Here is a 132,116-nt window from a genome sequence, read left to right on the forward strand (position 1 = left end):
CACTAGATGAATATCCACATTACTAGAAATCAAGACTAGTGTAAATAAATAATACAGTCCTCACTAGATGAATATCCACATTACTAGAAATCAAGACTAGTGTCAATAAATAATACAGTCCTTACTAAATGAACACCCACATTACTAGAAATCAAGACTAGTGTAAATAAATAATACAGTCCTCACTAGATGAATATCCACATTACTAGAAATCAAGACTAGTGTAAATAAATAATACAGTCCTCACTAGATGAATATCCACATTGCTAGAAATCAAGGCTAGTGTAAATAAACAATACAGTCCTCACTAGATGAATATCCACATTACTAGAAATCAAGACTAGTGTAAATAAATAATACAGTTCTCATGAAATGAACATCCACATTACTAGAAATCAAGACTAGTGTAAATAAACAACGCGGTCCTCAACAGATGAACATCCACATCACTAGAAATCAAGACTAGTGTAAATAAACAATACAGTCTTCATAAGATGAACGTCCACATTACTAGAAATCAAGACTAGTGTAAATAAACAATACAGTCTTCACTAGATGAACATCCACATTACTAGAAATCAAGACTAGTGTAAATAAATAATACAGTCCTCACTAGATGAATATCCACATTACTAGAAATCAAGACTAGTGTAAATAAATAATACAGTCCTCACTAGATGAATATCCACATTGCTAGAAATCAAGGTTAGTGTAAATAAACAATACAGTCCTCACTAGATGAATATCCACATTACTAGAAATCAAGACTAGTGTAAATAAATAATACAGTCCTCACTAGATGAATATCCACATTACTAGAAATCAAGACTAGTGTAAATAAATAATACAGTCCTCACTAAATGAACATCCACATTACTAGAAATCAAGGCTAGTGTAAATAAACAATACAGTCCTCACTAAATGAACACCCACATTACTAGAAATCAAGACTAGTGTAAATAAATAATACAGTCCTCACTAGATGAATATCCACATTACTAGAAATCAAGACTAGTGTAAATAAATAATACAGTCCTTACTAAATGAACATCCACATTACTAGAAATCAGGGCTAGTGTAAATAAATAATACAGTTCTCATGAAATGAACATCCACATTACTAGAAATCAAGACTAGTGTCAATAAGCAACGCGGTCCTCAACAGATGAACATCCACATAACTAGAAATCAAGACTAGTGTAAATAAACAATACAGTCTTCATAAGATGAACGTCCACATTACTAGAAATCAAGACTAGTGTAAATAAACAATACAGTCTTCACTAGATGAACATCCACATTACTAGAAATCAAGACTAGTGTAAATAAACAATACAGTCTTCACTAGATGAACGTCCACATTACTAGAAATCAAGACTAGTGTAAATAAACAATACAGTCTTCACTAGATGAACATCCACATTACTAGAAATCAAGACTAGTGTAAATAAATAATACAGTCCTCACTAGATGAATATCCACATTACTAGAAATCAAGACTAGTGTAAATAAATAATACAGTCCTCACTAGATGAATATCCACATTACTAGAAATGAAGACTAGTGTAAATAAATAATACAGTCCTCACTAGATGAATATCCGCATTGCTAGAAATCAAGGCTAGTGTAAATAAACAATAAAGTCCTCACTAGATGAATATCCACATTACTAGAAATCAAGACTAGTGTAAATAAATAATACAGTCCTTACTAAATGAACATCCACATTACTAGAAATCAAGGCTAGTGTAAATAAACAATACAGTCCTCACTAGATGAATATCCACATTACTAGAAATCAGGGCTAGTGTAAATAAATAATATAGTCCTCACTAGATGAATATCCACATTACTAGAAATCAAGACTAGTGTAAATAAATAATACAGTCCTTACTAAATGAACATCCACATTACTAGAAATCAGGGCTAGTGTAAATAAATAATGCAGTTCTCATGAAATGAACATCCACATTACTAGAAATCAAGACTAGTGTAAATAAACAACGCGGTCCTCAACAGATGAACATCCACATAACTAGAAATCAAGACTAGTGTAAATAAACAATACAGTCTTCATTAGATGAACGTCCACATTACTAGAAATCAAGACTAGTGTAAATAAACAATACAGTCCTCACTAGATGAACATCCACATTACTAGAAATCAAGACTAGTGTAAATAAATAATACAGTCTTCACTAGATGAATATCCACATTACTAGAAATGAAGACTAGTGTAAATAAATAATACAGTCCTTACTAAATGAACATCCACATTACTACAAATCAAGGCTAGTGTAAATAAACAATACAGTCCTCACTAGATGAATATCCACATTACTAGAAATCAAGACTAGTGTAAATAAATAATACAGTCCTTACTAAATGAACATCCACATTACTAGAAATCAGGGCTAGTGTAAATAAATAATACAGTTCTCATTAAATGAACATCCACATTACTAGAAATCAAGACTAGTGTCAATAAACAACGCGGTCCTCAACAGATGAACATCCACATAACTAGAAATCAAGACTAGTGTAAATAAACAATACAGTCTTCATTAGATGAACGTCCACATTACTAGAAATCAAGACTTGTGTAAATAAACAATACAGTCCTCACTAGATCAACATCCACATTACTAGAAATCAAGACTAGTGTAAATAAACAATACAGTCTTCACTAAATGAACGTCCACATTACTAGAAATCAAGACTAGTGTCAATAAACAACGCGGTCCTCAACAGATGAACATCCACATAACTAGAAATCAAGACTAGTGTAAATAAACAATACAGTCTTCATTAGATGAACGTCCACATTACTAGAAATCAAGACTAGTGTAAATAAACAATACAGTCCTCACTAGATGAACATCCACATTACTAGAAATCAAGACTAGTGTAAATAAACAATACAGTCCTCACTAGATGAATATCCACATTACTAGAAATCAAGACTAGTGTAAATAAATAATACAGTTCTCATGAAATGAACATCCACATTACTAGAAATCAAGACTAGTGTCAATAAACAACGCGGTCCTCAACAGATGAACATCCACATCACTAGAAATCAAGACTAGTGTAAATAAACAATACAGTCTTCATAAGATGAACGTCCACATTACTAGAAATCAAGACTAGTGTAAATAAACAATACAGTCTTCACTAGATGAACATCCACATTACTAGAAATCAAGACTAGTGTAAATAAATAATACAGTCCTCACTAGATGAATATCCACATTACTAGAAATCAAGACTAGTGTAAATAAATAATACAGTCCTCACTAGATGAATATCCACATTGCTAGAAATCAAGGTTAGTGTAAATAAACAATACAGTCCTCACTAGATGAATATCCACATTACTAGAAATCAAGACTAGTGTAAATAAATAATACAGTCCTCACTAGATGAATATCCACATTACTAGAAATCAAGACTAGTGTAAATAAATAATACAAATGAACATCCACATTACTAGAAATCAAGGCTAGTGTAAATAAACAATACAGTCCTCACTAAATGAACACCCACATTACTAGAAATCAAGACTAGTGTAAATAAATAATACAGTCCTCACTAGATGAATATCCACATTACTAGAAATCAAGACTAGTGTAAATAAATAATACAGTCCTTACTAAATGAACATCCACATTACTAGAAATCAGGGCTAGTGTAAATAAATAATACAGTTCTCATGAAATGAACATCCACATTACTAGAAATCAAGACTAGTGTCAATAAGCAACGCGGTCCTCAACAGATGAATATCCACATAACTAGAAATCAAGACTAGTGTAAATAAACAATACAGTCTTCATAAGATGAACGTCCACATTACTAGAAATCAAGACTAGTGTAAATAAACAATACAGTCTTCACTAGATGAACATCCACATTACTAGAAATCAAGACTAGTGTAAATAAACAATACAGTCTTCACTAGATGAACGTCCACATTACTAGAAATCAAGACTAGTGTAAATAAACAATACAGTCTTCACTAGATGAACATCCACATTACTAGAAATCAAGACTAGTGTAAATAAATAATACAGTCCTCACTAGATGAATATCCACATTACTAGAAATCAAGACTAGTGTAAAATAAATAATACAGTCCTCACTAGATGAATATCCACATTACTAGAAATGAAGACTAGTGTAAATAAATAATACAGTCCTCACTAGATGAATATCCGCATTGCTAGAAATCAAGGCTAGTGTAAATAAACAATAAAGTCCTCACTAGATGAATATCCACATTACTAGAAATCAAGACTAGTGTAAATAAATAATACAGTCCTTACTAAATGAACATCCACATTACTAGAAATCAAGGCTAGTGTAAATAAACAATACAGTCCCTCACTAGATGAATATCCACATTACTAGAAATCAGGGCTAGTGTAAATAAATAATATAGTAGATGAATATCCACATTAAATAAATCAAGACTAGTGTAAATAAATAATACAGTCCTTACTAAATGAACATCCACATTACTAGAAATCAGGGCTAGTGTAAATAAATAATACAGTTCTCATGAAATGAACATCCACATTACTAGAAATCAAGACGTGTGGTCCTCAACAGATGAACATCCACATAACTAGAAATCAAGACTAGTGTAAATAAACAATACAGTCTTCATTAGATGAACATCCACATTACTAGAAATCAAGACTAGTGTAAATAAATAAATACAGTCCTCACTAGATGAACATCCACATTACTAGAAATCAAGACTAGTGTAAATAAATAATACAGTAGATCTCATAGAAATCAAAATGAACATCCACATTACTAGAAATCAAGACTAGTGTAAATAAACAATACAGTCCTCAACAGATGAACATCCACATTACTAGAAATCAAGACTAGTGTAAATAAACAATACAGTCTTCACTAGATGAACGTCCACATTACTAGAAATCAAGACTAGTGTAAATAAACAATACAGTCTTCACTAGATGAACATCCACATTACTAGAAATCAAGACTAGTGTAAATAAACAATACAGTCCTCACTAGATGAACATCCACATTACTAGAAATCAAGACTAGTGTAAATAAACAATACAGTCCTCACTAGATGAACTAGAAATCCACATTACTAGAAATCAAGACTAGTGTAAATAAAAATAATAGTTCTAAATACTAAATGAACATCCACATTACTAGAAATCAAGACTAGTGTAAATAAACAATACAGTCCTCACTAGATGAACATCCACATTACTAGAAATCAAGACTAGTGTAAATAAACAATACAGTCCTCACTAGATGAACATCCACATTACTAGAAATCAAGACTAGTGTAAATAAATAATACAGTCCTCACTAGATGAATATCCACATTACTAGAAATCAAGACTAGTGTAAATAAAAATAAACAATACAGTCCTCACTAGATGAATATCCACATTACTAGAAATCAAGACTAGTGTAAATAAATAATACAGTCCTCACTAGATGAACATCCACATTACTAGAAATCAAGACTAGTGTAAATAAATAATACATACTAAATGAACATCCACATTACTAGAAATCTAGTGTAAATAAATAATACAGTTCTCATAAATGAACATCCACATTACTAGAAATCAAGACTAGTGTAAATAAACAATACAGTCCTCACTAGATGAACATCCACATAACTAGAAATCAAGACTAGTGTAAATAAACAATACAGTCTTCACTAGATGAACATCCACATTACTAGAAATCAAGGCTAGTGTAAATAAACAATAAAGTCCTCACTAGATGAATATCCACATTACTAGAAATCAAGACTAGTGTAAATAAATAATACAGTCCTCACTAGATGAATATCCACATTACTAGAAATCAAGATTAGTGTCAATAAACAATACAGTCTTCACTAGATGAACGTCCACATTACTAGAAATCAAGACTAGTGTAAATAAACAATACAGTCTTCACTAGATGAACATCCACATTACTAGAAATCAAGACTATTCATTTCATAATATGTTATTTTGGGATTACAAAACTAAAATATTTTCAAATGAAGTTGTATATATTTTGAGTTACGATCCGTGCAATATCAGCTTGGAAATGTGCGTTACCAGACTCTCTGACCTCTGAAAATGCTCATTATCTGTAGAAATAGATCAGAAACATATTGTAGTGCTTCAGTGGTTTTAATTCACTCCCGGAAATTCAATAAATGCAGAAAAAACACAAATGTGAGGTAAGTAGTCGGCAAAATATGAATACCTCACTCGAATATGGACAGAAAAAATACCCCAAACATTGATCATTCGAACTTTAAGGTTTAAAAACAAATAATGTCTCAATAATTAAAGACTTTTGTTCCTAAATCAGATAAAAATAGACAATGTGGTAAAACAATATCTCATATGTCAATATTGTAACTCAGAATAAATGTAACGTACATTTCGTAAGTGTTAATGCTGTGTCGATTTGTGCTCTCCTACATGAGATGAATGGTGTGTACCGTGGCTAAAACACTTTTTTTGTACTAGTGAGAAAGCAGACAGCATAATTAACCTATGGATGGAGGTTTTTCCATTGAAATTGTCTTTTAATTTACATGAAAAGACCTACAGAGAAAGGAAAGAACAAAAAACAAGAATTCTAGTAAAATAACCCATCCATAAATTGCGCCAGATCGTGATTCACTTAACAGTGTAACATACAAATCTGGGATACATAAAACAAATAGAACTACAAGGGAAATGCTCCTAGTTTGTGAACTCCACAACCTAATCTGTTATATAATGTATATTTCAAATCCAGTTGCTTTCCCCTGTTAATTTGTTTTCGCCAAGTAAATACTATGGTAGCAACGAGACGCCAACAAAGGCTTTAAACCAACAGACAATTGTAAATTCCAAGTTTAAAACGATAAAACAATGAGAACAAACAAGGCCTTTTGCCAAATACACGAGGTTTTCAGATGGCAACGGACATTTCACTTGTAATTTTCAAACTTCTCTACAACCAGGTTTAGGTCTCCACGACTCAGTTTGAACATACACTGTGACTTGCCACATGTTACTGGTTCATGAACCTTGCACAAAAGCTCTGTGCAACACTTTCTTCAGTTAAAGTCGCACAAACTGGTAACGTACATTTCGGTCACGTACATTTCACATTGGATCAATTTAATCATTATCTCACCAGCTAATGCGAATCGAAACTTGTGATTCTGATAGTCCATGTAAGTTACATAAACATAATTAGCCTTACAAGATCATTCTTGAGAAGAAAATAGCAGTAGCGTACATTTCATTGTTAAAATTACTCTCGGATATGAATTTTTGTACCCTGTATATCTGCATATAGCAGTTTTAAAATGATGTGAATTTGTCAACATCTCAAAAGAAATGACTACCACCTTTATTTTTTACTGACAAATGAGTCTGATAGATAACTAATTTGGCTGTAATGGAATCGCAATGTAAGGGTAGCGTACATTTCTGCAAAGGTTAGGACATAGAAGAACTGAAGTCTTAACTTTGGAAGAAATTCATCAAGATTTAAAACAGTTGCTTGTATGTGAAGTGTACATGATGTCAATAAAGGAAAACAGACCAATCAACTTTGAATGCAGCTACAATAAGACCAGATCATAGAGAAGTTGGTGTACTTCCAGGTTGGGGCAGTAACGTACATTTCATACTCAAAGCCTTATTTAAGAATGACTATTGTACTTGTGAAACTGAATGTTTTGGTACAAGTTGCATAGATCAAACCCTGTATTTACCACACACAGCAAAATAAGTTTATATTTTTACATATGACAGTGGGACATCATTTGGACCTGCTTATTGGGTTTCAGTAAATACGTTTCTCATCAGATGACATCATTACTAGACATCAAGACGGGTGTATATAAACAATACGTTCCTCACTTTGTGGTAGACATGTGGGGGAAATTTCCAAATTTGATGCATCAGTTTGGTTGACTGGTTTGGGGGTTGCTGTCTTCTTGTCGACCGCTTCGTGTGTCGGCCGCTGTGTTGATCGGTGTGCAGTGTTTCTAGGTCGTACACATGACCTTCCAGACAAAAACGGCGGCTAGAGAAAGGTAGGTCCACTTTCGAACTGATTCTAGCATCCTCCCCACCTTCTGGATATCCAGAGGGGTCTCTTTTTTAATTTTTTTTTTCGTACAAAGTCAATGTGCCAAGAAAAATCCACTAATTCCAGACATTTCCTGGAATTTTGATATTAATCAAACCAGACAGTATGAGTTGAGCCAGACAGTATGAGAGTATGAAATAAATACAGAGAGTTTGAAATAAACCGAATGGATAACATCTTCAGCTAAAAAGCACTTGACATGAAGACCAAAAATAAAGAAATTATGGAACGCAACAGTTTATCTTTGAGTTGTAATAATCTAAATTGTATGAAATTTCGACCTCTTTTTTAAAGTGTGAAATATTTAGATGTCAGTTGGCTAGTCTTGATTTGAAAATATTGGGATAATAATGATGCGATTGAGCACGCCATTTCTTTTCTCAGGGTATCCAAATAATACCTTTTTTCTTATCTAGGTGAAGAAGAGTGCCTGTTTTAGGTTGAATCCACGCAATAACATTGTTCCAAATCTCTTTGACAATATCACATCCATAGAATATGTGTAATATGGTTTCAACACTTGTTTTACATAAAGTACAACCATTGGATTCAATCAATTTCATTTTTGATAGCATTTCGTTAGTTGAAAAGCACCTGTGAATGACACTATATTGAAACCATTGATGTTTTACATTAACAAAGGCCCTGAACGGTATTTTATTGATATATTTCCAATCATTGTCAGATATACATTCGTTTACTTCTAAATTCGATTTATTTCTGTATTTGTTGTTGCTATTTTGAATTCTAGTTGCCTGTAGTATATCTTAAAATATTCTGCACCCTCTGCTTGGATAAACTAACTCTTGTAAAAGGTAAGGAATAAAAGGCATGCAGGATTTTTTATGTAGTGTAGTATTAGTTAAGATACAATATTTTTTAATCGTCACTTCTTGTTCCTCTTCTAAGCTTTCTATTTCATCGGGGGTTCGTCGTCGTCGTCCAGCCTAGACAAGATGTCGACCAACACAGTCGTGGTTTGCTCCGCACGGGCCTCGATCCTCCCCAAGTGGTTGTAGAAGTTCTGGATGGTGGGCGACGTCGGATATGGAGCTATCTTGGTGGCGTCCAAGAGTGTCGATGGTTCTGCGGAGGGCTCTTGCCATAACTCGTAGAGCCTTGTGGACCTGATACCGAAGCACTTTCTGACCTCGTTTGTAAGGAGCACACACACTGCGAAGGGAGCTGATTTCTTTGATCTGGTTGTGGGACAAATCTCTTTTTGGTGGCATCCTATATTTCCTATATTCCAATATAGGAAACCTAGTTTTTCCACATGTCTACGACTAGGAAACCTAGTTTTTCCACATGTCTACGACTAGGAAACCTAGTTTTTCCACAAGTCTACGACTAGGAAAACTAGTTTTCCACATGTCTACGACTAGGAAACCTAGTTTTTCCACATGTCTACGACTAGGAAACCTAGTTTTTCCACATGTCTACGACTAGGAAACCTAGTTTTTCCACTTTTCTGCGACCAGGAAACCTAGTTTTCCACATGTCTACGACTAGGAAACCTAGTTTTTCCACATGTCTACGACCAGGAAACCTAGTTTTTCCACTTTTCTACGACTAGGAAACTTAGTTTTTCCACATGTCTACGACTAGGAAACCTAGTTTTTCCACATGTCTGCGACTAGGAAACCTAGTTTTTCCACATGTCTACGACTAAGAAACCTACTTTTTCCATATGTCTACAACTAGGAAACCTAGTTTTTCCATATGTCTACAACTAGGAAACCTACTTTTTCCACAAGTCTACGACCAGGAAACCTTGTTTTTCCTGTGTTTGCCCATACTTCCCATATGTCTATATGGAGACCCCATTTTCCTCCCCGTCCATCCTATTTTCCTCCCCACCCTCCCTAAATGCCTGTTTGGAAAACCCTACATACCTATCTGGGAATCTTACATACCTATCTGGGAATCCTACATACCTATCTGTAGGATTGTAATAATATGTATTTTCTGTGTATATTTTGCTTATTTTTGAGAACGCAATTGGAAACACAGATAGAACTATATTGTATACAACAGAGGGAATCCGCCTCGCTTCCAATTCGAGGCATTCCGCAATAGCCTAGCAAACAAACCCAACGTGGATTACAATTCCTTGGAAGATCTAGAATGTATTGCCAAGAAAACAGAAACTCCTACCATACTTGGACATATTTCTCCAGGAAAAGCCATGAAGTGGAAGAATTGGTCTCTTGGTAGTTTGTATCCAGCAGCAAATCGTGGGAAGATTGTGTTCTGTATTTCTACTAGCCATGTTGTCTTGTAGACCTTGTGATTTCTAGCGTACAGAATCTATCGTTCTTTTTCTGTGGTGTTCCTTTTGGTTTGCCAGTGGAGCAGAGAATCGGAGAGTCGCTGTTTTGTAGAGCATCGTGTCCCCCAAGCCATTCTATTTCTTTTTCTAGATAGAATCCGCATACGGGTACATCTTCGTCTGTTGTATTTGTCTCTATTTTGGTTGCTGAAACTCACCGGTGCTCTACAAATTTTTAGGCTCCTATACCTAAAAAAACATCCTTATCACCCATGGATACGAAACGATGGATTGCTGACGATGGTGTCACGACTTCTGGCTATGGACACCCTTGTATTACCCTCTAAGTAAGCAGAGACCTTCAATGATGTCTCTGGAGACACACTAACCCCCTTTTTAACCCACCGCTGGGACATGATTTGGCCCAAAATCATGCTCTCGGGGGACCCCATTACAATGCTGCTCTTTCAGACACAAGACATCTAGTGTTTGTTTCATGGAATGCTTACTGTAAAATATTTATATTGTATTCCTCGTTCTGGAGAAGCGAGAACCTAATCAAATTGTGTAGACATATGCCGCATTCGTTGTTCAGTAGGAGACCTATGGTTAAGTGTTTCTCATTTCACCAAATATATAACTAGCTTGAATTTGATTGGTAACCCTATTGCAAATATATAAGGCAAGCATGCGGCCATGTAGGCTTACCGGTGTCATAGTCGTAAACAGGACTGCCACGATTACTTGTACAATTCACCTGACCCGTGCAGACCTTACCACCTTGCCGAACTAACCTTGCCACCTTGCCTTGCAGGCCTTGCCACCTTGCCGTGCAGACCTTTCCATCTTGCCGTGCAAACCTTTCCACCTTGCCGTGCAGACCTGGCCACCTTGCCGTGCAGACCTTTCTACCTTGCCGTGCAGACCTTGCCACCTTGCCGTGCAGACCTTATCACCTTGCCGTGCAGACCTTGCCACCTTGCCGTGCAGACCTTTCTACCTTGCCGTGCAGACCTTGCCACCTTGCCGTGCAGACCTTTCCACCTTGCCGTGCAGACCTTGCCACCTTGTCACCTTGCCGTGCAGACCTTGCCACTTTGCCGTGCAGACCTTGCCACCTTGCCGTGCAGACCTTTCCACCTAGCCGTACAAACCTTACCACCTTGCCGTGCAAACCTTTCCACCTTGCCGTGCAGACCTTGCCACCTAGCCGTACAAACCTTGCCACCTTGCCGTGCAGACCTTTCCATCTAGCCGTACAAACCTTGCCACCTTGCCGTGCAGACCTTACCACCTTGCCGTGCAAACCTTTCCACCTTGCCGTGCAGACCTTGCCACCTTGCCGTGCAGACCTTACCACCTTGCCGTGCAGACCTTTCCATCTTGCCGTGCAGACCTTGCCACCTTGCCGTGCAGACCTTACCACCTTGCCGTGCAAACCTTTCCACCTTGCCGTGCAGGCCTTGCCACCTTGCCGTGCAGACATTGCCACCTTGCCGTGCAGACCTTGCCACCTTGCCGTGCAGACCTTGCCACCTTGCCGTGCAGACCTGGCCACCTTGCCGTGCAGACATTGCCACCTTGCCGTGCAGACCTTGCCACCTTGCCACCTTGCCACCTTGCCGTGTAGACCTTGCCATCTTGCCGTGCAGACCTTACCACCTTGCCGTGCAGACCTTGCCACCTTGCCGTGCAGACCTTACCACCTTGCCGTGCAGACCTTACCACCTTGCCGTGCAGACCTTTTCACCTTGCCGTGCAGACCTTGCTACCTTGCCGTGGAGACTTTGCCACATTCTGCCAGCCAGCAAGGATCTGTTACATATTGCCAGGTATCCCAGCGTCCGTGTCACAACAGTTCCAGTAACTCACAATGTTTGTGTGGTGACTATATGTTTTACGTACCAGCCATGAGCTCACCCCATCCGCCTACAATCAACTGATAAAAACAACAGAACAGAGCACTCCAGCCATCATTGCTTATTAATACTGTCTATGTCCCGGCCTTCAACAGTTAGCTTGCTCCTATTTTTACTGCGTTATTACCTGTTCCGTTGTTGTTGTTGTTGTTGTTGTTGTTGTTGTTGTTGTTGTTAATCCCTTTGATGTACTCCCCCCGGGTGTGTTGTACGTTAGTATACCACTTCATGTATGTTATAAAACCTCTGAGGCTAGGTTCCTGGTGTATCATCCGGCGCTCAACTGTGTTCACACTACCAATCACTGGTCCACACATAAGTATATACAGGTCGCCGCCAAATGGCTGGAATATTGCTGAGTGCGACGTTATAACATTTCCACAATATATTTATATATATTAATTTCATTTGTGGCGACCGAACTGGATTGAGAAACCATTTTAGCGTGACGTCAACATATGTAGACGTGACACCTACCATCAGGTGTCAGATAGCTCTCCTCCTCGATGTGAGTCTAGTGTCCTCCAAACTCCTTCAGGTCGGTCCAGATACCAGATGGCAAGGCTTCTTGAGACATGTTGAAGTGGGAGTAAAATCGCTACACCATCTGTGTCAGGTCAAACATCCCTTGCTTGCACCAGCGATGCCTTCCTCGACGCAGCGCGGTACTTTAACAAACAATGTATATATGTTACATATTATGCTATATGTAAGGTGTGAAGATCGCATCGTGCACTCGTCCCTGTCAAACAATGTTTATATGTTATATATATAATGCTATATTAAAGTCATATGGACATAGACAGTTCTCTTACACAGCTCCCCTTTTCTGGAACTCACTGCCTCTTCACATCCGACAAGCCGCGTCCGTGGAATCTTTCCAGTCCCAACTGAAAACTTTCCTTTTTAAACAAGCTTATGAACTTTAATCCTTTTTTCAGATCACTCTATCTTTTAGCGCCTAGAGAAACTGCCTTGCAGTTTGATTTGTGCGCTATACAAGAACACTTATTATTATTATTATATGTAAGGTGTGAAGATCGCATCGTGCACTCGTCCCCGTCAAACAATGTATATATGTTATATATATAATGCTATATGTAAGGTGTGAAGATCACATCGGGCACTCGTCCCTGTAAATCAATGTTTATATGTTATATATATTATGCTATATGTAAGGTGTGAAGATCACATCGTGCACTCGTCCCTGTCAAACAATGTTTAGATGTTATATATATAATGCTATATATAAGGTGTGAAGATGGCATCGTGCACTCGTCCCTGTCAAATAATGTTTATATGTTATATATATAATGCTATATGTAAGGTGTGAAGTTCACATCGTGCACTCGTCCCTGTCAAACAATGTTTATATGTTATATATATAATGCTATATGTAAGGTGTGAAGATCGCATCGTGCACTCGTCCCTGTCAAACAATGTTTATATGTTATATATATTATGCTATATGTAAGGTGTGAAGATCACATCGTGCACTCGTCCCTGTCAAACAATGTATATATGTTATATATATAATGCTATATGTAAGGTGTGAAGATCACATCGGGCACTCGTCCCTGTCAAACAATGTTTATATGTTATATATATAATGCTATATGTAAGGTGTGAAGATCACATCGTGCACTCGTCCCTGTCAAACAATGTTTATATGTTATATATATTATGCTATATGTAAGTTGTGAAGATCACATCGTGCACTCGTCCCTGTCAAAACAATGTATATATGTTATATATATAATGCTATATATAAGGTGTGAAGATGGCATCGTGCACTCGTCCCCGTCAAACAATGTTTATATGTTATATATATAATGCTATATGTAAGGTGTGAAGATCACATCGGGCACTCGCCCCTGTCAAACAATGTTTATATGTTATATATATAATGCTATATGTAAGGTGTGAAGATGGCATCGTGCACTCGTCCCTGTCAAACAATGTTTATATGTTATATATATAATGCTATATGTAAGGTGTGAAGATCACATCGTGCACTCGTCCCTGTCAAACAATGTTTATATGTTATATATATAATGCTATATGTAAGGTGTGAAGATCGCATCGTGCACTCGTCCCTGTCAAACAATGTTTATATGTTATATATATTATGCTATATATAAGGTGTGAAGATCACATCGTGCACTCGTCCCTGTCAAACAATATTGATATGTTATACATATTATGCTATATGTGAGGTGTGAAGATTGCATCGTGCACTCGTCCCTGTCAAACAATGTTTATATTATATATATAATGCTATATGTAAGGTGTGAAGATCACATCGGGCACTCGTCCCTGTCAAACAATGTTCATATGTTATATATATAATGCTATATATAAGGTGTGAAGATCGCATCGTGCACTCGTCCCTGTCAAACAATGTTTATATGTTATATATATAATGCTATATGTAAGGTGTGAAGATCACATCGTGCACTCGTCCCCGTCAAATAATGTTTATATGTTATATATATAATGCTATATGTAAGGTGTGAAGATCACATCGTGCACTCGTCCCTGTCAAACAATGTTTATATGTTATATATATAATGCTATATGTAAGGTGTGAAGATCGCATCGTGCACCCGTCCCTGTCAAACAATGTTTATATGTTATATATATTATGCTATATGTAAGGTGTGAAGATCACATCGTGCACTCGTCCCTGTCAAACAATGTATATATGTTATATATATATATAATGCTATATGTAAGGTGTGAAGATCACATGGTGCACTCGTCCCTGTCAAACAATGTGTATATGTTATATATATAATGCTATATGTAAGGTGTGAAGATCACATCGTGCACTCGTCCCTGTCAAACAATGTTTATATGTTACATATATAATGCTATATGTAAGGTGTGAAGATTGCATCGTGCACTCGTCCCTGTCAAACAATATTTATATGTTATACATATTATGCTATATGTAAGGTGTGAAGATGGCATCGTGCACTCGTCCCTGTCAAACAATGTATATATGTTATATATATAATGCTATATGTAAGGTGTGAAGATCACATCGTGCACTCGTCCCTGTCAAACAATGTTTATATGTTATATATAATGCTATATGTAAGGTATGAAGATCACATTGTGCACTCGTCCCTGTCAAACAATGTTTATATGTTATATATATTATGCTATATGTAAGGTGTGAAGATCACATCGTGCACTCGTCCCTGTCAAACATACAGACTATACGTTATATATAATGCTATCCGTAAGTCTCGGCACATGTAGCACGCTTTCTAAAGATGAACTGTTTCAGTCAAGTCTGAGCACAAACATATCATTAAAAGGTCTGCAAGGGTATGCATTCGAAGGAAAACTTCACCGAGGCTACGTTGGCTGCCTGGCGATATTCATTTCGAAAGACGTCGTGATCTGTGGCCAGATAATTTATTTGTAAATGACCAGAAGTTCTGCCGTACTATTAGATAAGCCTGATGCCCGAGGCGTCTTGGAGGCCTGCATATGACAACTCGACCGGTCGACAGTGATTTATTGGTCGCAAAGGCGCCTGCATTGCGTGTTTATCATACGACAATACTGCAAGAGCCGTTCCGCACCGACCACAACATGTCAGAGCTCCTCCATTTCCAGTACAACTCATGCAGTCCAACACCAGTTTGTGCCGGCTCACTCGCTGCTCAGTCACTGTCGCTTTGACGGTTGGATCTTTTTTACTACTTCCAAGGATTCCGAGACAGCAAGTTTATTCCGAAATCAAATAATTCCTAAATGAATTTACAAAACCTTAAAATAAATGCTAGTTTTATAGCTTCCTTGTTACAAAGATGTTCTTTGTGTGGCCAAGATGATCAATGAGCCAGTTAGGCGACATCATCTCATTGTTTCATGTCCAATGATATTTCACAGCCACAGTAAACTTAGGCTCAGTATTATTCGTTACACTGCTATACTGAGTTTAACAAAACCTAATAGAAGGTCGCGTCAGGTAACCTTTGAGCGACCTATGACCGTCCAATCAAACGCGAGACGGCCGAACGGATTTAACCAATCAGACAACGACTACTTGTTAGGGTTCGGCGGGACTTGCAAAACAGTGTTTGGATTTTCTCTTCCCTGGTCGCTGACACTGATCTATCAACAAACGAAAATCCGCACAAAACAGAGATATTTGACCTGCAGAATATACGCTTTTGGGTTTCTAATGACATGGTTTCTATTTGCTTATATTTTCGCAAGATGACACCCTTGACTATTGACAAAAGGGCTATTTTCAGCGACTGTTTACTCATTGCGTGTATGAGTCGGAAGCGATCGTGCAGAAAATAGCATTCTGAATCGTTCGAGTTTTTTAGGTAAAGTTTCAAACGGTGTGTGCGAATGTTAACTTTTGCGATTTGGTAAGTTGTGTTCTGATTGGTCAGTCCAAAAGGTTAGCTGACGCGATTTTGTTAGACTCAGTATAGCAGTGTAACGAATAATACTGAGCCTAAGTTTACTTAGACTGTTTCCGGGTGTCCCTTCTTTCTAACCATGCCCCTCCTTGTAACAGACGTAAACTGGAGAAAATACGTCCGACGAGGTACACGAATAATGTTTCAGCACTCGTACTGTGGACCTGGGAACCCCGCACGTGTTACGCTTTACAGTAAAGAACTCTGCGTGCTCGGGCCCCATCATGCCGCACACCGTTATACCGTTATACCGTGTACTCCCCATTTAGTACAGTTGAGAATATGTGCAGATAAAGGACAGTACATTCATCCCAGGATTCTCTAATGGGCACAGTTCGGATGGGCACAGTTCGGATTGACGAGGTTGTACGTTACATACTTCAGCATGACCTGGTTCCCTGGCGACTATTTCATCAAGTAGGGCTGGGGAGGTTAGGTGTGTATCCCAGCTGACATAGTATCGGGAATCCATATTTAACAAGTTTACACTGCGAGTAGTGGAGCTGGCCACTGTTTTAATGTAATCATGGCAGTCTCAACCTTGCCGACTTCAATAGAAACAAGAAGAGGCAAGGTCAAGGTCAAGGTCAAGGCCCGTGAAGTTGTTTGTAACATGAGCAAAAGAATAAAGTCAGTTTCTCATTAACATATATATTTGTGTTTATAAAACCTTGAAACTCTTGTCGCGAATGTAAATGAGGCCGCGAATATAAATGAATTTGCGTGCATGTGAATAGTGTGTCTCACATTGTGCCGTCAACCGGGGCGGACGCCAGGACCTGCCATCAACTGCCGGGACCAAACCTCAGTATATTCCTGCTGTGTCTGTTCATACACGTGCACAGTCAGGAACAGATATGTAGGACACATAAGTGCACTTGCGTGCTCTCGTCACAGAACCAGAAATGAAAGTAGTTTTTTTACGACTCTGAATCGATTTACATAACACTGCACTCAGAACAACAAACACAGAATCAGATATCACGTTGTGATTGGTGGTGCTAACATTATGTCCATCATTAGGACCTCGAGGACGCAGTACATGTCTTGCACCTGTCAAAATCTTGGCTTGATCTATTCTCGAGGCTACCTTACCGCGGTTATCTTACGACAAAGATCAAAACAGCTTCGATCCTCAGGAGCCTGCAGCAAGATTGCGGACATCTGACAATATGCTGAAGGGGATTCGGCCGGACGGGTGTACTACATCTACCCGGACGTCAGGCTAAGGGAGCTCCTCCAAGGGAATAGCGAACATTCAGAATCGAAGGGTGAAGCAAGGAAGTCGAATTGTATTAAAAACTGAAAGCTGTCATTGCTTTCTTTGGCTACATGACCCACTAGGAAGGGGTGTTTGTGGACAGATAAAATGTCATTCTATGATAAAAGAATGAAAGTCGACCAGATGGTTGCTATAGGTGTAACCATCATTTCTGGATCTGAGGCCATTTAACAAAACCCAATGTGGCCGCCAATTTTAGATGACCGCACGACACAAATATGTGGTCGGATTTTTACGAAAGATGCATTCCTTTGGAAGCTACTGACTAAATGAATTATATCTTAGTGTGAAACTTAGTGTGTAAATACCTTAAACGTTTGTTTAAAGATGGCAAAACGCATGGCAACCTACTTCATTCATAGGGTTTGCTTCATCTTTACAACGTCTAAAATGCCTCTCAAAGAACCTTTAAAGTATATAACCATGTTTTCATTGACTGTCTTGAAATAATCTTAATATATGAGAACAATATGTATTTCTTTCTTTGGCATATCATTACGATTTACTATCTATCTGACCACGTTTAAAGTCATTGGGTGGCAGGGTCATTGCTGCACTTTGGAATGAGCAAAGTGCTATGACCGACCGGGAAGCAATACATGGAGTGATACATCATGCGCCTGGTCCAGATGCTCTTGACAAACATTTCTGGGAGGAACGTATAACCTTTATTAAGCGATCTACGTCTGCTAATCGTTATTGAAACATTTTGAGGTAAACTGTTCCTGATAAGCATGTTTCCGTTCACTGCAAATATTTGTGAGAAATTATAAGTTCTTGAAAACTGTTGTGAATATTTAAATTTTGTCCAGTGGAATAGTATGTCATTACTATCACTGATTTCTTTACTATACTATTTACTATACTATTTACTATAGATCCAACATTTTATTGTAAATATCATCTCCCGTTTACTGCAGTGCGTTTAAGTCCATCCTCCTCTGCGTGGACAACTTGCTATCTCTTGTATCGGTGTCAGCTCTCAGGAATTGTCACAGATATAGGGGTATTGGATGAAAGTGGAGGGACATCTGTTTCTCTGGGAAGAGTTGATTCCTTTTTGAAAAATTCCAACGTTTCAAGAAACAAAACACTCGCCTGAAGCCAGCCTCTTGATTCTTCACATTGATGTCAAAAGTTTGCAAGGAAAACACAATAGGGTTGTCCACAAAACAACATGTACATTTCAGCACCGCAAAATTTGATACAATACATAAAACTATCAGTTCAAATTCTGGTCAACAACTTTGGATAAAGAAATGATTATTTTGGTGTCTACTGCTTTTCTTTAGAGAAGGTGACCTGTAACGAATCCCACTCGGAAAGCTGAATCCAAGTCTTTTACTTGACTGTGCCCACTGGCGACCTCAGCATTTGCGTGACGTGTCTGTACTAGCATCGAAACATCTACTGTGGAAGAGAAAAAACGTCATGCTTTCTCGTTTGAAAAATGACTGTGCTCTTTTGTCACGCCATACATTGTATGTCAAGCAGGCAGTTGTAAGTTGAAAGATCTTTTTCGTCAGGAAAATCCAACCTGTCCATCGTCAATCTCAATCTTTGCAAAAACAACGCTCCAACAATACAATGGATCTGAGACACACTCTCTACAAGTATCCTACTCGGCCCGAGGTTGATGCAGTGGATGGGGCGATAATAGTGACCACACTGAGGCACAGTGGGACGGGCATGACTTTTGAAGATTATTCAAAGGAGGTTTTCATTCCATTTGTACAAAGCTTGAGAGGGTGTTGAGAGTTTCAGATCAACACCACAACGAGGAACAGCAGGTAGTCGCCGACATCAGTGGGGATCAGTCATGAGAAATGACAGGAACAATGCAGATCTGCTTAAGTTCGTGGCTGAACAGGCTATTTCATGAGAATGTGGAGATAACCAAATTATAATCACTTACGCCAAACAGGATCTGTGCAGCAAAGGGTTAGATGTTGTCAGTGATCTGAGTCCATGGTCACTAGAAAACAATTGTCAATTAATATACATGCATTTATTATGTAAAGAATGCCACTCAAAGAAATTAATACACATGTATTTGACAATTCATGTCCATGGCGGAATCCTTAGTCTGTCCTCTGTCAGTTTTCCATCATACAGTGAGTTTTACGCCACTTGTAGCAATATTCCAGCAACATCACGGCGGGGGACACCAGAAATAGGCTTCACACATTGTACGCATGTGGGGAATCGAACCCGGGACTTCAGCGTGACGAGCGTTTTAACCACTAGGTTACCTCCATCATACAGTGATATCCTTCTTTGTGTGAATGAATGAATGAATGAATGAATGAATGAATGAATGAATGAATGAATGAATGAATGAATGAATGAATGAATGAATGAATGAATGAATGAATGAATGAATGAATGAATGAAACAACGTGGCTTTCAATTAAGATTTACAAACGGGATGTTAGGAGTCACTGCACATTTTGAGCCTTGATCTAATGACTTCTTTGAGTGGCATTGTTTAGAAGTTGGAGAGTAATATACAGACAAACTTTATGGATAAACATCTTCTTTATTCGGTAGATGCGACGTTTCGATACAGATTCTTGTATCGTTGCTTGATACTTGCTTGACAGCGATACAAGAATCTGTATCGAAACGTCGCATCTACCGAATAAAGAAGTTGTTTATCCATAAAGTTTGTCTGTATACTTGATCTAATGTTCTTAATCCGTCAGATAATTGTAACATGACAATGAACCTTTGTGGTCAACACTAACACAAGCTTCTGAATGATGACAAGAAGCGTCTGACACTTTGTTGGAGGTGTGTTGTGTGCCAAGCAGAGAGTAATGGTGTTGTGGCACAGTTGTACGCCACTCATATAGTGGTGAGTGTGATCGCACTGTTACCTGCCAGTCAAAGCATCAGCCAGGTACAGATTATTTCATTAATATAAACTATCTTCCTTAACAAATTTGTTGTGTGGATTGTATTGATTTTTTGGGAAATAAGTATTGGTAATTGGCATTGTTCAAACTGGCATTGATAGTTGACTTCACTGAAGAAAGCAATAGAATATATTTTCCATTTTTCCACACATTAGACTACATAAATCAAGATAAGTAGTCTGTTGACATAAAATGTCAAAACAAATCAAAGCGCGACATCATCTGTTTTAAGAATGGACATCTTGACGAAATAAAGCGATTGCCGTAATGCCTCTTTTTGTGATGGCGATAAGGAGACATCGCGACAATGTCTCACATCTACTGCAATGGGACTTGGGTCGATGAAGACAATTTGTAAATGCGTCAGTAGCTGCTGCTCCTCCGAGTAAGTCGTCCTAATCCCAATTGTCAGAGCGATTTACCTGTATTACAGGCCTCAGTACACCTGACTGTCTGGACGCGCGAGATGACCGGGCGATGGATGGTCAGCCAGGGTTGTATGCCTGACCCAATATAACCCATTAAGTTACGTGGCAGTTCCACAAGACTAACCCATACGGCATCTAACAGAGATAAAGTCGACGCATGTACGTTTTACTGGCAAGGCAAGATGCCATGTTCTGATACAACCCAGGACTTTGGGTATTCGCATGATAGATATTAAAGCTAAAATATACAGTTGCTCAGTCTATGTGTCATGTCTGTTTCACGCTAAGGCCGAAGGTCATGCTAAGAGTCGATGCGAGAACTCGACCTGTGTCATGCCAAAACTTGATGTGACGCTCGGCCTGTATGTCATGCTAAGACTTGATGTGACACTCGGACTGAGTGTCATGCTAAGACTTGATGTGACACTCGGCCTGTACCATGCTAAGACTCGATGTGACACTCGGCCTGTGTGTCATACTAAGACTTGATTTGACACTCGGCCTGTGTCATGCCAAGACTCGATGTGACACTCAGGCCTGTGTGTCATGCTAAGACTTGATGTGACACTCGGCCTGTGTGTCATGCCAAGACTTGATGTGACACTGTGTCATTAAGACTCCCCAGTCTAAGCAAACTTAGGCTCAGTATTATTCGTTGCACTGCTATACTGAGTTTAACAAAACCTTGTGGAAGGTCGCGTCGGGTAACCTTTGAGCGACCTATGACCGTCCAATCAAACGCGAGACGACTGAACTGATTTAACCAATTGGACAACGGCTACTATTTAGGGTTCGGCGGGACTTACAAAATGGATTTTCTCTTCCCCGGTCGCCAACACTGATCTCACAACAAATGAAAACCCGCATAAAACACAGATATATGGCCTGCAGAATATACGCTTCTGGGTTTCTGTTGACATGGTTATCATTAGCTAATATTTCCACAAGCTGACATCCTTGAATACTGACAAAACGCTATTTTCAGCGACTGTTTACTCACTGTTGTGGCGTGCTCCATGTGCATCACTCGGAAGCAATCGTACAAAAAATAGCATTCGGAATCGTTCGGGTACGAATCTGATTGGTCAATTGAAAAGGTCACCTGACGCGACCTTCCACAAGTTTTGTTAGACTCAGTATAGCCGTGTAAGGAATAATACTGAGTCTAAGTTTACTTAGACTGTAAGACTTCCAAAAGTGCCCGTCAAGTCGGCAGGTAAACACTGATCATGTTTTTGACCATGGCTCATTTGTCATTAGCCAAGGCGACACTGAAGAAAGTCTGTAGAATTAACACTTACATAATTGATAACATTACGATTAATCTCTGATCCGTTTATCAAGTGGACACTTGTGTTCTATTGAGAATTATATTTTATACGTCGAACGTGCATGAAATTTGGTAAAGGAATGAATGTAAACATATACTGTTGATCTTTTTTTAATCAGGGCTTCATTTGTCCATGTCCACCATTGGGTGTTCAAGTTGCTTCAGATATACTTGTCCCAGAGGCGTACGTACTTCCCTTGTATCACAGGCCAGGTTGGGATTCGGAAAAGTTTTCAATTACGCTCTGACCTAACCATAACTCCGGAGAGACCATTAACTGTTATAACTTGGTTAGCTGCAAGAAATTGCGAATGGGTTTGTCATTCTTGGGACAAGAAAAAACTTTCGCCTGGCGTGGATGACCATTAAAATGACAGAGAAGCACGCGAGGGTAATCTGTTCTTTATTTATGTGCACTTCTTGATAAATAAAAGAAACATGAAAGACGAAAAACCTTTTTGAAACAATTATGTTTCTGACATCTCAGTAGGCTAAAACATTGATTTTATTGTAGACTTCTCCAGTAAAACATTAGCAGTATAGTTAGACAGGTGCTCTGCCATAGAACATTGATTATATTGTAGGCTTCTCTAGTAAGACATTAGCAGTACATTAGCAGTATAGTTAGACAGGTGCTCTGCCATAGAACATTGATTATATTGTAGGCTTCTCTAGTAATACATTAGCAGTATAGTTAGACAGGTGCTCTGCCATAGAACATTGATTATATTGTAGGCTTCTCTAGTAATACATTAGCAGTATAGTTAGACAGGTGCTCTGCCATAGAACATTGATTATATTGTAGGCTTCTCTAGTAATACATTAGCAGTATAGTTAGACAGGTGCTCTTTGACAGGTGCTCTGCCATAGAACATTGATTATATTGTAGGCTTCTCTAGTAATACATTAGCAGTATAGTTAGACAGGTGCTCTGCCATAGAACATTGATTATATTGTAGGCTTCTCTAGTAATACATTAGCAGTATAGTTAGACAGGTGCTCTGCCATAGAACATTGATTATATTGTAGGCTTCTCTAGTAATACATTAGCAGTATAGTTAGACAGGTGCTCTGCCACAGAACATTGATTATATTGTAAGCTTCTCTAGTAATACACTAGCAGTATAGTTAGACAGGTGCTCTGCCATAGAATATTGATTATATTGTAGGCTTCTCTAGTAATTTGTCAAACAATGGAATACAGAAAATCTAAGCAAATTCAGAGGCGTAACTAGGGTCTAGCCACATGTGGGTTTGTTCTATCACCGCTTTGAACAGTATTGGTGTCATGTGGGTGGGCAGCCCGAAGTAACACGGATCCTAGACACACGTCGGTAAGCCCCGAGGGTATGATCCAGGCTGGGATCCAGTCGTGATATGACACGCCACAAATACAGGACTCGGCAGAGCATTTTGAGGCGCATGAAGAATCATCACGCGATCCCTCCAATCAAGCACACACGTACTTTACTGCAAGTGCAGCCGGGTAGTGCTGGAACTATTTATGTATCGAGAACCACACCAGGGGATGCCGGGGATCTATCATCACAGGAAACACGCTGATATTTTTATCCGTGTCGTCATAACAATCTTTTTACATTAATGACAAATGTTTGAAAAGAAAAAACACATCCATCTTTCAAGCAGTTTAACATGAACATTGTGTTTTAATAACGTGATTACATTGTGTCTAAGATACGACACTCTGATCATAGCAAGTGGCTGTTTTTAAAAGTAAACTTGTTTCGTGTTTTTTCCCTTTCTGTTGGCGGTGGTTGTGCATGAACACACTGCCAGATACATGTACTCTCGGGTACCCGTCATTGCCGACGTCAAGTCTGATAGCAACCATATAGTCAAAACTCAGCGATAATGTCCGTGGCTAGCAACATGGAGTTTCCTTGAAAAGCGCACTTACAAATGTTTGTAAGTAATATTTCTCATCCCCGCAATGCCGTGTTGTTACATTAAACATATCAGCACACACGTAGCTGTGTTCCGAGAGAACTATTTGTGAAACTGCTGACACGACCCCCCGACTAACAGGCTTCCCGACTAACATGCTTCCCGACTATCATGCTTCCCGACTATCATGCCAGTTCAAAACTTAGACACCAGGGATCCGAGGAAGCTAGCGTACGTAACTTACTTCAGTGTTCACAGAACCCCAGCACCTGAATAGCTTTGTATTAATAACCCATTGATTAGGATTGAGAACTGTGTCAATCGTATAGTTAGTTACCACTAACCTGAATAGTATTTGCCCATGCTCACTATGAGGAACAAGCCCCGATCAAGAACATCATACATATTGCTATCACGTGACGTGCATGGCACAATGACGAGTAACACTAACACCTTGTACTAAATTACCATCAGCTGGATGTTAGTAACACTAACACCTTGTACTAAATTATCATCAGCTGGATGTAGTAACACTAACACCTTGTACTAAATTACCATCAGCTGGATGTAGTAACACTAACACCTTGTACTAAATTATCATCAGCTGGATGTGAGTAACACTAACACCTTGTACTAAATTACCATCAGCTGGATGTAGTAACACTAACACCTTGTACTAAATTACCATCAGCTGGATGTAGTAACACTAACACCTTGTACTAAATTACCATCAGCTGGATGTGAGTAACACTAACACCTTGTACTAAATTACCATCAACTGGATGTTAGTAACACTAACACCTTGTACTAAATTACCATCAACTGGATTTTAGTAACACTAACACCTTGTACTAAATTACCATCAACTGGATGTTAGTAACACTAACACCTTGTACTAAATTACCATCAACTGGATGTTAGTAACACTAACACCTTGTACTAAATTACCATCAGCTGGATGTAGTAACACTAACACCTTGTACTAAATTACCATCAGCTGGATGTTAGTAACACTAACACCTTGTACTAAATTACCATCAACTGGATGTAGTAACAATAACACCTTGTACTAAATTACCATCAGCTGGATGTAGTAACACTAACACCTTGTACTAAATTACCATCAGCTGGATGTAGTAACACTAACACCTTGTACTAAATTACCATCAACTGGATGTAGTAATACTAACACCTTGTACTAAATTACCATCAACTGGATGTTAGTAACACTAACACCTTGTACTAAATTACCATCAGCTGGATGTAGTAACACTAACACCTTGTACTAAATTACCATCAACTGGATGTTAGTAACACTAACACCTTGTACTAAATTACCATCAACTGGATGTTAGTAACACTAACACCTTGTACTAAATTACCATCAGCTGGATGTTAGTAACACTAACACCTTGTACTAAATTGCCATCAGCTGGATGTAGTAACACTAACACCTTGTACTAAATTGCCATCAGCTGGATGTAGTAACACTAACACCTTGTACTAAATTACCATCAACTGGATGTTAGTAACACTAACACCTTGTACTAAATTACCATCAACTGGATGTAGTAACACTAACACCTTGTACTAAATTACCATCAGCTGGATGTAGTAACACTAACACCTTGTACTAAATTACCATCAACTGGATGTAGTAACACTAACACCTTGTACTAAATTACCATCAACTGGATGTAGTAACACTAACACCTTGTACTAAATTACCATCAACTGGATGTTAGTAAATATTTAACGGTTAATTTCGCAAAAACTCTTTTACATGTCAGAAGATGTACACCCTTCGGTTCAATCCTGCTTGTCTCTCTTTTCTGTTGTCAAGGGGGAGGAACTTCCGTTATTATCAATTATTATTTATGCGTTATAAATGTCAACAAGTGAACGCACCCAACCGTGAGTATTTCACATACCAACTACAGAGAGGGCGTCTCTCTCCCTCCCTACTAGACTCAACTGAGGGAAGCGTGCACTCCCAGCAGTCATCGTAGAGCGCTGGCTGTAGCATCGATCGGCGTCGGAGGCCGTACTAGCGGAGAGCGCCTGGGTAGACACTCGCTCAGTTGGCCGACTCCCTCTCACCAGTCCTTGCACTCCCAGGAATGCTGGCACACCGACGGACCAGGTTGGTCTGCAGGGCTTGGGGGTTCGGCCTCCACCACGTGGCCCCGTTAGTACTGTGTGTCAACCTCATCATTGGAATACTACCTGTGAACGCCAAAAACATCATAAAGATTGGCTACCTGACAGGGTCTGAACCCCCGCAGGATTCATTCGTGTTATACAAACGGCCTGGCAGCTTCATATCGGGGGCCTTAACTTATGCCATTGAGGAAGTGAACAACGACTCATCAATTCTTCCCAACTATACACTGGATTATGTTATTGCCGAGACGCATGGGAATGAGGGAAACAGCATCAAGGAAACTGTTTTATTGCGGGAGAAGAATATCTCTGTGTATCTCGGCCCACAGGAAACGTGTGTTCACGAGGGCAGGATAGCGGCGGCTTTCAATTTACCCATGATATCTTACGTGAGTATACTAGTTAATTTATTACTTCATTCTCCCTTCTTACTGTTGGCTCTGACTAGTCTGTGCTCACATCCGTTGGAGGTTTATACACTTTACTGACTAGTCTGTGCTCACATCCTTTGGAGGTTAATACACGTTACTGACTAGTCTGTGCTCACATCCTCTGGAGGTTTATACACGTCACTGACTAGCCTGTACTCACATCCTCTGGAGGTTTATACACGTGACTGACTAGACTGTGCTCACATCCTCTGGAGGTTTATACACGTTACTGACTAGTCTGTGCTCACATCCTCTGGAGGTTTATACACGTTACTGACTAGTCTGTGCTCACATCTTCTGGAGGTTTATACACGTCACTGACTAGCCTGTACTCACATCCTCTGGAGGTTTATACACGTGACTGACTAGACTGTGCTCACATCCTCTGGAGGTTTATACACGTTACTGACTAGTCTGTGCTCACATCCTCTGGAGGTTTATACACGTTACTGACTAGTCTGTACTCACATCCTCTGGAGGCTTATGCACATTACTGACTAGTCTGTGCTCACATCCTCTGGAGGTTTATACACTTTACTGACTAGCCTGTGCTCACATCCTCTGGAGGTTTATACACGTTACTGACTAGTCTGTGCTCACATCCTCTGGAGGCTTATGCACATTACTGACTAGTTTATGTACATTGTTTCAGTTATACGGGAAAAGAGCCTGCATGGAGGCTAGTCATGTTTGCCTTTGTGACGCGAGATTTGAGTCTACAGGAGGCTAGTCATGTTTGACTTTGTGACACGAGACTGATCCTACAGGAGGCTAGTCATGTTTGACTTTGTGACACGAGACTGATCCTACAGGAGGCTAGTCACTTCCGAATGCAAGGCTCCAATCAGGTCGACACATATTTGCAGTTTTATTCAGTTACATACAGGCTGCCTTGTTATATCAATTTCAGCACGTGGTTTGCCAATGTGCCGTATGGATTACTAAGCGTCTATAAAACTGAATTTCAGAAGAAAACTTGCTGCCCTAAAAATTCTTCTGCTTGCAAACGACAGTAAACTAGCTCAAAGATGAATGATTATGTTGTCAAACACGAGAGCATTATACTGCCTCTTCACTTGTCTTCGTGTTTAGGCATGGCAGCATTGAATTTAATCAAACCAGTTGCACTGTCTGCAAACAAGACTGGCTCTAACTAACTTACCCTCTTCAAACACCAGACTCTAACTCTACTTCCAGTATCTGTCAGTGATCCAGTTGAACAGTGCCCCGCCATTATTCTAGTTAAACTTATAAATGCCAACAGCTGAGGATAATATGGAGAGCCTGACTGGAGAGAAAGTTCAGTCGAATTAAGCGTAATGCGTCATACTATCACAGCCACTAATAGTTGTGTATGACAAATTGTGACCACCAGCCTCCTATCGAGCACTGCGACAGGGACATGCTTGACATTTCACGATGCCATATTTACCACTTATACTTCTATATAAAACTCCCACTTAATTCAAGTTGAATATTAAACTAGTTGGCATGTCGTTGAAGAGAGCAGTCATGGAACCCCGTGAATATATGCCTCGCGCCATCCCCTGCCGCAAGATGTTGATATTGACCTGATCGTCATGTGATAATCAGATGCCAATATAGTATTGTCCTGCACAACACACAAATCTGATATTGTCGGTGTTACCATCGATCCAGACCCTTGTGTGTTTATATGGTCACTTAGGCCACACCAGCTGTCGCACCTCTAAACTCGGCCATAACAAGGGTTCTTCACAGCCGCTAACTGCACCTCGGAGCTTGTGTGTGATTATCTTCTGTGACAAACCACATCAGTATACTGTAACGTCTGCGGATGACACGACTCATGTAAAGTCACTTGACTCATTAAAAGTGTAAAGTGAGTTGACTCATTAGAAGTGTAAAGTCAGTTGACTCATTAGAAATGTAAAGTCACTTGACTCATTAGAAATGTAAAGTCAGTTGACTCATTAGAAATGTAAAGTCAGTTGACTCATTAGAAGTGTAAAGTCAGTTGACTCATTAGAAATGTAAAGTCAGTTGACTCGTTAGAAGTGTAAAGTCACTTGACTCTTTAAAAGTGTAAAGTCACTTGACTCATTAAAAGTGTAAAGTGAGTTGACCCATTAAAAGTGTAAAGTGAGTTGACTCATTAAAAGTGTAAAGTGAGTTGACTCATTAAAAGTGTAAAGTCAGTTGACTCATTAGAAGTGTAAAGTCACTTGACTCATTAAAAGTGTAAAGTCAGTTGACTCATTAGAAGTGTAAAGTCACTTGACTCATTAAAAGTGTTAAAGTCACTTGACTCATTAAAAGTGTAAAGTGAGTTGACTCATTAGAAGTGTAAAGTCACTTGACTCATTAAAAGTGTAAAGTCACTTGACTCATTAAAAGTGTTAAAGTCACTTGACTCATTAAAAGTGTAAAGTGAGTTGACTCATTAAAAGTGTAAAGTCAGTTGACTCATTAGAAGTGTAAAGTCAGTTGACTCATTACAACTGTAAATATTATTTTACCTTTTTATTTGTGTTTGTATATCCCAATAGGTGCTTACAATGCCATGTATACAAATATACATACATACATACGTAATATTGTACATATTGTATATGAAGTGAGGCTATTGCAGGTTTAACTATCTTATAACATGCAAGGCATCAATCATTTTTACATCACATACATATTCTCTGAAATTTGAATATTAAGTCTACAATAAGTCTAAAAATGATGTGTGGACCAAAATGCAAAAATATGGACTGATTATTATTTGTAAAAGCAATAAATTTGCATGACCGATGGTATCTTAATATTTTTGGGGGATACATTTAAAGATTTTTTGTGCCCTTTTCTGCTCATAGTGTAGATATTTTGTTCACCATTAAACAGATGGCATTTATTGAGATTATTATACGAGCAAGTGTGCCATACGACTTATACGAAACAAGTGTGAACTTTTGTGTGAATACAATCACATAATAAATGTATAACACTCTCAGGCACCTGTTTACAAAATGTACACGCAGGTGAATCAATGTATCCAATCTCATGCAAATAATGTTATTGTTAGAGTTATCTTGCTAGAACTGTAGATATTGTTGGCTCATTAGAACTGTAAATACTGTTGTTTCGTTAGAGCCGTCAATACTGTTGTTTCGTTAGAGCCGTCAATACTGTTGTCAAGGTGAAGAATTAGGAACCTCAAAGGATTTTCGACTTTGACATCTAGCGGCCATTGCACTGACAACACGTTATGTGAACTGTAGTATGTGAACGGAACATGTTTGGGTGCATGGGGCCTCTTAGTAAGCTGTTTAACTCGGATAGTGTAGTGAGAACAACTCTCCACGTGGTCACAATCTCCTCGGCTGTTCTGGTTGAATGTGATGTACTGTAGGTCTGATCTTGCTGATTGAGATGTACTATAGGTCTGTTCTTGTTGAATGGGATGTGCTGAAGGTCTGTTCTAGTTAAATGAGATGAACTATAGGTCTGTACTTGTTGAATGAGATGTGCTGAAGGTCTGTTCTAGTTAAATGAGATGTACTATAGGTCTGTACTTGTTGAATGAGATGTGCTGAAGGTCTGTTCTAGTTAAATGAGATGTACTATAGGTCTGTACTTGTTGAATGAGATGTGCTGAAGGTCTGTTCTAGTTAAATGAGATGTACTATAGGTCTGTACTTGTTGAATGAGATGTGCTGAAGGTCTGTTCTAGTTAAATGAGATGTACTATAGGTCTGTACTTGTTGAATGAGATGTGCTGAAGGTCTGTTCTAGTTAAATGAGATGTACTATAGGTCTGTTCTTGTTGAATGGGATGTCCTGAAGGTCTGTTCTAGTTAAATGAGATGTACTATAGGTCTGTACATGTTGAATGGGATGTCCTGAAGGTCTGTTCTAGTTAAATGAGATGTACTATAGGTCTGTTCTTGCTGAATGGGATGTCCTGAAGGTCTGTTCTAGTTAAATGGGATGTACTATAGGTCTGTACTTGTTGAATGGGATGTCCTGAAGGTCTGTTCTAGTTAAATGAGATGTACTATAGGTCTGTTCTTGTTGAATGGGATGTGCTGAAGGTCTGTTCTAGTTAAATGAGATGTACTATAGGTCTGTTCTTGTTGAATGGGATGTGCTGAAGGTCTGTTCTAGTTAAATGAGATGTACTATAGGTCTGTACTTGTTGAATGAGATGTGCTGAAGGTCTGTTCTAGTTAAATGAGATGTACTATAGGTCTGTACTTGTTGAATGAGATGTGCTGAAGGTCTGTTCTAGTTAAATGAGATGTACTATAGGTCTGTACTTGTTGAATGAGATGTGCTGAAGGTCTGTTCTAGTTAAATGAGATGTACTATAGGTCTGTACTTGTTGAATGAGATGTGCTGAAGGTCTGTTCTAGTTAAATGAGATGTACTATAGGTCTGTTCTTGTTGAATGGGATGTCCTGAAGCGTCTGTTCTAGTTAAATGAGATGTACTATAGGTCTGTACATGTTGAATGGGATGTCCTGAAGGTCTGTTCTAGTTAAATGAGATGTACTATAGGTCTGTTCTTGCTGAATGGGATGTCCTGAAGGTCTGTTCTAGTTAAATGGGATGTACTATAGGTCTGTACTTGTTGAATGGGATGTCCTGAAGGTCTGTTCTAGTTAAATGAGATGTACTATAGGTCTGTTCTTGTTGAATGGGATGTGCTGAAGGTCTGTTCTAGTTAAATGAGATGTACTATAGGTCTGTACTTGTTGAATGGGATGTCCTGAAGGTCTGTTCTAGTTAAATGAGATGTACTATAGGTCTGTTCTTGTTGAATGGGATGTCCTGAAGGTCTGTTCTAGTTAAATGAGATGTACTATAGGTCTGTACTTGTTGAATGAGATGTGCTGAAGGTCTGTTCTAGTTAAATGAGATGTACTATAGGTCTGTACTTGTTGAATGAGATGTGCTGAAGGTCTGTTCTAGTTAAATGAGATGTACTATAGGTCTGTACTTGTTGAATGGGATGTCCTGAAGGTTTGTTCTAGTTAAATGAGATGTACTATAGGTCTGTACTTGTTGAATGGGATGTGCTGAAGGTCTGTTTCAGTTTCATGCGATGTACTATAGCTTCGGTTTGGTTGAATGAGATGTACTTTTGATCTGTTCTAGTTGAATGAGATGTGTTGTATGTTTGGCCTGCTTGATGGAGATGAGCTATAAGTTTAGCCTGGTTGAATGTGATGGACTGTCAAGATTGTATAAATATACTCCAGGTATTTTCCTTGTTTAATTACATGCAATATAAGCCTATCACATTTCGTGTCCTTGTTTCAGTTACAGGAGATAAGGAGTTTGTTTTCCAGGGCATTACATTATGTGACATATGTGTAACACTAATTCATTTCTAATACCCCAGCATTGTTTCATGGCTTTGCGGTTAGCTGTGACATGTTCTCAAATGACTGGCTATGTCTTGCTGTACCCCTGTTCACCTTGCTGGTGTTTATGTGAGTATGAGAACACCAGATGGTCCACGTGCAAACGCACATTAACTGACACTTGAGTTTATCATGGCATTGTTTAATACGTGGCAGCCGTCAACCAAATGCAGCCTCAAAACAACCAATTTCAAAGAGGTGTTTCAATGAAAGAGACTAGACTATGTTACTTTCTGCTCTCTTTAAAATTGTATATGTAGAGTTTCTCACTGGATCGGAAGTATCCAATCTCGACGCCACCTGATATTGTGCGGTGTACCCCACTTCTCCTCTATAACACTACCCCACTTACCCCCCGTCACACTACCCCACTTCTCCTCTATAACACTACCCCACTTCTCCTCTATAACACTACCCCACTTCTCCTCTATAACACTACCCCACCTCTCCTCTATAACACTACCCCACTTCTCCTCTATAACACTACCCCACTTCTCCTAAATAACACTACCCCACTTCTCCTCTATAACACTACCAACCTCTCCTCTATAACACTACCCCACTTCTCCTCTATAACACTACCCCACTTACCCACTGTCATATTACCCCACTTCTCCTCTATAACACTACCCCACTTCTCCTCTATAACACTACCCCACTTCTCCTAAAAAAACTACCCCACTTCTCCTCTATGACACTACCCCACTTCTCCTCTATGACACTACCCCACTTCTCCTCTATAACACTACCCCACTTCTCCTCTTTCACACTACCCCACTTCTCCTCTATAACACTACCCATCTTCTCCTCTATGACACTACCCCACTTCTCCTCTTTAACACTACCCCACTTCTCCTCTATAACACTACCCATCCTCTCCTCTATAACACTACCCCACTTCTCCTCTATAACACTACCAAACTTCTCCCCTATAACACTACCCCACTTCTCTATAACACTACCCCACTTCTCTTCTATAACACTACCCCACTTCTCCTCTATAAAACTACCCGACTTCTCTATAACACTACCCCACTTCTCCTCTATAACACTACCCCACTTCTCCTTATAACACTACCCCACTTCTCCTCTATAACACTTTCCCACTTCTCATCTATAACACTACCCCACGTCTCCTCTATAACACTTTCCCACTTCTCCTCTATAACACTACCCCACTTCTCCTCTATAACACTACCCCACTTCTCCTGTATAGCACTTTCCCACTTCTCCTCTATAACACTACCCCACTTCTCCTCTATAACACTACCCCACTTCTCCTCTATCCCACTACCCCACCATTGCACCACCGAACCTCTCCACTTCCCAACAACATTACCCCGCCAATCCACCGCTGATAGAGGTTACATTGTACATTTAGCTGATGGTTCTCACGTTATACATGGACATTACGGGTGTCACATTGTACATGGAGCTTACGGGTGTCACATTGTACATGAAGCTTCCGGGTGTCACATTGTACATTTAGCAGACGGTTGTCACGTTCTACATCGAAGTTACGGGTGTCACATTGTACATTTAGCAGATGGTTGGCACGTTCTACATAGACCTTACGGATGTCACATTGTACATTTAGCAGATGGTTCTCACATTGTACATGAAGCTTCCGGTAGTCACATTGTACATGAAGCTTCCGGGTGTCACATTCTACATGAAGCTTCCGGATGTCACATTGTACATAGACGTTACGGGTGTCACATTTTACATGGACGTTACGGGTGTCGCATTGTACTTGAAGCTTCCGAATGTCACATTGTACATGAAGCTTCCGGGTGTCACATTGTACATGGACGTTCCGGGTGTCACATTGTACTTGAAGGTTCCGGATGTCACACTGTACATGAAGCTTCCGGGTGTCACATTGTACAAGGACGTTACGGGTGTCACATTGTACTTGAAGCTTCCGGGTGTCACATTGTACATGGACGTTACGGGTGTCACATTGTACATGAATCTTCCGGGTGTCACATTGTACTTTAAGCTTCCGGGTGTCACATTGTACATGAAGCTTCCGGATGTCACATTGTACATGGACGTTACGGGCGTCACATTGTACTTGAAGCTTCCGGGTGTCACATTATACATGAAGCTTCCGGGTGTCACATTGTACATGAAGCTTCCGGATGTCACATTGTACATGGACGTTACGGGCGTCACATTGTACTTGAAGCTTCCGGGTGTCACATTATACATGAAGCTTCCGGGTGTCACATTGTACATGAAGCTTCCGGGTGAAACATTGTACATGAAGCTTCCGGGTGCAACATTGTACATGAAGCTTCCGGATGTCACATTGTACATGAAGCTTCCGGGTGTCACATTGTACATGGACGTTACACAAGTTACAACAGTACACAAGAAACGGACACAAAATACAACAGTACACAAGACGTGGACACAAGATACAACAGTACACAAGACATGGACACAAAATACAACAGTACACAAGACGTTGACACAAGATACAACAGAACATAAGACATGGACACAAGATACAACAGTACACAAGACGTTGACACAAGATACAACAGTACACAAGACATGGACACAAGATACAACAGTATACAAGATACAACAGTACACAAGACGTGGACACAAGATACAACAGTACACAAGACATGGACACAAGATACAACAGAACACAAGACGTGGACACAAGATACAACAGTACACAAGACATGGACACAAGATACAACAGTACACAAGACGTGGACACAAGATACAACAGTACACAAGACACGGACACAAGATACAAAAGTACACAAGACGTTGACACAAGATACAACAGTACACAAGACACGGACACAAGATACAACAGAACATAAAACGTGGACACAAGATACAACAGTACACAAGACACGGACACAAGATACAACAGAACATAAGACATGGACACAAGATACAACAGAACACAAGACTCGGACTCAAGATACAACAGAACATAAGACGTGGACACAAGATACAACAGTACACAAGACACGGACACAAAATACAACAGTACACTAGACGTGGACACAAGATACAACAGTACACAAGACACGGACACAAGATACAACAGAACACAAGACGTGGACACAAGATGCAACAGTACACAAGACACGGACACAAAATACAACAGAACACAAGACGTGGACACAAGATACAACAGAACACAAGATACAACAGTACACAAGACATGGACACAAGATACAACAGTACACAAGACATGGACACAAGATACAACAGAACACAAGACGTGGACACAAGATACAACAGTACACAAGACACGGACACAAGATACAACAGTACACAAGACATGGACACAAGATACAACAGAACACAAGACGTGGACACGAGATACAACAGTACACAAGACACGGACACAAAATACAACAGAACATAAGACGTGGACACAAGATACAACAGTACACAATACTCGGACACAAGATACAACAGAACATAAGACGTGGACACAAGAAACAACAGTACACAAGACTCGGACACAAGATACAACAGTACACAAGATACAACAGTACACAAGACGTGGACACAAGATTCAACAGTACACAAGACACGGACACAAAATACAACAGTACACAAGACGTGGACACAAGATAAACAGTACACAATACACGGACACAATGTACAACAGTACCCAAGACATGGACACAAAATGCAACAGTACACAAGACGTGGACACAAGATACAACAGTACACAAGACACGGACACAAAATACAACAGTACACAAGACGTGGACACAAGATACAACAGTACACAATGCACGGACACAATGTACAACAGTACACAAGACACGGACACAAAATACAACAGTACAGAAGACACGGACACAAAATACAACAGTACACAAGACATGGACACAAGATACAACAGAACACAAGATACAACAGTACACAAGACTCGGACACAAGATACAACAGTACACAAGACTCGGACACAAGATACAACAGTACACAAGATACAACAGAACAGAAGACGTGGACACAAGATAGAACAGTACACAAGACACGGACACAAAATACAACAGTACACAAGACGTGGACACAAGATACAACAGTACACAATACACGGACACAAGATACAACAGTACACAAGACACGGACACAAAATACAACAGTACACAAGACGTGGACACAAGATACAACAGTACACAAGATACAACAGAACATAAGACATGGACACAAGATACAACAGAACACAATATACAACAGTACACAAGACTCGGACACAATATACAACAGTACACAAGACTCGGACACAAGATACAACAGTACACAAGATACAACAGAACATAAGACATGGACACAAGATACAACAGATCACAAGATACAACAGTACACAAGACGTGGACACAAGATACAACAGAACATACTGATCAACAGATCACAAGATACAACAGTACACAAGACGTGGACACAAGATACAACAGAACTCAAGACTCGGACACAAGATACAACAGTACACAAGACGTGGACACAAGATACAACAGAACACAAGACATGGACACAAGATACAACAGAACACAAGACGTTGACACAAGATACAACAGTACACAAGACGTTGACACAAAATACAACAGTACACAAGACGTGGACATAAGATACTACAGAACACAATACACGGACACAAGATACAACAGTACACAAGACGTGGACACAAAATACAACAGTACACAAGACGTGGACACAAGATACAACAGTACACAAGATACAACAGTACACAAGATACAACAGTACACAAGACGTGGACACAAGATACAACAGATCACAAGACGTGGACACAAGATACAACAGAACACAAGACTCGGACACAAGATACAACAGTACACAAGACGTGGACACAAGATACAACAGAACACAAGACATGGACACAAGATACAACAGAACACAAGACGTGGACACAAGATACAACAGTACACAAGACGTGGACACAAAATACAACAGTGCACAAGATACAACAGTCCACAAGACGTGGACACAAGATACAACAGAACATACTGATCAACAGATCACAAGATACAACAGTCCACAAGACGTGGACACAAGATACAACAAAACTCAAGACTCGGACACAAGATACAACAGTACACAAGACGTGGACACAAGATACAACAGAACACAAGACATGAACACAAGATACAACAGAACACAAGACGTTGACACAAGATACAACAGTACACAAGACGTGGACACAAAATACAACAGTACACAAGACGTGGACATAAGATACAACAGAACACAATACACGGACACAAGATACAACAGTAACAGTACACAAGACACGGACACAAAATACAACAGTACACAAGACGTGGACACAAGATACAACAGTACACAAGAAACAACAGCACACAAGACTCGGACACAAGATACAACAGAACACAAGATACAACAGTACACAAGACGTGGACACAAGATACAACAGAACACAAGACTCGGACACAAGATACAACAGTACACAAGACGTGGACACAAGATACAACAGAACACAAGACTCGGACACAAGATACAACAGTACACAAGACGTGGACACAAGATACAACAGAACACAAGACTCGGACACAAGATACAACAGTACACAAGACGTGGACACAAGATACAACAGAACACAAGACGTGGACACAAGATACAACAGTACACAAGAAACAACAGTACACAAGACTCGGACACAAGATACAACAGTACACAAGACTCGTACACAAGATACAACAGTACACAAGACGTGGACACAAGATACAACAGAACACAAGACTCGGACACAAGATACAACAGTACACAAGACGTGGACACAAGATACAACAGAACACAAGACTCGGACACAAGATACAACAGTACACAAGACGTGGACACAAGATACAACAGAACACAAGACTCGGACACAAGATACAACAGTACACAAGACGTGGACACAAGATACAACAGAACACAAGATACAACAGAACATAAGACGTGGACACAAGATACAACAGTACACAATACTCGGACACAAGATACAACAGAACACAAGACGTGGACACAAGATACAACAGAACACAAGACTCGGACACAAGATACAACAGTACACAAGACGTGGACACAAGATACAACAGAACACAAGACTCGGACACAAGATACAGCAGTACACAAGACGTGGACACAAGATACAACAGAACACAAGACGTGGACACAAGATACAACAGTACACAAGACTCGGACACAAGATACAACAGATCACAAGATACAACAGTACACAAGACGTGGACACAAGATACAACAGAACACAAGACTCGGACACAAGATACAACAGTACACAAGACGTGGACACAAGATACAACAGAACACAAGACTCGGACACAAGATACAACAGTACACAAGACGTGGACACAAGATACAACAGAACACAAGACTCGGACACAAGATACAACAGTACACAAGACGTGGACACAAGATACAACAGAACACAAGACGTGGACACAAGATACAACAGAACACAAGACGTGGACACAAGATACAACAGTACACAAGACGTGGACACAAAATACAACAGTACACAAGACGTGGACACAAGATACAACAGAACACAAGACGTTGACACAAGATACAACAGAACACAAGACGTGGACACAAGATACAACAGATCACAAAACACTTATATTCCGACGTGATACATTCTGAAACGACGCTGGTAGTAAAGCGATGCCCGCACGTGAAACCCCCGTAGTTGCCTCTATCAGCTGTACACAGCGTTTACGTACACACAGCTTTATGAATGGTTGATGTGCAGCTTGCAGTAAAGAAAGGTTATTTATCCGTGTGTTCACATCCCGCCCAGCCCAGATTTCAATTACGCACAATAATGCAGCCAACTAAATAAGCGCTCTTTCGACCGATGGAAAAACTGGAAATGTGGCATCGGTCAGGTCGCTGTCAGTTGACATGAGAACCTTTGATGACACAGTTGATAGCCACCATGGGCAATTAACACAGTTGACAAACTCCAAACAGCGCTATTCCGGGAGATCCTTTTGTAGTGCCCCAGTACTATTGCACAACTGTGATATGGTCACTCCTTTAGCCAAGTTATTGTTACATGACTCTTGTTAAGTGTCCTTTCAACGTTGAAATAGTACGCAAACCCGGAAACCTATACGCACAATAATTCAGCGTTGTCAACAAATAACGTGGAGACATGTTGTTTATTAAACCTGTTTTATAATGTTGCCTTTATTTACAAATCAATTACAGCAAAGTAGTTACATCAGCAGTAGACAATAGAGTGACATCAGGAAGGGCACTGTGTAAAACAGCAGTAGTTACATCAGCAGTTGACAATAGAGTGACATCAGGAAGGGCACTGTGTAAAACAGCAGTAGTTACATCAGCAGTTGACAATAGAGTGACATCAGGAAGGGCACTGTGTAAAACAGCAGTAGTTACATCAGCAGTTGACAATAGAGTGACATCAGGAAGGGCACTGTGTAAAACAGCAGTAGTTACATCAGCAGTTGACAATAGAGTGACATCAGGAAGGGCACTGTGTAAAACAGCAGTAGTTACATCAGCAGTTGACAATAGAGTGACATCAGGAAGGGCAGTGTGTAAAACAGCAACTGTGGTTGTAGCAATACAGTCAGGTAGTTTCACCTGGCAGCAACACTGGTCAAAAGGCCGAGGTAGGACATCCGAAGTGAAACATTGGTCTCCTCACAACCCCTGGTTTCTACATGACCGTGAAATACCCCAGCTCACACGACCCAAAAAGATTCCAAATAATATTCATACCGGTACTTACATTAGATAGTAATGCATTCCTGACAACTAATTACAGTTAAAATACGATGTAATTAATTATACTTAACATGAAGAGAAACAATGCCATCATATGTAACATATGATATGTTCAGTCTCGAGGCATCCTGGTTCTATAATTGAATTATTGTGATAGATTTACTCTTATGGTGTAGCAGTACTACTGCATTACTGTGATCAGTTCACTTTCATAGTGTCCAAGTACTTCTACATTACAGGGATAACAGCACTCCTATCAGTACTATTGCATTACTGGGAGAAAATCCATCTGTGTCCAAGTACTGTTGCAGTATTGTGATAAGTTCACTCGTATGACGTGGAAGTACTGTGATACAGTACAACCAGAAATTATTGAGAATTTAAAGATTTAATTTTTTTAAAAAATTTTCACTCATTACTCACGTATTAAATGTGAATATAAGCAGAACATAACTCCAGATTCAAAGACAGGTGAACAGTTAATATTTTGTCAAGTCACATGGGCAGCAATGCAGGCTTCAAGGCGGCGGGGCATACTACTGATCAAAGAAGTTAGAAAGTCGTGGCCCATGCTGTCCTAATATCGGACCACCTCTTCTTTCATTTCAGCAATATTTGTCAGATTTTTCTTATTGACACTTTCCTTCATAAGTCCCCAAACATTTTCTATTGGATTTAGGTCAGGGCTATAGCTTGGCCAATCTAATAATGTTATATGTTGGGTCCGAAACCAGGCCTGTGAATGCTTTGAACGATGTTTTGGGTAGTTGTCCTGCTGGAAAAACAAACATCTTCCATAAAACACGTGAGCAGATGGAAATAAATGTCCCTCGAGAATATCTGTGTACTTCTCACTGTTCATATTCCCTTCAAATACATAGAGGGACACTGCCCCTAACACAGATATGCCACCCCACACGTTAAAGTTCGGACTGTACTTTGGGCGCTAATACAAAGGTTTTTCAGTTTGTTTGGTCAAGAATTTCAGTGTGTTAGGAAACAACCACACAGAACTTTCATCTGAGAAAATCACATTGTCCCATTGCATGCAGCTCAGTTCTAATTGTCTCCTTACATACAGCCAAAGTTCCTCTATCAATCATATCCAGCCTTAAGTTAAACTCCTTCGTTTGTTTTTAGAAACAAGAATACCAAGCCGCCTCCTGTCACCGACAGTCAATTTTCTGGGCCTACCTGCGCCTCCCTGGTGCTCAATGCCATATCCATTTGCAATATTTTTCAAAACACAATAAACACTGGACAAAGGGATGCCTGTTCTACTGGAAATCACTTTAGCTGATCTGATGTCCTTGTTATAATACTCTAAAATCAACTTCCTCTTCTCTAAATCATCTATACTGAGGATCACTGAAAATGTCGTCTGTTAGCAAGTAAACATAGGGGGATAACTCTTCACAAACTAATGAAAAAGGATTAACGGAGTTGTCTCTCTTGAATGAAACCAAGCACTTGATAGCTGGTCAAGGTTGTTTATACTAGAAATCGAATTAAACATATTCCTAAAATTCTCAATAATTTCTGGTCATACTATAAGTTCACTCCTATGACGTGCCAGTACTGTGATAAGTTCACTCCTATGCAGCGTTATGTAGCATTCATATAACCATACGATGCCTGTAGATACCGAAACTGTTTGTCTGCAGACTAACGAGCTGTAGATCCGCACAACGCTGCCGGCTGATTGAATGTTGATGCATCACTGATAAGTTGGGACATCCAGCAGATTGCACATTCGTGCAGATAGTTTGCTAAATGTCGTCGACTGTACTGAAACAGCAGTAGAGATAAGTCGTATCATATAAATGTCTGGAACATATCGTTTGCAACACTGAGGCATGCCGAGCCCTCAGGCTCCACATCCCGATAACGACATCATGCTGTGTAGCGCAGTCACTGTGTGTCTCTCGGGTCTGTAATCCCATGTCACAAAGATCACATGCACCATGTGTCCATAAAAATGAATGTCCAGTTTGTGTCACATACCGCCATATTTATTCTGTCTCCGACGTGTTTAATATCGGCCACGTGTTCTGCTTGTATGAACGGAATTTATAAGTACTTAAATACAGCAAGTAGTTAATTATGGGGTGAATCATGTTTTAGATGCAAGCTGGATGACGTCCAGACGCCCGTGTCAACAACGCTGTGTAACTGACTCTGTCCGATATGTTACATACACTGATGCACTAACTGACAGTCACAGTCACAATCAAAGATGATTGATTCATGACTGGTGCATGCCATGTTACCGGTGTATCACTCTGGTCTTTGTCTCGACCCTCACTGTAAGTGGCATCAACCCGTGTCACTTATTCACCTAAAGGATCTGCTGAAGGTTCACAAATATCACATTGTAATAGACCTGGAACGTGCAGATCAAAGTTCATTTTATGTTTGACTGACTGACTGAGTTTAGTTTTACGCCGCTTTTAGCAATATTCCAGCAATATCACGGCGGGGGACACCAGAAATGGGCTTAACACATTGTGCCCATGTGGGGAATCGAACCCGAGTCTTCGGCGTGACGAGCCAACGCTTTAACCACTAGGCTACCCCACCGCCCCATTTTATGTTTGAAATACTGCGACCTGAGACCTTCTGAGACTTGAGTTGTGCCATCACCTCAGCTTACACAGTACTCCTATATTTTCACTTCACCTCCTAATGTTCGTCTACATGGTTGTGCTACGTCAGTGTGCCATTATATCATTGTCGTGACACGTCACAGGAAATTACTTTCCTGAGGGTAATGACAAAACGTCAAAACTCGGATGAAAGAAATTGAAGAAGGAAAAAAAAATCCAAATGATCCTTGATTCCTTAAAGGCAAACTTAGAGATTTGGACAGAAAGGAATAATTTTGGGACAAGAAAGGTAATTTTATAAAACAAAATAGTTTTACAGGCAACTGAGTGCAGCCAAAGGCACTCATGAGAACAGACGCAGCAAAGAAAAACGAACTCTTTTTTAAACAGTTGTGGTCTATACCCGACAACTGGAACCCGAGGGACCGTGGGTAGAGGAGTACAATGGCACTGTGCATGACAACATAATGTCACCATTGTTTCATCACATCTGACTGCCTGCAAAATGTAATTAAAACTCCAAACTTAATACATAGCAAGAGCCTGGTGGTATTTGAAACCAGTAATGGAAACCTTTCTCTTGTGTCCAAACACCATTACGTCTGTTTCAATTCTCTCATGGATACATGGGATGGTCTGGTTTGGTCGAGTAATACTTCTCCCATAGATAGGTGATTTGACTGATCTTAAAAACTTCCGCCCTGTTACATGTCAGTATATACATATTTACTGGCTGTTTTACCCACCTTGTGTAATCATACTGTTCTTCTAGTGATATTGCTTATACAGAACCGAGAGTGATGTAGGGGTTGCAAGGTAAATTGTTGGTTAAACGTTACACTTTCAGACTTGGCACCGTCACCTCTACGTGTTTAGGTTGACTAAAGGACACCTTATGGTCGTTCCTCACGGAAGAATGCTGAGGTCACTGGAATGTGTTGGCCTCCCCGGGTGACTACCACTTGTACTCAAGGTGCTGACTTCCGGCCCCATTGCTATTAAAAGAAGAAATTTTCAGGACGATTCTTTTGGCCTTTTGCTTTTCTGTTTTCTGTCCCTTTAGCAAAGAGGAGGGTTGTCACGCAGAACCTCCTCGGTGCAGATTCCAAACACATCTTCTCACTTAGTTTATATGGATGATCTTGAACGTATTGCCAAGAGAGATGCCACTCTGAAAAATAGATTTTCCTTGTCGAGTTCTTTTCCAACGACATTGACATGTCCTTTGGGCTCGACAAATGCTACACTCCTCATCTGAAAAGAGACAAGAGAGAAGAAGGAGGATCAGTGAATGTACTTGTGTGGAGGAGTTATTGACTAGCTCTTAGAAGGTCAGGCCTGTACGTATTTAAGGATGCCGGTTAGAGACAAATCCCAGAATGACCATATAAACATTGGGGACAATACAAATGAAGAAAATTTGGAGTTCAGATCGGAACGCTCGCAATAAGTCAAATCCGTCCTGTTTTCTTTTGGTGTTGTTCATTCAATGAAACACGAAACTGCGGGGTACTGTCACCATCACAACAAAGGATCATGTAAGACAATAGATGCCAATACCCTCGGCCTTCGCCCACAGATTAACGTCAAAACTCTTCATGACAGAATTTTATTGTTCACTTGTGTAGACATATATTTGTCTAATCATTCTCCGATGACGCATGATGAAAACAAGTCTATAGTTTTTAGAGAGCCAAGGGCGTTGGCAACAATCTGTGTTAGTGCTGCTATTGTTGATGGTTCGGTACTGATAGACATAAATAAATGTCAACGAAGCATAAAGAATGGGCTCGGTTCTTCAAGGGAAGGTTTTCGGGAAGCTCTCTTCTCTTGGATGAAGTCAGCTGGCCTGAAACCGAAGGATTTGTCTTTGCTGCTCATGAACAGTCACTTCCCACTCATAACAGTGAATTTGCACCACAGTGTAAATATAAAATGTAGATAATGTAATGAATTTAACGTGACTGGCACAAACATTATCTTAAGCGACAGTGTTAAGGAGTTTACGCATTCTCCGAAAAAGGTCGTTGTGGGTTGGAATAGGCATCGCTTAGAGAATTTGGGAGAAGTCCCATTCCCTGTCTGGGCCGTGTGTAACAGGAATACAAGTAGTGAGCTGTAAATGAACCTAACTTGTCTGATTGTTACAGGATCACACGAACCCCCTTTGCTACCGTTGTTGTTTTTAATCGGTAAAAGAAATATGAGTTTAGAAGCGCACGTAAGCCAAGAAAGAGTGCTCCTTGCGCTCATTAGCGTAATAATCCGAGTTCCTGCAATGGGAAAAACAAAACAATAAAAAAAAGGGATTGGAAGGAACTGCAGTGGATAGCTCATATCATCCCACATATCGACCAGAGTGCATGCAGGAGGCACAGTTTAAGAAGCCACAAGATACAGCGCTGGCTCCCAGTTATTGTCTCTCATAAACCCTGATTGAGGTATCACTAGCATTGCTGTGACGATCTGGAAGATTTGATAAATAGCTTCAGCTAAATTGTTTGTAATATCTAGGTGAGGATTTCTGATGAAGACTTTCATATTTCACATATGATTGCGACACTTAGTAAAGCTTTTGATAAAGTGCTTTTCCTTAAAATTACAAAAAGGGAATGTGTAGTTATTCAGAAATGATATCCATTCGTTTTGCGTTGAAGTACAGGACTAACGTCGATGTATTTTAGTTTGTGAAATTTGAGGACAAATTGCTTCTTTGGAGCATTAACGGGGACGACAGACATTCCTATGCTGAGTTTGAGCAAATCAATCAGTTAGAATCACTTCAATGTTTGCCATGATTTAGGAATGGTCTTACTGAACAAATCACAATCTAACAAGGATGCACCAATAAACCTTCCCGAGATGATATCAGAACAAATCAGGTGCTGCTGTGGAATGCCCTCAGTGTCAGAGTTACATCAGGTGCTGCTGTGGAATGCCCTCAGTGTCAATCTTACATCAGGTGCTGCTGTGGAATGCCCTTAGTGTTGGTCTTACATCAGGTGCTGCTGTGGAATGCCCTCAGTGTCAATCTTACATCAGGTGCTGCTGTGGAATGCCCTCAGTGTCAGTGTTACATCAGGTGCTGCTGTGGAATGCCCTCAGTGTCAGAGTTACATCAGGTGCTGCTGTGGAATGCCCTCAGTGTCAATCTTACATCAGGTGCTGCTGTGGAATGCCCTCAGTGTCAATCTTACATCAGGTGCTGCTGTGGAATGCCCTCAGTGTGTGTTACAGGTGCTGCTGTGGAATGCCCAGTGTCAATCTTCAGGTGCTGCTGTGGAATGCCCTCAGTGTCAGTGTTACATCAGGTGCTGCTGTGGAATGCCCTCAGTGTCAATCTTACATCAGGTGCTGCTGTGGAATGCCCTCAGTGTTGGTCTTACATCAGGTGCTGCTGTGGAATGTCCTTAGTGTTGGTCTTACATCAGGTGCTGCTGTGGAATGCCCTCAGTGTTGGTCTTACATCAGGTGCTGCTGTGGAATGCCCTCAGTGTTGGTCTTACATCAGGTGCTGCTGTGGAATGCCCTCAGTGTCAGTGTTACATCAGGTGCTGCTGTGGAATGCCCTCAGTGTTGGTCTTACATCAGGTGCTGCTGTGGAATGCCCTCAGTGTTGGTCTTACATCAGGTGCTGCTGTGGAATGCCCTCAGTGTCAGTCTTACATCAGATGCTGCTGTGGAATGCCCTTAGTGTTGGTCTTACATCAGGTGCTGCTGTGGAATGTTCACATTCCAGGTTGACAGGTATGTATAAAGTGGAATATGGCTGTCTCCCTATGCTCAGGTCATGGATTTGCCTTATTACGAAAAATCGGTGCTCCCTTTTCAATGTTTACCCTGTTGCGTTTACATCGGGAACTGAGCTCTCCTGTTTTGTTATGTCTTTGGGAGTAACTCACAGTGTTCCACGCCGCTTTTAGGTACACCCTCCCTTCAGTGCACCCACAACACATCCCGGTAAATGAATGAGTTTCTCTTGTGTGATCAGTCAACGTAGATAATAAGACTCCATTGAACGATTTTGTCTAAGACAACCCAATGTGCAAACGTTTGTGAGAATCCACCTCGCATGTGTGTGGCGCATGTCATGAAGAGATACTAGCCCGAGACACATGCATGACTCGCGGCGGCGCCCCGTCCTCTGTCCCCACCAAGGGGTCCAGCCTTACCCTCCCGCCATTCAGACTGTACACCACGCCTCAGGCTCCCCAACACTGGTGCAGCTACATGCAATACACAGAGAATGTCCCGGCGATCAATATACATATTTCAGCATAGGTGTTTAATGAAGTCGTGTAGTATTCATACAAGTAGCAGCTATTCAGCTACCACATATTCCCCGGGTGCAGTCAGATCATACAACATGCACAGACGGGGAACTGGGTTACTGGTTAAATGTACGGACGCCCAACGCATTAACGTAACGACTGAATTAAACCATTATCCCGCCATTAAAGCTGCTGTGGTGGTAAGCTTCTTAGCAGCAGACATAACTCAGAAGCAGAAACACACTGTATCCCCTTCTCCCACTAAACACTAATATCATTTGTATCTAAAGTTGAAGACAAATCTACTTTTTTCTATCTAAGACTGTCCCTGGGGAGATGTCAGCTTGTGTCGTGGTGAGTGTCTCCCTCATGACACCGGCCCTGCAGCTAATGGGTTCAGGGGGTAATTTGACAGTAGATCACTTCTAATGAAGATGGGATAACACTTCATAAAAGAAGAACATCCTCTACCATGACATATATCCTACTAAAACTACTGCTGATCAAATTTGCCTAAGAGGTTTTTTGAAGATGGATTCATTAGGCTAACAATAATTGAATACCTGACACGCTTATGTCTGACCAGCGGAAGTATATTGCCTGTACTTTGTCTCCATCCCCTGACACAACTAGATCTAGGCAGGGGATATATATTGCCTGTACTTCATCCCTCTGACACAACTAGATCTAGGCAGGGGATATATATTGCCTGTACTTTATCCATCTGACACAACTAGATCTAGGCAGGGAATATATATTGCCGGTACTTCGTCTCCACCCCCTGACACAACAAGATCTAGGCAGGGGGATATATATTGCCTGTACTTCATCCCTCTGAGACAACTAGATCTTTGCAGGGGGATATATATTGCCTGTACTTCATCCCCCTGACACAACAAGATCTAGGCAGGGGATATATATTGCCTGTACTTCATCCCTCTGACACAACAAGATCTAGGCAGGGGATATATATTGCCTGTACTTCATCCCTCTGACACAACAAGATCTAGGCAGGGGGTATATATTGCCTGTACTTCATCCCTCTGACACAACAAGATCTAGGCAGGGGGTATATATTGCCTGTACTTCATCCCCCTGACACCACAAGATCTACGTAGTGGATATATATTGCCGGTACTTCATCCCTCTGACACAACTAGATCTAGGCAGGGGATATATATTGCCTGTACTTCATCCCTCTGACACAACAAGATCTAGGCAGGGGGTATATATTGCCTGTACTTCATCCCCCTGACACAACAAGATCTAGGCAGGGGGTATATATTGCCTGTACTTCATCCCCCTGACACCACAAGATCTACGTAGTGGATATATATTGCCGGTACTTCATCCCTCTGACACAACTAGATCTAGGCAGGGGATATATATTGCCTGTACTTCATCCCCCTGACACATCTAGATCTAGGCAGGGGGATTTATATTGCCTGTACTTCATCCCCCTGACACAACAAGATCTAGGCAGGGGATATATATTGCCTGTACTTCATCCCTCTGACACAACAAGATCTAGGCAGGGGATATATATTGCCTGTACTTCATCCCCCTGACACAACAAGATCTAGGTAGTGGATATATATTGCCTGTACTTCATCCCTCTGACACAACTAGATCTAGGCAGGGGGATTTATATTGCCTGTACTTCATCCCCCAGACACAACAAGATTTAGGTTGTGAATATATATTGCCTGTACTTCATCCCTCTGACACAACTAGATCTAGGTAGTGGATATATATTGCCTGTACTTCATCCCCCTGACACAACAAGATCTAGACAGGGGATATATATTGCCTGTACTTCATCCCCCTGACACATCTAGATCTAGGCAGGGGATATATATTGCCTGTACTTCATCCCTCTGTACTTCACACAACAAGATCTAGGCAGGGATATATACTGCCTGTACTTCATCCCCCTGACACAACAAGATCTAGGTAGGGGGATATATATTGCCTGTACTTCATCCCCCTGACACATCTAGATCTAGGCAGGGGATATATATTGCCTGTACTTCATCCCTCTGTCACAACTATATCTAGGCAGGGGATATATATTGCCTGTACTTCATCCCCCTGACACATCTAGATCTAGGCAGGGCATATATATTGCCTGTACTTCATCCCTCTGACACAACTAGATCTAGGCAGGGGATATATATTGCCTGTACTTCATCCCTCTGTCACAACTATATCTAGGCAGGGGATATATATTGCCTGTACTTCATCCCCCTGACACATCTAGATCTAGGCAGGGGATATATATTGCCTGTACTTCATTCCTCTGTCGCAACTAGATCTAGGTAGTGGATATATATTGCCTGTACTACATCCCTCTGACACAACTAGATCTAGGCAGGGGGATATATATTGTCTGTACTACATTCCTCTGTCGCAACTAGATCTAGGTAGTGGACATATATTGCCTGTACTTCATCCCTCTGACACAACTAGATCTAGGCAGGGGGATATATATTGCCTGTACTTCATCCCCCTGACACAACTAGATCTAGGCAGGGGATATATATTGCCTGTACTTCATCCCTCTGACACAACAAGATCTAGGCAGGGGGATATATATTGCCTGTACTTCATCCCTCTGACACAACAAGATCTAGGCAGGGGATATATATTGCCTGTACTTCATCCCTCTGACACAACTAGATCTAGGCAGGGGGATATATATTGTCTGTACTACATTCCTCTGTCGCAACTAGATCTAGGTAGTGGACATATATTGCCTGTACTTCATCCCTCTGACACAACTAGATCTAGGCAGGGGGATATATATTGCCGGTACTTCATCCCCCTGACACAACTAGATCTAGGCAGGGGATATATATTGCCTGTACTTCATCCCTCTGACACAACAAGATCTAGGCAGGGGGATATATATTGCCTGTACTTCATCCCTCTGACACAACAAGATCTAGGCAGGGGATATATATTGCCTGTACTTCATCCCTCTGACACAACAAGATCTATGCAGGGGGATATATATTGCCTGTACTTCATCCCTCTGACACAACTAGATCTAGGCAGGGGATATATATTGCCTGTACTTCATCCCTCTGACACAACAAGATCTAGGCAGGGGATATATATTGCCTGTACTTCATCCCTCTGACACAACAAGATCTAGGCAGGGGATATATATTGCCTGTACTTCATCCCTCTGACACAACTAGATCTAGGCAGGGGGATATATATTGTCTGTACTACATTCCTCTGTCGCAACTAGATCTAGGTAGTGGACATATATTGCCTGTACTTCATCCCCCTGACACAACTAGATCTAGGCAGGGGGATATATATTGCCGGTACTTCATCCCCCTGACACAACTAGATCTAGGCAGGGGATATATATTGCCTGTACTTCATCCCTCTGACACAACAAGATCTAGACAGGGGGATATATATTGCCTGTACTTCATCCCTCTGACACAACAAGATCTAGGCAGGGGATATATATTGCCTGTACTTCATCCCTCTGACACAACAAGATCTAGGCAGGGGATATATATTGCCTGTACTTCATCCCTCTGACACAACTAGATCTAGGCAGGGGATATATATTGCCTGTACTTCATCCCTCTGACACAACAAGATCTAGGCAGGGGATATATATTGCCTGTACTTCATCCCTCTGACACAACAAGATCTAGGCAGGGGATATATATTGCCTGTACTTCATCCCTCTGACACAACAAGATCTAGGCAGGGGATATATATTGCCTGTACTTCATCCCTCTGACACAACTATATCTAGGCAGGGGATATATATTGCCTGTACTTCATCCCTCTGACACAACAAGATCTAGGCAGGGGGATATATATTGCCTGTACTTCATCCCTCTGACACGGCTTGATCTAGGCAGGGGATATATATTGCTTGTACTTCTTGCCTCTGTCACTTAGCTGGTCGATGTTCCTGCCTACAGGCCAACTACCTGCCACCATATCATTTCCTCTCCCTTAAAGCTAGCATCGCTATGTCTTCCTGGAGAAGATATCACTAACGATGTCATGGGCGATTTTGTGCGACACTGTCGAGAAGCCTTCTTCCGCCGCCCTGTGTACTCGGCGTTATTGAGAGCTCTCTCAGCCTGTTGCAAGATGACCTGTCGGTAGATGTTACCCTCTCTGGTAAAGGAGGAAAAAGGTGCTAGTTTATGCTCCACAATTGACAGACTCGAGACTATTTGTGCCCGACGAGCTTATATGAAAGTGGGCAGAAAACAGTGCTAGTCGCGACTCGGGCTCCTGGCAGTGTCCTTCTTGTACCAAAGCGGAAGAGCTGTAAGCGCATTGAACACTAATAATTGTCCCCGTTAGAATACCCTCGTGACCCAGATTAGCATTGCAGCTGCTTCTCAACAACGTATCCGTGAAAGAGACGGAGCAACTGTGACAACAGATGGAGGTGGCATGTATCGTGACGCAATCAGGGATCATCCTGATACAGGAACATTACACCTGGGAGTGTATACTGAGGTGTAACCACTGTACACATTTCCTGATGATCAAACGAATCATTTAACTACACGTGCTTCAAAGAAATTACCTCTGTTCTCATACCGCAAACGAACAACTAGCTCGTCTGACTGATTGACTACCTGTATCTGGTCCACACTGAACTGACACAACATGTCGTCACGCTGGTCGTCAAGAGGGTGCAGAAGGTGTGGACAGAAGGTGTGGATATAAGGGGTGGATACAAGGTGTGGATACAAAGGGTGGGTACAATAGTTTCATAGCATAATGGGCTGGACTCTGATGATGGAGTTGGTTGCTAGATGCTTTCAACATACACACCTCCGAGGTTCTCACTCTTCTACCCAATACCATAGAGGACCTTGAACCCACTGGGAAAGTGACTCTCCCTCGGTAGAAATGACGTTATCATTTGCATAATGCTTCTCTTCCATCTTTAAATGTGCGAAGCGCTCTGACGGTGCCAAATCTGGTGAATATGTTTTTATGATTTGAAAACGACAGTTACATATACATAGAGGGCAATGGACCTGTGCTCAGGCGCTGGGTCCACATGGTGTTCACACGACGTATAGCCTTGACCTTCTCATGCAGTTACATCGGCATAATGTTGGCCCTTTCGGGAGTTCGTCCACCAGTATTCCTTCAGTATCTCAGATAACCTTAGCAATCCCCTTGCCATCTGTTGGACCAGACTGAGCCGTCATCGGAGGACACTTCTGTAACGGTGTTGTTTAGAATCTGGATGATCAACACTCATCCCCGGTTGCAGATCCCTCTACACAGTCCGCAGGGTCTGCTTACAAACGACGCCAGTACTCACGAGATATGATGAACCTGGAGCAGCCAGAGCGCTGAAACATTCATCATGCTCAGTTCATTACTCAGAATGTTCTCAACTCTCAACAGAGAATACCAAGTTACTTTCATGCCAACATTTGCTGGATGGTTGTGTATTCGGTACCAATGTACATGCCCAGTGTTGTCTCGTGCATCCTTCGTACTTAAAACAGTCACCCCTCGTAACACAAATGAAACGGGTTGCTGTCGGCGAGGTTTGCATCCAGCGGAGATTGCGTCCTGCGTGTGCGAGTTCTAGATGTGCTTTAATGTTCAAGATCACATCAATACCTAATGAAGATATGAGGAGAGAGGAAACCCTGTACGGAAATCATCCCGGAATCCAGGTAATTACAGTCGGCGATGGTCGGATGAACTGCCCCAATTGATGCCCAACAATGCTCTTTAATCAGTCCGATGTCATAACTTCCTTATTACACCCCTAGGAATACGCTTCCGCCCACAGACCTTGCATTGCACCGCTGTTTAACGTAGAGCTATCTGAGACTGGAAATGTGACAATTGCGCTGGCATTCACTGTGTTGTATGAGACAATTGTGACGGTATTCACAGCGCCGACGATGATTGGTGCAAGTGATACAAATGACCATAATGGTTGCATAATATTATCTAAATATACTGGTCATCAAGTGCTGTGAACCGTGAAGAATCTATATACCTTGGTGTGTTATGAAGTGTATCTTGTATTCAGTGTACATAATGAAACTGTGTACCGTCTATAGTAATATAGTGACTTGTAGTGATAAGCTGTTGAGTGTATACATGAAGGATAACCAACTTCTTAATTGCATTGAATGCGACGTTTCGGTGTAGATACTAACATCGTTATCAAGCAAGTACCTACACCGAACCGTCGCATTCATCGCAAAAAAAGTTGACTATCCATAGAACTTGGTTTCCCTCATCTTTACAACTTCTAAAATGCCTCTCAAAGAAGTTATGTGTATACAGTGTACATGGGTGTGATACGTTGGTCAGTGGATACATGGTAGTGGCACGTTGTTCAGTGGATACATGGAAGTGATACGTTGGTCAGTGGATACATGGTAGTGGCACGTTGTTCAGTGGATACATGGTAGTGATACGCTGGTCAGTGTGTACATAGTAGTGATACGCTGGTCATTGGATACTTGGTAGTGATACGCTGGTCAGTGGATACATGGTAGTGATACGCTGGTCAGTGGATACATAGTAGTGATACGCTGGTCAGTGGATACATGGTAGTGATACGCTGGTCAGTGGATACATGGTAGTGATACGCTGGTCAGTGGATACATGGTAGTGATACGCTGGTCAGTGGATATATGGTAGTGATACGCTGGTCAGTGGATACATGGTAGTGATACGCTGGTCAGTGGATACATGGTAGTGATTCTCTGGTCAGTCGATACATGGTAGTGATACGCTGGTCAGTGGATACATGGCAGTGAAACGCTGGTCAGTCGATACATGGCAGTGATACGCTGGTCAGTGGATACATGGTAGTGATACGCTGGTCAGTGGATACATTGCAGTGATACGCTGGTCAGTGGATACATGGTAGTAATACGTAGGTCTGTGGTACTGTATTTGTTTATCATCAGGGTTCACTGAAGACATTGATCCATCAGTCGATGTCTAGCAAATTATTTATTGCGTTTCAAGGCAGCTCCGTCGTGTATAACACATGAAACGGGTCGCAGCTGGGCTCGGAAATAATTTCGTGGCTCGCTTAGTGAAAGTGCCCCCGAAACGCATATTTACAATGTATACGTTCATAAGTAACAAATATCCGCCTTTGTTATTCAAAGGTATACACTCCTCAAAGATGCAAATAAATGAATTTTAAAGCAATGCGGTAAAGATATTTGTAACATACGGTGCTGTTAGAGAAACAGTGTCACACTGAGTATACCACAATAACCATTGTATAGAACCACTTAGCACATCACTGTATACAACCACTTAGCACATCACTGTATAGAACCACTTAGCACATCACAGTATAGAACCACTTAGCACATCACAGTATAGAACCGCTTAGCACATCACAGTATAGAACCACTTAGCACATCACCGTATAGAATCACATAGCACATCACTGTATAGAACCACTTAGCACATCACTGTGTAGAACCACTTAGCACATCACAGTATACAACCACTTAGCACACCATTGTATAGAACCACTTAGCACATCACTGCATAGAAACAATTAGCACATCACTGTATACAACCACTTAGAACATCACTGTATAGAACCACTTAGCACATCACAGTATAGAACCACTTAGCACATCACAGTAAAGAACCACTAAGCACATCACCGTATAGAATCACATAGCACATCACTGTATAGAACCACTTAGCACATCACTGTGTAGAACCACTTAGCACATCACAGTATACAACCACTTATCACACCGCTGTATAGAACATCTTAGAACATTACAGTATAGTACAACTTAGCACATCACTGTATAGAACAACTTAGCACATCATTGTATAGAACCGCTTAGCACACCACTGAATAGAACCACTTAGCACATCACAGTATAGAACCACTTAGCACATCACCGTCTAGAACCACTCAGCACATCACGGTATAGAACCACTTAGCACATCACAGTAAACAACCACTTAGCACATCACCGTCTAGAACCACTCAGCACATCACGGTATAGAACCACTTAGCACATCACTCTATGGAACCACTTAGCACATCATTCTATAGAACCACTTAGCACATCTAAGTATAGAACTACTTAGCACATCACAGTATAGAACCACTTCGCACTTGTGTTGCGAGGTTGTAGCCAAAATGGAAGCTGTACTGTTCGTTGTGTTGCGGGATCTGTATAAAAGTTGTAAGCTGTACTTATTGTTGTGTTGCGAGGCTGTAACCAAGATGGAAGCTGTACTGTTTGTTGTGTTACGGGATCTGTAGCCAAAATGGAAGCTGTACTGATTGTTGATTTGCGGGATCTGTAGCCGAAATGGAAGCTGTATTGATTGTTGTGTTTCGAGGTTGTAGCCAACACGGAAGCTGTACTGATGGTTGTTTTGTGGGATCTGCATCCATGTTGGAAGCTGTACTGATTGTTGTGTTGAGAGGTTGTAGCCAACACGGAAGCTGTACTGATGGTTGTTTTGTGGGATCTGCATCCATGTTGGAAGCTGTACTGATTGTTGCGTTGCGAGGTTGTAGCCAACACGGAAGCTGTACTGATGGTTGTGTTGTGGGATCTGCATCCATGTTGGAAGCTGTACTGATTGTTGTGTTGAGAGGCTGTAGCCAAGATGGAAGCTGTACTGATTGTTGTGTTGCGAGGTTGTAGCCAAGATGGAAGCTGTACTGATTGTTGTGTTGCGGGATCTGTAGCCAAGATGGAAGCTGTACTGGTGGTTGCGTTGCGAGGTTGTAGCCACGATGGAAGCTGTACTGATTGTTGTGTTGCGGGATCTGTATCCAAGATGGAATCTGTACTGATTGTTGTGTTGCGAGGTTGTAGCCAAGATGGAAGCTGAACTGATTGTTGTGTTGCGAGGTTGTGGCCAAGATGGAATATGTACTGATTGTTGTGTTGCAGGATCTGTGGCCAAGATGGAAGCTGTACTGATTGTTGTGTTGCGGGATCTGTAGCAAAGTTTGAAGCTGTGCTGATTGTTGTGTTGCGAGGATGTAACCAAGATGGAAGCTGTACTGTTTGTTGAGTTGCGGGATCTGTAGCCAAGTTGGAAGCTGTACTGATTGTTGTGTTGCGACTTTGTAGCCAAGATGGAAGCTGTACTGATTGTTGTGGTACGGGACCTGTAGCCAAGATGGAAGCTGTGCTGATTGTTGAGTTGCGGGACCTGTAACCAAGATGGAAGCTGTACTGATGGTTGTTTTGTGGGATCTGTAGCCAAGTTGGAAGCTGTACTGATTGTTGTTTTGTGGGATCTGTAGCCAAGATGGGAGCTATACTGATTGTTGTTTTGCAAGGCTGTAGCCAAGATGGAAGCTGTACTGACTGTTGTGTTGCGGGATCTGTAGCCAAGATGGAAGCTGTGCTGATTGTTGTGTTGCGGGATCTGTAGCCAAGATGGAATCTGTATTGATTGTTGTGTTGCGGGATCTGTAGCCAAGTTGGAAGCTGTACTGGTGGTTGCGTTGCGAGGTTGTGGCCAAGATGGAAGCTGTACTGATTGTTGTTTTGCGGGATCTGTATCCAAGATGGAATCTGTACTGATTGTTGTGTTGCGAGGTTGTAGCCAAGATGGAAGCTTTACTGATTGTTGTGTTGCGAGGATGTAGCCAAGATGGAAGCTGTACTGTTTGTTGTGTTGCGGGATCTGTAGCCAAGTTGGAAGCTGTACTGATTGTTGTGTTGCGACTTTGTAGCCAAGATGGAAGCTGTACTGATTGTTGTGTTGCGGGACCTGTAGCCAAGTTGGAAGCTGTGCTGATTGTTGAGTTGCGGGACCTGTAACCAAGATGGAAGCTGTACTGATGGATGTTTTGTGGGATCTGTAGCCAAGTTGGAAGCTGTACTGATTGTTTTGTTGCGGGATCTGTAGCCAAGATGGGAGCTATACTGATTGTTGTTTTGCAAGGCTGTAGCCAAGATGGAAGCTTTACTGATTGTTGTGTTGCGGGATCTGTAGCAGAGTTGGAAGCTGTACTGATTGTTGTGTTGCGAGGTTGTAGCCAAGATGGAAGCTGTACTGTTTGTTGTGTTACGGGAACTGTAGCCAAGTTGGAAGCTTTACTGATTGTTGTGTTGCGAGGTTGTAGCCAAGATGGAAGCTGTACTGATTGTTGTGTTGCGAGGTTGTAGCCAAGATGGAAGCTGTATTGATTGTTGTGTTGCGGGACCTGTAGCCAAGTTGGAAGCTGTGCTGATTGTTGAGTTGCGGGACCTGTAACCAAGATGGAAGCTGTACTGTGGGATGTTTTGTGGGATCTGTAGCCAAGTTGGAAGCTGTACTGATTGTTGTTTTGCGGGATCTGTAGCCAAGATGGGAGCTATACTGATTGTTGTTTTGCAAGGCTGTAGCCAAGATGGAAGCTGTACTGATTGTTGTGTTGCGGGATCTGTAGCAGAGTTGGAAGCTGTACTGATTGTTGAGTTGCGGGACCTGTAGCCAAGATGGAAGCTGTGCTGATTGTTGAGTTGCGGGACCTGTAACCAAGATGGAAGCTGTACTGATGGATGTTTTGTGGGATCTGTAGCCAAGTTGGAAGCTGTACTGATTGCTGTTTTGCGGGATCTGTAGCCAAGATGGGAGCTATACTGATTGTTGTTTTGCAAGGCTGTAGCCAAGATGGAAGCTTTACTGATTGTTGTGTTGCGGGATCTGTAGCAGAGTTGGAAGCTGTACTGATTGTTGTGTTGCGAGGTTGTAGCCAAGATGGAAGCTGTACTGATGGTTGTGTTGCGAGGTTGAAGCCAAGATGGAAGCTGTATTGATTGTTGTGTTGCGGGATCTGTTGCCAAGATGGACGCTATACTGATTGCTGTGTTGCGGGATATGCATCCAAGTTGGAATCTGTACTGATTGTTGTGTTGCGAGGTTGAAGCCAAGATGGAAGCTGTATTGATTGTTGTGTTGCAGGATCTGTGGCCAAGATGGAAGCTATACTGATTGTTGTGTTGCGGGATATGCATCCAAGTTGGAATCTGTACTGATGGTTGTGTTGCGAGGTTGTAGCCAAAATGGAAGCTGTGCTGATTGTTGCGTTGCGGGATCTGTATCCAAGATGGAATCTGTACTGATTGTTGTGTTGCGAGGTTGTAGCCAAGATGGAAGCTGTACTGATTGTTGTGTGTTGCAGGATCTGTGGCCAAGATGGAAGCTTTACTGATTGTTGTGTTGCGAGGTTGTAGCCAAGATGGAATCTGTACTGATTGTTGTGTTGCGGGATCTGTAGCCAAGATGGAAGCTGTACTGATTGTTGTGTTGCAGGATCTGTATCCAAGATGGAAGCTGCACTGATTGTTGTGTTGCGGGATCTGTATCCAAGTTGAAATCTGTACTGATGGCTGTGTTGCGAGGTTGTAGCCAAGATGGAAGCTGTGCTGATTGTTGTGTTGCGGGATCTGTAGCCAAGATGGAATCTGTACTGATTGTTGTGTTGCGGGATCTGTATCCAAGTTGAAATCTATACTGATGGTTGTGTTGCGAGGCTCTAGCACAGTTGGCAGCTGCTACCCGAATGTCGCCTAAGATCGATGCATCTTTCTCAATTGTAACAAAAAAAGGAGTTAAGTAATCTCCAGGGATGTGGTGAATCACCGATGCTGGTTACATGACAGATACCCTATCAGAAAACGATGCAAGCTCTTTGATTAAATCTACATGTATTGTTTCCTTCGGCAGTCTACATTGCCTCAGATGCTGGGGAATTATAGTTGCGTGGAATGTTCTTCCAGAGCAATTTGTCATGGTCGCCGTATGAAATGTCACATGGTGCGTTCTGTCCAGACTTTTCTAGCAGCTGTCTGTACTTGTACATCTCGTTCATAACCTTTCAATTTGGCAATTATTCCTAATTCGTTAATTATTTCCCAGATTTACTTCATCCGTCTTCCGTATACCCGGCCACTCTTCCGTTATACACCACTTGTATCTTCTCCATGGTTACTGTGTCGTCCGTTATAGACCACTTGTATCTTCTCCAAGGTTACTGTGTCCTCCGTTATACACCACTTGTATCTTCTCAATGGTTAGTGTGTCCTCCGTTATACACCACTTGTATCTTCTCCACGGTTAGTGTGTCCTCCCTTATACACCACTTGTTTCTTCTCCACTGTTAATGTGTCCTCCGTTATACACCACTTGTATCTTCTCCATGGTTAGTGTGTCCTCCCGTATACACCACTTGTTTCTTCTCCACTGTTAATGTGTCCTCCGTTATACACCACTTGTATCTTCTCCATGGTGAGTGTGTCCTCCGTTATACACCACTTGTATCTTCTCAATGGTTAGTGTGTCCTCCGTTATACACCACTTGTCTCTTCTCCAAGGTTACTGTGTCCTCCGTTATACACCACTTGTATCTTCTCAATGGTTACTGTGTCCTCCGTTATACACCACTTGTCTCTTCTCCAAGGTTACTGTGTCTTCCGTTATACACCACTTGTATCTTCTCAATGGTTACTGTGTCCTCCGTTATACACCACTTGTTTCTTCTCCACGGTTAGTGTGTCCTCCCTTATACACCACTTGTTTCTTCTCCATGGTTAATGTGTCCTCCGTTATACACCACTTGTATCTTCTCCATGGTTAGTGTGTCCTCCCTTATACACCACTTGTATCTTCTCCATGGTTACTGTGTCCTCCGTTATACACCACTTGTATCTTCTCCATGGTTAGTGTGTCCTCCGTTATACACCACTTGTTTCTTCTCCACTGTTAATGTGTCCTCCGTTATACACCACTTGTATCTTCTCCATGGTTAGTGTGTCCTCCGTTATACACCACTTGTTTCTTCTCCACTGTTAATGTGTCCTCCGTTATACACTACTTGTATCTTCTCCATGGTTAGTGTGTCCTCCCTTATACACCACTTGTATCTTCTCCATGGTGAGTGTGTCCTCCGTTATACACCACTTGTATCTTCTCCAAGGTTACTGTGTCCTCCGTTATACACCACTTGTATCTTCTCAATGGTTAGTGTGTCCTCCGTTATACACCACTTGTTTCTTCTCCACTGTTAGTGTGTCCTCCGTTATACACCACTTGTATCTTCTCCAAGGTTACTGTGTCCTCCGTTATACACAACTTGTATCTTCTCCATGGTTAGTGTGTCCTCCCTTATACACCACTTGTATCTTCTCCACTGTTAGTGTGTCCTCCCTTATACACCACTTGTTTCTTCTCCACTGTTAATGTGTCCTCCGTTATACACCACTTGTATCTTCTCCATGGTTAGTGTGTCCTCCCTTATACACCACTTGTTTCTTCTCCACTGTTAATGTGTCCTCCGTTATACACCACTTGTATCTTCTCCAAGGTTACTGTGTCCTCCGTTATACACAACTTGTATCTTCTCCATGGTTAGTGTGTCCTCCCTTATACACCACTTGTATCTTCTCCACTGTTAGTGTGTCCTCCCTTATACACCACTTGTTTCTTCTCCACTGTTAATGTGTCCTCCGTTATACACCACTTGTATCTTCTCCAAGGTTACTGTGTCCTCCGTTATACACCACTTGTATCTTCTCAATGGTTAGTGTGTCCTCCGTTATACACCACTTGTTTCTTCTCCACTGTTAGTGTGTCCTCCGTTATACACCACTTGTATCTTCTCCAAGGTTACTGTGTCCTCCGTTATACACAACTTGTATCTTCTCCATGGTTAGTGTGTCCTCCGTTATACACAACTTGTATCTTCTCCACTGTTAGTGTGTCCTCCCTTATACACCACTTGTTTCTTCTCCACTGTTAATGTGTCCTCCGTTATACACCACTTGTATCTTCTCCATGGTTAGTGTGTCCTCCCTTATACACCACTTGTTTCTTCTCCACTGTTAATGTGTCCTCCGTTATACACCACTTGTATCTTCTCCATGGTTAGTGTGTCCTCCCTTATACACCACTTGTTTCTTCTCCACTGTTAATGTGTCCTCCGTTATACACCACTTGTATCTTCTCAATGGTTACTGTGTCCTCCCTTATACACCACTTGTATCTTCTCCAAGGTTACTGTGTCCTCCGTTATACACTACTTGTATCTTCTCAATGGTTACTGTGTCCTCCGTTATACACCACTTGTATCTTCTCCAAGGTTACTGTGTCCTCCGTTATACACCACTTGTATCTTCTCCATGGTTAGTGTGTCCTCCCTTATACACCACTTGTTTCTTCTCCACGGTTAATGTGTCCTCCGTTATACACCACTTGTATCTTCTCCATGGTTAGTGTGTCCTCCCTTATACACCACTTGTATCTTCTCCATGGTTAATATGCCTTCCGTTATACACCACTTGTATCTTCTCCATGGTTAGTGTGTCCTCCCTTATACACCACTTGTATCTTCTCCATGGTTAGTGTGTCCTCCCTTATACACCATTTGTATCTTCTCCATGGTTAATGTGTTCTCCGTTATGCACCACTTGTATCTTCTCCATGGTTAGTGTGTCCTCCGTTATACACCACTTGTATCTTCTCAATGGTTACTGTGTCCTCCGTTATACACCACTTGTATCTTCTATATGGTTAATGTGTCCTCCCTTATACACCACTTGTATCTTCTCCATGGCTAGTGTGTCCTCCCTTATACACCACTTGTATCTTCTCCATGGTTACTGTGTCCTCCGTTATACACCACTTGTATCTTCTCCATGGTTAGTGTGTCCTCCGTTATACACCACTTGTATCTTCTCCACTGTTAGTGTGTCCTCCGTTATACACGACTTGTATCTTCTCCACTGTTAGTGTGTCCTCCGTTATACACCACTTGTATCTTCTCCATGGTTAGTGTGTCCTCCGTTATACACCACTTGTATCTTCTATATGGTTAATGTGTCCTACGTTATACACCACTTGTATCTTCTCCATGGTTAATGTGTCCTCCGTTATACACCACTTGTATCTTCTCCATGGTGAGTGAGTCCCCCGTTATACACCACTTGTATCTTCTCCATGGTTAATATGCCTTCCGTTATACACCACTTGTATCTTCTCCATGGTTAATGTGTTCTCCGTGCCAATTTGTATAGTCGTTGACGTAACGTCAATATTTCCCGCCATGAGTATCTGTGACTCCTGTTAGTTACGATATCCATTTCTACGATATTTCTACGACAATACGCATCGTGTCTTCAACGACTCACATCATGCTTGTCCTCCTGACTCACACCAATAGTGCTTCCCGACTCAAACAACGGGTAACGTCAATGACACGTCATTAGAGTCCTCCATGACTCGCCCCACGTGTCCCCAGTTGACGTTAAGTGATTTTATGGCAATATAGGGTACCAGATTATATATTTACGGCAAGTAAATTGAATTTGTGTTAGGATGCTCTTTACTCATTGTTGTGCGGAGACGTTCTACTTCGATCTTTTGCGGATTTGTGAGGAAATTACAGCTGGCACTCCTGTCGATATGGCGGAATTGGTATTATTCCTGTAAGGGTTTATGTCATCAATACTCTAATACCATCGGACGAACTCTGTCCGTTAATCCTAAGCTGGTGACAAAAGAAGCGTGTATCGTGTGTCGATGATTTAGCAACTCTGGACAGGTAATGATCCACAACCCATACAGAAATATGGCCGGCGTACCGAAAACACTATTATATCTATTTTCTTTTGAAACCGGATACACTTTTACTGTGAAATACGGTTGCTCATGTCTATGGGGTTTACACTCGATCTGGTCTATCGTTTCATGTTTCAAGGCAATGGATCACTCTACTACCGGTTGTCTAGCGATTGAAGGAAACACGCAAGTCCTTGGGTAAATCCTGGGAAATCCTTTAAGAACTTGATGATAACAGCATCGACCGTATCGTTTCTCTTGATAACAGTATTTAAAATATCTGAACACAGGTATTTAAAATATCTGAACACATTTAAATTAGTGTCAGTGCAAAGTTAACAGTTGCAGTTCTTAAAATACATGAAAACATGTAAAGCAGAAATGGTTAATATTCAATAGAGTATACTGACGCACCAAAAGTTTCAGTACACCATCATACATTGAAGTTGCAACAATCTGTGAAGAACCACGAGGGTGTAGCTAGTCATAAGGGTCAAGGGTTTGCACATTCGTGCACCATTGCCTATCCCAAATCCCACAAATAAACATTTCGTCACACGTTTACAGGATCTAGGCAAACAGGCTACATCATTAAAGTATTTAAACTGTGAAAAGCAACTTTGTTGTCGGCTGAACCTCGTTTATTCTACTCCTGTCTGAACCACGGCTGGATTTTGAATGTGCTCAAACGTTGTTACTCGGAGTTTTTGGGCTGCATCGTCATAGAGCCACTCTGGAGACAGTACCTATATACTGTCAACACCAGGAACCGATCACTTTCAGGACCGAGGATCGTGTCATCGAGAAGATAATCATCTTGTTCATGTGTGAAATCGGGCTGCAACTTCACTTCAGCTTAAACAGACTACAGAATCATTGGTTCACGCCCAATTAGTGCAAGAACTGTGAGGAATCATGGCTTCATGAATACGTACATTGTGTAGCACCTGACCTCATGAAGGTGTACATTGTGTAGCACCTGGCTTTATGAAGGTGTACATTGTGTAGCACCTGACCTCATGAAGGTGTACATTGTGTAGCACCTGGCTTTATGAAGGTGTACATTGTGTAGCACCTGGCTTTATGAAGGTGTACATTGTGTAGCACCTGGCTTTATGAAGGTGTACATTGTGTAGCACCTTGCTTTATGAAGGTGTATATTGTGTAGCACCTGGCTTTATGAAGGTGTACATTGTGTAGCACCTGGCTTTGTGAAGGTGTACATTGTGGAGCACCTGGCTTTGTGAAGGTGTACATTGTGGAGCACCTGGCTTTATGAAGGTGTATATTGTGTAGCACCTGACTACATGAAGGTGTACATTGTGTAGAACCTGGCTTTATGAAGGTATATATTGTGTAGCACCTGGCTTTATGAAGGTATATATTGTGTAGCACCTGGCTTTATGAAGGTATATATTGTGTAGCACCTGGCTTTGTGAAGGTGCACATTGTGTAGCACCTGGCTTTATGAAGGTGTTTATTGTGAAGCACCTGGCTTTATGAAGGTGTTTATTGTGTACCACCTGGCTTCATGAAGACGTACACGGTGTAGCACCTGGCTTTATGAAGGTATATATTGTGTAGCACCTGGCTTTATGAAGGTGTTTATTGTGTAGCACCTGGCTTTATGAAGGTGTACATTGTGTAGAACCTGACTTTATGAAGTTGTACATTGTGTACCACCTGGCATTGTGAAGGTGTACATTGTGTAGCACCTGGCTTTATGAATACGTACATTGTGTAGCACCTGACTTTATGAAGTTGTACATTGTGTAGCACCTGGCTTTATGAAGGTGTACATTGTGTAGAACCTGGCTTTATGAAGGTGTACATTGTGTAGCACCTGGCTTCATGAAGGTGTACATTGTGTAGCACCTGGCTTTATGAAGGTGTACATTGTGTACCACCTGGCTTTATGAAGGTGTACATTGTGTAGAACCTGGCTTTATGAAGGTGTACATTGTGTAGCACCTGGCTTCATGAAGGTGTACATTGTGTAGAACCTGGCTTTATGTAGGTGTACATTGTGTAGAACCTGGCTTTATGAAGGTGCACATTGTGTAGCACCTGGCTTTATGAAGGTGTACATTGTGTACCACCTGGCTTTATGAAGGTGTACATTGTGTACCACCTGGCTTTATGAAGGTGTATATTGTGTAGAACCTGGCTTTATGAAGGTGTATATTGTGTAGCACCTGGCTTTATGAAGGTGTACATTGTGTAGCACCTGCCTTTATGAAGGTGTACATTGTGTACCACCTGGCTTCGTGAAGGTGTACATTGTGTAGCACCTTGCTTTATGAAGGTGTACATTGTGTAGCACCTGGCTTTATGAAGGTGTACATTGTGTAGCACCTTGCTTTATGAAGGTGTACATTGTGTAGCACCTGGCTTTATGAAGGAGTGTGTACATTGTGTACCACCTGGCTTTATGAAGGTGTATATTGTGTAGCACCTTGCTTTATGAAGGTGTACATTGTGTAGCACCTTGCTTTATGAAGGTGTACATTGTGTAGCACCTGGCTTTATGAAGGTGTACATTGTGTAGCACCTTGCTTTATGAAGGTGTACATTGTGTAGCACCTGGCTTTGTGAAGGTGTACATTGTGTAGAACCTGGCTTTATGAAGACGTTCTTCATTTGTAATGGAAGAATGTTTTCCAACGACCAGAAAATGACAAAAAGATTTCAATGTTGGTTTGGAACCTGCTATTCTGATTTTAGATATCCTGTAGGTAGAACCTGCAGGAGATAGAGGCGATTGTAGCAGAAGCAGAGGGAATCTGAATAGGCCCCGACCTGGCACTGGCAGTCTGTGTGTTGCTTGAGTATTATGTGTAGATCGGGAAGTACGCGAGACAATCGTGGCTGCTTTTATCTGGATCTGTTGTTGTCCCTGAAGTGCCCCTTAGTGGCACACACTAGTCCCGTTAGGCCCTGTCTCCTCCAGACAGCTGATGCATACAATGTACAATACGTCCATCAGACGTGCCTAGTGTGTAAAGCACCATGTCCACTACAGTGTTGATGTATACAATGTACAAGTTGTTCACCAGATGGCGGATTGATACAATGTAGAAGCGTCATAATCTGTTCGCAAGATGGCTGATGTATGTAATGTACAATATGTCCTTCAAGTGGGTAGTATATACAATGTACAATATGTCCTTCAAGTGGGTAGTATATACAATGTACAATATGTCCTTCAAGTGGGTAGTATATACAATGTACAATATGTCCTTCAAGTGGGTAGTATATACAATGTACAATTTGTCCTTCAAGTGGGTAGTATATACTCGTACAATGTACAATGTATTTGCGAGACGACATGGCACTATTCCTTGTCTTAGCGCAAGGACTGATGTAAGTCAGACGCTGTACAATGTGTACATTGGATTGTTCTCCATCACTGGGTGTTCTCCATCATTTTACTATAAGTGTGATCACGTATATAGGAATGCCAGTTCCGGAAGTAAAATTTCAGTGACTGCATATATTGACACCGGGTACAGTTCAGCTCTTTATATCCGTATTTAAACCATTCAATATTTCTTCACCAAACGTGGCACATAGATAGTTCTGGTGGTGAAGTGGTGCCTTTTGGTAGTTTTGGATTTCTGAATAAAATATTTTTTTGCGTTTCCATGTCAACAAGTTTGACTTAGACTGAAATTGATGGTTGCGTCCGGAGTGTGCTATTTTCCTGAGCAGAACTTTAAAACCGTTCAATGTTTCTTCACCAAATTTGGCACACAGATTGGTCTGGTGGTGAACTGTTTTACTTTACAGTTTTGGATTTCTGAATGAAATATGTTTTTTGGCAACAAGCTTTGCTTAGACTGAAATTGATGGTAGTGCCCCTTTCCGGAGCAGAACCTTGAAACCTTTCAATCCTCTCTTTCCACTTTGTGGGTATCCAAGAATCTAATGACATAAATCAACAGTACCACTCTGTTTCCAGTATCAACATTACTGAGGTACAACAAACGGTAATTTGACATAGTCATCACTAGTTGACATATTCATGAAGAGTATTTTACCATTGCAGGGGATATTGATGACTTTGTCTTCTTGTTGCAATTTGTATTTCCCTCAGAAGGATTATATTCATATTTTCCCAGACAATTTAGTCATTGGAAACAGAAAACCCTTTTCTCTTGAAGTGTTTCTCATGATTATCTGTGTTGTGACCAAGCCATTCATCTTGTAGTGTTTCCGTATGGTAAACACAGACATTAAAGAGAAGGCGTGTCAGCTGGCCCACGCCACCGAAGGCTACAATCTACATGTATATCTTCTGCCAGTACTCCTCCTGGACAAGCCAAACTTCCAGTAACTGTACTGCTAGTGGAGAGCAAGGAGAGCGGGTGGCCTGTGTGTCATACCAGAAGACACCTCTTCATATCCCGCCTTGCACTCGGCAGTTAAGGACATAACAAGACTGGTGGACAAGGGGTCAGTATACAGTGTCTGAGGGGAGTTTGCGGATCAGAGGTGTAGTGGACAAGGACTATACTGCGGCAGTAAGTACCACTAGAACCACCAGCCGCACTCACACACCTTATATCCTGGCAGTAAAGTTGAAGGCCACTTTGAAGCCCATTTCCCTGCAACGTCCTCTTGTCACACGTTAGTACCCCTTGTCACCGTGCTGACACCGGACACAACCCGACAGTGACGGGTGCCTATCGCTCCATTTATCGATTACAATGTTCTCGCACGAGAATCATGCCATGGTTGACACTCTCTCTGTAGTGATCATAATCTCAGACCTGACACCGTCGTTTAGAAGGACGTCACGTTGCATTTAAGTGTAAACGAAAGGCATCTGAATGTGTGTTGTCCCTTGAGGCGGTGTGGCTGGCGGTACACGACTAATCGCATCATGCTGGATGGCGCTTGTCCCTGCCCATAGTGTGCAGTTCATTCATTATCTGTACAGGGGAGGGACAAGTGTCTAACGGAACGGCAGTAATCGAATGTGGGACACACGCTGGAGATCCTCATCATGTTACCAACACTTTTTGTCACATAATTGGTCATCCGGAAGAAGCGAAGGACCGTCCTTTTGGCTGTTCGGGTCTCACCGTATTGCTCTTTGTCTATTTCTGTCTCTCTCTCTGTGTACCTCACGCTTTCTCCGTCTGTCTGTCTGTCTCTGTCTCTGTCTCTCTCTCTCTCTCACTCTCTGTCTCTCTTTGTCTATGTCTCTCTCTGTATCGCTCTATGTCTCTTTCTGTCACTCCCTCTGAGTATCCCCCTCTCTGTCTCTCTCTGTCTCTCTCTGTGTGTATCTCTCTCTGCTGTCTGTCTGTCTGTCCGTCCGTCCGTCCGTCGGTCCCTCTGTCCCTCCCTCCCTCTCCCCCTCTCCCCCTCTCCCCCTCTCTCTCTCTCTCTCTCTCTCTCTCTCTCTCTCTCTCTCTCTCTCTCTCTCTCTCTCTCTCTCTCTCTCTCTCTCTCTCGCTCTCTCTCACCACATGGGACCCTGTCCACCTCGACCAAGTCTGTCACAACTCCCAGTGTACTGCAGGTTGTTCCTTCTTTCGGAGATAGCTGTCTTTTACTACCACCAAACTGTTACCAGAAGTTCGACGTTTTATTGATGCCAATTCTGCGCATTACCCCCCAAGAACATGAATGGAGAGGCGCACATTGGATAATGGAATGAGAAACTAGTTTGTTTTCTATCGCCTGTGCATCACAACTGCAGTAGCTCTTTCCACGTTAAATTAGAAACCAAAACACTAAACTGAAAAGTAAGAAGTTTGCCATGAATATAATACAACGTTTGTTCTCGAATGTCGCTTTTATTATCAGCCTGTGTTTTAAAATGCAAACTCTCGTTCCGTTATCAAATGGCTGTGCAATAACTCGGCTCAACTGTTCCCAGGTACAGTCTTGGAGTCTATCTTGGATGCGAGCGGTGGAGGACTGTATAACCAGTCACCCCAACCTTCCGATAACGTGATGTGCATACTGCTTCCGTCTGAAGGCGGATATAAACGACCGATATCGGAGATATGCTATCATCTGCTTATGCATTACACAGGCTTAAATCTATAAAGAGAATATTTATCAATGTCTTCACATGCAACATTAGCTCGGCGGGTGCTGCGTACTCTGTCTGTGAATACACTGTGCTGCACGTGCAGATAGACGCTATGCCGTTCACATAGGAACACTGTGAGGTGGCAGTGATATTCATTGGGTAACTAAGTTCTCGGTGTATAGCATTGTACAGTGGGGTCAGTAGTGTGCTATATTTAATCTTTTGCTATATTTAGACTGAGTTCTGGAAGGCACTACAGTGTAGTACAGTTCGATGGGTCTTTCAATCTGGCCCGACAAACACCGCCTTCTTGTTTGGCCGACAAACACGGTGTTGTTCTTGTTTGGCCGACAAAGACGGTGTTGTGTTGTTCCTGTTTGGCCGACAAAGACGGTGTTGTTCCTGTTTAGCCAATAACGACGGAGTTGTTCCTGTTTGGCGGACAAAGACGGTGTTGTTCCTGTTTAGCCAAAAATACGGTGTTGTTCCTTTTTGCCCGACAAAAACGGTTTTGTTGTTGTTCCTGTTTGGCCGTGAAAAACGGTGTTGTTCTTATTTGGCGAACAAAGACGGTGTTGTATTGTTCCTGTTAAGCGGACAAAGACAGTGTTGCTCCTGTTTGGCCGAAAAAGACAGTGTTGTTCCTGTTTGGCGGATAAACACGATGTTGTTTCTTTTTGGCAGACAAGGACGGTTTTGTTTTGTTTCTGTTTAGCCAACAAGGACGGCGTTGTTCATATTTAGCAAAAAAGACTATGTTGTGTTGTTCCTATTTGGCCGACAAAGTCGATGTTGTGTTGTTTATGCTTGGCCGACAAAGACGGTGTTGCTCCTGTTTGGCGGACAAAGACGATGTTGTGTTGTTTATGCTTAGCCGACAAAGACGGTGTTGCTCCTGTTTGGCGGACAAAGACGATGTTGCGTTGATCCTGTTTAGCCGACAAAGACGGTGTTGTTCCTGCTTGGCCGACAAAGACGGTGTTGTTCCTGTTTTGCCGATAAACACGATGTTGTTCCTTTTTGGCCTACAAAGTCGGTTTTGTGTTGTTCCTGTTTAGCCAAACAAGACTATGTTGTGTTGTTCCTATTGGCCGACAAAGACGATGTTGTGTTGTTTATGTTTGGCCGACAAAGACGGCGGTGCTCCTGTTTGGCCGACTAAGACGGTCGGGTTCCTGTTTGATCGACATAGACGGTGTGGTTCTCTCATTTGGCCGACAAGGGAGTCTGGTTATTGTTTTGCCGATAATGACAGTACATAGGTCTAGTGACCTGTGGCTATGTGTTTGGCTTGATAGGAGCGACAAACCGATAAGTTACTCGCACACCGACAGCCAGCAAGTTGTCATCGATTCTCCCAAAGGCCATGAGGTCGGAGGAGAAATCTATACTATTAGCCACGACTAAATTGGTGCCCCCTTTATCCTACTTAGAAATGTACACGAGAATAATCGTGTAACTATCATCCCTCTCACAATTTGATTGAGTGTTAAGAGAACTGTTATTTTCTCCTCACAAACTAGTAGTGTATTTTCATTGAGCGGATTTATCGGGTTGAGAGGGCGATCTTCCTGTATGATATTACGTTCATCCTTGAACCGGAGATGCCGGTGTGGGGATGGAGCAATTTGTCAGCTGAAAGTAAAAAGTGTTATTTTGTAATTTATCACGTTCAAGTGATACCCTGGGGACAAGGTGCTGGACTGTAGTCTTACACGGAGGGGGGAGAAAGTATTGATTGAATGAAGTATAGTATATAGGAACCTTTTTGTGTTGAAGCCACCTGCCGCAGTGGTATAAATACAGTGATTACAAAGTTCATCTGCTCTCCACCGCGGCGCTTGAAGTGCTGGTACGTCATGATACATCACTTTTACCATATGTCGATTTCCCTCATATCATCTACTGGTATGTCGTGTATTGTTGTATCATGAACTAGTATATCAATCACAGTGTATATCATGTATGTTTGTGTCATCTAACACTGTATCATGTACCATTAATATGGTGTTTCAGAAAAAAATATGTTATATCATGTATCGGTATATAATGCACAAATATATAATATACAGATATACCACCTGAAGGTAAGACATGAACCCGTTTATCATACATCTGCATATTATGCAATGGTGTATTGTGTACGTGTTTATGTACGGTATACGGTATATCCTGTACGGCCCATATTAGCTCGTGATATATCATCTAACAGTATCACAAACCGGTCTACTGTTGAATAATATACAGGGGACCTAGATATCAATGACTAGACTCCCATATACTGGATTAATATCAACGTTAAAATATACAACGTTAGACTAAAGAGCTTTTTCTCACCATATCTTTCGCACTGCCTGTTCCACAGCATGGTAAACAAGGTACATTCCCCATACATACCCAGACCTACAGCTGTACATCACTACCCTACCCAGACATATAGCTGTACACCACTATCCTATCCAGAAGTACAGCTGTACATCACCGCGCTACCAAGACATATAGCTGTACATCACCGCCCTACCCAAACAAATAGCTGTACATCACCGCTCTACCCAGACATATAGCTGTACATCACCGCCCTACCCAAACAAATAGCTGTACATCACCGCTCTACCCAGACATATAGCTGTACATCACCGCCCTACCCAAACAAATAGCTGTACATCACCGCTCTACCCAGACATATAGCTGTACATCACCGCCCTACCCAAACAAATAGCTGTACATCACCGCTCTACCCAGACATATAGCTGTACATCACCACCCTATCCAAACATATAGCTGTACATCACCGCTCTACCCAGACATATAGCTGTACATCACCACCCTATCCAAACATATAGCTGTACATCACCGCTCTACACAGACATACAGCTGTACATCACCGCCCTACCCAGTTCTACAGCTGTACATCACTACCCTACTCAGATCTACAGCTGTACATCACCGCCCTTCCCAGACCTGAAGCTCTACATCACCACGTTACTCAGATCTACAGCTGTACATCACTACCCTACCAAAACCTTCAGCTGTACATCACAGCCATACCTAGACTTACAGCTGTACATCACCGCCCTACCCAGACCTACAGCTGTACATCACCGCCCTACCCAGACCTACAGCTGTACATCACTACCCTACCCAGACCTACAGCTGCACATCACCGCCCTACCCAGACCTACAGCTGTACATCATCGCCCTACCCAGACCTGCAGCTGTAGTTAAAATATACAACGTTAGACTAAACAGCTTTTTCTCACCATATCTTTCGCACTGCCTGTTCCACAGCATGGTAAACAAGGTACATTCCCCATACATACCCAGACCTACAGCTGTACATCACTACCCTACCCAGACATATAGCTGTACACCACTATCCTATCCAGAAGTACAGCTGTACATCACCGCGCTACCAAGACATATAGCTGTACATCACCGCCCTACCCAAACAAATAGCTGTACATCACCGCTCTACCCAGACATATAGCTGTACATCACCTCCCTACCCAAACAAATAGCTGTACATCACCGCTCTACCCAGACATATAGCTGTACATCACCGCCCTACCCAAACAAATAGCTGTACATCACCGCTCTACCCAGACATATAGCTGTACATCACCGCCCTACCCAAACAAATAGCTGTACATCACCGCTCTACCCAGACATATAGCTGTACATCACCACCCTATCCAAACATATAGCTGTACATCACCGCTCTACCCAGACATATAGCTGTACATCACCACCCTATCCAAACATATAGCTGTACATCACCGCTCTACACAGACATACAGCTGTACATCACCGCCCTACCCAGTTCTACAGCTGTACATCACTACCCTACTCAGATCTACAGCTGTACATCACCGCCCTTCCCAGACCTGAAGCTCTACATCACCACGTTACTCAGATCTACAGCTGTACATCACTACCCTACCAAAACCTTCAGCTGTACATCACAGCCATACCTAGACTTACAGCTGTACATCATCGCCCTGCCCAGACCTACAGCTGTACATCACCGCCCTACCCAGACCTACAGCTGTACATCACCGCCCTACCCAGACCTACAGCTGTACATCACTACCCTACCCAGACCTACAGCTGCACATCACCGCCCTACCCAGACCTACAGCTGTACATCATCGCCCTACCCAGACCTGCAGCTGTACATCACCGCCCGACCCAGGCCTACAGCTGTACATCACCGCCCTTCCCAGACCTACAGCTGTACATCACTACCCTACTCAGATCTACAGCTTTACATCACCGCCCTACCAAGACCTTCAGCTGTACATCACAGCCATACCTAGACTTACAGCTGTACATCACAGCCATACCTAGACTTACAGCTGTACATCACAGCCCTACCCAGCCTACAGCTGTACATCACTACCCTACCCAGACCTACAGCTGTACATCACCACCCTACCCATACCTACAGCTGTACACCACTACCCTACCCAGACCTTCAGCTGTACATCACCGCCTCCTTGTGTAAGATGTGAGTGAGTTTAAATGCAGGCCACTTTCAGCACTATTTCATGACCATCACTTGAGGTCAATGTCAGATGTTCACACGTCAACCCTGGTAGGACTCGAATACAGACCTGACGGGATGAGGTGCTACCTCTTGTATACACCATCTAGCTGCCTCAGAGTAACGTTGACACCAGGGTGCGAGTGACCATCATCGCCCCACATCAATGTCCACACAGCAATATTCCAACAAGGGCGCCATATAGATGTATGTGAGTTCTGTTTCCGCGGTCAAAGTATAGTGCAGGGGAGGGAGTCACGGTTCTGTGTTATCAGTCGCAGTCACAGTGTTCAGTTCTGTGCCAACATGTCCCCCCACACGGAGGGGGGCGGGGCGGTACGTGTGGCTATCTGTCCCCGGGAGATAAACACTGGTAATTACACAAAGCCTTCTCTCCTCGGGATGGATGTGACTTGTCGTAGTCACCAATATCTTCACATTGCTGATACGTCTGTAGTTAACACGGCCGTCCACAGACGAGCGACTGTCTGAATGAAATACTTGTTCTCTACAACTAATTATTACCCGTGTAAGTTCCGTTTCAATTTCCTGCTGCGGATAAATGGCAGGTTTTCACGATTACCAGTAAAACACATACAAAGAATATTTCAAATCGTCCACAGAGTTAACCTAAATGAAAGGCTTTAGTATCTCAGTTTCTTAGATTTCAAGAGACCCGACATTCGTGATGTAATGCGTATTACATTTACACTGAGCATAAATCTATCGTTACCGGCCACATCAGAAACGCTTTCCAATTTAATTTTCAACATCCATTGAATATGTTACTGAAACTAAGAAATGAAAGTATTAAATGAAACAGGAGTATGCTTTATATGCGTTGTCACCCTGAATGTCCCACAGTACACAGTGCTTATCTCCCCATGAACAACATGTCCCACAGTGCACAGTGCTTATCTCACCATGAACAACATATCCCAAAGTACACAGTGCTTATCTCCACATGAACAACATGTCCCAAAGTACGCAGTGCTTATCTCCCCATGAACAACATGTCCCAAAGTACACAGTGCTTATCTCCCCATGAACAACATGTCCCAAAGTACACAGTGCTTATCTCCCCATAAACAACATATCCCAAAGTACACAGTGCTTATCTCCCCATGAACAACATGTCCCACAGTACACAGTGCTTATCTCCCATGAACAACATATCCCAAAGTACACAGTGCTTATCTCCCCATAAACAACATATCCCACTGTACACAGTGCTTATCTCCCCATGAACAACATGTCCAACAGTACACAGTGCTTATCTCCCATGAACAACATGTCCCACAGTACACAGTGCTTATCTCCCCATGAACAACATGTCCCACTGTACACAGTGCTTATCTCCCCATGAACAACATGTCCTACTGTACACAGTGCTTATCTCCCTATGAACAACATGTCCTATAGTACTGGCTGCACTATCTGACTGCACCAGTTGACTACATTGTGTCACTACATGTTGTGACCAAGTTAAGGCAGCGTGGTGCACCTCCAGCAGTCTGCTTGACTTGATAACTTGCTGTACTGAGATATATCTGCATGATCAGCACAGCATTCCCCTAGGTGGACATCTGTACAAGTGAAGGAACACACGTCGTATAGTATAAGGAACTACCCCGTCAACGACTGACAGAAAAGGGAAATTGAAGGGAGAGTAAAAACAGTTTCATCGACAGCATTAAGTTGAAAAATGTCTGTTTTTTTCTAAGTGAGTGAATACAGAAAAAACAACCTGGTATGAATTATATATTTGATGTCTGTTTATTGGGATCGATATCACGTGGAGCCCCGTGCCCCTGGTGTACATAGATGGCCACTTTGATCCGTGTGGATAGTCTGCAAGGAGACGGACACAAAGAAAACCCAACTCAGTGATAGCCGCACCGTGTTGAGAAGTGCAGTGATGTGGTTTAATTCAACGATGCAATAGCTTCTGGTTTCATGAACGTAACGCAGGTCAGTTGTTAAGTCAGCATACCTTTAGTGGATCTTGCTTCAGTTTTTGCTGACGGAGTAATTCCTTCTGACTGGATGCAGGACGGATTCTGTGGGGCCCCGTCGTCCTATGGCTGGTGACTGGTCCAATGTATCATTGACGGTACAGTTGCAGTCGCAGCAGCGGACATTACACGCCGAGCGGCGTAAAACTATAGTCACACATAATTAGAGAAGGAAGTCTGAACACCACTGACCCGGTTCAGTCCCCTACAATAGTAAAGTAACAACCTCCCAGGACTCCCTCGCGGTGATGCTTGAATATTGCTCCAAGCTGCCAATAGCCACTCACTCACTCACCCAATCTCAAGACACCAGGCAGTCACTTGATTTATTGATTAAGCTTATGTTAGACAAGTTTACAATGTTAATGAAATGTAATATGAAATAGGATTTCGACATCTAAATGGCGTGATTTGATAGATCCCAGCAGATCCTAACGTCTGATTGAACGGGCTATATCATATCTACTTTTGCCAAACTTCGATCGTCAGTAATATTTGAAAGTAGCATAGAAAATATAAGTTTTTAGAACAGGAAATAGCTGCCATTACTGCTGCTAAAGTAGACCGCGTTGTTGTACCTGCTGCTGGCGAGACTAGGAGACGCAGTCATTACGGTTGGTTACAACGCCGTTCTATATCCATGCTCCTTCAAGGGAATCATGTCCAAATTGCCCGCTCGGACCATCCGGAGGCCAATAAACAGAACATTGTCTGGAGGCTGACTCACGTCCCTCCGTTCCATTGGCTGGTATCCGCCAACAATACACGGCTAGCTTTGGTACACAAGTGGCGGGGGGTAGCTTAGTGGTTAAAGCGCTCGCTCGTCACGCCGAAAGCCTGGCTTCGAGTTTCCTGGTTGTCCTACGGTGGTCGAAATAACGCGGTGGAAAACAATACACTCCTACCGGGTACCCTGGAACACAGGGCGACCTATACCTGTTGTTGCAAGATATCCCTGAGTGTCTAGATGACTTATACCTGTTGATGTAAGATATCACTGAGTGTCGGGATGACCTATACCTGTTGATGGAAGATATCACTGTATGTAGAGATGACCTATACCTGTTGCTGTAAGATATCACTGAGTGTCGAGATGACCTATACTTGTTGATGTAAGATATCACTGAGTGTCGAGATGACCTATACCTGTTGATGTAAGATATCACTGTATGGAGAGATGACCTATCCTGTTGATGTAAGATATCACTGTTTGTAGAGATGACTTATACCTGTTGATGTAAGATATCACTGTACGTAGAGATGACCTATCCTGTTGATGTAAGATATCACTGTTTGTAGAGATGACATATACCTGTTGATGTAAGATATCACTGAGTGTCGAGTTGACTTATACCTGTTGATGTAAGATATCACTGAGTGTCGAGTTGACTTATACCTGTTGATGTAAGTTATCACTGTATGTAGAGATGACCTATACCTGATGATGAAAGATATCACTGTATGTAGAGATGACCTATACCTGTTGATGTAAGTTATCACTGAGTGTGGAGATGACCTATACCTGTTGATGTAAGATATCACTGTATGTAGAGATGACCTGTTGATGTAAGATATCATTGAGCATCGACATGACCTATACCTGTTGAGGTAAGATATCACTGAGTGTCGAGATGACCTTTACCTGTTCATATAACCTAGTATCTAGATGACCTATACCTGTTGATGTAAGATATCACTGAGTGTCGAGATGACTTATACCTGTTGATGTAATATATCACTGTGTGTTGAGATGACCTGTTGATGTAAGTTATCACTGAGCATCGAGATGACCTATACCTGTTGATGAAAGATATCACTGCGTGTCGAGATGACCTATTCTGTTGATGTGAGATATCACTGTGTGTAGAGATGACCTATACCTGTTGCTGTAAGATATCACTGAGTGTCGAGATGACATATACTTGTTGATGTAAGATATCACTGAGTGTCGAGATGACTTATACCTGTTGATGTAATATATCACTGTGTGTTGAGATGACCTGTTGATGTAAGATATCACTGAGCATCGAGATGACCTATACCTGTTGATGAAAGATATCACTGCGTGTCGAGATGACCTATTCTGTTGATGTGAGATATCACTGTATGTAGAGATGACCTATACCTGTTGATGTAAGATATCACTGAGTGTCGAGTTGACTTATGCCTGTTGATGTAAGACATCACCGCGTGTCGAGATGACTTATACCTTTGTATGTAAGATATCACTGAGTGTTGAGGTGACCTATACCTTTTGATATCACTGAGCGTCTAGATGACCTAAACCTGTTGATGTGAGATATCATTGAGTGTAGAGATGACCTATACCTGTTGATGTAAGATATATCTGAGTGTTGAGATGACCTACACCTGTTGATATCACCTAGTGTCTAGATGACCTATACCTGTTGAGGTAAGATATCATTGAGTGTAGAGATGACCTATACCTCTTGATGTAAGATATATCTGAGTGTTGAGATGACCTATACCTGTTGATATCACCTAGTGTCTAGATGACCTATACCTGTTGAGGTAAGATATTACTGTATGTAGAGATGACGTATACCTGTTGATGTGAGATATCACTGAGTGTCGAGATGACCTATACCTGTTGATGTGAGATATCACTGAGTGTCGAGACGACCTATACCTGTTGATGTGAGATATATCACTGAATGCTGAGATGACATATACCTGTTGGTGTGATATATCACTGAGTGTTGAGATGACATATACCTGTTGATGTGAGATATCACTGAGTGTTGAGATGACATATACCTGTTGATGTAATATAACACTGAATGTTGAGATGACAGTCGGTCAGTGGAGATATATCACTGAGTGTCGAGATGACATATACCTGTTGGTGTGATATATCACTGAGTGTTGAGATGACATATACCTGTTGATGTGAGATATCACTGAGTGTTGAGATGATGTACCTTGTTGAGGTGTGATACATGTTGAATGTATGTACTCTGAGATATCCTGTTGAGCTTATATTACTTCCTAATAATAAGATGATATACCAATGTTGGAGTGCGATATCACTGTTAAGAGGAGGTACCATGTTGGATTTGATACCCTGTTGAAATGTAAAACTGTTGAGATGAGATATCCCGGTTGTTGAAATGTAAAACTGTTGAGATGAGATATCCCGGTTGTTGAAATGTAAAACTGTTGAGATGAGATATCCCAGTTGTTGAAATGTAAAACTGTTAACATGAGATATCCCGGTTGTTGAAATGTAAAACTGTTGAGATGAGATATCCCGGTTGTTGAAATGTAAAACTGTTGAGATGACATATCCCGGTTGTTGAAATGTAAAACTGTTGAGATGAGATATCCCGGTTGTTGAAATGTAAAACTGTTGAGATGAGATATCCCGGTTGTTGAAATGTAAAACTGTTGAGATGAGATATCCCTGTTAAATCTATGCACCCGCGTTATGATGGGGTATCGTTGATGTACTGCTGTGTCCATTAGCATGTGTGCCGGGTGTCACTGTAGGACAATCCTCATCTCAACACCATAAACACACAAACATTGATGTGTGCTACAGTGCTCCAACTGTTCTTGTGATCTCTTCTCGCCGTATTCTCACCCAAGCTGTTTGTTCTGTTCCAGTACTGTGCCCAGACAGAAGTGAGCAACAAACAGAAGTACCCGACCTTCGCCAGGACCAAGCCTACAGATTCCCAGATCTCCAAGAGTCTTGTGTCTATCCTGAAGCTGTTCAACTGGAACAAAGTGACTTTCCTCCACAGTAACAGGACGTCGTACGTCGATACTGCGGATACCATATGCAAGGTAGCAGTTCATGGTGTACATATTCCCAGTGGTATATTGAACATGCACTCACCTTGGGATCGACCACAACTGGAGCGGATGATCGATGTGGAGCAGATTGATGGTGTGGAGCGGATGTGAAGTGGATGGTGTGGAGTTCATTGGTGGTGTGGAGCGGATGTGGAGTGGATGGGTGGTGTGCAACTGTTTGGTGGTGTTGAATTGACGGGTGGTGTTGTGTGCTGTGGATGGGTGGTGTCGAATTGACGGGTCGTGTGGAATGGAAGGGTGGGTGGTGTTGAGTGGAGTGGATGGATGGGTGGTATTGAGTGGAGTGGATGTGTGGTGCCGAACAGATGGGTGTTGATGAGTGGAGAGGTGTAGTAAAACAGTAACCGTTCGGCAAACACAAAGACATCGCCTTTTTGGAAATTAGTTTCTTATTTATCAAACATATATCAAATAATGGCCCATTTTGGTTTCCTGGCCTGTTAGTGCGCCCAAGGAAGAATTGTTCTGCTGGGAGAATGTAGGTCTACCGATCACTTAAGAGATAGGGTTCCTCTGCTCACATATCTGTTTGCCGTGCGCGGGCTTCCAGATCGTGTCTTAGCACAGCCGTGATGAAGCGACACTATTAGGCCTAATGCGAAAGGTTCATGTTTGGACGGCAAAAACAACAGATACGGTGGTTTAGAAATAATTTGATTTAGTCACTGGGGGCCCATCTCGCTCATACTTGACTAACAGTCACTCATGCCATTCTCCACGGTAAATGACACTGTAATTGTCCATTAGAGCAAACTATTGCTGAAAGTGTGTTGACGGATCAACGTATAACGTCTTTGTCACGGCAGAGGGGAAGTTGCAGCAGAAGGCGTTCTGGCCACACCAGGAGTAGCCCCCCACCCACCCGAGATAATGGTGTTAGCGATATATATAGAGAATGAGAGGGAAGGGTAATAATGCGGTCCCTTATACCACTCGTTAAAGCTATTGGCGTGTAACGTGGCGGGTTGTGATCCACGAACCTCTACATGGTAACGAGCTGCATCAGTACTATTATGGTTCCATTATCGACACTGGCATTTGGGGAATAATCTATTTCAGATTATAAATTCCGTATTATTCAGTTTAGGTGACGGAGACAACTATTTTTGTAACACGATATTAATGTTGTTTCACTCCTCTGTTCTGACATGGGGTTTTCACGGCACAGACGCGACTTGTAGGACATCGCTGAACTTCCCGTTAACCAGTGAACTGGTGCTGACACAAAAGGTGATGTCGTCACGTGACACAGTCGTGAAGTCGTGCTACACAGAGAACTAAACATATTTGTGGAATGCGATTCAGAACATTAATTTACAAGCACATTACATGACATTGTTTTGGTCAGTCGCTGTAGGGTATCATACAGCGCTAGAGGCTGACGCCCCGTTCCAAACCCAAATTCACATCATACATTTGAGGGACAAACAAGTCGCTGTCACCACAAGTCAGATGAAGCTGTTCCTGGAGGTGACGTCACCGACGGATGTTGCTGACGGACAGGGAGCTACAGGAACGTTCACCTGAACCTCCTGGCGTCAGCTTACAACCTCTAGCGTGATAACTGTACATCTCGCGTAATAACAGTACATCTCGCGTAATAACTGTACATCTCGCGTAATCTTTCTACATCTACTGTGACCATGTCGTATCACACTGCCTTCAATATCAGTGACACCATTTCGTCTGAATAAAGAAAATTAATGCAAATTGTCTTAAAATATTATATCTATGCGTAAACGAAGAAGGTGCACGCTCCCGAATGCACATGTGTCATTTTGAATTCTGTCAGTACCGATCCGGGACGGAAGGGTTGGCGCTGGCGAGTCGAGGATGGCGCCGCAATTCCTTGTGCAGTACTGCCAGCTTAAGGCGTATCAAACACCTGTGATCGCTGGTTCTAATCCAACATTCACTTGATCTCATTTCTTGGTTTGTTTGCACCAACTGCATGTTCCTGAACTGTATCAGTCTATTACATCGGGCTTCCCTGTCGCATAGACGCCGTGATGTCACTCAACCTGTATCAGCCCATTACATCGGGCTTCCCTGTCGCATAGACGCCGTGATGTCACTCTAACTGTATCAGCCCATTACATCGGGCTTCCCTGTCGCATAGACGCCGTGATGTCACTCAAACTGTATCAGCCCATTTCATCGGGCTTCCCTGTCGCATAAACGTCGTGATGTCACTCAAACTGTATCAGCCCATTACATCGGGCTTCCCTGTCGCATAGACGCCGTGATGTCACTCAACCTGTATCAGCCCATTACATCGGGCTTCCCTGTCGCATAGACGCCGTGATGTCACTCTAACTGTATCAGCCCATTACATCGGGCTTCCCTGTCGCATAGACGCCGTGATGTCACTCAAACTGTATCAGCCCATTACATCGGGCTTCCCTGTCGCATAGACGTCGTGATGTCACTCAAACTGTATCAGCCCATTACATCGGGCTTCCCTGTCGCATAGACGCCGTGATGTCACTCAACCTGTATCAGCCCATTACATCGGGCTTCCCTGTCGCACAGACGCCGTGATGTCACTCTAACTGTATCAGCCCATTACATCGGGCTTCCCTGTCGCATAGACGTCGTGATGTCACTCAAACTGTATCAGCCCATTACATCGGGCTTCCCTGTCGCATAGACGCCGTGATGTCACTCAAACTGTATCAGCCCATTACATCGGGCTTCCCTGTCGCATAGACGCCGTGATGTCACTCAAACTGTATCAGCCCATTACATCGGGCTTCCCTGTCGCATAGACGCCGTGATGTCACTCAAACTGTATCAGCCCATTACATCGGGCTTCCCTGTCGCATAGACGCCGTGATGTCACTCTAACTGTATCAGCCCATTACATCGGGCTTCCCTGTCGCATAGACGCCGTGATGTCACTCTAACTGTATCAGCCCATTACATCGGGCTTCCCTGTCGCATAGACGCCGTGATGTCACTCAAACTGTATCAGCCCATTACATCGGGCTTCCCTGTCGCAAAGACGCCGTGATGTCACTCAACGCAGCAACGTGTAACTCACTCACAGCATTTATACTCTCCCTCTCTCTCTCTTCCCTTCCTCCTTCTCTCCTCCTCTCCCCCCCTCTCTCTCCCTCTCTCCTTCTGATCTCCCTCTCCTCTCCTCCCTCTCTCCCTGTCTCTGTCTCTCTCTCTCTCTCTCTCTCTCTCTGTCTCTCTGTCGTCTCTCTCTCTGTCTCTCTCTCTCTCTCCCTCTCTCTCTCCTCTCTCTCTCCCTCCTCTCTCTCCTCCTCTCCCTCTCTCTCCTCTCATCCTCCTCCTTCTCTCCCCTCCCTCTCTCAACCTCTCCCTCCTCTCTCTCATCCTCCCCTCTCCTCTCTCCTCCTCCTCCTTCTCTCCCTCTCCTCTCTCTCTCTCTCCTCCTCTCCTCTCTCTCTCTCTCTCCTCTCCTCCCTCCCTCCTCCTCTCCTCTCTCTCTCTCTCTCTCTCTCTCTCTCTCTCTCTCTCTCTCTCTCTCCCTCTCTCTCTCTCTCTCTCTCTCTCTCTCTCTCTCTCTCCAGAAACAGTCCAGTCAGCCAGCTGCCCTGCTCCCCCGGTCCCGCAACGTAATATCAACTGATACCTCGGTATATAACAGTGCATAGTTGTCTTTTGAGGCGAGAGAAATACTAAATTATTCAACACATGTTGCAATTCATTGTCATATCGATTGATTATTCAAAAGTTGCGGCAGTTATTTATGATCTTGTCAGAGATTGTAGTCTGATAGTGATACTCTAACCGTCGACTACCGTAAGTCTATGTTACGGTATAGGAGGTACGACAGTCGTAGTGCTACGATAGCTTTGTGAAACAGTGCCCTGGTAGCAGAGGATAAGTCGGGGTTAAAGGCATTCTCTTCCCACAGAGGTTACTCAAGTCATATCTTCCCACCATGACTTGTGTAACCTGTGTGGGAAGAGACTGGGATAAAGGCTGGATGGGAAGGAAAGGGGGTGGGGATGAGGCTAGGGAGGGGTGGCGAGGACGGGGCGACGGTACTTGCGGTGTTGTACTGAGAATTTGGGTAACGATGACAACAATGAGGCAACTCGACACTGAAGAAAGCGTGGTCCACAGTGCGACCTTATTACACCTCCCGACGAACACAGTGATCACACAGGGTAATCTGAGCGTCATTATCAGTGTCCCTGAATAACGACCTGCACTCTCGACCCGACGTAATGGCTGTACACAGTGTCATCACAGGGCACTCTCCTGTCGCGCGATCATTAACTCTCGTGTGTTAATTACAAGCGTTGTCTTAATTATAACAAACATCGCAGTGAACCGCAGTCATCTAGTGGTTCCCCCTCCCAGTCGGTCAGTGGTTACCCCTCCCATTCATCTAGGGGTTAGCCCTCCCAGTCATCTAGTGGTTCCCCCTCCCACTCAGTTAGTAGTTACCCCTCCCAGTCAGTGGTTACCCCTCCCAGTCATCTAGTGGTTAGCCCTCCCATTCAGTTAGTGGTTACCCCTCCCAGTCATCTAGTGGTTAGCCCTCCCATTCAGTTAGTGGTTACCCCTCCCAGTCATCTAGTGGTTACCCCTCCCGGTCAGTGGTTACCCCTCCCAGTCAATGGTTACCCCTCCCAGTCAATGGTTACCCCTCCCAGTCAATGGTTACCCCTCCCAGTCAATGGTTACCCCTCCCAGTCAATGGTTACCCCTCCCAGCCATCTAGTAGTTACCCCTCCCAGTCAATGGTTACCCCTCCCAGTCAATGGTTACCCCTCCCATTCAGTGGTTACCCCTCCCAGTCATCTAGTAGTTACCCCTCCCAGTCAATGGTTACTCCTGCCAGTCAGTGGTTACCCCTTCCCGCCATCTAGTAGTTACTCCTCCCATTCAGTTACCCCTCCCAGTCATCTAGTGGTTCCCCCTTCCAGTCATCTAGTAGTTACCCCTCCCATTCAGTGGTTACCTCTCCAATTCAGTGGTTACCCCTCCCAGTCAATGGTTACCCCTCCCAGTCATCTAGTAGTTACCCCTCCCAGTCAGTGGTTACCTCTCCCATTCAGTGGTTGCCAGGCCAAGAACAATAGAGCGTGACAGTGTAATTTTAAATTAACGATTTCTTGTGAAACATACTTAACTCATATTACTGTTTCCAAATATAGATCTTGTTTATCACGATTTAGGTTAAGTTCCCATAGTTTAGAAATTGAAAGAGGACGTTACTATAACATTCCCCGGGAACAAAGAACATGCAAAATGTGTAACTTAAACGTAATTGAAAATGAATATCACTTCTTACTTATCTGTCCAGCCTACATTGAATTAAGACGTAAATATCTTTTGTCGCAATTCTATGTTTTCCCCAGTATACTAAAATTCAATTCGTTGTTATCATCCAAAAATGAAGACATTTCCTTGAATACTGCTAAATATCTGTTTTATGCATTCGAAAAAAGGAAATCAATTTTGTCATATTAAGATTGTATATATTATACATGCTTTCATTGTTAACATTTTATTTCAAGTCTGCACCGATGAGGTGTTTTTGTACTCATAGGCCCGTGGCCTCATAGTATCAGAAATAAAGATTGATTGACAGTGTATGGGGACAGTCCTGTGTTCTGCTGAGTGTTGATGGTTACACCATTGCTGACTCACTGATTGATCTACATCTGACCACAACTGAAGCATGGAGTTTTCAATCAGGCTGTTTATTTTGATATTTTTTGGATCTCTTCTGACATATTGTTCGTCATTTCTTAAGAATGAAAACAAAGTTTCCAGAGCTAAAATTCCACTTGAAACACTTTATACCTTGAGAAGTCTGGGCATTTGTAGAGTTAAGAAAACACGCCATGGTTCCAGAGGAGCACAAAATAAATGGAATTCTTCAATTTCTACGGATATTCTCTCGACATACAAGAATTACAATCTTAACAAAGCACGAACAATTCATGATCTTATTGTGGATAGTAAATTAAATGTTTTGGCAATTACAGAAACCTGGTTAAAAAAGTGATGAAACTGATGCCTTGCCAATTAACAAACTTGTTCCAGATGGATACAAACTTACTCACGTACCCCGATCTAACAGGCGAGGTGGCGGCGTGGGTGTTGTGTATGATGATAGATTAAAAATGCGTCGTCTGACTGATGTTAGACACTTTGATTCATTCGAGTTTCTACCGATTCAGTTCGTAACTGAAAATCAGTGTGTAAATGTTATAGTGCTTTACAGGCCACCAAATTCTGGAAACATATTCTTTGATGATTTCTCGGCACTTTTGGATACACTGAACACAGTTAATGGAAAACTGTTAGTGTGTGGGGATTTCAATTTTCACATTGACAATCCTGAAGATGCTAACGCAAAACGTCTGCTCTATATCCTGGATACCCATGGTCTCATACAAGTTGTCAGTGAACCAACCCATTCTAGGGGCCATATTCTGGATCTGGTGATCGTCCGTGAGCAGGAACTGGACATAAAACACATGACCTTTGATCACTCAGTCAAGTCGGACCACACATGTATTATCTTTACTGTGAACATCAGAGTCAAGAAAAGATCGAGGAATGTTGTCACGTACCGGAAATGGAAAAACGTTGACATAGAGTCTCTCGGTGAAGATATATCAACAGCATGTGTCAGTTACCAAGGCATGTCTGTTTCTGACGCTGTGGACATGTACGATTCACTGCTCCGACATCTAGCGGACCAACATGCACCTGTCAAAACCTGTACCATCACAACCCATCCTGAGTCTCCATGGTATAATGATAACATCCGTGCTGCAAAGAGACAGAGGCGGAAGCTGGAACGTCAGTATAGGAGAACAAAATTGACCATCCACAAACAGATGCATAGTGAACAGTGTAATGCATTAGCATCACTGATTGAGGCTGCAAAATCAGACTTCTATAAAGATGCCATTAATACAGCTACTGGACAGAAGGAAGTGTTCAGAGTTGCCAACAGCTTGTTGTTTAAACGGAACTCTCTTGTTCTCCCATCTCACACATCTATTGATGAACTGGCTAATCGGTGTTCGGGCTTCTTCACTGACAAGATCAACATCATACGCCAATCCTTCAAATATCACCATGATGCCGCGAAAGTTCCAGTAATCACGAACTCCCTTCCTTTGTCCTCGTTTAGATCTGTGACGGAAGATGAAATGTCCAAACTTGTCTCCAAATGTCCAGCGAAATCATGAATGCTTGACCCATTACCAACGTGGGTCTTGAAACAAACCATTCAATCTCTTCTTCCTATCTGGACGTATATCACCAACAGTTCAACTGAAGACAGCAATTATCACTCCCCTCATAAAGAAGAAGAATCTCGATCACGAATTGTTAAAACACTACAGACCAATATCCAATTTGACATTCATTTCTTAAGCTGATTGAGCGCATTGTTGCTTCTCAATTCAGAGACCATATGAGCAGAAACAGCTTCTATGAAGAGTGCCAATCTGCCTACCGATCCTTCCACAGCACGGAAACTGCGTTGCTGAAGGTTCAGAACGACATCCTAAGAGGCAGACACCGATGGAGCGGTCATTCTAGTATTGCTGGATCTCTCAGCTGCTTTTGACACTGTTGACCATTCTGTGCTACTCTCTACCCTTGAAAACAGGTTCAATGTCAAAGATCTTGCATTAAGGTGGTTTGTCTCCTACTTAACAGACCGGAGGCAGGCAGTTGTCATCCAGGGTGAAAGGTCAGAGGCAACGTACTTGAAGTTTGGAGTGCCTCAGGGCTCCGTCCTAGGCCCCCTACTTTTCACATGCTACACATCTTCCCTCGGTGATATTGTAAGGTCCTACAACTTGAGTATGCACCTCTATGCTGATGACACGCAAGTCTGCTTATCCTTCAAGCCATGTGACGCATCTTCAACCAAGTTCTCATTTTCAAGAGTAGAAGAATGTGTTGATTGTATCAAGAGTTGGATGTCATCGAAATATCTTAAATTAAATGATGATAAAACTGAACTCATTGTGTTCCACCCTCTTCGACTTCAGAAAAAGCTTCTGCTTCCACAGTTTTGCATCGGTGAATCTGCAATAAAAATTCGGCCACATGTTCGCAATCTTGGTGTAATCTTTGACTCTGCCCTCAGCATGGAACCCCATGTTCGCAATGTCTGTCGCCAATGTTATTTCCATCTGCGCAACATTGGTTTGATCCGTCGATACTTGGATGTGAAATCTGCACAAGCTCTAGTTCAAGCATATGTAACATCCCGCTTGGATTATTGTAACTCTGCTGTCTGGTGTGCCAAAACAAGTCCTCTACAGGCTACAGAAGGCACAAAATTCAGCCGCACGATTGATCTGTCAAATTAAAAGGACTGAACACATCTCTCCTGCCCTCAAAACCCTACATTGGCTTCCAATTCGCTTCAGAATCGACTACAAAATCCTGCTCCTTGTTTTCAAGTGTCTAAACGGTCTAGCTCCAAAATACCTCTCGGATCTCCTTACACCATATCACCCAACTAGATCACTCCGCTCAAGGGACCAGTCTCTCCTTGAAATACCACAAACTAGAACTAAGTCATATGGGGACAGGTCTTTCTCTAGAGCAGGACCCTTCCTCTGGAACAATTTACCATCCATCCTTCGTTCCGAAACAGAACTGTCAAATTTTAAAAGTGGACTCAAGACGCACCTATTCACCTCTGCACATGGATAAAGTGGACTCAGATAGCGCTTTTGAGCAATTAGATTGATAAAAAGCGCTTTACAAATATTTGTATGTATGTATGTATGTATGTATGTATGTATGTATGTATGTATGTATGTATACCCCTCCCAGTCAGTAGTTACCCCTCCCAGTCATCTAGTAGTTACCCCTCGCAGTCAGTGGTTACCTCTCCCATTCAGTGGTTACCCCTCCCAGTCAATGGTTACCCCTCCCAGTCATCTAGTAGTTACCCCTCCCAGTCAGTGGTTACCTCTCCCATTCAGTGGTTACCCCTCCCAGTCAGTGATTACCCCTCCCATTCAGTGGTTACCCCTCCCAGTCAATGGTTACTCCTCCCAGTCATCTAGTAGTTACCCCTCCCATTCAGTGGTTACCTCTCCCATTCAGTAGTTACCCCTCCCAGTCAGTGATTACCCCTCCCATTCAGTGGTTACCCCTCCCAGTCAATGGTTACTCCTCCCAGTCATCTAGTAGTTACCCCTCCCAGTCAGTGGTTACCTCTCCCATTCAGTAGTTACCCCTCCCAGTCAGTGATTACCCCTCCCATTCAGTGGTTACCCCTCCCAGTCAATGGTTACGCCTCCCAGTCATCTAGTAGTTACCCCTCCCATTCAGTGGTTACCTCTCCCATTCAGTAGTTACCCCTCCCAGTCAGTGGTTACCCCTCCCAGTCAGTGGTTACCCCTCCCAGTCATCTAGTAGTTACCCCTCGCAGTCAGTGGTTACCTTTCCCATTCAGTGGTTACCCCTCCCAGTCATCTAGTAGTTACCCCTCGCAGTCAGTGGTTACCTTTCCCATTCAGTAGTTACCCCTCCCAGTCATCTAGTAGTTACCCCTCCCAGTCAGTGGTTACCTCTCCCATTCAGTAGTTACCCCTCCCAGTCATCTAGTAGTTACCCCTCCCAGTCAGTGGTTACCTCTCCCATTCAGTGGTTACCGGTCTCAATCACTTGGTTGTTTCCGCAGTCAGTTGGCTGTTTCCTCTCCCAGTCAGCTAACGGTTATGCTCATCAGTTACCCGTGAATGATATATAGGTGTTTGTAACCTTGTCCGACATCCTACTTCTGTCAAGAGTATTCCGATATCGCCGTATCGTTAATTACATTACATTATGCACTGCACATTCACACCCTGGGGACTGGCTTTGAGCAGCTGGCGCCGCTCACTGAGATACAGCTAATACCAAACCTGACTTCTCTTCATGGTACTGTCCTGAATTAAGACTGGCCCGTAGATGCCAGATCTATCTCTATGTCTATCTGCATGTCTGTGTATATCTATCTGTATGTCTCTCTATGCCTATCTGTATGCCTTTCTGTCTATCTGTATGCCTGCGTATATCTATCCTTGTATTTGTGAGTGTCTTTTCGTGAATGAGATGTGTGCGATCGTAAATGTTTGAGTGTGTGCATGCGTGTGTGCCTGTGTGTGGCCAGAAGGTTCGCAGTCCCTACTGTATGTATTTGGTTGGTTGGTACTATATATAGTTGGTTGGTTGTTACTATACTGAAAAACATTAGAAACGCACCACCCATATAATACGAAATATCCCCGTCAGACTGAAATGTACCCGTGATATCTAAGCGTCGTCGGTGCATTTTAATGTGGAGCGTTTCTAATGTTGTTCAGCATATATATAGTTGGTTGGTTGTTACTATATATAGTTGGTTGGTTGTTACTATATATAGTTGGTTGGTTGTTACTATATATAGTTGGTTGGTTGTTACTATATATAGTTGGCTGGATGTTACTATATATAGTTGGTTGGTTGTTACTGTATATAGTTGGTTGGTTGTTACTATATATAGTTGGTTAGTTGTTACTATATATAGTTGGTTGGTTGTTACTATATATAGTTGGTTAGTTGTCACTATATATAGTTGATTGGTTGTTACTATATATAGTTGGTTGGTTGTTACTATACATAGTTGGTTAGTTGTTACTATACATATTTGGTTAGTTGTTACTATACATAGTTGGTTCGTTGTTACTATATATAGTTGGTTGGTTGTTACTATATATAGTTGGTTAGTTGTTACTATATATAGTTGGTTGGTTGTTACTATATATAGTTGGTTAGTTGTTACTATATATAGTTGGTTAGTTGTAACTATATATAGTTGGTTAGTTGTTACTATATAAAGTTGGTTAGTTGTTACTATATATAGTTGGTTAGTTGTTACTATATATAGTTGGTTAGTTGTTACTATATATAGTTGGTTAGTTGTTACTATATATAGTTGGTTAGTTGTTACTATATATAGTTGGTTAGTTGTTACTATATATAGTTGGTTAGTTGTTACTATATATAGTTGGTAAGTTGTTACTATATATAGTTGGTTAGTTGTTACTATATATAGTTGGTTGGTTGTTACTGTATAAAGCTGGTTGGTTGTTACTATAAATAGTTGGTTGGTTGTTACTATATATAGTTGGTTAGTTGTTACTATATATAGTTGGTTAGTTGTTACTATATATAGTTGGTTAGTTGTTACTATATATAGTTGGTTAGTTGTTACTATATATAGTTGGTTGGTTGTTACTGTATATAGTTGGTTGGTTGTTACGATAAATAGTTGGGTGGTTGTTACTATATATAGTTGGTTAGTTGTTACCATATATAGTTGGTTGGTTGTTACTGTATTTAGTTGGTTGGTTGTTACTATATATAGTTGGGTGGTTGTTATTATATATAGTTGGTTAGTTGTTACTATACATAGTTGGCTGGTTGTTACTGTATATAGTTGGTTGGTTGTTACTATATATAGTTGGTTAGTTGTTACTATACATAGTTGGTTATTTGTTACTGTATATAGTTGGTTGGTTGTTACTGTATACAGTTGGTTGGTTGTTACTATATATAGATGGTTAGTTGTTACTATATATAGTTGGTTAGTTGTTACTATATCTAGTTGGTTAGTTGTTACTATATATATATGGTTAGTTGTTACTATATATAGTTGGTTAGTTGTCACTATATATAGTTGGTTAGTTGTTACTATATATAGTTGGTTGGTTGTTACTATACATAGTTGGTTGGTTGTTACTATACATATTTGTTTGGTTGTTACTATACATAGCTGGTTGGTTCTTACTATATATAGTTGGTTAGTTGTTACTATATATAGTTGGTTGGTTGTTACTGTATTTAGTTGGTTGGTTGTTACTATATATAGTTGGGTGGTTGTTATTATATATAGTTGGTTAGTTGTTACTATATATAGTTGGTTATTTGTTACTGTATATAGTTGGTTGGTTGTTACTGTATATAGTTGGTTGGTTGTTACTTTACATATATGGTTAGTTGTTACTATATATAGTTGGTCGGTTGTTACTATATCTAGTTGGTTAGTTGTTACTATATATATATGGTTAGTTGTTACTATATATAGTTGGTTAGTTGTCACTATATATAGTTGGTTAGTTGTTACTATATATAGTTGGTTGGTTGTTACTATACATAGTTGGTTGGTTGTTACTATACATATTTGTTTGGTTGTTACTATACATAGCTGGTTGGTTGTTACTATATATAGTTGGTTGGTTGTTACTATATATAGTTGGTTAGTTGTTACTACATATAGTTGGTTGGTTGTTACTATATATAGTTGGTTGGTTGTTACTATATATAGTTGGTTGAATGTTACTATACATAGTTGGTTGGTTGTTACTGTATATAGTTGGTCGGTTGTTACTATATATAGTTGGTTAGTTGTTACTATATATAGTTGGTTAGTTGTTACTATATATAGTTGGTTGGTAATCACTATATAAAGTTGATTGGTTGTTACTATATATAGTTGGTTGGTTGTTACTATATATATTTGGTTGGTTGTTACTATATATAGTTGGTTTGTTGTTACTATAAATAGTTGGTTGGTTGTTACTATATATAGCTGGTTAGTTGTTACTATATATAGTTGGTTGGATATTACTATATATAGTTGGTTGGTTGTGGCTATATATAGTTGGTTAGTTGTTACTATATATAGTTGGTTGGTTGTTACTATATATAGTTGGTTAGTTGTTACTATATATAGTTGGTTAGTTGTTACTATAAATAGTTGGTTGGTTGTTACTATATATAGTTGGTTCGTTGTTGCTATATATAGTTAGTTGGTTGGTTGTTACTATATATAGTTAGTTGGTTGTTACTATATATATTGGTTGGTTGTTACTATATATAGTTGGTTATTGTTACTATATATAGTTGGTTGGATGTTACTTTATATAGTTGGTTAGTTGTCACTATATATAGTTGGTTAGTTGTTACTATATATAGTTGGTTGGTTGTTACTATATATAGTTGGTTGGTTGTTACTATACATATTTGTTTGGTTGTTACTATACATAGCTGGTTGGTTGTTACTATATATAGTTGGTTAGTTGTTACTATATATAGTTGGTTGGTTGTTACTGTATTTAGTTGGTTGGTTGTTACCATATATAGTTAGTGGGTTGTTATTATATATAGTTGGTTAGTTGTTACTATATACAGTTGGCTGGTTGTTACTGTATATAGTTGGTTGGTTGTTACTATATATAGTTGGTTAGTTGTTACTATATATAGTTGGTTATTTGTTACTATATATAGTTGGTTGGTTGTTACTGTATATAGTTTGTTGGTTGTTACTATATATATATGGTTAGTTGTTACTATATATAGTTGGTCGGTTGTTACTATATCTGGTTGGTTAGTTGTTACTATATATATATGGTTAGTTGTTACTATATATAGTTGATTAGTTGTCACTATATATAGTTGGTTAGTTGTTACTATATATAGTTGGTTGGTTGTTACTATACATGGTTGGTTGTTACTATACATATTTGTTTGGTTGTTACTATACATAGCTGGTTGGTTGTTACTATATATAGTTGGTTGGTTGTTACTATATATAGTTGGTTAGTTGTTACTACATATAGTTGGTTGGTTGTTACTATATATAGTTGGTTGGTTGTCACTATATAAAGTTGGTTGGTTGTTACTATTTATAGTTGGTTGGTTGTTACAATATATATTTGGTTGGTTGTTACTATATATAGTTGGTTGGTTGTTACTATAAATAGTTATTGGTTGTTACTCTATATAGCTGGTTAGTTGTTACTATATATAGTTGGTTTGATATTACTATATATAGTTGATTGGTTGTTACTATATATAGTTGGTCAGTTGTTGTTATATATATAGTTGGTTAGTTGTTACTATATATAGTTGGTTGGTTGTTACTGTATTTAGTTGGTTGGTTGTTACTATATATAGTTGGGTGGTTGTTATTATATATAGTTGGTTAGTTGTTACTATATATAGTTGGTTATTTGTTACTGTATATAGTTGGTTGGTTGTTACTGTATATAGTTGGTTGGTTGTTACTTTACATATATGGTTAGTTGTTACTATATATAGTTGGTCGGTTGTTACTATATCTAGTTGGTTAGTTGTTACTATATATATATGGTTAGTTGTTACTATATATAGTTGGTTAGTTGTCACTATATATAGTTGGTTAGTTGTTACTATATATAGTTGGTTCGTTGTTACTATACATAGTTGGTTGGTTGTTACTATACATATTTGTTTGGTTGTTACTATACATAGCTGGTTGGTTGTTACTATATATAGTTGGTTGGTTGTTACTATATATAGTTGGTTAGTTGTTACTACATATAGTTGGTTGGTTGTTACTATATATAGTTGGTTGGTTGTTACTATATATAGTTGGTTGAATGTTACTATACATAGTTGGTTGGTTGTTACTGTATATAGTTGGTCGGTTGTTACTATATATAGTTGGTTAGTTGTTACTATATATAGTTGGTTAGTTGTTACTATATATAGTTGGTTGGTAATCACTATATAAAGTTGGTTGGTTGTTACTATATATAGTTGGTTGGTTGTTACTATATATAGTTGGTTGGTTGTTACTATATATAGTTGGTTTGTTGTTACTATAAATAGTTGGTTGGTTGTTACCATATATAGCTGGTTAGTTGTTACTATATATAGTTGGTTGGATATTACTATATATAGTTGGTTGGTTGTTACTATATATAGTTGGTTAGTTGTTACTATATATAGTTGGTTGGTTGTTACTATATATAGTTGGTTAGTTGTTACTATATATAGTTGGTTAGTTGTTACTATAAATAGTTGGTTGGTTGTTACTATATATAGTTGGTCTGTTGTTGCTATATATAGTTGGTTATTGTTACTATATATAGTTGGTTGGTTGTTACTATATATAGTTGGTTATTGTTACTATATATAGTTGGTTGGTTGTTACTATATATAGTTGGTTGGTTGTTACTGTATTTAGTTGGTTGGTTGTTACTATATATAGTTGGGAGGTTGTTATTATATATAGTTGGTTAGTTGTTACTATATATAGTTGGTTATTTGTTACTGTATATAGTTGGTTGGTTGTTACTGTATATAGTTGGTTGGTTGTTACTTTACATATATGGTTAGTTGTTACTATATATAGTTGGTCGGTTGTTACTATATCTAGTTGGTTAGTTGTTACTATATATATATATGGTTAGTTGTTACTATATATAGTTGGTTAGTTGTCACTATATATAGTTGGTTAGTTGTTACTATATATAGTTGGTTCGTTGTTACTATACATAGTTGGTTGGTTGTTACTATACATATTTGTTTGGTTGTTACTATACATAGCTGGTTGGTTGTTACTATATATAGTTGGTTGGTTGTTACTATATATAGTTGGTTAGTTGTTACTACATATAGTTGGTTGGTTGTTACTATATATAGTTGGTTGGTTGTTACTATATATAGTTGGTTGAATGTTACTATACATAGTTGGTTGGTTGTTACTGTATATAGTTGGTCGGTTGTTACTATATATAGTTGGTTAGTTGTTACTATATATAGTTGGTTAGTTGTTACTATATATAGTTATTGGTAATCACTATATAAAGTTGGTTGGTTGTTACTATATATAGTTGGTTATTGTTACTATATATAGTTGGTTGGTTGTTACTATATATAGTTGGTTTGTTGTTACTATAAATAGTTGGTTGGTTGTTACTATATATATTGGTTAGTTGTTACTATATATAGTTGGTTGATATTACTATATATAGTTGGTTATTGTTACTATATATAGTTGGTTAGTTGTTACTATATATAGTTGGTTGGTTGTTACTATATATAGTTGGTTAGTTGTTACTATATATAGTTGGTTAGTTGTTACTATAAATAGTTGGTTGGTTGTTACTATATATAGTTGGTTCGTTGTTGCTATATATAGTTGGTTGGTTGTTACTATATATAGTTGGTTGGTTGTTACTATATATAGTTGGTTGGTTGTTACTATATATAGTTGGTTGGTTGTTACTATATATAGTTGGTTGGATGTTACTTTATATAGTTGGTTAGTTGTCACTATATATATAGTTGGTTAGTTGTTACCATATATAGTTGGTTGGTTGTTACTATACATAGTTGGTTGGTTGTTACTATACATATTTGTTTGATTGTTACTATACATAGCTGGTTGGTTGTTACTATATATAGTTGGTTAGTTGTTACTATATATAGTTGGTTGGTTGTTACTGTATTTAGTTGGTTGGTTGTTACTATATATAGTTGGGTGGTTGTTATTATATATAGTTGGTTAGTTGTTACTATATACAGTTGACTGGTTGTTACTATACATGGTTGGTTGTTACTATACATATTTGTTTGGTTGTTACTATACATAGCTGGTTGGTTGTTACTATATATAGTTGGTTGGTTGTTACTATATATAGTTGGTTAGTTGTTACTACATATAGTTGGTTGGTTGTTACTATATATAGTTGGTTGGTTGTCACTATATAAAGTTGGTTGGTTGTTACTATTTATAGTTGGTTGGTTGTTACAATATATATTTGGTTGGTTGTTACTATATATAGTTGGTTGGTTGTTACTATAAATAGTTGGTTGGTTGTTACTCTATATAGCTGGTTAGTTGTTACTATATATAGTTGGTTGGATATTACTATATATAGTTGATTGGTTGTTACTATATATAGTTGGTCGGTTGTTATTATATATAGTTGGTTAGTTGTTACTATATATAGTTGGTTGGTTGTTACTGTATTTAGTTGGTTGGTTGTTACTATATATAGTTGGGTGGTTGTTATTATATATAGTTGGTTAGTTGTTACTATATATAGTTGGTTATTTGTTACTGTATATAGTTGGTTGGTTGTTACTGTATATAGTTGGTTGGTTGTTACTTTACATATATGGTTAGTTGTTACTATATATAGTTGGTCGGTTGTTACTATATCTAGTTGGTTAGTTGTTACTATATATATATGGTTAGTTGTTACTATATATAGTTGGTTAGTTGTCACTATATATAGTTGGTTAGTTGTTACTATATATAGTTGGTCTCGTTGTTACTATACATAGTTGGTTGGTTGTTACTATACATATTTGTTTGGTTGTTACTATACATAGCTGGTTGGTTGTTACTATATATAGTTGGTTGGTTGTTACTATATATAGTTGGTTAGTTGTTACTACATATAGTTGGTTGGTTGTTACTATATATAGTTGGTTGGTTGTTACTATATATAGTTGGTTGAATGTTACTATACATAGTTGGTTGGTTGTTACTGTATATAGTTGGTCGGTTGTTACTATATATAGTTGGTTAGTTGTTACTATATATAGTTGGTTAGTTGTTACTATATATAGTTGGTTGGTAATCACTATATAAAGTTGGTTGGTTGTTACTATATATAGTTGGTTGGTTGTTACTATATATAGTTGGTTGGTTGTTACTATATATAGTTGGTTTGTTGTTACTATAAATAGTTGGTTGGTTGTTACCATATATAGCTGGTTAGTTGTTACTATATATAGTTGGTTGGATATTACTATATATAGTTGGTTGGTTGTTACTATATATAGTTGGTTAGTTGTTACTATATATAGTTGGTTGGTTGTTACTATATATAGTTGGTTAGTTGTTACTATATATAGTTGGTTAGTTGTTACTATAAATAGTTGGTTGGTTGTTACTATATATAGTTGGTTCGTTGTTGCTATATATAGTTGGTTGGTTGTTACTATATATAGTTGGTTGGTTGTTACTATATATAGTTGGTTGGTTGTTACTATATATAGTTGGTTGGTTGTTACTATATATAGTTGGTTGGTTGTTACTGTATTTAGTTGGTTGGTTGTTACTATATATAGTTGGGAGGTTGTTATTATATATAGTTGGTTAGTTGTTACTATATATAGTTGGTTATTTGTTACTGTATATAGTTGGTTGGTTGTTACTGTATATAGTTGGTTGGTTGTTACTTTACATATATGGTTAGTTGTTACTATATATAGTTGGTCGGTTGTTACTATATCTAGTTGGTTAGTTGTTACTATATATATATGGTTAGTTGTTACTATATATAGTTGGTTAGTTGTCACTATATATAGTTGGTTAGTTGTTACTATATATAGTTGGTTCGTTGTTACTATACATAGTTGGTTGGTTGTTACTATACATATTTGTTTGGTTGTTACTATACATAGCTGGTTGGTTGTTACTATATATAGTTGGTTGGTTGTTACTATATATAGTTGGTTAGTTGTTACTACATATAGTTGGTTGGTTGTTACTATATATAGTTGGTTGGTTGTTACTATATATAGTTGGTTGAATGTTACTATACATAGTTGGTTGGTTGTTACTGTATATAGTTGGTCGGTTGTTACTATATATAGTTGGTTAGTTGTTACTATATATAGTTGGTTAGTTGTTACTATATATATATATTGGTTGGTAATCACTATATAAAGTTGGTTGGTTGTTACTATATATAGTTGGTTGGTTGTTACTATATATAGTTGGTTGGTTGTTACTATATATAGTTGGTTTGTTGTTACTATAAATAGTTGGTTGGTTGTTACTATATATAGCTGGTTAGTTGTTACTATATATAGTTGGTTGGATATTACTATATATAGTTGGTTGGTTGTTACTATATATAGTTGGTTAGTTGTTACTATATATAGTTGGTTGGTTGTTACTATATATAGTTGGTTAGTTGTTACTATATATAGTTGGTTAGTTGTTACTATAAATAGTTGGTTGGTTGTTACTATATATAGTTGGTTCGTTGTTGCTATATATAGTTGGTTGGTTGTTACTATATATAGTTGGTTGGTTGTTACTATATATAGTTGGTTGGTTGTTACTATATATAGTTGGTTGGTTGTTACTATATATAGTTGGTTGGATGTTACTTTATATAGTTGGTTAGTTGTCACTATATATAGTTGGTTAGTTGTTACCATATATAGTTGGTTGGTTGTTACTATACATAGTTGGTTGGTTGTTACTATACATATTTGTTTGGTTGTTACTATACATAGCTGGTTGGTTGTTACTATATATAGTTGGTTAGTTGTTACTATATATAGTTGGTTGGTTGTTACTGTATTTAGTTGGTTGGTTGTTACTATATATAGTTGGGTGGTTGTTATTATATATAGTTGGTTAGTTGTTACTATATACAGTTGGCTGGTTGTTACTGTATATAGTTGGTTGGTTGTTACTATATATAGTTGGTTAGTTGTTACTATATATAGTTGGTTATTTGTTACTATATATAGTTGGTTGGTTGTTACTGTATATAGTTTGTAGGTTGTTACTATATATATATGGTTAGTTGTTACTATATATAGTTGGTCGGTTGTTACTATATCTGGTTGGTTAGTTGTTACTATATATATATGGTTAGTTGTTACTATATATAGTTGGTTAGTTGTCACTATATATAGTTGGTTAGTTGTTACTATATATAGTTGGTTGGTTGTTACTATACATGGTTGGTTGTTACTATACATATTTGTTTGGTTGTTACTATACATAGCTGGTTGGTTGTTACTATATATTGTTGGTTGGTTGTTACTATATATAGTTGGTTAGTTGTTACTACATATAGTTGGTTGGTTGTTACTATATATAGTTGGTTGGTTGTTACTATATATAGTTGGTTGAATGTTACTATACATAGTTGGTTGGTTGTTACTGTATATAGTTGGTCGGTTGTTACTATATATAGTTGGTTAGTTGTTACTATATATAGTTGGTTGGTTGTTACTATATATAGTTGGTTGGTTGTCACTATATAAAGTTGGTTGGTTGTTACTATTTATAGTTGGTTGGTTGTTACAATATATATTTGGTTGGTTGTTACTATATATAGTTGGTTGGTTGTTACTATAAATAGTTGGTTGGTTGTTACTCTATATAGCTGGTTAGTTGTTACTATATATAGTTGGTTGGATATTACTATATATAGTTGGTTGGTTGTTACTATATATAGTTGGTCGGTTGTTATTATATATAGTTGGTTAGTTGTTACTATATATAGTTGGTTAGTTGTTACTATATATAGTTGGTTAGTTGTTACTATATATAGTTGGTTGGTTGTTACCATATATAGTTGGTTAGTTGTCACTATATATAGTTGATTGGTTGTTACTATATATAGTTGGTTAGTTGTTACTATACATAGGTGGTTGGTTGTTACTATACATATTTGGTTGGTTGTTACTATACATAGTTGGTTTTTTTGTTACTATATATAGTTGGTTGGTTGTTACTATATATAGTTGGTTAGTTGTTACTATATATAGTTGGTTGGTTGTTACTATATATAGTTGGTTGGTTGTTACTATATATGGTTGGTTAGTTGTAACTATATATAGTTGGTTAGTTGTTACTATATAAAGTTGGTTAGTTATTACTATATATAGTTGGTTAGTTGTTACTATATATAGTTGGTTAGTTGTTACTATATATAGTTGGTTAGTTGTTACTATATATAGTTGGTTAGTTGTTACTATATATAGTTGGTTAGTTGTTACTATAAATAGTTGGTTAGTTGTTACTATATATACCTGGTTAGTTGTTACTATATATAGTTGGTTGGTTGTTACTGTATATAGTTGGTTGGTTGTTACTATAAATAGTTGGGTGGTTGTTACTATATATAGTTGGTTAGTTGTTACTATATATAGTTGGTTTGTTGTTACTGTATTTAGTTGGTTGGTTCTTACTATATATAGTTGGGTGGTTGTTATTATATATAGTTGGTTAGTTGTTACTATATATAGTTGGCTGGTTGTTACTGTATATAGTTGGTTGGTTGTTACTATATATAGTTGGTTATTTGTTACTATATATAGTTGGTTATTTGTTACTGTATATAGTTGGTTGGTTGTTACTGTATATAGTTGATTGGTTGTTAGTTTATATAGTTGGTTGGTTGTTACTGTATATAGTTGGTTGGTTGTTACTATATCTAGTTGGTTAGTTGTTAATATATATAGTTGGTTGGTTGTTACTATATATAGTTGGTTGGTTGTTACTATATATATATGGTTAGTTGTTACTGTATATAGTTGGTCGGTTGTTACTATATCTAGTTGGTTAGTTGTTACTATATATATATGGTTAGTTGTTACTATATATATATGGTTAGTTGTTACTATATATAGTTGGTTGGTTGTTACTATATATAGTTGGTTGGTTGTTACTGTGGCGGCGGTCTGTAAATAATCGAATATGGACCAGACAATCTAGTAATCAACATAATGACCATCTATCTACGCAACTGCGATACAATGACATGTGCCAACAAAGTCAGTGAGTCTGACCACCTGATCCCGTTACACGCCTCTTGCGACAAGCATTGGTTGCTGAAACCCAGTTGTAACACGGTTACTCTGTATTGGAAGGTATTTTGCTGACTATTATAATAGGACATTATTGTATCGCACGTATCCACGCAACTAGTACACGTTAAAGGGGCTGATGGATGTTTCTGTATTGTATTTCTTACGTGTGATGTCCATTCCCTGGCCAAGCGAGCTGTGTAAGTAGAAGAGTTATATGCATCATGTTCCTACATCACTCATTTTCTAACAAACGTTATCATTTTTGGAATGTCAGTGTAACTTTCATGAAACAAATCTATGGAGGCATTCATAGCCATAAAAACAAACCAATGATTATATCGTTCTGCATACAAACAGCAACCACTCTTTGCAACGCAGTTCGATATCCTTCTCCGCATCAATCTCGCGCCTGCCAGTACGTGCTGTGGTCGACACCCACCGCCGCAACCCATAACTTACTCTCACTTTTAAATGCTCACGCCCCGTTTGGACACTAATTGGTCTGAAACAGTTCAAATTTTCTGATCAAATGCTTAATGCGAAACGAATTTATTGCGACTGTCGAAAATCTGAATCTTTATATGTGCGTGTTTTTTGTGTGGCATGATAAATGATTGAGTCTTGAAAATTCAATTCCTCCTCGCGCCTAGTGCACATGTTTGTCATATAATTCTATTTGCGGCAGCCCCAGGCTAGTGTTATGCGACACACTGACTGCCAATCACTTTTTCAGTTGCTGAAGGAGTACGGCATCAACGTGACGTTTCGCAGAGAATACATCAGCCCCTACTTCCACAAACACATGGAGAACCCTTTCGTCAAGATCGTGGCGGAGACCAAGACCGACACCAGAAGTAGGTGTCACGGTGTAGGGGTGTAGGTGTCACGGTGTAGGGGTGTAGGTGTCACGGTGTAGGGGTGTAGGTGTCACGTGTAGGTGTCACGGTGTAGGGGTGTAGGTGTCGGGGTGTAGGTGTCACGGTGTAGGGGTGTAGGTGTCACGGTGTAGGGGTGTAGGTGTCACGGTGTAGGGGTGTAGGTGTCACGGTGTAGGGGTGTAGGTGTCACGGTGTAGGGGTGTAGGTTTCACGGTGTAGGGGTGTAGGTGTCACGTGTAGGTGTCACGTTGTAGGGGTGTAGGTGTCACGGTGTAGGGATGTATGGATGTCATCTATATTAGATATTGTGTTAGGAAGGTGAAGGTCATCTATATCAGCTAATGTATGAGGGGGTGAAGGTCATCTATATCAGCTAATTTATGAGGGGGGTGAAGGTCATCTACATCAGATAATGTATTAGGAAGGTGTAGGTCATGTATATCAGCTAATGTATGAGGGGGTGAAGGTCATCTATATCAGCTAATTTATGAGGGGGGTGAAGGTCATCTACATCAGATAATGTATTAGGAAGGTGTAGGTCATGTATATCCGCTAATGTATCAGGGAGGTGAAGGCCATGTATATCAGATAATGTATTAGGAAGGTGAAGGTCATGCATATCAGATAATGTATTAGGAAGGTGAAGGTCACGTTTATCAGATAATGTATTAGGAAGGTGAATGTCACGTATATCAGATAATGTATTAGGAAGGTGAAGGTCATGTTTATCAGGTTATGTAGTAGGAAGGTGGAACTCATGTAAATTCATATCAGTGTTAGAGAACATGTATGTATGTGTCAGGCTATGTAGGAGAGAGTGAGGGAGATCTTGTTCACCAGTTACAACTCTTCAGCAGTGCCTCACAGTAGGGTTCGGTTCCGAGTGTCTGGGTCTTGTAGATGATGTTTGTCAATCACGCAAGTCAGACTTTAAGTACCATTTATATCTATCAGCTACAACAAACTTATAAACATCCAATGTACTCAGAGCCCATATGGAAGTTGATGACGGGCCTATGAAATCACTTGTGTATTCAAATGATCGTGTGCAATGTGCCTGATGTTATATTTGCGTGTCTGTCTGAGAGGCAAATTGATTTGATTATTTAGTTCAATAATCTTCTCCCAATGTCTGCCCGAGTGAGTAGTGGGGAGTGTGGTGCTACGTCGCCCCAGTCAAGCTTGAGCTTATCCCTCTTGACGCTGATGTTTGTTCGTCTCCCCCTTCCCCTTCCCCTCCCCCTCCCCAATGCGTCGACCCACCTATAATGTTCCACTGCTTCCTCCCCGAACTGATGACACTGCCTGTATAAGATGCAGTACAAACATCTTCATGTCGATGTGTACCTCGTGCCCCTGAGGACTGACTTGGCTCTCCTCTGCAATGCATGACGCCTACGATTACAGTCTATCTTACTTGCAGACCCATGGTAATGGCATAGTTTTCGACCACTTAACTCAATATTGTTCTGAAATCATGTACTGGTCGATGACGCGGGGTCAATTCATTATCAGTTATCAGTGCAGAGAGCTGCCAAACCTCTAGTGCGGCGTTAAACAATACCCACTCACTTGTTATCGACGGAGTGACAGTCGACTGCCAACTTGTTAAATCAGTCATATGTTTGTGATATGTGACGTGTCAGTGTGGTGTAGGTGTATAGTAGACACGTCAGCACAGACTGGATTAATTACACACGCCACGCTGATGTAGCTGGAAAACTGCTGATTTCCTCGTTAAACTAACAAACAAAATTTGGATGCATCGCATCATTGTGGGTAATCTGCTGAAGAAGGCAATATCCGGCCACTTGAAGGTCAAGGCCTCTCGAAGGTCAGGGACCAGCATCTGATCGGACAACAGAAAGAGACCAGAGAGTTTTATATGTTTTATTACGGCCTACGGTTGGCAACATAAGACACGTGAGCATAGATCACATAGCATATGGAATCAGTCAGTGCATGGTTTCAGGGGACATGTTCGAACACTGTTGAGGTTGTTCGTTTTATAGCCCACAAACAGCTTTACAGTTTCCTAACTGTAGCATACATGTTGATGGGTAAAGGGGTGATAAAATATTTCCAATATTGTTCAGAGGTGAGATCGTCGTTTGTTGTTGACGCCAAACTGAGCAGTATTCCAGCAGCATGGCAGTTGCTTCCTGGCAGTCAGATCTATATACTGCTGTGTTTGATGTCACGAGCAACGAGTGTCGTTAGTTGGGGATCGTTGCTTATAACGTTGCTATAATAACCCTCCTGAAACCATCAGTATTGTTCCATGCTATGTTGACGCTGGCTGTCTGTGTCCCAATAACCCTCCTGAAGCCATCAGTATTGTTCCATGCTATGTTGACGCTGACTGTCTGTGTTGCAATAACCCACCTGAAGCCATCAGTATTGTTCCATGCTATGTTGACGCTGACTGTCTGTGTTTTAATAACCCACCTGAAGCCATCAGTATTGTTCCATGCTATGTTGACGCTGGCTGTCTGTGTTGCAATAACCCTCCTGAAGCCATCAGTATTGTTCCATGCTATGTTGACGCTGACTGTCTGTGTTGCAATAACCCACCTGAAGCCATCAGTATTGTTCCATGCTATGTTGACGCTGGCTGTCTGTGTTGCAATAACCCTCCTGAAGCCATCAGTATTGTTCCATGCTATGTTGACGCTGGCTGTCTGTGTTGCAATAACCCTCCTGAAGCCATCAGTATTGTTCCATGCTATGTTGACGCTGGCTGTCTGTGTTATACTAACCCTCCTGAAGCCATCAGTATTGTTCCATGCTATGTTGACCCTGGCTGTCTGTGTCCCAATAACCCACCTGAAGCCATCAGTATTGTTCCATGCTATGTTGACGCTGACTGTCTGTGTTATAATAACCCACCTGAAGCCATCAGTGTTGTTCCAGTCTACGTCGTGCTGACTGTCTGTGTTATAATAACCCACCTGAAGCCATCAGTATTGTTCCAGTCTACGTCATGCTGACTGTCTGTGTTATAATAACCCACCTGAAGCCATCAGTGTTGTTCCAGTCTACGTCGTGCTGACTGTCTGTGTTATAATAACCCACCTGAAGCCATCAGTATTGTTCCATGCTATGTTGACGCTGGCTGTCTGTGTTATAATAACCCACCTGAAGCCATCAGTGTTGTTCCAGTCTATGTTGACGCTGACTGTCTGTGTTATAATAACCCACCTGAAGCCATCAGTATTGTTCCAGTCTATGTTGACGCTGACTGTCTGTGTTATAATAACCCACCTGAAGCCATCAGTGTTGTTCCAGTCTACGTCATGCTGGGCCTCTACTACGAGTTTATGGGGCTCATGGACCACCTGTATGAAGCCGGACTCCTCGACAGCGCAGACTACTTCGTGGTCGGCGTGGAGGTCAACCAGTTCGACTCCATGAATCCCCAGAAATTCATGCAAGGTAACCTCAATGCCATACACATTTTAACACTTATAGTTCTCAGTCGTGCGTTATCGAAATTCAAAACATGAGCTTCAGTGTCATGTCAATGTCGTGTCAGTGTCGTGTCAGTGTCGTATCAGTGTCGTGTCAATGTTGTGTTAGTGTCGTGTCAGTGTTGTGTCAGTGTCGTGTCAATGTCGTGTCAGTGTCGTGTCAGTGTCGTATCAGTGTCGTCAATGAATGAATGAATGAATGAATGTGCTTTATTTCTTCCATTAAGACGGAGAGTACAGTGTCAGTGGCCGGTCTGTGTCGTGTCTGTGTCGTGTCAGTGTCCTGTGAATGTCGTATCAGTGTCGTGTCAATGTCGGGTGTCAATGTCCTGTCAATGTCGTGTCAATGCCGTGTCAGTGTCGTGTCAGTGTCGTATCAATGTCGTGTCAGTGTCGTGTCAATGTCGTGTCAATGTCATGTCGTGTCTGTGTCGTGTCAGTGTCGTGTCTGTGTCGTGTCAGTGTCCTGACAGTCGTTTCAGTGTCATGTCAGTGTCGTGTCGTATCGTGTCTTATCGTGTCGGTGTTGGTGTCGGTGTCGTGTCAGTGTTGTGTCAATGTCATGTCAGTGTCATGTCAGTGTTGTGTCAATGCCGTGTCAGTGTCGTGTCAGTGTCGTGTCAATGTGCCAGTGTCGTACCAGTGTCGTGTCAGTGTCATGTCAGTGTCTTCTCATTGTCATGTCAGTGTTGTGTCAGTGTCGTGTCAGTGTAGTGTCAGTGTCATGTCAGTGTCGTGTCAGTGTCGAGTCAGTGTCAAGTCAGTGATGTCAGGTCATGTTTGCTGTGAAGACACTGAAGTCACTCTTGTGGTTTGTTCGACACTCAGATCACTCTCGTTGTATCGCAGGTTTGTTCGACACTCAGATCACTCTCGTTGTATTGCAGGTTTGTTCGACACTGAGATCACTCTCGTTGTATTGCAGGTTTGTTCGACACTCAGATCACTCTCGTTGTATTGCAGGTTTGTTCGACACTGAGATCACTCTCGTTGTATTGCAGGTTTGTTCGACACTGAGATCACTCTCGTTGTATTGCAGGTTTGTTCGACACTGAGATCACTCTCGTTGTATTGCAGGTTTGATCGACACTGAGATCACTCTCGTTGTATTGCAGGTTTGTTCGACACTGAGATCACTCTCGTTGTATTGCAGGTTTGTTCGACACTGAGATCACTCTCGTTGTATTGTAGGTTTGTTCGACACTGAGATCACTCTCGTTGTATTGCAGGTTTGTTCGACACTGAGATCACTCTCGTTGTATTGCAGGTTTGATCGACACTGAGATCACTCTCGTTGTATTGCAGGTTTGTTCGACACTGAGATCACTCTCGTTGTATTGCAGGTTTGTTCGACACTGAGATCACTCTCGTTGTATTGTAGGTTTGTTCGACACTGAGATCACTCTCGTTGTATTGCAGGTTTGTTCGACACTGAGATCACTCTCGTTGTATTGCAGGTTTATTCGACACGAACGTAACAAGGCGCAGTGCAGCAGCGTTCCGACACTTCTTAAGCGTTGTTACGTCACCTCCCATCATGCCCGACTTCGACATCTTCAGCAGTGTCGTCAATCACTATCTGGAAGCCCCGCCCTTCAACTACTCCAACCCATTCAAGGATATGGGAGGGAAAAAAGCTGTAAGTCTTCAGTGTGTTCTGATTGCATGCTGTGTCTGGTGGATGTGATGCAGTGAGAGAGTGTCATACCGTATAACAGTATATCCCGGTGTGGACATGGGGGGTAAGCTGTTAACCGTATCACAGTATATCCCGGTGTGGACATGGAGGGTAAGCTGTTAACCGTATTACAGTATATCCTGGTGTGGACATTGGGGGTAAGCTGTTAACCGTATTACAGTATATCCCGGTGTGGACATGGAGGGTAAGCTGTTAACCGTATTACAGTATATCCTGGTGTGGACATTGGGGGTAAGCTGTTAACCGTATCACAGTATATCCCTGTGTGTACATGGAGGGTAAGCTGTTAACCGTATTACAGTATATCCCTGTGTGTACATGGAGGGTAAGCTGTTAACCGTATTACAGTATATCCTGGTGTGGACATGGGGGGTAAGCTGTTAACCGTATTACAGTATATCCCTGTGTGTACATGGAGGGTAAGCTGTTAACCGTATTACAGTATATCCCTGTGTGGACATGGGGGTAAGCTGTTGGATTACAATGGAGGTGGACAAGCTGTTAACCGTATTACAGTATTTCCCTGTGTGTACATGGAGGGTAAGCTGTTAACCGTATTACAGTATATCCCTGTGTGTACATGGAGGGTAAGCTGTTAACCGTATTACAGTATATCCCAGTGTGGACATGGAGGGTAAGCTGTTAACCGTATTACAGTATATCCCGGTGTGGACATGGAGGGTAATCTGGACGCACATCTGACCGTCTGGCACTCAGGAATAAAGCCCGAGGGGAATCAGTAACCTAGGTTCCTGGCGTGCCGGGTCCTAGAGTACAATTCCAACTGTATAACAAGCGCGTTCTTATGGACCTGTATATCAAATGTTAATGATAACAAATCTCAATAATATTGGTAGTAAAGAAATAATCTATAAATTCATAAACAAGTACAGCGTAATTTCCCTAAAAACCTAAAGTACAAACTTAAATACATTCCCTCTATCTTTGGCTGTTCATTGAGACAGGTGCCAGCTCACTGAACGTGATGCGGGCTGTTAGAGGCATAACGCAGGTGGTCAATCTGTAAACGTAGTTGTTAGATGTCTGTATCAGCATATGCAAGAGAGAAACGAGAGTTGTCGTGTAAATACTTGCTCAGCGTAACTCCAGTGCACTGAATGCTCCCGAGCAGTAGAGTACATCTTTACAGAAGCAATCAGTGAAACGATTATTTGAGAAATTCATGTTCAGATCCACTTAGGAGTCTCGTGGTAATGTGCGTCTGAGTTTATACCAGGCTGAGCCCAGGCGCGTGTTCAGGCGAGAGCGAGTTTTCGTTTGTTTTACTTAATGCTTTATATATAATAACACCTTGTCACCACCACTGATTTCATGAAACTATTTACGTATCAATATGTTCAAGTGTCTGTAATTTCATTAAACTAGTTTTAGATAAATAAATTCCAGTGTTTAATTTCTTGAAACTGTTTTTATTTAAAATATTCATTGTGTTTAATTTCATGAAACTATTTCATTCAAACACATTACGGGGTGTAATTAAGGTAATAAAACGTATTAAACTAATTCAATTTCAGCAAATCCCAATGTGTGTATCTTCGTTGAACGATATACTCTTATACATGATTCAATGTGTGTATCTTCGTTGAACGATATCCTCTTATACATGTTTCAATGTGTGTATCTTCGTTGAACGATATCCTCTTTTACATGTTTCAATGTGTGTGGTATCATGTAAATGGATTCCTTTAACAGTATTTCAATGTGTGCAGTTTCAAAGCACTAAGAAATGAAATGTACATAATCCCATGGGTGTAATGTGATTCAAAATATGGTCATTCAATCTTGTTTCAGTGTTAGTACTCCCTTAATAATATTTCTGTGCCAACATATTCCATTATCCGTAATTCTATTTATATATTTTCCCCTTAATAATTTTCTATTACGTGGATCTCTTGACACTATTTTGAATCAAATATATCTCATTTTGAGCAATAACATTCACCTATTTAATTTCACATATTGTAATCTGTGCAATTTCATATCTTTTGAACATATTCAGTCTAACATATTCCAACATGGACAACTTCATTCTTTTCTTTCCAAATTATTCCAATTCTTTAAGCCCTTTTCATTTCAGAATACACCTATCCCAGTGTACATAATTGTTTGTAATCCTTTTTTTGTTTATTTGGTCAGAGATATGTATTCTTTACGTACACATATGGAAACTCAATTCATTCTAACATATTGCAACATGTGTAATTTATCAGACTAATTTTACCTTTACCATATTCCACATTAGGCATTTCTAATAGGCAATATTGGATAACCGTATTAAAATGTATGCAGTTTAGGTAAACGATTTTCATTGAAATGTCTTCCAGTTTATGTAATTTCATTTAAACATATTCAAGTATGTAAAATTTCATTTCATTTAACTATTTTCAGTGCAACATTCGGATTTGTGCATGTCCGTCTGCTATTTACTTTTACATACATTCAAATAGTTTCAATTAAAAAAAATTCATTAAACGTCTTTGTACAATATCTTAAGTATTTTTTTCAAAGATATTTCAATGTGTTGAGGACTATTAAACTAATTGAACCTATTCCCATTTCCGCAATGCCATTCAGCTACGTTCAGTGATGTGTAAACGTGTAGTTTCTGTAAACAGCGTTCATTTAAACATACCTCGCTTTGGACAATTTCATAATGACTAATTTCATTTAAAGATATTTATAAAACTATTTTCACGTAAACATATAACACTGTATGCAATTCCGTTAACGGTTTTGTAATGTATGTAATTTCATTAAAGCTTTAATCAGTTAATGAGTTAATGAGTGTGTGAAGGACACTGAAAGATTCTATTGTAATCACATCCGCGTAATTGCACAGTGAACATATTTCGCTAAAATATATTCAAGTGTACATGTGTACTTTCATCAAGCCGATTTCATTTAGACGTAGTTCATTCTGTGCAATTCCACTGTACTAATTTCACGCAAAGCTATTATATAATGTGTGCAATTTAATTCATTAAACATATTCACGTTTATGCAAATTCGTTAAATGATTTGCATGTAGACGTTTTCAATGTATGTGATTTCATTGCAAGTTTGTTTCTTTAAAGATGTTCCTGTGTGTGAAAATACACTGCAATAATTTCACTGAAAGATATTTCAATGTGTGCAATTTCATTACGTTTGTATTATCTAAACATTCAAGTGTGTGTACATTTATCAAACATACCATTTAGAATATTTCAACGTGCGCTATTTTATTGAAACATTTTCCTTTCGAATATATTCCAGTGAGTGTAACTTCATAATAACCTAATTCTATCTACACACAGTTCAGTGTGAGTAGTGTCATTCAAGTTGTGCATTTTGAAAGTTTTTCCTTGCATGTTGAAACCTTGACAAAACAATTATGGCGCAAGTCATATGACGCTGTTTGATAAGTGTACCGAATGACCATGCCTGTTTGTACCTCAACAATTGTATTGTTCGACTTAAAGGGAAATTCAGTATTGGAAGTTGAAGTCTTGTCTCTGGTGATGCAGCTTCTCTGAGTGGCATGTTAGAAGTTGGAAGTCAGAACAAGTATATATGGATGACAACTTCTTTTATGTAGAGCACGACGTTTCGATACAGGTTCTTGTATCGTTATCAAGTATGAAAAGTATACTTGAAAACGATACAAGAACCTGTATCGAAACGCCGTGCTCTAAATAAAAGAAGTTGTCATCCATATATACTTGTTCTTCCAAGTGATACAGCCTTGTCGAGGTTGTCGGTCACCATGATTCTCTATCCTTCGATTTAAACACGAAAAAGATATGTATTAAACTGGTGTCTTCTATTTCTCGCCGGCATGGGCGAATCAGTTAAAGGGACATGGATGTTTGACTATTTTTGAACAATATTAAATTAACAAAACACCTACCGCTTCTTGGCAAAACGTTGCTCACCTAAAATATAAGAACGTATAGTGCAAGTGAAAATAAGGAATTGTATCAGTATAATTTGTCACCGACGCGTCAAACTTAGACATTTCCTATGGTGTCCACCATAACTCTACTGGAAAGCTTTACATAGGCTTTCAATGTTGTAGCCTTGACCAAACAGCTTCTGAGTAGGATGAAGTCCCATGTGTGTAACACCGCCAGCCTAACTGACATCACACATACACCACGCATGTATTTCGTTTATTTTACATCAATGGAACGTACGTCAACTGAAAGTTCATTGAAGCGGTTGCCCATGAAGGAGATGCTCGTAGGTGAAGTGATGTCGGTGTCGGTGTAGGTTGCAGTGATGTCGGTGTCGGTGTAGGGTGCAGTGATGTCGGTATCGCTGTAGGGTGCAATGATGTCGGTGTCGGTGTCGGTGTAGGGTGCACTGATGTCGGTATCGCTGTAGGGTGCAGTGATGTCGGTGACGGTGTAGGTGTAGGGTGCAGTGATGTCGGTGACGGTGTGGGTGACGGTGTGGGTGTAGGGTGCAGTGATGTCGGTGACGGTGTCGGTGTAGGGTGCAGTGATGTCGGTGACGGTGTGGGTGTAGGGTGCAGTGATGTCGGTGACGGTGTGGGTGTCGATGTCGGTGTAGGGTGCAGTGATGTCGGTGACGGTGTCGGTGTAGGGTGCAGTGATGTCGGTGACGGTGTGGGTGTCGGTGTCGGTGTAGGGTGCAGTGATGTCGGTGACGGTGTCGGTGTAGGGTGCAGTGATGTCGGTGACGGTGTGGGTATCGGTGTCGGTGTAGGGTGCAGTGATGTCGGTGACGGTGTCGGTGTAGGGTGCAGTGATGTCGGTGTAGGGTGCAGTGTTGTCGGTGTTGGTGTAGAGTGCGGTGATGTCGGTGACGGTGTGAGTGTAGGGTGCGGATGTAGTGTGGCCTCAGCAATGAATACATGGTCAGACAATGGCGAATATATCCAAGGTCAAGTTGTATAGGGTTGCAATACCGTCGGTGTTTCTCATCTTCGTGACTTCGTGACTCATGCTTGGGCTACGCTAATGTATTTACAAGGCACATTTTGATTTCATCATTAAAACATCCAAATCTAAAAGAAACAATTGAATAAAACTGAGTAATAATTCACTTGATTAAATTACAATTTATGCTACGGAGATCTTTTTATCTAGAGCCCCGGTGGTCAAATTGTTACTGTGTTCGTGATTTCTAAGTATAAGATAACCGCTCTTCTGAATGATATACCGTGTCATATTAGATCATGTTCGCAACAAACAACGGCACAATCAGGTTACCTCTACAGAGAAACACTGACATGATGAACGTCAAGCCATTCCTCATTTAACGGCGACGGTCGGTAATCAATAGATAATGATAGACATTTGCTGTATTGGTCTCCTTCGTGGACTGCTGTAGAATTCCGATAGTTACTTGTACAATCACCGTAAAACATGGGAATGAACCCAGCATAGAACTATTAGGCAGAGCAGTGCATGCATGTGTGGATATAAGCTATTGTCTCCCTTTTTCCATACGTGTGTGGAGAGAGAGAGAGAGAGAGAGAGAGAGAGAGAGAGAGAGAGAGAGAGAGAGAGAGAGAGAGAGAGAGAGAGAGAGAGAGAGAGAGAGAGAGAGAGAGAGAGAGAGAGAGAGAATAAATATTGTTTTATCCCACACATACATATGCATATAAATGACCTTTGTGAAGTACCATGCGAATGTTCTCTTGCAGATTCGACCGGAAGCTGCGTATCTTTACGACGCCGTGTGGTTGTATGCACGTGCAACGCAAGAAGTGCTTGAGAAGGGGGGCGACATCAACGATGGACGAGCCATTATAAACCAGATCATGGGAATGACATACAAAAGTAAGTAGAGTTCACGTCAGTGATGTTTGAGTGAGTGAGTGGGTGAGTGAGTGAGTTGGTCGGTGGGTTAGTGAGTGAATGAGTGAGTGTGTGAGTGAGTGAGTTAAACGTTGCTGTGATTGAGATGAAGGCGTCTACGCGACAGGGAAGCCCGGGTAATGGAGATATCAGACGTTGTATTTGGTGCAAACAAACCAAGAAATGTGATCAAGTGAATGTTGGATTAGAACCACCGATCACAGGTGTTGGATACGCCTTAAGCTGGCAGTACTGCACAAGGAATCGTGGCGCCATCCTCGACTCGCCAGCGCCAACCCTTCCGTCCCGGATCGGTACTGACAGAATTCAAAATGACACATGTGCATTCGGGAGCGTGCACCTTCTTCGTTCGGATGCAGATTTTTGTCTGAGTTCAATTAAACTTCTTCACTTACAAAGAGATCAAGTATTTTGGACACCATTGCGTGTCTTTGCTTTTTAAAAAGTTGTTTTTGTCGAGTGTGTCTGTTAGAGAAGACCTGTACGTCGTTGTAAACAAAACCATGGCCTTGAATCCCGCCATACGATGCCTGGCTGTCATAGCACTGGAAGCTATTCTTGAATTTCAGTTTATTGAAATAAATGACTGACAGAAAAAACTACAGAACTGATGAACACATACAGAAAGAAAGAGTAACGTATGAAAATATTCTGTAATATTGAGAGTGGAATAACATCTCAAAAATAATCTCATGTATGTCATTTACACGTATACTAAGTGTATGTATGAACATGTGAAATTCTATTCTGGGACATATGTGTGGGAAGTGCTGTCGGAAGTGTATGTATGCTGTATTTATTATGCGTGTGTACGCTGTGTCTAAGGGTGTAAGTGTATTCTGTGTCTGTGGTGTGTATATATGCTGTGTCTAAGGGTGTAAGTGTATTCTGTGTCTGTGGTGTGTATATATGCTGTGTCTAAGGGTGTAAGTGTATTCTGTGTCTGTGGTGTGTATATATGCTGTGTCTAAGGGTGTAAGTGTATTCTGTGTCTGTGGTGTGTATGTACGCTGTATCTAAGGGTGTAAGTGTATTCTGTGTCTGTGGTGTGTATATATGCTGTGTCTAAGGGTGTAAGTGTATTCTGTGTCTGTGGTGTGTATATATGCTGTGTCTAAGGGTGTAAGTGTATTCTGTGACCGTGGTGTGTATATATGCTGTGTCTAAGGGTGTAAGTGTATTCTGTGACCGTGGTGTGTATATATGCTGTGTCTAAGGGTGTAAGTGTATTCTGTGTCTGTGGTGTGTATGTATGCTGTATCTAAGGGTGTAAGTGTATTCTGTGTCTGTGGTGTGTATATATGCTGTGTCTAAGGGTGTAAGTGTATTCTGTGTCTGTGGTGTGTATATATGCTGTGTCTAAGGGTGTAAGTGTATTCTGTGTCTGTGGTGTGTATGTACGCTGTATCTAAGGGTGTAAGTGTATTCTGTGTCTGTGGTGTGTATATATGCTGTGTCTAAGGGTGTAAGTGTATTCTGTGTCTGTGGTGTGTATATATGCTGTGTCTAAGGGTGTAAGTGTATTCTGTGACCGTGGTGTGTATATATGCTGTGTCTAAGGGTGTAAGTGTATTCTGTGACCGTGGTGTGTATATATGCTGTGTCTAAGGGTGTAAGTGTATTCTGTGTCTGTGGTGTGTAAGTATCCTGTATCTAAGGGTGTAAGTGTATTTTGTGTTTGTGGTGTGTATGTATGCTGTGTCTAAGGGTGTAAGTGTATTCTGTGTCCGTGGTGTGTATGTACGCTGTGTCTGATGTGTTGAGATACTGCTATCTTATTGTCCGCCGCAATCACATCTTGACCATATCACTCTTGGATGAGTTGTCAAACATAAGATCCATATATAACCCTGCACGGTGTTTGCTCAAATGTAATAAATGGCGATATTGATGGATATGTTGGTTTAATTTCCACATTATATCCCGTTTTGTTTACGACACCTACTGAACTATGACGTCATTTGTGAAGGCACTGGGGCAGTTCAGCCAGTAGATATCTAGCGGGTTCAGCGAGGCGGGTAAAGTACTGGCACCCAGCGCTGTCCGTACAGCTTCATGTTAGTCTGATCAATATACACACACACCCTCCTACACTACAGCTCACAATTAGCTACCTCTTATCTGCGGTACACACTGACATTTCATGCAAGTTAAGAGGAAAGTCCACTGTGATCGACAATACTGGATTAATCCATCATTCATTAGCCACTTAATGGCCGGTTAGGGGGCCTGCTTATTATACATTTTGATCAATATGCATCTCACCCCTATGGCCTCGAGCTATCCGGCCTACTCTTCTTCACAAAACTATCTGCCTCTTATCAATGGTACAATTCGGCTATTTTCTAACATCTGTGCGGGGATATCACAGTTGCGTGGCCTCTGTGGAAATACTTCGGCACCTCTGTGGAAATAAGTCAGTACGTTTGCTAAAATACCGTGTCGTATAGTTGCAGTTTATCTTTGGTTCCGACAAAGAGGTGTGGTTACTTGTGAGAAGTAATGTGCATACATGGTGTTCCACAAAAAGCGACGGCATATTAGAAACGTTGAAACCCTACATATCACTTGTCACTGATGGCTTAGCGCCATACGTGTTCACCTCCCCCACAGATAATAGCCTGTGTTCAATGTATGTTTACAGACCACAGTCTCCGGTCAGATTATAAACATTCAGCGAAGTGGTTATTTTGAAGTGATTTAGTTGTATAACACATCCCGTTTGACCTTGTGTTTGACTTTGTGATTGATGGCGACATGACACACATCTCTCCGTCTCTACCACTATACCGTCAGCCTATAGAGCCACACGGAAACTTTACATTTGTTTGGTGTACACAGTAGAGGATCTTATTAAGACGTTAACATTTCTGTTAATATCCGCCATTGCATAATTCCAACATACAGGACGTAGACAGACAAATAAATCTACACAGTATGATCCTCCGGTCCTCGCCCACTACGCCAAGGCGCGGCTTGGCCGCAGAAACAAGATTAACAGCTGATGGTGGAACTTTGCCTGACAATTGTTAGGGATGAATAATGCAGAGTGAGGCGGGTAATTGATTAAGTCGATACGTCGCCTAACACCATGACATTTCGTACAAGTTACAACCAGTGTCCACTCTGATCAGCTATACTGGATTAATCCATCATTCATTAGCCTTGGTGTCCTCTTAATGGTCAGTTAACGTCCGAGGCCTGAGCTCTATACACTGACGAGTTCCAGGCACACAAGGGCTATGGATTCTATCCGGTGTAGGAATAATACCGCTGTGTCAGCTATGGGCAAAGTCACCAATTACTGATCAATGATGCATGTGGCCTTGCCAGGCCCCATTATAACCCCACTTTGAACATACATTACAAGAATGCGATTGGCAATATGTGCACTTCACCTTCATCCCCACCATCATCCCCATCATCATCCCCATCATCATCTTTTTTATCATCATCATCATCATCATCATCCACGCGTCTTCTACCCGGAAACGCAGGAAAACCAACAGTTGGGGCCAATGTCAATAAAGTACTTACGTAAATCAATATAAGCATACATGTAAAAATATTAGCGCATTCCCCGACATATAACCCCCATTATCACCAATCACATATCTAAATGCATCAATGCTATTATTGTCCATACTGGTATTGTGTGGCTGCACGGTCGCAGGGAGGCAATAAGCCCAAGAGGGTTTGATGAATGATGTCCCCCTTGTCAAAGTCCTGACACATGTATGTCTTCTGACAAAGCGTAGTCACAGACGAGCAACAACTGTCTGGTGTTATATGTCTCGCGTGGTCTGTGCAGTTAATCACGCGGGAAGTGTCCAGCTACTACTGTCACAGCCGTCCAGCTCGGGTCTGCCACAGCCAAGGAACGCATCGGTCTGTTGGATGTGTACCTTCACCACTACAAGTGATATAAACTGTTGTGTGTAACGTATACGTTTGCAAGATCTGACATTAAGTTTCGGAAACGTGCACTACCACTGCCAGACCTCTGTATCTTGTTTCTCCCATTGAGGCATAAACCTCGAGAACTGTCGTTTTATGAAAGTATAATTCGTGATACTTGCACAAGCGAAACATTTGTCAGTAGATTTAGATGTCAGGTAGAATCCACCATTCCCTTCGTAGCAACAACGTTGACACAAATGTAATCGAAAAAAGGGAGAAACATATAAATCATTGTACCATTCTAGAATTCATTGGGCAGAACAGATGATGTTTAACTGTCACAATCCTTCACGTTTCATCAGCGAGGTTAGTTCACTGAATGTATGTGCATCACGGCTGGTATGACACAATCCTTCACGTTTCATCAGCGAGGTTAGTTCACTGAATGTATGTGCATCACGGCTGGTATGACACAATCCTTCACGTTTCATCAGCGAGGTTAGTTCACTGAATGTATGTGCATCACGGCTGGTATGACACAATCCTTCACGTTTCATCAGCGAGGTTAGTTCACTGAATGTATGTGCATCACGGCTGGTATGACACAATCCTAAATACCACATCTTACATGTAGCCATCTTGTTCTGGAGATGATGGGGCGGTGGGGTAGCCCAGTTGTTAAAGCGTTCTCTCGTCACGCTGAACACCCGGGTTTGATTCCCCACATGGGCACAATGTGTGAAGCCCATTTCTGGTGTCCCCCGCCGTGATATTGCTGGAATATTGCTAAAAGCGGCGTTAAACCATACTCACTCACTCACTCAATTGCCAGGATAACCGTCACAATAATGACAGACTGACAATATTGTTTGGGTAGTTTGCCTTGCTCCCAGGCTGCGCTGAATGCTAAGCCCATTGCATGGATGTACAATAAATCTGTCTCTTAAAGAGGCAAGTCGAGATATCCGGACAATCAAAGGACGCCTGTCTTTTATAAGGACAATTTGTCCTGTTTATTTAGAGACCTGAGCAAGTTTAGTAGTTAGTAAACCCTGCTATGTTTTAGACAACCAACCCTCTATATAAAACCTTCTCTGGCTGACCGATTCTGCCACTCCAGAAGGCTTTGTGCCATATATAAAACATAATCACATCGAGGGTCCGAGGTTAGCTGGCGTGAAGTCCGGACAGGTCCAGGCCATAGATACGTAGTGCTGAAGAGAACACGAGCAGCTCTGTGCATTTAGAGGTGTCATCAATCGAAACACATTATCCATGAATGCATTAGGCCAAATATAAATGAAAAATGACTGCTGTATGTTTTCTGGCTGCAGACAACTGGCCCACACCAACCTATTCACAACGGAGAATTATTCAAGCGCATCACCACACAATAGATATTTACACTGAAACATTTTGAGAAAACATACTTTATTACTGTCACTTCAAATGGTCCTCTGGTGACAGTTGCGTGGAGCGTTCTTCATCGTGTTTCCGAGAGGCAGGTTGCATAGCACAGTTTAGCCACATCAAATGTGAATGTTTAAACCTGCAGCAAATCGGTTGTTTGATAAACATCCTCCATTGGGCGTCAGAATGTGAAATATGTTTAGGAAAAACTGATCTTAATTGGTCAGGACCTACTGTAATTTGAAGAATTACAAAGTGTAATCACACCATCATCATCATCATCATCGTCGTCGTCGTCTATGGCAAAGCCTATCGCCATCTTGGATGAAGATGAAAAAACTCACTTCCGACAAGCATGTAGCCATCTTAGGCGTTTGACATTCTTACGATATCCTGAGTCAAAGATAGGTTAGGCCTAGCCAGCTTTCTGATAATCTTTGACGAAAGAAAGTTACAGAAATAAAGATCCTGGTAGATAATTCCTATCTCCTTCTCACAGGTGCCCTCGGCTACATCAACCGCATCAACTCCAGGGGGGATGCAGAGGGCAACTTTTCTTTAGTTGCAAGGCGACCAATACCCGACAATCCCGACGAGTGGGGATTGCTGCCTGTTGGTGTGTTCCAACTGAATGACAACATCTCGGAACTACCGGTATGTCGTATCCCAAGTCGTACATCTGCTCACATTTGTCGTATAGATCAGTTGCACAGCTGGACAGGCAGCAAATGTATTATTCACCTTTTTTTATTCTTTTAACTGTGTGTATTTTTGTGTTATCAATGAACCTGATTCAGTCTTTACATGATGAAATAGCACACTGCGCCAGAAATCAATCATTGAAATAGCAAACAGATGTCCATATTGTCTTCAGACTTTTCATTTCTACGATGGCGAGAAGATACACTGGATCTCTGGCGCACCCCCGCGGGACGAGCCTGAGTGTGGGTACAGGCACGAGAAGTGTATCCCCCCTAAAAGTACGTTTTGTTTTGTCTAAATGTTAACATACACGCACAGAATGTGTAACAACATGAACATAGATGTTCTCCTTTCTGACTAAGGAAATGTGGTCCCCTAAAAGTAGGTTTCTCTAACAGTCACGAAAAGTTTATATTCCTAAAAATAGAATATTTCAGTGTGACAGTCGCGGAATTTACATCCATCTTAAAGTAGGTGTTTCTGTGTGACAGTCACGGAATCTACATCCATCTTAAAGTAGGTGTTTCTGTGTGACAGTCACGGAATTTACATCCATCTTAAAGTAGGTGTTTCTGTGTGACAGTCACGGAATCTACATCCATCTTAAAGTAGGCATTTCTGTGTGACAGTCACGGAATCTACATCCATCTTAAAGTAGGTGTTTCTGTGTGACAGTCACGAAATTTACATCCATCTTAAAGTAGGCATTTCTGTGTGACAGTCACGGAATCGACATCCGTCTTAAAGTATGTGTTTCTGTGTGCCAGTCACGGAATTTACATCCATCTTAAAGTAGGTGTTTCTGTGTGACAGTCACGGAATCTACATCCATCTTAAAGTAGGTGTTTCTGTGTGACAGTCACGGAATTTACATCGATCTTAAAGTAGGCATTTCTGTGTGACAGTCACGGAATCTACATCCATCTTAAAGTAGGTGTTTCTGTGTGACAGTCACGGAATTTACATCCATCTTAAAGTAGGTGTTTCTGTGTGACAGTCACGGAATTTACATCCATCTTAAAGTAGGTGTTTCTGTGTGACAGTCACGGAATCTACATCCATCTTAAAGTAGGTGTTTCTGTGTGACAGTCACGGAATCTACATCCATCTTAAAGTAGGTGTTTCTGTGTGACAGTCACGGAATCTACATCCATCTTAAAGTAAGTGTTTCTGTGTGACAGTCACGGAATCTACATCCATCTTAAAGTAGTGACAGTCACGGAATCTACATCCATCTTAAAGTAGGTGTTTCTGTGTGACAGTCACGGAATTTACATCGATCTTAAAGTAGGCATTTCTGTGTGACAGTCACGGAATCTACATCCATCTTAAAGTAGGTGTTTCTGTGTGACAGTCACGGAATTTACATCCATCTTAAAGTAGGTGTTTCTGTGTGACAGTCACGGAATCTACATCCATCTTAATGTAGGTGTTTCTGTGTGACAGTCACGGAATTTACATCCATCTTAAAGTAGGTGTTTCTGTGTGACAGTCACGGAATCTACATCCATCTTAAAGTAGGCATTTCTGTGTGACAGTCACGGAATCTACATCCATCTTAAAGTAGGTGTTTCTGTGTGCCAGTCACGGAATCTACATCCATCTTAAAGTAAGTGTTTCTGTGTGACAGTTACGGAATCTACATCCATCTTAAAGTAAGTGTTTCTGTGTGCCAGTCACGGAATCTACATCCATCTTAAAGTAGGTGTTTCTGTGTGACAGTCACGGTTGGTGTATCCCCTAGAGGTAGGTGTTCCTCTGTCAGCCAGGTCCTGTACAGAGCTTGACCAGGACATCCAGTGTGGACTTGTGAAAGCTGCGTGTCTCATTCTTGCAGTGAAGTGAATATAACGACTGAATACATGTCAGGATACACGATGTTCAAATTATATAAAAAATATTTTTAGAACCTGGTTTAGGCGTTTGATACTTAATCCTCGTTCACCAAGCGTCTCCATTTATCCTGATGTTGAAGGATTGATTACAACAGTGTATTAACTCTGTTTTGTTGGTATGTTCACATGTATCCATGGAAACCATATCTACTGCTCATATGTAGACTTAAATAAACTTTGTGGAAATTATAGGACTTAAGCAGCATGTTTACGTAAGAAAGCAGTACGTTGTTGTAGAGTGGTGTTATAGCATCACACGACTGTAAGAGTACTTGTGAGCAGTAGCGAGTGTGTGGGGTGTGTGTGTGGGAGTGGAGGTGAGGGGGTTGGGGTTGGGGGTATGAAGATGTATAAATGTCTGACCAACTGCGACAAGAACCCCAACCAAATGTACTACAATCATCAACCGGGTTGCCGTCAATGATCCAGCATATCCTATGTCGAGAATAGATTTCTTTAATCCAATCTGACACACGTGTGACATATCCCTTCATATTTTCCATTACAGTTGTAAGGGTGAATGGAAAAGGTAGTATTACTTGTCGAACCACTTGTTGTCTTCTCGGTCAAATTTAATGCATTTTTTCTTTTTCTTCATGAGATACAGTTTTGTTCATATGTATTTTTCTCACTCTTGAAAGGAATGTTTCTCGTTTTGTTTACCATATTCACATAGAATCGTATCACACGCGGTGTTTTGGTCCCCGGGTCGCCAGCAGGAGTGCATCCCTCCAGGCTTGTTGCTGATCCACGCACCTGTTGCTCCACGAGCAGCCCACGTGACCCCGCACACACCACACACACCGTCACACACGGACACACGTCTTGCTTGGATGTGCCACTCTTCTGTCGCACGTTAATCCTGTGGTTTTGTTCTATTAATTGACATTGAATTATGCATCATTGATAATGCTGTTTGCTGTCAGTGCTTCAGCTATTGGAATGAGTTTGATGTATTCGAGTTCAACGTAGATGTTTGGGATAGAAACCTAAAAGTAACACTCTTGAATACTGAAAGCACGATGTCTATTTCGAATTACGCGTAACTCGTGATGTTCTCGAAGGAACAACTCCAAAGGTCACGTAATTGGTGATCAATTTATTGTTCAGTAAATCACTATACTAACTGTTGAGCTGTGACATGTGTTCAGTATGCAACCATATTGGCAGTCAAGACGGTGAAATCTGTTCAGTATGCAGTTCCCTGACTGTCAAGACAGTGAAATGTGTTCAGTATGCAGCTCCCTGACTGTCAAGACTGTGAAATGTGTTCAGTATGCAACTCCCTGACTGTCAAGACAGTGAAACGTGTTCAGTATGCAACTCCCTGAATGTCAAAAATGTGAAATGTGTTCAGTATGAAACCATATTGGCAGTCAAGACAGTGAAATGTGTTCAACATGCAACCCCCTGACTGTCAAGACTGTGAAATGTGTTCAGTATGCAACTCCTTGACTATCAAGACAGTGAAATGTGTTCAGTATGCAACTCCCTGACTGTCAAGACTGTGAAATGTGTTCAGTATGCAACTCCCTGACTGTCAAGACTGTGAAATGTGTCCAGTATGCAGCTCCCTGACTGTCAAGACTGTGAAATGACTGTCAAGAGTATGCAACAACTCCTGACTGTCAAGACTGTGAAATGTGTTCAGTATGCAACTCCCTGACTGTCAAGACTGTGAAATGTGTTCAGTATGCAACTCCCTGACTGTCAAGACTGTGAAATGTGTTCAGTATGCAGCTCCCTGACTGTCAAGACTGTGAAATGTGTTCAGTATGCAACTCCCTGACTGTCAAGACTGTGAAATGTGTTCAGTATGCAGCTCCTGACTGTCAAGACTGTGAAAATGTGTGTCCAGTATATGCAGCTCCTGACTGTCAAGACTGTGAAATGTGTTCAGTATGCAACTCCCTGACTGTCAAGACTGTGAAATGTGTTCAGTATGCAACTCCTGACTGTCAAGACAGTGAAATGTGTTCAGTATGTAAACTCCCTGACTGTCAAGACAGTGAAATGTGTTCAGTATGCAACTCCTGACTGTCAAGACTGTGAAATGTGTTCAGTATGCAGCTCCTGACTGTCAAGACCGTGAAATGTGTTCAGTATGCAGCCCTGACTGTCAAGACTGTGAAATGTGTTCAGTATGCAACTCCCCTGACTGTCAAGACTGTGAAATGTGTTCAGTATGCAACTCCCTGACTGTCAAGACTGTGAAATGTGTTCAGTATGCAACTCCCTGACTGTCAAGACTGTGAAATGTGTTCAGTATGCAACTCCCCTGACTGTCAAGACTGTGAAATGTGTTCAGTATGCAACTCCCTGACTGTCAAGACTGTGAAATGTGTTCAGTATGCAGCTCCTGACTGTCAAGACAGTGAAATGTGTTCAGTATGCAACTCCTGACTGTCAAGACTGTGAAATGTGTTCAGTATGCAACTCCCCTGACTGTCAAACACTGTGAAATGTGTTCAGTATGCAACTCCTGACTGTCAAGACAGTGAAATGTGTTCAGTATGCAACTCTGACCCTGACTGTCAAGACTGTGAAATGTGTTCAGTATGCAACTCCCTGACTGTCAAGACTGTGAAATGTGTTCAGTATGCAGCTCCCTGACTGTCAAGACTGTGAAATGTGTTCAGTATGCAACTCCTGACTGTCAAGACTGTGAAATGTGTTCAGTATGCAGCTCCTGACTGTCAAGACTGTGAAATGTGTTCAGTATGCAACTCCTGACTGTCAAGACTGTGAAATATGTTCAGTATGCAGCTCCTGACTGTCAAGACTGTGAAATGTGTTCAGTATGCAACTCCCTGACTGTCAAGACAGTGAAATGTGTTCAGTATGCAACTCCTGACTGTCAAGACAGTGAAATGTGTTCAGTATGCAACTCCCTGACTGTCAAGACTGTGAAATGTGTTCAGTATGCAACTCCCTGACTGTCAAGACTGTGAAATGTGTTCAGTATGCAGCTCCTGACTGTCAAGACTGTGAAATGTGTTCAGTATGCAACTCCTGACTGTCAAGACTGTGAAATGTGTTCAGTATATGCAACTCCCCTGACTGTCAAGACTGTGAAATGTGTTCAGTATGCAGCTCCCCCTGACTGTCAAGACTGTGAAATGTGTTCAGTATGCAACTCCCCTGACTGTCAAGACTGTGAAATGTGTTCAGTATGCAACTCCTGACTGTCAAGACTGTGAAATGTGTTCAGTATGCAACTCCCCTGACTGTCAAGACAGTGAAATGTGTTCAGTATGCAACTCCTGACTGTCAAGACAGTGAAATGTGTTCAGTATGCAACTCCTGACTGTCAAGACTGTGAAATGTGTTCAGTATGCAACTCCTGACTGTCAAGACTGTGAAATGTGTTCAGTATGCAGCTCCTGACTGTCAAGACTGTGAAATGTGTTCAGTATGCAACTCCTGACTGTCAAGACTGTGAAATGTGTTCAGTATGCAACTCCTGACTGTCAAGACTGTGAAATGTGTTCAGTATGCAGCTCCCTGACTGTCAAGACTGTGAAATGTGTTCAGTATGCAACTCCTGACTGTCAAGACTGTGAAATGTGTTCAGTATGCAGCTCCCTGACTGTCAAGACTGTGAAATGTGTTCAGTATGCAACTCCTGACTGTCAAGACTGTGAAATGTGTTCAGTATGCAGCTCCTGACTGTCAAGACTGTGAAATGTGTTCAGTATGCAACTCCTGACTGTCAAGACTGTGAAATGTGTTCAGTATGCAACTCCTGACTGTCAAGACAGTGAAATGTGTTCAGTATGCAACTCCTGACTGTCAAGACTGTGAAATATGCAACTCCTGTTCAGTATGCAGCTCCTGACTGTCAAGACTGTGAAATGTGTTCAGTATGCAGCTCCCTGACTGTCAAGACAGTGAAATGTGTTCAGTATGCAACTCCCTGACTGTCAAGACAGTGAAATGTGTTCAGTAATGCAACTCCCTGACTGTCAAGACTGTGAAATGTGTTCAGTATGCAGCTCCTGACTGTCAAGACAGTGAAATGTGTTCAGTATGCAACTCCTGACTGTCAAGACTGTGAAATGTGTCCAGTATGCAGCTCCTGACTGTCAAGACAGTGAAATGTGTTCAGTATGCAACTCCTGACTGTCAAGACTGTGAAATGTGTTCAGTATGCAGCTCCTGACTGTCAAGACTGTGAAATGTGTTCGGTATGCAACTCCCTGACTGTCAAGACTGTGAAATGTGTTCAGTATGCAGCTCCTGACTGTCAAGACAGTGAAATGTGTTCAGTATGCAGCTCCTGACTGTCAAGACTGTGAAAGTGTTGTGAAACTGTTCTGTCAAGATGTTCATGCAACTCCTGACTGTCAAGACAGTGAAATGTTCGGTATGCAACTCCTGACTGTCAAGACTGTGAAATGTGTTCAGTATGCAACTCCTGACTGTCAAAGACTGTGAAATGTGTTCAGTATGCAACTCCTGACTGTCAAGACTGTGAAATGTGTTCAGTATGCAACTCCCTGACTGTCAAGACTGTGAAATGTGTTCAGTATGCAGCTCTCCTGACTGTCAAGACTGTGAAATGTGTTCAGTATGCAACTCCTGACTGTCAAGACTGTGTGAAATGTGTTCAGACGGTGAAATGTAGCTCCTGACTGTCAAGACGGTGAAATGTGTTCAGTATGCAACTCCCTGACTGTCAAGACTGTGAAATGTGTTCAGTATATGCAGCTCCTGACTGTCAAGACAGTGAAATGTGTTCAGTATGCAACTCCCTGACTGTCAAGACTGTGAAATGTGTTCAGTATGCAACTCCCTGACTGTCAAGACAGTGAAATGTGTTCAGTATGCAACTCCTGACTGTCAAGACTGTGAAATGTGTTCAGTATATGCAGCTCCTGACTGTCAAGACTGTGAAATGTGTTCAGTATGCAGCTCCTGACTGTCAAGACTGTGAAATGTGTTCAGTATGCAACTCCTGACTGTCAAGACAGTGAAATGTGTTCAGTATGCAACTCCTGACTGTCAAGACTGTGAAATGCTCCTGACTGTCAAGTAGTATGTCGTTCGGTATGCAGCTCCTGACTGTCAAGACTGTGAAATGTGTTCAGTATGCAACTCCTGACTGTCAAGACTGTGAAATGTGTTCAGTATGCAACTCCTGACTGTCAAGACTGTGAAATGTGTTCAGTATGCAACTCCTGACTGTCAACAGTGTGAAATGTGTTCAGTATATGCAAGCCCCTGACTGTCAAGACTGTGATGTGTTCGTATGCAACTTGACTGTCAAGACTGTGAAATGTGTTCAGTATGCAACTCCTGACTGTCAAGACTGTGAAATGTGTTCAGTATGCAGCTCCTGACTGTCAAGACTGTGAAATGTGTTCAGTATGCAACTCCTGACTGTCAAGACAGTGAAATGTGTTCAGTATGCAGCTCCTGACTGTCAAGACAGTGAAATGTGTTCAGATGCAACTCCTGACTGTCAAGACTGTGAAATGTGTTCAGTATGCAACTCCTGACTGTCAAGACTTGTGAAATGTGTTCAGTATGCAACTCCTGACTGTCAAGACAGTGAAATGTGTTCAGTATGCAACTCCTGACTGTCAAGACAGTGAAATGTGTTCAGTATGCAACTCCTGACTGTCAAGACTGTGAAATGTGTTCAGTATGCAGCTCCTGACTGTCAAGACTGTGAAATGTGTTCAGTATGCAACTCCTGACTGTCAAGACTGTGAAATGTGTTCAGTATATGCAACTCCTGACTGTCAAGACTGTGAAATGTGTTCAGTATGCAACTCCTGACTGTCAAGACTGTGAAATGTGTTCAGTATATGCAACTCCTGACTGTCAAGACAGTGAAATGTGTTCAGTATGCAACTCCTGACTGTCAAGACTGTGAAATGTGTTCAGTATATGCAACTCCTGACTGTCAAGACTGTGAAATGTGTTCAGTATGCAACTCCTGACTGTCAAGACTGTGAAATGTGTTCAGTATATGCAGCTCCTGACTGTCAAGACTGTGAAATGTGTTCAGTATGCAACTCCTGACTGTCAAGAAGTGAAATGTGTTCAGTATGCAACTCAATCAAGACAGTGACTGTTCAGTAAGACTGTGACTGTCAAGACAGTGAAATGTGTTCAGTATATGCAAACTCCTGACTGTCAAGACAGTGAAATGTGTTCAGTATGCAACTCCTGACTGTCAAGACAGTGAAATGTGTTCAGTATGCAACTCCTGACTGTCAAGACTGTGAAATGTGTGTCAGTATGCAGCTCCTGACTGTCAAGACTGTGAAATGTGTTCAGTATGCAACTCCCTGACTGTCAAGACAGTGTGAAATGTGTTCAGTATATGCAGCTCCCTGACTGTCAAGACTGTGAAATGTGTTCAGTATGCAGCTCCTGACTGTCAAGACTGTGAAATGTGTTCAGTATGCAACTCCTGACTGTCGAGACTGTGAAATGTGTTCGGTATGCAGCTCCTGACTGTCAAGACAGTGAAATGTGTTCAGTATGCAGCTCCTGACTGTCAAGACTGTGAAATGTGTTCACTCTCTGTCAAGACTGTGAAATGTGTTCAGTATGCAACTCCTGACTGTCAAGACTGTGAAATGTGTTCAGTATGCAACTCCTGACTGTCAAGACTGTGAAATGTGTTCAGTATGCAACTCCCTGACTGTCAAGACAGTGAAATGTGTTCAGTATGCAACTCCTGACTGTCAAGACTGTGAAATGTGTTCAGTAGTATGCAGCTCCTGACTGTCAAGACTGTGAAATGTGTTCAGTATGCAACTCCCTGACTGTCAAGACTGGTGAAATGTGTTCAGTATGCAGCTCCTGACTGTCAAGACTGTGAAATGTGTTCAGTATGCAACTCCCTGACTGTCGAGACAGTGAAATGTGTTCAGTATGCAGCTCCCTGACTGTCAAGACTGTGAAATGTGTTCAGTATGCAACTCCTGACTGTCAAAGACAGTGAAATGTGTTCAGTATGCAACTCCTGACTGTCAAGACAGTGAAATGTGTTCGTGTATGCAATGTGTTCCTGACTGTCAAGACTGTGAAATGTGTTCGGTATGCAGCTCCTGACTGTCAAGGACTGTGAAATGTGTTCAGTATGCAGCTCCTGACTGTCAAGACAGGTGAAATGTGTTCAGTATGCAACTCCTGACTGTCAAGACGGTGAAATGTGTTCAGTAATGCAGCTCCTGACTGTCAAGACTGTGAAATGTGTTCGGTATGCAACTCCTGACTGTCAAGACTGTGAAATGTGTTCAGTATGCAACTCCTGACTGTCAAGACTGTGAAATGTGTTCAGTATGCAACTCCTGACTGTCAAGACTGTGAGAAATGTGTTCAGTATGCAACTCCTGACTGTCAAGACTGTGAAATGTGTTCAGTATGCAACTCCTGACTGTCAAGACTGTGAAATGTGTTCAGTATGCAACTCCTGACTGTCAAGACAGTGAAATTTGTTCAGTATGCAACTCCCTGACTGTCAGGACTGTGAGAATGTGTTCAGTATGCAACTCCTGACTGTCAAGACTGTGAAATGTGTTCAGTATGCAACTCCTGACTGTCAAGACTGTGAAATGTGTTCAGTATGCAACTCCCTGACTGTCAAGACAGTGAAATGTGTTCAGTATGCAACTCCTGACTGTCAAGACTGTGAAATGTGTTCAGTATGCAACTCCTGACTGTCAAGACTGTGAAATGTGTTCAGTATGCAACTCCTGACTGTCAAGACATGTGTGAAAATGTGTTCAGTATGCAACTCCTGACTGTCAAGACAGTGAAATGTGTTCAGTATGCAACTCCTGACTGTCAAGACTGTGAAATGTGTTCGGTATGCAACTCCTGACTGTCAAGACAGTGAGAATGTGTTCGGTATGCAACTCCTGACTGTCAAGACTGTGAAATGTGTTCAGTATGCAACTCCTGACTGTCAAGACTGTGAAATGTGTTCAGTATGCAGCTCCTGACTGTCAAGACAGTGAAATGTGTTCAGTATGCAAGCTCCTGACTGTCAAGACTGTGAAATGTGTTCAGTATGCAGCTCCTGACTGTCAAGACTGTGTGAAATGTGTTCGGTATGCAACTCCTGACTGTCAAGACTGTGAAATGTGTTCAGTATGCAACTCCTGACTGTCAAGACTGTGAAATGTGTTCAGTATGCAACTCCTGACTGTCAAGACTGTGAAATGTGTTCAGTATATGCAGCTCCTGACTGTCAAGACAGTGAAATGTGTTCAGTATGCAGCTCCTGACTGTCAAGACTGTGAAATGTGTTCAGTATGCAACTGCCTCAAGACTGACTGTCAAGACAGTGAAATGAAATGTTCAGTATGCAACTCCTGACTGTCAAGACTGTGAAATGTGTTCAAGTAATGCAACTCCTGACTGTCAAGACTGTGAAATGTGTTCGGTATGCAACTCCTGACTGTCAAGACTGTGAATGTGTTCGGTATGCAACTCCTGACTGTCAAGACTGTGAAATGTGTTCGGTAATGCAACTCCTGACCTGACTGCAACTCCTGACTGTCAAGACAGTGAAATGTGTTCAGTATGCAGCTCCTGACTGTCAAGACTGTGAAATGTGTTCAGTATGCAGCTCCTGACTGTCAAGACTGTGAAATGTGTTCAGTATGCAACTCCTGACTGTCAAGACTGTTGAATGTGTTCAGTATGCAACTCCTGACTGTCAAGACTGTGAAATGTGTTCAGTATATGCAGCTCCTGACTGTCAAGACAGTGAAATGTGTTCAGTAATGCAGCTCCTGACTGTCAAGACTGTGAAATGTGTTCAGTATGCAACTCCTGACTGTCAAGACTGTGAAATGTGTTCGGTATGCAGCTCCTGACTGTCAAGACAAGATGTGTTCAGTATGCAGCTCCTGACTGTCAAGACTGTGAAATGTGTTCAGTATGCAACTCCTGACTGTCAAGACTGTGAAATGTGTTCGGTATGCAACTCCTGACTGTCAAGACTGTGAAATGTGTTCAGTATGCAGCTCCTGACTGTCAAGACAGTGAAATGTGTTCAGTATGCAGCTCCTGACTGTCAAGACAGTGAAATGTGTTCAGTATGCAACTCCTGACTGTCAAGACTGTGTGAAATGTGTTCAGTATGCAACTCCTGACTGTCAAGACAGTGTGAAATGTGTTCAGTATGCAGACTCCTGACTGTCAAGACTGTGAAATGTGTTCAGTATGCAGCTCCTGACTGTCAAGACAGTGAGAGTATGCAACTCCTGACTGTCAAGACTGTGAAATGTGTTCAGTATGCAACTCCTGACTGTCAAGACTGTGAAATGTGTTCAGTATGCAACTCCTGACTGTCAAGACTGTGAAATGTGTTCAGTATGCAACTCCTGACTGTCAAGACTGTGAAATGTGTTCAGTATGCAGCTCCTGACTGTCAAGACAGTGAAATGTGTTCAGTATGCAACTCCTGACTGTCAAGACAGTGAAATGTGTTCAGTATGCAACTCCTGACTGTCAAGACAGTGAAATGTGTTCAGTATGCAACTCCCTGACTGTCAAGACTGTGAAATGTGTTCAGTAATGCAGCTCCTGACTGTCAAGACTGTGAAATGTGTTCAGTATGCAACTCCTGACTGTCAAGACTGTGAAATGTGTTCGGTATGCAACTCCTGACTGTCAAGACTGTGAAATGTGTTCAGTATGCAACTCCTGACTGTCAAGACTGTGAAATGTGACTATGCAAGACTGTCAAGAAATGTGTTCAGTATGCAACTCCTGACTGTCAAGACTGTGAAATGTGTTCAGTATGCAACTCCTGACTGTCAAGACTGTGAAATGTGTTCAGTATGCAACTCCTGACTGTCAAGACTGTGAAATGTGTTCAGTATGCAACTCCTGACTGTCAAGACTGTGAAATGTGTTCAGTATGCAACTCCTGACTGTCAAGACTGTGAAATGTGTTCAGTATGCAACTTCCTGACTGTCAAGACTGTGAAATGTGTTCAGTATGCAACTCCTGACTGTCAAGACAGTGAAGACAGTGAAATGTGTTCAGTATGTTCGAGTATGCAACTCCTGACTGTCAAGACTGTGAAATGTGTTCGGTATGCAACTCCTGACTGTCAAGACAGTGAAATGTGTTCAGTATGCAACTCCTGACTGTCAAGACTGTGAAATGTGTTCAGTATGCAACTCCTGACTGTGTCAAGACTGTGAAATGTGTTCAGTATATGCAACTCCTGACTGTCAAGATTGTGAAATGTGTTCGGTATGCAGCTCCTGACTGTCAAGACTGTGAAATGTGTTCAGTATGCAACTCCTGACTGTCAAGACTGTGAGTAATGCAACTCCTGTGTTCAGGGAAATGCAATGCAACTCCTGACTGTCAAGACTGTGAAATGTGTTCAGTATGCAACTCCTGACTGTCAAGACTGTGAAATGTGTTCAGTATGCAACTCCTGACTGTCAAGACAGTGTGAAATGTGTTCAGTATGCAACTCCTGACTGTCAAGACAGTGAAATGTGTTCAGTATATGCAACTCCTGACTGTCAAGACTGTCAAAAGACTGGCAAATGTGTTCAGTATGGACTGTCAAGCTCCTGACTCCTGACTGTCAAGACTGTGAAATGTGTTCAGTATGCAACTCCTGACTGTCAAGACTGTGAAATGTGTTCAGTATGCAACTCCTGACTGTCCTGACTGTCAAGACTGTGAAATGTGTTCAGTATGCAACTCCTGACTGTCAAGACTGTGAAATGTGTTCAGTATGCAAGCTCCTGACTGTCAAGACAGTGAAATGTGTTCAGTATGCAACTCCTGACTGTCAAGACTGTGAAATGTGTTCAGTATGCAACTCCTGACTGTCAAGACAGTGAAATGTGTTCAGTATGCAGCTCCTGACTGTCAAGACTGTGAAATGTGTTCGGTAATGCAACTCCTGACTGTCAAGACTGTGAAATGTGTTCAGTATGCAACTCTCCTGACTGTCAAGACTGTGAAATGTGTATTCGTGTTCGGTATGCAACTCCTGACTGTCAAGACTGTGAAATGTGTTCAGTATGCAACTCCTGACTGTCAAGACTGTGAAATGTGTTCAGTATATGCAACTCCTGACTGTCAAGACTGTGAAATGTGTTCAGTATGCAACTCCTGACTGTCAAGACAGTGAAATGTGTTCAGTATGCAACTCCCCTGACTGTCAAGACTGTGAAATGTGTTCAGTATGCAACTCCCTGACTGTCGAGACTGTGAAATGTGTTCAGTATGCAACTCCTGACTGTCAAGACAGTGAAATGTGTTCGGTATGCAACTCCTGACTGTCAAGACTGTGAAATGTGTTCAGTATGCAACTCCCTGACTGTCAAGACTGTGAAATGTGTTCAGTATATGCAACTCCTGACTGTCAAAGACTGTGAAATGTGTTCAGTATGCAACTCCTGACTGTCAAGACAGTGAAATGTGTGCAGCTCCTGACAGTATGCAACTCCTGACTGTCAAGACTGTGAAATGTGTTCAGTATGCAACTCCTGACTGTCAAGACAGTGAAATGTGTTCAGTATGCAACTCCTGACTGTCAAGACAGTGAA

The 132,116-nt window shown here is 41.2% G+C and overlaps 1 protein-coding gene across 1 annotated transcript; it reads left to right on the plus strand.

Annotated features, from left to right (window-relative positions):
• Positions 1-26,715: 26,715 nt before the first annotated feature.
• LOC124291553 (receptor-type guanylate cyclase Gyc76C-like) lies at positions 26,716-121,092 on the plus strand (the record flags this gene model as incomplete). Its single annotated transcript, XM_046728569.1, has 9 exons — positions 26,716-27,211; positions 79,143-79,325; positions 101,494-101,614; positions 104,927-105,073; positions 106,566-106,747; positions 112,482-112,617; positions 118,466-118,620; positions 118,841-118,946; positions 121,072-121,092. Coding segments are annotated over exons 1-9 (1,483 nt in total), but the record flags the coding sequence as incomplete, so codon positions are not given.
• Between the last annotated feature and the right edge of the window lie 11,024 nt (positions 121,093-132,116).

Source organism: Haliotis rubra, unplaced genomic scaffold, assembly GCF_003918875.1.
Source record: "Haliotis rubra isolate DU_JTF1 unplaced genomic scaffold, ASM391887v1 Scf496, whole genome shotgun sequence".
In the NCBI taxonomy this organism is placed as follows: domain Eukaryota; kingdom Metazoa; phylum Mollusca; class Gastropoda; order Lepetellida; family Haliotidae; genus Haliotis; species Haliotis rubra.